The sequence below is a fragment of the Neovison vison genome, chromosome 1 (genome assembly GCF_020171115.1).
Source record: "Neovison vison isolate M4711 chromosome 1, ASM_NN_V1, whole genome shotgun sequence".
NCBI lineage: Eukaryota > Metazoa > Chordata > Mammalia > Carnivora > Mustelidae > Neogale > Neogale vison.
Window position 1 is genome coordinate 245,387,106 of NC_058091.1, and position 118,595 is coordinate 245,505,700.

General features: G+C 43.7%; 1 protein-coding gene and 1 pseudogene across 1 annotated transcript; one reads left to right on the forward strand and one right to left on the reverse strand.

Annotated features, from left to right (window-relative positions):
• Positions 1 to 50,904: 50,904 nt before the first annotated feature.
• HSPA4 (heat shock protein family A (Hsp70) member 4) lies at positions 50,905 to 101,094 on the reverse strand. Its single transcript, XM_044227687.1, has 19 exons — positions 100,757 to 101,094; positions 87,139 to 87,196; positions 85,988 to 86,128; positions 84,116 to 84,238; positions 82,601 to 82,700; positions 81,355 to 81,488; positions 78,573 to 78,817; positions 68,965 to 69,041; positions 66,894 to 67,045; positions 66,276 to 66,382; positions 65,714 to 65,847; positions 64,560 to 64,741; positions 63,249 to 63,338; positions 59,976 to 60,128; positions 58,968 to 59,093; positions 57,799 to 57,906; positions 54,992 to 55,111; positions 53,535 to 53,696; positions 50,905 to 53,109 (listed from the first exon to the last, which is right to left on the reverse strand). Exons 1-19 carry the CDS (start codon positions 100,861 to 100,863, stop codon positions 52,906 to 52,908), a joined length of 2,523 nt encoding a protein of 840 aa, XP_044083622.1. The 5' UTR covers positions 100,864 to 101,094; the 3' UTR covers positions 50,905 to 52,905.
• On the forward strand, positions 87,999 to 89,607 carry LOC122891770 (annotated as a pseudogene).
• Positions 101,095 to 118,595: the final 17,501 nt, after the last annotated feature.

Sequence of the window (118,595 nt, forward strand, 5' to 3'; positions counted from 1 at the left end):
ACCAATAAGAAAAACTCAAGAGGAAAAAGAAAAGTAGGTGTGAATAGTTTACAGAAAATAAAACCCATACAACAGACCAATTTCCATGCCTGTCTCCTTGTCTGCCTTGGCTTCAGCAAGATCATGTCTATCAAAATTAAAAATTTCGGGGGGCCTGGATGGCTCAGTGGTTAAAGCCTCTGCCTTCGGCTCAGGTCATGATCCCAGGGTCCTGGGATCGAGCCCCGCATCGGGCTCTCTGCTCTGCAGGCAGCCTGCCTCCTCCTGTCTCTCTCTGCCTGCCTCTCTGCCTGCTTGTGATCTGTCAAATAAACAAATAAAAATTGTTTTAAAAAAAATTAAAATTTTCATATTCCTTTGGGGTGCTTGGGTGGCTCAGTGGGTTAAGCCTCTGCCTTCAGCTCAGGTCATGATCTCATGGTCCTGAGATCAAGCCCCACATCAGGCTCTCTGCTCAGCAGGGAGCCTGCTTACCCCCCACCACTGCCTATCTCTGGCTACTTGTAATCTCTCTCTCTCTCTCTCTGTCAAATAAATAAATAAAATAAAATAAAATTTTTTCATATTCCCTATGATGTCATAAGTCCACCCTAGGATGTACCTTTGAACTTATGTGCCAAGGCTCCCCAAGAAATATATATATAATGATTACCACTTTGTTAAAAAGAACAAAGAAAAAAAGAACCAACCAAACTCACCATCAAGGAGATTAATTAGAGAACATTGTAGTTTATTCCAATCAGAAACATTATGCAGCTATGAAAAAGTGATGAGAGAGATCTGTACCTACTGACAAGAAATATCTCCAGGCTAAATTATTATCTGGAGAGGAAAAAGAGCGACGTGTAGAAAAACATAATCCTCTTTGTGAGTTTAAAGACTACAGATTCACACATAAAACTATATGCTGAATTCTTCCCAAAGAGAATTCATGACAGACTTGAACCCCAGTTGTCTATGAGAAGAGGGTAGGGTTGGGGCAGGGGGTGGGGTTCAGGGTGTTTTGATGGTGTTTTTTTTTCCCCCTTTCTGTAGCTTGAGTTTTCTAACCTTAAAAATATTTCTGGGTGGCTCAGTTGTTAGGCGTCTGCCTTCAGCTCAGGTCATGGTCCCAGGGTCCTGGGATCAAACCCCACATCGGGATCCTTGCTCAGTGGAGAGTCTGCTTCTCCCTTTTCTTCAACCTGCTTCTCTCCCTGCTGTGTGTGCTCTCTCTCTCTCTCGCTCTCTCTCAAATAAATTTTTTTCTTTTTTTTTTTTTTAATGATATTGCCAGGATTTTTCTTGATGGGAAGATTGTGGCCTATTGTTTTTCTTCCCAGCAACTCCCTACATTAAAAGAAAAATAACCCAGGGGCACCTGGGTGGCTCAGTCAGTTAAGTGTCTGACTCTTGACTTGGGCTCAGGTCCTGATCTCAGGGTCATGAGATTGAGCCCATTCGAGGCTCTGCACTGGGCATGGTGCCTGCTTAGGATTCTCTCTCTCCCTCTACTCACCCTCTCTGGAAAAGAAAGGAAAGGGAAGGAAAAGGAAAAGGAAGAAGGAAGGGAAGAAGGGAGGGAGGAAGAGAAGAAGGGAAGGAAGTAGGGAGGGAGGACCCATTTAAGAATACAAATACATAACGGGGTGAGGTGTAAAGGGGCAATGACCTCAGCAGCACCTTGCCTGCTTCCTGTGCTCTCTGCTGAAATCCCAGGCCACGAGCTCATATCCAAATCACAGGATTCACACCCTCTTCTCCTTGTGATGCCTCCCAGCCCACTCTTGAGGTTCAGCCCCAGGCAGGACAATCACTGTCTTGCACCCATCCTGCCTAAGGGCAAAAAAGGCCCAGAAAGAGCCCTCCCAAACAGTTCTGCCCCAAGTGAAAGCAGCCAAAAAAGAACCTCAGCCCTCACGGCAGAGCAGCAGGCCTCCTCCCGGGACTGAGGAACCGGCCTCCCTCCCAGCAGGTGCCTGGCGCTGGGAGCTCAACACAAAGATGAGCCTTCAGCAACCGCACCCTACACAGGCCCTTTCAGGCAAGGTCAAGGGCCTGGTGCAGGAAGCAACATTTAAGGAGTGCCGCAGACATGCGATTTCCTGGGCTCCTTTGCTCCTCTTGGGTAAATGTCAAAATCCATGCCTGAAAGCCCAGTTCCCTTTGAAGACTCCCATCAGCTCCTTGAGCCCCTGTTACACTCCAATTCCACACTCTGATTGTGACACAAATTGATTTTTCTGGACAATACAGGTATTCACCGTATCTCCACACTGCCTCATTTCACTCCAGGCCGCCGCAGAGCCCTAGCTCGGGAGCTCAGGAGACTGACCTGGCCAGCCTATGTGTGACATGGGGGTAGACTTTTCATTTGTCACCTCAGACAAGAGCCCCAGCGGAATACACCCTGATTATATACACTCCCCTTGTTCTCAGCCTCTGGATCGGTGGAAGAATCTTTCTACTCATTAAAGTTTTACTATCTCTCTTAAGAGAAAAAAAAAAGTGTCCCTACCCCTCCGATCGTCAAGCGTCATCATCTGGACAGCTTTTACTCCTGGCAGCAGGCAGGGACCAGCACACAGGTCCCCGCTTTGAGGGTCAGACTGAGCAGCCAGGAAGAGCTTGCAGTCTGGAGAGGGGTAAGACACAGAGCGGGAGTGAGCTGCCTCGAGGCAGGACTCATTACACAAGCAGCCAGCATGACAGAGGAGTCAGGCAGCCCCACCCCAGAACTGTGGCTTGGGTCTAAGAAGGCCAAGGCCCGTGAGCAACCCTGCTGTGGAAGGTCCGTGTCAGGGCTCGTGAAGCCAGGACTGGTGTCCCTCTACTCACCAAAACAGGACAAGGACTCTGAGGAAAATGGAGCACACATTTGTGTTTGCACACAAACACCACACTTGAGGCCCCAGAGAGCCACTGGAAAACACCAAGGGGGAAACTAATAGGTCCTGTAGAAGGCCAACTGAGGTAACCGTGATAATATTTTGAGGCAGAGAAGATGGAAAGAGGCTGACAGAGGCCAATACGGAACAAGAAAGGATAGAGGGGACACAGAAGAGAAGGGCCAAACCAGTGTGATTATCTTCTTAAGGGAGCCTGGAGAAGGTGGAGGCACAGCACACCCAGGAAGAGGACAGAGCCTTGCTGCCCATATATGGCTCCTAACCTAAGGTCAGACACAGCTTCTCAGAGAGTAAGGACCGACTGTCTCTGGTCACCCCAAGGCAGGGTAAACTCCCACTCTGGTTTGCCTAAGACTGATGGTTTTTCTAGACTTGAGTCCGTTTCTGTGGCTAAAAAATCAACCAAGTCCAGAGCAAATCTAAAGAGACTCCATGGAGAATCCAGAAACTCAGAGCCAGTTTTCAGAGGCAAATTTTTGTCACTTTTCTCTTCTGCTCTTATCATTCCAGAATTTACTCAATCACAGAGCCCAAGTCAAGTGGGCCATGTGCAGCGCCCCATGAAATGCCTTTGCCCTGGTGGCCAGTCCTGCTCCACAAGCTCAGTAGGTCCACCTGACTCTGAGACAGGACAATGGGTATGACACCAAGCCAAGCTCCCAGGCTCTGTATTGCTTTGGAGCCTCTGCCTTTCTGGCCCCAGGTCCCAGCCCTGACCATAGAGGAAGGAACTGAACCATCAATGCTCTCCAGAGCTGGGATCAAAGCTTTACAGGTAAAGGGTGTTGACTTAACATCAAACAACACAACAACAAAAAAAGGAAAAAGAAAAAAGAAGCAGAGCTCTAAGAAGTCTAATATGATAGCTCAGTAAGTTAAGCATCTGCCTTCCACTCAGGTCATGATTCCAGGGACCCGGGATCGAGTCCCGTATCAGGCTCCCCACTCAGTGGGAAACCTGCTTCTCCCTCTTCCTCTGCCCCTCCCCCCACCACAACTTGTGCTCTCTCATTCTGTCAAATATATAAAATCCTAAAAAAAAAAAAATGAAGTTTAACATGAATGGAAGTTGGTGGGGGTACATTTCTGATGCCCTTACAAACCCCACAAAAGGCTGAGCATCTCCACAGACAGGCTCACGTGAAAAGGCAAAGCCAGTGACAGTACACATCTCTCCAAGCCAACAGTGCTTTGAGTTTTGGCACCATGGCCTAAACAGAGCCTGCCCTGCCGTGCAAGGCCCCCACTCTCACACGAAGGACCCAGAGTAGGCTCCTTACAAGGGAAGAGGATTGTGACACAGGGGAACAGAAAGCCAGATGCATCTGTCTGCTACCAGCTCCTTGAGTCTCAGGGAGTGCCTGAGGGAGCCGGGGAAGGCTGGGATGGGTGTTACAGATGAGCAGCCATGCTTCTGTTGTGAGTTACTGTGAGGAGCGCTATGGGCCCTGAGGGAGTCCAGAACCAGAATACCATTTGTTAACCAGTCAGGTGTTCCACAGCAAGCATCCCTGTGGCTACCGGGTGATGGAATGTCTTGACCTCCAGTTCCACTTCACCAGAGCGAGTCACATGCCATGTTGATACGGAGTATCATACATACGGAGTAATGAGATGAAACATGGAAATATTTGTCAGCGTAAATAGACTTTTACAGAGCTGAGTAAACTCAATGGAGATCTCATCCTTCAGGACTTTCTCTGCCTTGGTTCATTTTCATTATCTTTCTTTCTCTTGGTTGTTCTAAGAAAAGATAGCCTCGTTATTGAGGCTTTTGAGAGGCGACACCATTCCAGATGGACGATGAAATAGACAGAAGGAAAGAGAATCCTGTGGCTAACCAGAAAACCAGTTTCCATCATCCTGGGGAAGGAACATATTTGTAGAAATGATGGGCATTCCAGCTGCAATGGCCAACCATCCTTCAGACTTCTCCAGAACCTACTAAAGTCACAACAGCAGTGAGAATGCAGCCCCATACTACACAGGTGTGAGGAACACTGCATCTCACCTCTACTGTTGCCCAAGCCCCCAGGAGCTACACCTGGGCAGCAGCGTTCTCCCAGCACCTATAACCTGAGCTGTTTCGAAGAGGAAGAAGCTTCTGGAGCTTAAAGCACTTTGACCTCGGGCAATTCAGAGCTGCATAGATCACACCCTCTCCTCCTGAAACCATAGCCTGTCCGCATCCAGGGCCCGTGAGGGAACTTCTGGCAACATACAAGCTCAGAGGTAGTAGTGGGGCTGGGGGGCAGGAAGAGGGAGAAGTGACCACACTTAACTTGTAGGCCCAGCTCTCTGCTTCTACCTCCCCTCACCAGGGTCTGGCTCAGGGGCCAGCAGGATTGGGGACAGTGGGAATGATGGGGTCCCTGGTAGGCATGTTAAAAAACAGCTTGTGACAGATCCTTGGGCTCAGACAGCAAGTTCAGGCCCTGCAAGACTGCTGCCTGCTGGCTTGCCCACCCCGACCTGAACAAGTGTGCTCAGTAGGTGGCAGATGACTATTTCCGGTACTCTGGGTTATCTGCCCATTAAATCAGATTGCTCATAAAGAGCTTTTAGTGCACAGTGTGTATCTTTGAGCAGTAATGGTTTACCTCCAGTTTTTGCACTAAATACCCTGTAACGAATTTCTAAACCAAAGAACATCTGTCTCAGCAGCAGCTTTAGTCAACATGAGACAGCTGGGCTAAGCCCAGGTCCCTCTCAAGCACAGAGAAGCCTCCTTTGCCACACACATACACACGCGCGCGCGCATGCGCGCACACACACACCACGTATACACAACATAAGTGGCTCTCTCCTTCTGAGGAGCACCCTGTTGACAACCCCGGGTCTCCCAGACTTGCCACAAGATGGGCCTCCCTCATCAGCCCTGATCACCTAGAGAACACTTTGCCACGCCCAACATCTCTCTTTCTTTCATGGCCATGATGTCCCACACTTCGGGAAGCGATACCCCCAAAGAGAAGCAAGGGAGGCACAGAGTTGGCTGGATGCCCTCCCAGAGTCCTCTGACTGGGCCACAGAGTCCGTTATTCTTAGCATCAGAATCACTCGTGATTCTACTCTGGGAAGAAGAGAGACGGTAGAAACCAGTCTGTCTGGTACCACGGGAGATACTACAATCCAAATTCCGCATAAGTCAAGATTCTATGCAGTAACTGAACTAACACCACACCGCCCCTATAGTTCAGATTTTCGAGGGACCAGACCCGGTGGTGAGCCCTTGCTTTATCTCATTCATTCTCACCTCACCCTGGCAGGCTGGGGTTGCCGTCCCAATTCATAGATGAGAAAACCAAGGCCCAAAGAGGGAAGAGAACTAAGGTCACAGAACTAGTATGTGAAGGAATACGGATTCAAATCTGTCTTCATCAGTAAGTACCTTCTAGCAATCAAAAAATTACATACATAAACCTGTAAGATGTGCTTTTGTGAGAGAGGATGCATCAGATGAAAACAGATGTGAGGGCCATGACCCTCCTTGGCCATGTGTCCCCGTTACTACCGATAGACACAGTCAGTCACCCTTCTTCCCGGTCAAGTCCCACATGTTTCAGACTTAATCTCTGATCGTCCTACATGCCCAGGGCCTCCCACAGGATAACTGGCACTCTCTCTGTGCTGTGCGTGGAGTTGCTCACACAAGAACCAAGCCTAAAACACAACATTTATCCAATGATACTATCTTGACACAAAGCACCCAGCGAGACAGAAATAGGTTATCTCTGTTTCATCTCCAACAGAAACAACACTTGTGGCTTTTGGAAAATTAAAAATCTGCTTTGCTGACAGCCCAGCAACCACAGCAGGAGGAAATAAGCAGGCCAGTGGAGAGCACAGCCCTCGAATACAGCCAGGATTCCTGTCGAGGAACAAACTGCAGAACACAACAGGGAAACGGAGTCCTGACCTGACTCACTTGAATTCCAGCCAACACCCTTTTGCATACAACAAAACCCCTCTCGAGGGGTCAGGGTGTATTCCCCAAGCAGGGGACCCTGTCACCTGAGGCTGGGCCAGGCTTCTGGCTGCTCTAAGATCCCACCCTGCAGCGGCTTCTGCACACACCCTCCACGCACACCTGTCCCCTGCGGTCTGGGGACAGGGCAGCCCCATGAGTGCAGGAACCGGGGAAACATGGGGCAGATGCCAGTACAAGCGAGCAGAGAAGGGGCCACACACTGTGATTCTCCCCAAGGTTGGAAGTTGTGGTGAGGGTTCATCCCCCACTGACTTACCAAGTATCTACACCCAGGGCTGATACTGGGGCTGAAGCTGATTGACCTGGGGTTGCTCTCACACACCTCACCAGCTGGTGTGGCAGATGGGCAAGCAAACAGACACAACCCAGTGTCATCAGCGCTGGGATACAAGACATGCAGAATCCTCTGGAAGGTCACCAGACCCAACAGAGGATGCGAGTCATGGCAGAACCAGGGAACGCTTCCTGGAGGAATTCCTAAGTGGAGACTGGAAGGATTACAAGTTAGAAGGCATGCAGCATGTACTCTGTCCTAAGCCCGGCAGGACAGGACAGGACAAGGGGCACAGCAGGGAGCTGGCATGGGGCCTCTGCAGGGGGAACAGGTCTCCAAGAGCTCGGCTGCCAACACCCAGATTTCTCTGAGCACACCCTCTTTGTAATGTTCCAAGAGGCCCAGAGGGGTCACCACCCAGCCTGTCCAGCTGTGCATCCTAGAAGGGGTCCCTGCTGTGAGGATGGAAAACCTCTTTTTGGGGTTGGGTGTCAAAGAGAGGTGACATCAGCCTTACCAAATGTGGCCAAGACAAATGCATGGAGGCACAAAATAGAATAGAGGTTACCTGGGGCTGGGAGAGGGAGGCATGGAAAGTTACTATTTAATATGTACAGGGTTTCTTTTTTATTTTTTTAAGATTTTATTTATTTACTTGCCAGAGAGAGAGACACACACACACACCACACAAGCAAAGAGAACTATAGGCAGAGGGAGAAGCAGGCTCCCCACTGAGCAAGGAGCCTGATGTGGGACTTAATCCCAGGGCCTTGGGGGTCATAACCTGGGCTGAAGACAGATGCTTCACCAACTGAGCCACCCAGGTGTCCCTGGTATGGCGTTTCTTTTTGGGGATGAAAAAGTGCTCAAAATGGCAAGTGGCAATGACTGCAAAACATTACAAATGTATTCAACGTCACGGAGTCCGGTATATAAAAATGGTTAACTCAGCAAGTTTTAGATTACATAATTTTACTGTAATTTAATTGGCCAAAGCAGGGGATCACCTAAATTGCTAGTCCTTCCTAGCCCTGGAGAACCACCAACGGTCCAGACATGAATCAGACCAAGAAAGATTCAAGTCCAATATCTGGCACATAGTAGTTGCCCAGTGTATGAGGGTTCCCGCTCTCACCATGACCACAGATGCCACGGGGCTCGTCCACCTAAGTGATAAGAGAATAAATGTTCCTCAAGTACAGCTAGAGAGTTTCTATCACAATTAAATATTAATTAATTTAACCTTCACTGGAGAATCCCCATAATAATCAGCATCATAGGCTTTCACATTCAAGTTCAGCTTACTCCCACCTCCCACAATAAGCTGTTTACCGCTACAATTATTTCAGTTCCAACCACTGTGATCACTGTACTTAAATTTCAATCAGGCTTCTAATTTTAAGCTTCTTTTTTGTGTATAGCGCCAACAGTTGACAAGCGTCCTGAATTTAACATCTGTTCCCAGCAGTAAATGGTTTTAAATTTGCGAACTGAAAACACATATAAGGCAATTATGAGCAGCTCTCACACTGTGATTCATGGCTGGGCCCCAGCATCTTCCTCCGTGACGGCAACAGCCTGATAGATGGGCCCACAGCCAGCGGTACTCGTGAAACATGGGGGGGTTGAACTAGCCACGTGGACACCCCACTGCCACCAGGCTGCCTTCTGACTAAGAGAAAAACAACCTACTGTGTACCAGGAAACCAGCTGGACATTTTTATAGGCTCTCTGGCTCTCTCTCTCTCTCTCACACTCTCATGTAGTCGTAGAGTAAGAGAGGTTTCCCCAGAACTAGGAGTAAAAATGGGGTTTCTGGACAACCTCATGAGCTCAGACAGCCCTCTCTGTTTCACTAATGTCCACAGCCAACAAACCATGGAAGGTGCCCCCCGACTCTGCCTTAGCTGTCAGTGCTCTGATGTATGTGCCAAGGCTCTGCTGTTCAGGGGATGGAATTCAGGGGGAATGGAGCTGGAAACTAACCAGCTGGGCTCATGGACTTGGGTCTGAGCTTAGGGAAAGAGGGGTATGCCAACACAGCCCAACGTGTTTTTCATTCATGGCCTCGAGGTTATATACCAGCTGAGACAATGATGCCATCATTAAGTCCATAGAAAGAAAGCAGCAATTTCTTTGGCCTTCTGCCAGATGCTAATTATACTTAAATTGGTAAACTACAAAGGGAAATGGGTATAAAATGCTAGAAATATACTATTTTATGAGGAATGTCTGAAATCTTCAATTAGGAATTTTAATACTCATAGTTCTCTAATATATAGCTCCCCTCACATCCCAAATTTCCATTAGGCCTTCTAGAACTACAGCTCCATAGTTTAAAATTCTCTGGGATCTTCAGCCTCTACTGAAAAACCTTCCTGCCTTCTCTGAATCCTAGCCTTCCAAGGAGATACCACCTCCCTACCTCTTCAGGGATGGGAGGAGGAATGCCCTTCTTCTCTCCTGTCATATCAAAATTTCTCCCAGTGATGAGCAACTCATTCATCTAAGACTTGGGCTCATGACACCCATCTTCCTTTCCACCCTCAGTCCTTCCGAGCTCCTAGGGAACCAGCGTCCACATGGAAGACCCGTCCTACACCCTGACCTCTACTTCCTAGACCCCCTCATTGAAGTATCTTCCTCCCTCCATCCCTTCTCGGCCATCCAGAGTCACACCACAGAATCTTGTCATCTACCAATAGCACTCTTTTCCCCACATCAGTAATTCAAGCCTCATTCCCTAACCACACCCTCCTCTTTCCTGCTTGCTTGTCAGATTGCTGCCTCTCCACATCCTTTGACCATGCCAAGACTGCCATTCCTTCATCCCTACTCTTTATGCCCAATCCATCAGTGCAGTGCAGGTGCAGAGAGAGACCAATAGAAGGGAAGAACAGGTTGGTCCTTTTCCTCATGTGAATTAAAATGTTCCTATTATTTCAGTGATCAATATAATCAAATCAAATCAGGGTATCTGGGTGGTTCGGTCAGTTAAGAATCCAACTCTTGATTTTGGTTCAGGTCATGATCTTGGAGTCCTGGGATGGAGCCCTGTATCCCACTCCACACTGAGCATGGAGCCTGCTTGAGATTCTCTCCCTCGCCCTTTGCCCCTCCCCACCCCTCTTCTTTTAAAAAAAAAAAAAAAGTGGTCAGTTCTATTTTGAGGATAGAAGCAACCAGACAGATAAATGACAAACAGGTGATAGCTGAAGAGCTGGTTGGTGGCAGATCAACAGGATAAAGAAGATACACATGCATACGTAAGCGCATCGCCGCAGTTACTACTCAGTAAGAAGCAGATCACAGAGCTGTACACATGATCCTACTTTCACTAAAAAGTTATGTATTCATCTACTCATAAGAAGGTGTTTGGAATGATACACACTCAACTGCTAAGAGGGATTTCCTCTGGTAAAAAGGATGAGAAGGGGCATGGGGGCGCGATCATCTTTTCTGTGCACTTTTGGTTTCAATGATGAGCATGTATACTCATCACTCATGAGGAAGGGAACAGGTCATGTGGTGGTGAGCACCCTGTCCACAGGACAAAGCAAACCCTGAGCCAGATGACCTCTTCATAGGTAAGTCCCCAGAGAAAGCCAAACATCAGACAGCATATTGGACCTAAAAATTCTCGCCAGCCTTTGGCTTCCTTCTCAAGATAAACCATCTCATAGGGTTGCTCTCTTCTTTGAGCTTCCATTTCCTCATGGCTAACACAGGGGTGACAATACCTGTCCCACTGGAAGGCTGACATACTGTATGCAAATGGCGGGCAAAGCACCTGGGACACACAGGCAGTCAGGGAGCACCAACTTCCTCCCCTCCCCAACAAGGCTTCCAGGGATCAAAATGGGATTCCAGGACCACACTCTTCCCCCCCAAAAAGGTAGAGGGTCTCCCTGAGAGCTAAGGGCAGAGTTGCTTCACTCAGACCCACTCTGGAGAAGGACAAAGAGTAACGTAAAAGTACCCCTTCTTACAACTGCATACAGCTGGACTCCCCAGACGTCCAAGTCAAGGTCAGAAGTTCCTGACAAATGGTGCTTTTCTTCTCTTGAGAGAAGGACATGGGGGTGGGGAAGAAAAGCTGAATGCTATTTATCTAAAATCACTAATACTTTTTGAGAAGCTCTAAAACGTGCATACTCTTGCCAAATGGATGTCAAAAGAGCTTTGATCACCATTTTGGCCGGAAATGACCCGTTCTCTTCCTAATACAGATATATGATTTTCATGCCTCAAATATGCCCAGTCAGATGCACAGCACATTTTTAATTATTCTGAAAAGACTAAAAATGGAGCCATAAATCTACGCTTTGACACGACATGGTGATTTGACCCCCAGACATATCATAATGGGTTATTAACAATGCTTCCCAAATCTATTGAAATTTTTTCCAAAGCCATTCACTAATTAATAGCTGTTCACACAATGATCACTTTTGAGTAATTATGGAACTATGCCACATTATTTTGTGATGAGAACATAATTATGTCCATTAAAATTATTTGTATAGTTTTTAACCTTCTGCCAGAAATAAATGAAGCTAGTCTAAGGGTAACACAAACTTTGTGACAATACCTAGAGGTTATCTCCCCTGTGACACTTTCTGCCCAAAGCTTATTTTGTAGCCCATATACTTGGGACTCTTTGTTGAGACCCTGGAAGCAAATGGCATTGAGAAAGTGCCTGGGAAGGAGGGTCTTCCTGATCTTACTGGCTTCACATCTCCCCTTCTGTGGCCATCAGGCTGCTCAGCTTCAGCCTCTGTGATCTCCTGGACGCCCCCCTTGTCCACCTTGTCCCTCCAGTCCATCATCCCAAGTGAGCCCTTAAGACTCAATTTAGGCCACCAGCCTGACCAAATTCCTATTTCCTGGGCCCTTACCCCACGTCCTCTGATTGACTGGGACTAGTTGGAAGGCAAGAGCTCATCTCACTCATCCCCGTGTCCAGCAGAACCTGTGACACTGAACTTGCCTTGTCCAAAAGGCCACTACCAAGTGGAAGAAGGGACAGAGAGATTCTTTAGTTCCCGCTTGCATATTTATGCAGCAAGACTAGGTGGGAAATGAGGGGCCCTGCTTTTTCATGTCTAAAGACACTACTTTTTGCTAGGACTATCTTAGGGTGTGTTTGAGATCAAGGGATGGTGAACCTTACAGCTTTCCCAGTGAGTTGTCCCTCCCAGGTTCTAGGAGCCTCCTGCCTAAGATCTGGGTAACTCGAGAGGTCCCAAATGCATGGGACCAACTTGTACTAAACACAGTATTCATCACTGATCTGAAATCCTACCTTCAAGGGGCACCTGCCCTTGATGTGGCAACTCAAGATGGAGATGGAGGCAGGTATCCACCTGCCGAGCATGTGCCCAAACAGCCCACGGGGTCTCTGTCATTCCTAAGGCACAGGCCAGCACAACCATCCCTCCCCATAGCAGCCATGGGTCAAGTGTTCTGGACTCAAGTTCAGAGCTCTGCGGGGACAATAATGAAACCTTACTATAGGTCTGTTTATCAAAATAACCAAGTCATACAGCCTCAGCCCCTGTCCATCTGTCCAGGCGACTTGTCTCCTCCCTAGTATTTACCTTCTTCACCTTCCAGCAGACAGGCTTCTCTCCCAAGCATCACACTTCTGCCAGCATCTTGAACTGGGACTGCAAGAGACCTCACCACCTAGGGTGAGGCAAGGGTGAAGGGGACACAGCTCAAAAATGGCTATCACATATTTCAAGAAAGAAATCCCTTCATATTGTGTGGGAAGCTGGTTGTGGGTGGGGGAGAAGGAGCAAACGCTCATGACTGCAGTCAGGCTTGTGACATGTCCCCTCTTGCTCCCTGTGCCCCATGAGGTCTCCCCAGGAGAGGAAGCTTCCAGCAGCTCTCCCATAGCTCCCCAGACTCATTATTTCATTTGGCCAGCACATACATATTACACCCCTTCTACGCTCCAGGAAATGCTCTAGATGCTTGGGATACATCAGAAAGAAAAGGAACAGAGAGATCCCTGCCTTGCATTATTTACTCATGGAGAACTCCCAAAACTCCAAGATTCAGGAGCAAAACAGTCACAAATCAAAATGGAAACCAAACCTGTGTTAAAAGTAGATAATTACCTATGTTACCTGTGTCAAAAGTAGGTAATATGGTCTTGGACTGAAAACATTAGATTGTTTCAAGAAAAACAGAGAGGAACCAAAATAATCCAAACACGATACAATAAGAACATTAATAAATACAATGAAGGTCGTTCTTTGGGGAAAATCAGATTCAAATAGTCAAATTTCTGGCAAAGAACCAAAAAGGTAAAATTTTAAATGATAAAGCAGATAGAGGAAAGAATGATAAATTTCAGTTAGCTAATATATTTTGCTAATGAATTTGAAGATCTCAGTGGCATGGAAGATTTTTCTAGAGAATATATAAATTATCAAAGTGAACCCTGTAATAATTTCTTAAGACTAATAATCAAGGAAAATATGACCAAATATTTACTTCCACAAAAGGCTCCAGGTCCACACATTGAATTTAACTTTCAAGACACTACTAACTTTCATCATATGAACTGTTCAGCAACATGGAAAAAAGCTGAACAGCTGTGTAATTTAAGAAACTATCGTAACTCGGGCCACCTGGATGGCTCAGTTGGTTAAACAGCTGCCTTCAGCTCAGGCATGTTCCTAGGGTCCTGGGATCGAGCCCAATATCTGGCTCCTTGCTCGGCAGGAAGCTGGCTTCTCCCTTTCCATCTACGTGCTACTCTGCCAGCTTGAGCTCTCTCTCTCTCTCTGTCAAATAAATAAATAAATAAATATTCTTTTTAAAAAGAAAAGAAAAGAAAGAAACTATCATAACCCAGGGCCCCTGGGTGGCTCAGTCAGTTAAGCGTCTGCCTTCAGCTCAGATCATGATCTCAGGGTCCTGGGGTCCTGGGATTGAGCCCTGCACTGGGCTCCCTGCTCAGCAAGCTGCTTCTCCCTCTCCTTCTGTGATCTCTCTCACTTTCACGCTCTTAAAATAAATAAAATTAAATTAATTTTTTTAAATAAATAAAATCTTGGGGCACCTGGCTGGCTCAGTGGGTTAAAGCCTCTGCCTTCGGCTCAGGTCATGATCCCAGGGTCCCGGGATCGAGCCCCACATCGGGCTCTCTGCTCTGCGGGGAGCCTGCTTCCTCCTCTCTCTCTCTCTCTGCCTGCCTCTCTGCCTACTTGTGATCTCTGTCTGTCAAATAAATAAATAAAATCTTTTAAAAATAAATAAATAAATAAAATCTTTAAAAAAAGAAACTATCATAATTTTAACCCAAAGTCTGATAGAAGTAGTAAATAGACAAAAACAACAACAATAACAACAACAAACTACGCATCATCTTCACTTATGAAAAGAGGTATAATAATCCTAAATAAAATGCCAGGCAAGAGAATTCAACAGAATATTGAAAGGATAATATGTAACAATAAAATATGGTCTATCCCAGAATTGCAAAAATGATGACACGTTAGCAAATAATCATATCATCTCTTGGATCAGGGCATCAATTTCTTAGGGGTACCCTTATGCTTAGACTCTTATTAAATCCTAAAACTTGGGAACTGAATGATACTTGCTGAACATACTAAAGCATATACTGTATAAAGAACTTCTCTTCCATGAGGATACTGGTTCTATCAAATGATTGTGTATTTCATTATGTGACACTGTCAATGAGAAGAAAATAAATATATATGCCTTTCTTGGTTATTATAAGACATGTTTCTTTCACATTGTTGAAATACTGTCTTTCAATAGATGCACAAAGTTATTATTAAATAATTTCTCCCCTCCCTTTCCCACAAAGCATTAAGTTGTGCATCTTAGAACCAGTATATTAATTTAAGGAAATAAGAAAAATCTCAAATGAACCGCTCACATCATACTTAGCAGCATGACACTGGAGTTTTGACATTAAAATCAGGACTAAGACCGGGATGCTCATTATCACCACTGAAACCTAAGACTGTTCAGAAGGGTCCCATCAATACAATAAGAAATAGCATTTTAAAATATAGCTATGAAAAATGAGACTATACTGTTATTTTCATTCAATTATTCATGATAAGATTGCATTCCTACAAAAGTCAAGACAATTTAATCTAAAAACCTATCAGAACTAGTAAGAAGAGAGTTCCAGATCATGGTTATTAGTAAAGATGGAAAAACTCATGAGGCAGCAAGCATGTAGTGAAGTAAACATTCTCCTATGCTGTTCATACGAATTTAAGTTGGTAAATCCCTTTTGGAAACAATTTGGCAATCTGTACCAGAAATCTTAAAATATTCATAGAAAAACAAACTTAAGACCTCCTACGGCATATTCTACTGCTTCCTGAAAAGCTATTCATGTTACTTGCCTATGAAAAGAAACTGAACTTTGGGGAGCGATGTCCTCAGCCCAGATCTAAGGCAACCACGGTACTCCTGTCACCTTCTGCAACTAATTGATCTAGGACCAGGCATTTGATGTAGACCATGAAAAGGCAAAAAGCTGAAGACTTCAATCCTCGGAAAGAAAATTTCTCTTAAGGAGAAATCCCTTTTGCTCCTACCCTTTTCCTTCCTCTTTGGGGTTCCATCAAACAATGATGTGATGCTTAGAGATGTGGCAGCTATTTTGGGCCATGAGGGGAGACACTGTCACTGAAAGAGAAAACAGCTGGGCTCTGTTGTCTTTTCTCTTTATGTGCATCTGCATACACAGTGGGCATCCATCATTCATGGCTGTTTGACATATTTTTAATAATCACGTGGTATTTAGTTCATTTCAAAACAATCTTACCTACCCATATCAGGAACCCAAAAACCCACTTATCAGACTTCCTTATCACTAGACTGAGGTTATGGGTCCCAGGTGCTACTAATGTGACCCCATCATTGGAACTTGGATGAAGAAGGGAGAGGTGAAATGGATAGCCATGTGCGAGGAGCTCAGTTGTCCAGTAGTGTGTTGTTGATGGCAGCTGGTCCTTCACAATCTGTGGGAGAGTGTGTGCGGTTCAAAAACTGGAGACATTAGAACAAAGCATCAGGAAGTGTCAGAAATGTTTCACTAGGAAGTTTCACGGTAGGATGGAGCACGATTCTGCCTATGTTGTTTCTGGCTGTCACATCCAAGCCTAGTTCTCTGCATCACCACCCCAATCCCCAGAGCTATTTAATACCTTGTGTAAAGATTCCTTTCTGTTTAATTATCAGCAGCATATTCTCTCATTTGCAAGCAAGAACCTCATTCCACGTCAAACAATCTATTAAAAACAAAAACGCAGAGTCTTTTCCATAAAGATGCCTATTACTGTATTATTTGTAAGGGTAAAAAAAAATTTAAACAAGTTCAATGTCCCACAATGAGAAAATTATCAAGTTATTTGTCATGAAACTGCTAGAAGTCCATAAAATGTTAGTAATAACGTAAAAAACTAAGACAATAATGCAATGGTACAAAATCACACACAGATGATCAGAGCCATATGAACAACAATGTGAGTGCCATCATCACTTCCCTGACTTGAATAAGGGATTTCAATTATTATTGTTATTTAATTGTTATTGTTATTCAATTCAATATTTATTATTATTATTACTGTTATTCAATTGTTATTTGCCCAATAAGTACATCCCAGGGCAAACACCTCGGAGGCCCAGGAGTCATCCCATCTTCCCTGAGAATCAATCTTCCCACAGCTCAAGTGTGGATCCTGGCACCCATTATTGTGCCTCATGACTGCCCTCCCTCCCTGAGCACAGGTGATCAGACCTTGGGAGCCTACCGGCCCCAAGCTAGGTCAGTGAGAATTTCCACAGGTGTTGAACTTATAAAGTTCATTTCCTCCTGTGACTGCAAGTGAGTGCCAAGTAGGAATTCAATTGGTCAGGATGATCATCTTCTTATTTCCAGAGAGAGGAGAAAGGTTGGCCTGCACAGGAAGAGGGGAGAGGAAAGGGAAAGTAGGGGTGCAGGTTGGGGGAGAGTCAGGGGAGAAAAAGAAGGGAGAAAGGTAGGGGAGGGTGGCAAAAGAGGAGACAGGAAGGAGGAAAAGCAAGAGACAGGGAGAGATGGGGAGGAGGGAAATGGGAGAGAGACAGTGCAGGGGAAGAAAGGAGACAGGAGGAGATGGCAGGGGGGCTGGAAGAGGGGCAAACAACTTTCTAGGTTCAACTCTCAGGCCATTCCTGAGTCCCAGCTTCCTTCCTATCCTTGGATTCTGAAAGAAATTCCTATGTACTTGTAATAATTTACTGCCATTAACTAGTTTGAGAGGGTTTCTGTTACTCAGAACCAAGGATGATTTTACCAGCACATTTCTCAAGATGAAACCTCAGGACGGACGGGGTGTGTGGTGGTTCAGTCAGTTAAGTGTCTGCCTTTGGCTCAGGTCATGATCCTCTTGGGATGGGGATGTGTCCTAGTCCAGCTCTGTGCTCAGTGGGGAGCCTGCTTCTCCTTCTCCCTCTGCCGCTCCGCCTGCCTGTGATCACACACTCTCTGTCTGTCTCTCTCTCTCTCTCTCTCCCTCTCTCTGTCAAATAAATAAAATCTTCAGAAAGGAAAGGAAGAGGAAAGGAAAAGGAAGAAAGCTCTGCAAAACACGGGCAATCTGAGGACATAGCACCCTCAACTTCCCAGACTTCTTTCCTATCCACCTTCACCTTCTCAGAGGCTGCACCTGGCACCCCCAGCCTGCACAGCCAAGCTGAGCACCCCCTCCCCCAAGCAAGTCTGGCCAAAGCAACCTGGAAGCACCAAGTTCCTCACCCCCTCACCATTGGACTGGTCAGGATTGGGAGCCAGAGCAGGAGGAGAATGAGCACGAAAACATAAAGCCATCTCTTAAGAATGGACTTGTCCTTACTGGAGGGAAAACAAACATTTTGGAGCTGGGAGTTGCTTTCAAGTTCTTGACCAGAGCCAGAAGGAGCAGTGGGGGAAGCAAACTTGTCCCAAGATTAGGCATTTTCAAGACAAAGCAGATGTGAGCAGTGGTTAAAAGCTGAACCCACAAGGACATCAATGAGTTAGAGAGAACACTGAAGAAGTTTGCTGTGTAATTCCTGGTCAACAGTGCCATTAAGAAAACTTTCAGCAAAACTCCTCATTACGCTCGTCAAGGCTGTTGGAACCTCATGTGTTTTTTTAGATGTTTAATTGTACTGACTTTGCCTTCATGAAAGAAGGTCCAGGTTTTTTTCTAATTTCACAGAGAGAAAAAAAAATCCATGCACTACTCAGAATTTGGAGGATGGGATGTGGTAGGCATAAGCCTGAAAATCAGAGGAAAGGTTTGAGCGTTGTCTAAGGAAAGCGCTGACGCCACTTCGGACAGTTGCTGGGAGCACAGACATGCCACGGGGAGCAGACAGGCTGTCATCATTCTACGCCATTTGCAATGGGACCTCTCCAGGGAGCCTGCTTGACACATCATTGAATTGACAGTAAGAGCTGACTACTGACCACCATGATGGGAGCCTTCACTGATGCAGAAAATCCAGAACCTCAAAATGGTCAGACCTGCCAGGTTTCTCCCAGCCTGACTTCCCCAGGCAGTGACGCAGCATGACCAGGATGGATGGGTCCATGCTCCCCTCCACCCTCCCTGGGCCCCCTGTCACTAGAGAGACACAGTGCTTCCCACCCCAGGACCCACTCCTGCCACCTGCTGAGAAAAGATTCAAATCAAAAAGTGATGCCAAACTTTCTTCTGAGATTCACCTGCCCCAAAGGAGGCAGACTTTCCAGGCCACCTCCAGGGACTGCTGAGTAAGGAGAATGGGCTGTCCAAGGAAACACCTTCTAGCGGGTCCTTGTCTGCTGGTAGAGAGCAGTTACGGCATACCCACCTGGTCAGGAATCATGTCCTAAACAAGAAATCTCTTTTTATCCTCTCTCCCTTCTCCCACGGATTCAGATCTCTTAAAGACACTCTCTCTTCCCTCGGTCCCACTCTTGGTTCCCTGATTATCAGTCAAGTCCTTGTCTATACGAGGTCTGTATAGAAAGATGATTGACTTGTCCTAACAAATGCCCCCCCCACACTGTAACAAATACATCATCTGCACCCACACACACATGTCCCAGCCTGTCCCCCCAAAAGATGACAGAGGTGGCCTGCCAGGGAGCTGACAGTTCTAATGAGGGAGAGACTTCATTAGCATATCCAAAGCAATAACAACTCTCCAGGGAAGGCGATGAAAGCCTGGAGAAGTTCAGACATGTCTGGGCAAAGCCTAAGGAAGAAGGGAAGAAACACGCTACATGCAGACCCTAAGAGGTGATGTCTTCACCATGCCTTTGCCAATGCTTGTGTTGGGACAAACCCCTTTGTTCTACCTTTCTTGACCCTCCATCCACACACCATCTAATTTTCCCTCCACCTCATCACCCATCTTCCTTTGACCCACTCCATTATTTATGCATCCATCCAACCATCCAGGCAGCCTCCTGCCTGCCTATTCATCCACTGTTTTTTCATCTACCCTTTCATTCACCCACTTTTTCCACCCCAATTTTCATCTACCCATGTCTCTGAGCTCCACCAAACCATTCATTCCTCTAGTAGCCACGTTTTCAATCTCTTGGTTCATTTATGTCCTTAACAAGCCATCCTGGGACACCTGGGTAGCTCAATCGGTTAAACCTCTACCTTCAGCTAAGGTCATAACCCCAAGGTCCTAGGATTGAGTCCTGCATCAGACTCCCTGTTCAGTAGGGAGCCTTCTACTCCCTCTGCCTCCAGTTCCCCTGCTTCTGCTCTGACAAGTAAATAAGTAAAAAAAAATTTAAGAAAGAAAGAAAAAAAGAGGGGGAGAAAGAAAGAAACAAAGTAAACAAACCATCCTGCCATGCATCTGTTCACCCATCTGTCTCTCCATCCAACCAGCCTTCTGCGTGCAGGACCGCTGGCCAGGTTCTGTGGCTACAGATACGAATGTGAGCTACTCCCCACCCATTAAGATCCCTTGGTCCACTGGGGTCCAATGAAGAAAGGGTCTTTATGAATGTGTGCTCTGTCTGGGATCCTCAAGAAGCACACCGGCCCAGGAACAGTTTCCTAGCAGGACCAGAAGACAGAAGAGGGGAGCAACATCCTATGCAGAGCTGCTGAGAGGTGAGTGTCCACTCCCCAGAATGGCGTCTCCCACAGGCCCAGACCAGGTGGGAGGGAGGACTCTTCAAAGTTGCAAAGGGCCCTTCATCTACCTGGCTTCCTTCCTTTGGCCCCCAGACCAGCACTGTGCAATAGAAATATAGAGCAAGTCACATACTTAAAACTTTCTAGAAGATGGCAGAGGGGTAGCAGGCTGAGATGACATCAGGTAGCCAGAGTTCAGCTAGATAGTTATCAAACCATTCCAAACACCTACAAATCTAACAGGAGATCAAAGAGAAGAGCAACAATTCTAGGAACAGAAAATCGACCACTTTCTAAAAGATAGGACCTGTGGAGAAGTGAATCAGAAACAACAGGAAGATAGACCAAGGGGGGAGAGGCCAGCCCCTGGCAAGCAGCGGAGCAAAAGAGCACAAAATCAGAACTTTTAGAAGTCTGTTGCACTGAGGGACATCACCCAGAGGCTAGGTGGCAGTGAAGCCCTCACGGGGACAGCATGGTCTCGGGTCCCGCAGGGTCATAGAAGGTTTGGGGGTGTCTGAGTGTCCCAGAGTTTGCAGGTGTCAGAGCAGGGAAGCCAGCTACAGAGACAGAACAGAGGACTGAGCTCTCAGCTGGGGGTTACCTTAAACTGTGATCCATGGCACAGTCAGACCACTGCTCTTTGAGCAGGGACCTCACAAGTGGCAATTCCAGAGAGACTCCCCTGGAAGAGCAGCAGTGATCTTCTGGGTTTGGAGACTCCAAATGGGGCTGTGTGCCAGAAACAAAATCTCGATCAAAGGCCAGGTGAGCTAGGAGCGCGGCCGGAGAGCAGGAAGACGGGAGTGATTGAGCGCTTTTCTCCAAGGGCACACTGAGGAGCAGGGCCCCGAGTTCTCAGCTCCTCTGGGCCAGAGATTAGGAGGCCACCATTTCCTTCCCATTCTCCAGAACTCTATGGAAAGCATTCAGGGAATAAAAGCTCCTTGAGAGTGAACTGGAGCAGTTTACTTAGCCTGGCCCCTGGGCAAGGGCAGTGCAATTCCGCCTCAAGCAAAGACAGTTGAGAATCACTGCAACAGGCCTCTTCCCCAGAAGATCAGCAAGAAATCCAGCAAAGACCAAGCTCACTGATCAAGGAGAACAGCAGGAATTCCAGAGGAGGGGAAAGCAATGCATGGAATTCATGGCTTTCTCCCTGTCTTTAGTCTTGCAAAGTTAATTAAATTTTTTTACTTTTACTTTTTTTCTTATTCTAATTTTTTATATTTACTCTTTCCTCTTTTAAAGTGTTTTAACTGCTTTGGGGCACTTGGGTGGCTCAGTCGGTTAAAACCTCTGCCTTCGGCTCAGGTCATGATCTCAGTGTCCTGGCATCGAGCCCTGCATCAGGCTCTCTGCTCAGCGGGGAGCCTGCTTCCCCCTCTCTCTCTGCCTGCCTCTCTGCCTACTTGTGATCTCTGTCTGTCAAATAAATTAATTAAATATTTTTAAATAAAATAAATAAATAAAATTTTTTAAATTTTAAAAGTGTTTTAACTGCTTTATCTTAACAATACTTTTCTTTAAAAAAAAACTTTTTGAACCTTTATTATAATAGTCATATTTTGTCCTTCATGGTATCTAACTTTATCTTTTGTATACATATAGGGTTTTTTCTTCTAAAAAATTTTGGGATACAACTCTTTCTAATAGATCAAAATATACCCTAAATCTAGCACAGGGCTTGTTCCAGTCTCCAGCCTGAGCGAATTCTCTCCACTTTCTTTTTCTTTCTTTTCCCAACCAACTTATCTTATCAATTCCTTTTTTTAGAATTTTTTTTAGTTTTCATCTTTACAGTCATATTCCATCCCTTCATTGTGTTTACCCTTATTTGTATGTGTGTGTGTGTGTGTGTACATATTTTTTTTCTTTCTTTAAAATTTTGGGAGGTAGTTTCTTCTAAGAGACCAAAATACTCCCAAAATCAAGTGGGTGGCTCTGTTCTACCCACCAGTCTAATATACATATGTTTTCTTTTTTTCTTTTTCTTTTTTTTTCTTTTTTTTTAAACTTCTTCTTACCCCCTTTCTTCTCCCAACAATTTGAGGTCTTCTGATTTGGTTAATGCACACTTTTCTGGGGTCTTTGCCACCATTTTAGTATTTTATTCTCTCATTCATATATTCTTATCTGGATAAAATGACAAGATGGAAAAACTCACCACAAAAAAAAGAACAAGAGGCAGTACCAAAGGCTAGGGACCTAATTAATACATTGGTAATATGTCAGATCTAGAGTTCAGAATGACAATTCTCAAGGTGCTAGCTGGGCTCAAAAAAGGCATGGAAGATATTAGAGAAACCCTGTCTGGAGAAAAAAAAAAAAAGCCCTTCCTGGAGAAATAAAAGAACGAAAATCTAACCAAGCTGAAATTTTAAAAGCTATTAATGAGGTGCAATCAAAAATGGAGGATCTTACTGCTAGGATAAATGTGGCAGCAGAGAGAATTAGTGATATAGAAGACAAAGTGAGGCAGAATAAAGAAGCTGAGCAAAAGAGAGACAAACAACTACCCGACCATGAGGGGAGAATTCGAGAGATATGTGATACCATAAGATGAAACAATATTAGAATAATTGGGATTCCAGAAGAAGAAGAAAGAGAGAGGGGGCAGAAGATATATTGGAGCAAATTATTGTAGAGAATTTCCCTAATATGGCAAAGGGAACAAGCATCAAAATCCAGAAGGCGCAGAGAACCCCCTCAAAATCAATAAGAAGAGGTCCACACCCTGTCATCTAATAGTAAAACTTACAAGTCTCAGAGACAAAGAGAAAATCCTGAAAGCAGCTCGGGACAAGAAGTCTGTAACATACAATGGTAAAAATATTAGACTGGCAGCAGATTTATCCACAGAGACCTGGCAAGCCAGAAGGGACTGGCATGATATATTCAGAGCACTAAATGAGCAAACGATGCAGCCAAGAATGCTATATTCAGCTAGGCTATCATTGAAAATTGAAAGAGAGATAAAAAAGCTTCCAGGACAAACAAAAACTAAAAGAGTTTGTAAACACCAGGGACTCCTGGGTGGCTCAGTGGGTTGAGGCCTCTGCCTTCAGCTCAGGTCATGATCCCAGGGTCCTGGGATCAAGCCCTGCATTGGGCTCTCTGCTCAGCAGGGAGCCTGCTTCCCTCCCTCTCTCTGCCTGCCTCTCTGCCTACTTATGATCTCTATCAAATAAATAAATAAAATCTTAAAAAAAAAAAGAGTTTGTAAACACCAAACCAGCTCTATAGGAAATATTGAAAGGGGTCCTCTAAGCAAAGAGAGAGCCTAAAAGTAATAGACCAGAAAGGAACAGAGACAATATACAGAAACAGTCACCTTACAGGCAACACAATGACACTAAATTCATCTCTCTCAGTAGTTACCCTGAATGTAAATGGGCTAAATGCCCAAATCAAAAGACACAGGGTATCAGAATGGATAAAAAAACAAAACCCATCAATATGCTGTCTACAAGAAACTCATTTTAGACCCAAAGACACCTCGAGATTTCAAGTGAGGGGGTAGAAACCATTTACTATGCTAATGAACATCAAAAGAAAGCTGGGGTGGCAATCTTTATATCAGATCAATTAGATTTTAAGCCAAATACTATAAAAAGAGATGATGAAGGACACTATATCATACTCAAAGGGTCTGTCCAACAAGAAGATCTAACAATTTTAAATATCTATGCCCCTAACATGGGAGCAGCCAACTACATAAACCAATTAATAACAAAAGCCAAGAAACACATTAACAATATTACAATAATAGTAGGGGACTTTAACACCTCCCTCACTGAAATGAACAGATCATCCAAGCAAAAGATCAACAAGGAAATAAAGGCCTTAAATGACACACTGGACAAAATGGACATCACAGATATATTCAGAACATTCCATCCCAAAGCAACAAAATACACATTCTTCTCTAGTGTACATGGAACATTCTCCAGAATAGATCACACCCTGAGTCACAAACCAGGGCTCACCCGGTACCAAAAGATTGGGATCATTCCCTGCATATTTTCAGTCCACAATGCTCTGAAGCTAGAACTCAATCACAAGAGGAAAGTTGGAAAGAACCCAAATACATTCAGGCTAAAGAGCATCCGACTAATGAATGAATGGGTCAACCAGGAAATTAAAGAAGAATTGAAAAAATTCATGGAAACAAATGAAAATGAAGACACAACTGTCCAAAATCTTTGGGACACAGCAAAGGCAGTCCTGAGAGGAAAGTATATAGTGATACAAGCCTTTCTCAAGAAACAAGAAATGTCCCAAATACATAACCTAACCCTACACCTAAAGGAGCTGGAGAAAGAACAATAAAGGAAGCCTAAACCAGCAGGAGAAGAGAAATAATAAAGATCAGAGCAGAAATCAATGAAATAGAAACCAAAAAAAAAAAAACAGTAGAACAAATCAACGAAACTAGGAGCTGGTTCTTTGAAAGAATTACCAAGATTGATAAACCCCTGGCCAGACTTATCAAAAAGAAAAGAGAAAGGACCCAAATCAATAAAATCATGAATGAAAGAGGAGAGATCACAACCAACACCAAAGAAATACAAACAATTATAAGAACATATTATGAGGGGCGCCTGGGTGGCTCAATGGGTTAAGCCGCTGCCTTCAGCTCAGGTCATGATCTCAGGGTCCTGGGATCGAGTCCCGCATCGGGCTCTCTGCTCAGCGGGGAGCCTGCTTCCCTCTCTCTCTCTCTCTCTGCCTGCCTCTCCATCTACTTGTGATTTCTCTCTGTCAAATAAATAAATAAAATCTTTTTAAAAAAAAAAAAGAACATATTATGAGCAACTATACACCAGCAAATTTGAAAATCTGGAAGAAATGGATGCATTCCTAGAGACATAAAAACTACCACAACTGAACCAGGATGAAATAGAAAACCTGAACAGACCCATAACCAGAAAGGAGATTGAAGGAGTCATCAAAAATCTCCCAACAAACAAGAGCCCAGGGCCAGACAACTTCCCAGGGGAATTCTGCCAAACATTTAAAGAAGAATTAATTCCTATTCTCCTGAAACTGTTTCCAAAAAATAGAAATGGAAGGAAAACTTCCAAACTTATTTTATGAGGCCAGCATCACCTTGATCCCAAAACCAGACAAAGACCCCATCAAAAAAGAGAATTACAGACCAATATCTTTGATAAACATAGATGCAAAAATTCTCACCAAAATACTAGCCAATAGGATCCAACAGTACATTAAAAGGATTATTCACCATGACCAAGTGGGATTTATTCCTGGGCTACAAGGTTGGTTCAACATCCACAAATCAATAATGAGATACAATACATTAATAAAAGAAAGAACAAGAACCATATGATACTCTCAATAGATGCTGAAAAAGCATTTGACAAAGTACTTTGTCATGATCATGTCCTGATCAAAACTCTGCAAAGTGTAGGGAGAGAGGGCACATACCTCAATATCATCAAAGCCATCTATGAAAAACCCACAGCAAATATCATCCTCAATGGAGAAAAACTGAGAGCTTTTCCTCTAAGGTCAGGAACACAGCAGGGATGTCCATTATCACCACTGCTATTCAACATAGTACTAGAAGTCCTAGCCTCAGCAATCAGACAACAAAAAGAAATTAAAGGTATCCAAATTGGCAAAGAAGAAGTTAAACTATCACTCTTTGCAGATGATATGATACTTTATGTAGAAAACCCAAAAGACGCCACTCCAAATCTGCTGGAACTTGTACAGGAATTCAGTAAAGTGTCAGGATATAAAATCAATGCACAGAAATCATCAGTTGAATTTCTATACACCAGCAACAAGACAGAAGAAAGAGAAATTAAGGAGTCAGTCCCATTTACAACTGTACCCAAAACCATAAGATACCTAGGAACAAACCTAACCAAAGAGGCAAAGAATCTGTACTCAGAAAACCATAAAGTACTCATGAAAGAAACTGAGGAAGACACAAAGAAATAGAAAAGATGTTTTATGCTCATGGATTGGAAGAACAAATATTGGGAAAATGTCTATGCTACCTAAAGCAATCTACACATTTAATGCAATCACTACCAAAATGCCATCCATTTTTTTCAAAGAAATGGAAGAAATAATTCTAAAATTTATACAGAACCAGAAAAGACCTTGAATAGCCAGAAGAATGATGAAAAAGAAAGCCAAAGTTGGTGGCATCACAATTCCAGACTACAAGCTCTATTACAAAGCTGTCATCATCAAGACAGTATGGTACTGGCACAAAAACAGACACATAGATCAAGGGAAGAGAATAGAGAGCCCAGAAATAGACCCTCAACTCTATGGTCAACTAATCTTCAACAAAGCAGGAAAGAATGTCCAAAGGAAAAAAGACAGTCTCTTCAACAAATGGTGTTGGGAAAATTGGACAGCCACATACAGAAAAATGAAACTGAACAATTTCCTTACACCCCACATGAAAATAGACTCAAAATGGATGAAGGACCTCAATGTGAGAAAGGAATCCATCAAAATCTTTGAGGAGAACACAGGCAACAACCTTTTCGACCACAGCCTCAGCAAATTCTTCCTAGAAACATCGCCAAAAGCAAGGGAAGCAAGGGCAAAAATGAACTACTGGGACATCATCAAGATCAAAAGCTTTTGCACAGCAAAGGAAACAGTCAACAAAACCAAAAGACAACTGACAGAATGGGAGAAAATATTTGCAAATGACATATCAGATAAAGGGCTAGTATCCAAAATCTATAAAGAACTTACCAAACTCAACCCCCAAAGAATAAATAATCCAAACAAGAAATGGGCAAAGGATATGAACAGACATTTCTGCAAAGAAGACATCCAGATGGCCAACAGACACATGAAAAAGTGCTCCTCATCACTCGGCATCAGGGAAACACAAATCAAAACCACAGTGAGATACCACCTCACACCAGTCAGAATGGCTAAAATTAACAAGTCAGGAAACGACAGATGGTGGCAAGGATGCAGAGAAAGGGGAACCCTCCTACACTGTTGGTAGGAATGCAAGCTGGTGCAGCCACTCTGGAAAACAGTATGGAGGTTCCTCAAAAAGTTGAAAATAGAGCTACCCTACAACCCAGCAATCAGACTGCTGGAAATTTACCCCAAAGATACAAACGTAGTGATCCGAAGGGGCATGTGCACCCGAATGCTTACAGCAGCAATGTCCACAATAGCCAAGCTATGGAAAGAACCTAGATGTCCATCAACAGATGAATGGATAAAGAAGAGGTGAGATATATATATATATATATATATATATATATATATATATATATATATATAATGGAATACTATGCAGCCATCAAAAGAAATGGAATCTTGCCATTTGCGATGACATGGATGGAACTACAGGGTATCATGCTGAGCAAAATAAGTTAATCAGAAAAATACAATTATCATATGATCTCCCTGATATAAGGAAGTTAAGAGGCAAAGCTTGGGGCTTGGGGTAGGGAAAGAAAAAACGAAGCAAGATGGGATCAAGAGAGAGACAAACCATAAAAGACTCTTAATCTCACAAAACAAACTAAGGGTTGCCAGGAGTAGGCAGGTATGGAGAGGGTGATTGGGTTATGGACACTGGGGAAGGTATGTGCTATGGTGAGTGCTATGAAGTATGTAAACCTGGCAATTCATAGACCTGTACCCCTGAGGCTAATAATACATTATATGCTAATAAAAAATTTAAAAAACTTTCTAGTGGCCACATTGAAAAAAAAATTTTTTAATGTTTTTTTTTAAAGATTTTGTTTATTTATTTGACAGACAGATTACATGTAGGCAGAGAGGCAGGCAGAGAGAGAGGAGGAAGCAGGCTCCCTGCTGAGCAGAGAGCCCGATGCGGGGCTCGATCCCAGGACCCTGAGATCATGACCTGAGCCAAAGGCAGAGGCTTAACCCACTGAGCCACCCAGGCGCCCCGAAAAAAAAATTTTTAGGTGAAATTAGGGGTGCCTGCCTGGTTCAGTCAGGTGAGCATGTGACTTTTCACCTCGGGGTTGTAAGTTCAAGTCCCCCATCGGGTGTAGAGATTACTTTAAAATAAATAAAGTCTCTTTTAAAAAGGTGAAATTGGGGCGCCTGAGTGTCTCAGTTAGTTAAGCAGCTGCCTTCTCCTCAGGTTGTGGTCTCAGAGTCCAGGGACTAAGTCCCACCTTGGGCTCCTTGCTCAGCAGGAAGCCTGTTTCTCCCTCTGCCCGTCCTCCGCCCTACTTGTGCTTTCTCTCAAATAAATAAAAACCTTTAAAAAAAAGAAAAGGTGAAGTTTTATTTTACTTAACCCAATATATCTAAAATACTATTATTTTAACATGTACCCAGTATGAAAATCATTAATAAGATAATTGATACTTTTTGTATAAAGTCTTCAAAATCCAGCAGGTATTTTACATTTATGGGACATCTCAATTCAGTTTAGCTTTTTCAAACGCTTGAAAAAGCCACAGATGGCAAACACCTACTCTATTGAACAGCTCGGTTCGAGATCCTACGACCACCATTTTAGGCCAGACTAAAACATGAGGCCATCTGAATAATTTACTTTTTTAAGATATTTTATTTATTCGACAGAGCAAGACATACCAAGGGAGGAACACAAGCAGAGGAAGTGGGAGAGGGAGAAGCAGGCTCTCTGCTGAGCAGGGAGCCCAATGTGGGACTCAAACCCAGGACCCTGGGATCATGACCTGAGCTGAAGGCAGATGCTTAATGACCGAGCCACCCAGGAACCCCAATGTGGAGCTTTTTAAATGGATATTTATTTGCTAAGTGTGTACGAAGCCATCCATGAGAGAACCCACTGAGCCTGGAACAGGAAGGACAGGAAAACAAAGAGCCCTGCACAACACTCACACCCCATACACTGCCCCAGACAAGTGAGATCCAGCCCCAAACCTGCTCTTTCTCAGCCAAACCCAGACCCTGCAGTCACCAGACCGGCATCCACCCACAAAAAAAGATGGCTGCCCTGGGTGGTTACTTAACTGGGCCCCTTGGAAGGCTGTCCCCACCTCTTAAAGGCCCCTCAAGGTAATTCCTCCCAACCAAACGCAGGAAGAATTACTGTGACATGGGGTTTTCTCCACCTTCTTGCATGTTCGGGGCCATGTAAGCTCCTCTCAGAGATGGGGCTCCAGGACATGGTACAGCCAACCCCCCCTCCTCACCAACTTTAGCAGAGCGAAGACTGAATCTTCTTTCTTCCCCAGGCCCACCAGATAAAGCTGGGGAAATACAGACATACTGATCCACAAGACACAGCCCTTCCAATTCCTGCAGACTTGGCCTCTCGTGACCTCATGGAAATGGCCCAGCAACCTATGGGGAGGGAAAAAGGTCTCATTCTGGACCAGAAGAAAGAGGTTCAAAGGGGCTGAGTAACTTATCCAAAGTTAGAGAGCATATCAGTAAAAGTGAGCAGCAGACTGGATCCCCGAGCACCCACTGCCCCTCTGCTTCCCCCACCTCTTCCCCCTTACTCAGAGGCAGCCCCTCTAGACATGGAGAGGCTAAGGAGAGGGGTCTCAAAACGTCACCTCTAAGGTCCTGGAGCCATTCCCCTGCCAAGGCAGGCCTGTGAACGACAGCTCTCACTATCTGGTCCCACCTTCCTCTCATCCTCTCTCCCAGAAAGAGCACCCCTCGAAAGCCCAGCTGTGAGCTGCGTTCGGCAAGCTGCAGGACCTCTCCCCACCAGCCTCTGCCTCTGTGCTCCTTCTGCCTGCCCTCCTTTTCCTTCTCTTCCCTTCTCTGCTAGGAAAAGTCCTCACAGCCTTCAAGCCTCAGCCAGACCTCAGCTCAAGGGAGCCTTCTCTGACAGACTCAGGCTGGACGACTGCTCCCCATGCATTTCATCCTATGAACAATCCTTTTGTTGGTATCGTGTTCCGTGCCCTTCCATGCTCTGGGCTCCCCAAGGGACATAGGGAACCTGTCACCACAACAGTGCCCAGCAAGCAAGTATGCCAGCACAGAGTAGGGACCCAGAATGTGTTTATTAAAAAACCAGATGGAAGTTCATGGTGCGTGGAGAGCCTGTATAACCAGTGTGCTGGCGGTCCCGCACCCAGTCTCAGCCCCCTCCTGCTTCGGTGGAACCCCCAGGCCCGGGGCAGCAGCTCCACTGAGGTGAAGCCCCTACTGGAGTGACTCTCTGGGGGTCCCACCTTCCAGCTTTAGCTCTCCATCCCCTTTGCTACAACATTCAGACACAGCACCGTTCCCTCCCCACCCACACACCCAAGTGACAGCCCCTTGGCTCTGGATGGGAGGTGTCAAACGTCACAGGTGATTTAGTGTACTCAAGAGCATAATGGGGGATTATTTATCTCTGTTCTCTAGAAAATGAAGGCCGTAGTAGATCTTGCTGATTATATGACCCTACTGAGAGGCAGAAATAATCTTGAAGGTGGCACGTTAAATCACTACTTTGTAATTTACTAAAACAAAACTAATACCCAAAGAAATGTTTTCTCCACCGTTTTATAGCAATTTCACCATTAAACTGTCTTTGATTGCAATTCATAACAATGAATAAAGAAAAGGGAAAAGGATATCTTTAGCCCAGCCAAGAAATTTATTCTTCGAAACACTAATGCTTTTCCCCATAAGCAAAAACACTGGGCATCATTTCCAGCATAGCCACAGCCCACCTAAAATGATGAGTGGGAGTCATCACGGTCACACGGCTTGAGCAAACTGCTTCATCCTCCCTCCTCCCCAGAGAAAGACATCAAGTCTTCCTGCTCACAGTCAGGCTTGGATGGCCCTCACCAGAACAGCCCAGATGAGCCGACATGGCAGTGCTCCTTGCACAGACTGCCAGAGAGCATCCACACTCTCCCACTCATCATCTTTGACCTTCACAGTCCAGGGGTGTTTATGCTAAAAGGCTACTGGAAGAGGCAGGGAGCCAGCTCCAAGGTAGAGATGGGCTCTGAGAGGGTCTAATTAATACATCATACATGTCTAGTTACCAAACTGGCCACAGTCGCAGAGAAAGGGAGGTAAGACCACTGGCCTTCTTCAGCCACAGCCCCCACATTGAAAGACCTATCTCCCAGTGCCCGGAAAACCCCTACATGTCTAGAGACCAGTATCTACAGGTCTAGATTCCAGGACACCAAGGTGAGCAACCCTGCAGAGCCTGGGATGGACAGACAGGAAGAAATCAGGACACTAGGCAACCCCTCTTCACTGGTAGATCCCTCCTCACTTAGACACTCTCCTGGGTCACCTCCTTCACACCTCTGGCTTCTATGGCCACGTGACTCTCAAGTACCTGAGTCCAGCCAGCTCTCTACCCCAAGAGCCAGGCTAAATTAGCCTACCGCCCCCTTGACAGTTACTCTGAGACATTTCAACAATGTTGCCAAGTCATAGACATTTAAAACTCAACCATCCTAATCCAGGCTACTGATTTCCTGGGGTTCCAGGAAATCCAATGTTCTTTGCGTAAGGTAGTGGCTCCTATATCCATCCTGCCACCCCAACCCCTCCCACTGGGCGAGCTACACCCCCAGGGCCACACACTTCACCTCTCCTAGTAGCACATGCCCGCCCCCTCACCAAATCCAGGAAGTTCTACTTCTTAAATGTCTCTCAGTTAAGTGCGCTTCTCTGCCTGTCCACCTCCACAGCCGTGGCCCACGCTGCCATCCTCTGACGTGGACACCAGCAGGCACCTCCCAGCTGGTTTGCTGCCTTCCATTCTGGCTCCTGGGCACTCTGTTCTCCATCAGGAGCCAGGTAAGTCACTCTCCTTAATACCTTTAACACTGGAACACCTCCGTGGTTCAGTCGGTGAGGCGTACAACTCTTGGGTTCAGCTCAGGTCCTGATCTCACCAGTGTGGGATAGACCCCTGCATCGAGCTCTGTGCTCAGCAGGGAGTCTGCCTGAGATTCTTTGCCTCTACCCCTCCCCTGGTGCAATATACCTGTGTGCACGCTCTCTCTCCCAAATAAATCTTTAAATGGGGGAAAAAACAAAAAACAAAAAAACCTTCAACACTACCCAGTGCTCCTACGATGAAGGCCACATTTCCCCTCCCATGAAGGTTCTGCCTGGTCTGGCTGCAGCCTGCCACCCCCGCCCCTGCCACTAGATGCCTCTCATCACAGGGCCTGGACCTTCTGTGCCCACCTCACCCGTCTCAATGGTTTTCCCTCAGGTGTCAGCTTGAGCACGCATCCCCAACAGGAGGATGACTTCCCTTCCACACCTATTTTCCTCACAGCTCTCATCACAGTTTAGGGGAACACTTTCACAGGTGAGCTTATTAAATGTCTGGCCCCAGTGGAATCTACACTCCATGAAGGTAGGGACCACAGAGCCTATCCTGCTCCTTAAACCACATCCCCAGTGAGTCATTATTGTATAAATGAGTAAGAACAAGATCAGGGTTCGAATGCCATGGGCCCAGCATCTTTTCTCAAAGGAAGCATACACTCTCCACATGACAGCCCAAATGTCAGCCCCTGTGGCCACAGACTGACCCTTGACCCCCAGCTGCAAACTGACTCTTGACACAAACCCTTTATTGCTCCCTTGAGGGAGAAAATACAATGACTTGGGGCCCCTTGTCTCTATGCTCAGAGATACACACTGCGTCCTTGGGGTCCTTCTGAGGACCACCAGGTGACACCACAGGACGAGAAGCCCCTGTCTGCTCCCACCGCACATACAACTCCCCTTCTACAATATCCTCAACATTCTTGAGAGAAAAACATCCCCCCTCAGAACCCCCAAGAGAAAACATACACACAGGGAACACAGGGAGAGGTGTCAGGCTCAGCCTGGCTATGCTCAGGACCAGCAAGCGCAACCCCCCCCCCAGGTGTCCATCTGCCCAGACACTGAGGCATCTCCCAGGAGAGGACTTGCCCTGAGAGCAAAACGGCCAAGCGTGATGAACTTGACCTGGCGACGTAGCATGGTAATGTGACCTCCTCCGTCCCCAAGCATTTAACCTGAGTGCAGGGGCAAAGTGGGCAATGAATCCAAGCAGAAGGACCCCTCTCCTACCAATTCTGCAGTGCTGGGGGATATCAGCAGTCGGGGTGCGCTGGCACACAGCTGACAAAAACACAAAAAAGGAACGTGTGCCTTCTTTTTACTTCTGCACAAGCCTGAGGCCACACACGCCAACCACAAATACTCAGAAAGGTGGCTTCAGGGAGAGAGGAGAGTTCCTCCAGAACCAGATGGAGGGCCTGGTCAGAATCAGCTGGGCCCAAGGCCCCACCAGGGTCCCAAAGATGGACCTGGAGCAAAAGCAAGGAACAGGACCCAGACATAACCATGGTCCCTGACTCCCCTGTTCATGGACTTGGACTTGCAGGGCAATCCCAAAGTATCTGGGGAAATCCTGCTGGGGACCAGCTCCTGGTGAACCCAGAGTCAAAGGAACAGGGGGTACAATGTGCCAGTCTGGGCAGAACTTAACTCCCCAGCTAGTGTATGGAACTTGTAAAATCAAAATGGTCCCCGGAGACGCTGACCTTCCAAATCTAAGTACAGGGAGACAGGTTTAGAGATCATTATTAAACGGCTAAGAAAAGGTATAAACCAGGAGAATATTGGACATAAATCCGACAAATGAGGCTGCTGCCCCGTCAGTAATGGGGAGACTCAGACACGGGCCAGCGGCATCATGGAGTCTCAAAGACACGTGATTCCAAGTGAGCGGGGGATGGACAAGGGCCAAAGCCTGAGCTTCCCTCCACTCAACCCCACCCAGAGCCAGCTCCAACACTCTGCCACTGGGCTTCCAGCTCAGGATGGCAGAAACACGGCCAGGGGCCTGGCAGGCGCTGCGTAAATGCCCTGAGGTCAAAGAGATGCTACTTGTAGGCAGTCTTCGTGCCCGCAGGCTCCATCCAAGGCATCCAAGCACAGCCAGGGATGGAGAGAACCAAGCCCCCAGGAGAGCAGGCCCATCTCCTGGGGAGTGGAGTCAATGTGGGGAGGTGGAATTTGCCTGCTGGGGAGTCTGGGCTGGCCCTGAACAGAGCAGCTCTGCCCACTTCCTGGGGCATGGCCAAGCAGGCCTTTCACCTATTCGTCTGGACACCCCTCCTGACCAGAGGAGGGAGGCCAGGGGCATTGCAAAGAGGGAATGCTCAGAAGGGATTCCCTCCCAGATGAGGGGGAGTGGGTACTCTGCTCCCAAATTTATGTGGGAGCTTTGCGGGTGCCCCGATGAGGGATGGAGGGATCTCCAGGAGGGAGACACCACCCTCTAGACTTTTCCTGAACTGAGGACTCACAGGACCCAGTGTCACCACAGGCCTAGAAGTGCCATTGGGACAGAGGGGAGAGGACGACAGAATTCCAGAGGGAAATTGGAGGGGAGGTGAACCATGAGAGACTATGGACTCTGAAAAATAATCTGAGGGTTTTAAAGGGGCGGGGGGTGGGAGGTTGGGGAACCAGGTGGTGGGTATTAGAGAGGGCACGGATTGCATGGAGCACTGGGTGTGGTGCAAAAACAACGAATACTGTTACGCTGAAAAGAAATAAAAATTTTTTTAAAAAATAAAAAATAAATTTAAAAAAATTAAAGAATCCCGGTGTCCATTTGACACACAGGACAAAGGCTCTCAGGCAGTGCATGAACTATCCAAGATGAGGCGGCCAGGGAGGCTCAGCACCCCCGTCCCACCTTCTACTCAGGGAGCAGGTGCCCACCTCTGCCAGTGCTCACCCACCTGGAATGCGCATACCCTTAGGGCATGTCACAGAAGGAAACTGCACACACACCCCCTCCCCACTCCCCTTGTAGGCCCCCGAGCCCCAGAGGGGCAAGAGGACTGCCCGTCCCAGCACCACCGCAGGCGTCCTGTCATGAAGGATCACCTCTGTGATGACCCCAGGGTGGGGAAGGACGAGCCTGTCTTCTGCCCGCGGCCCGCACTCTATCTCCACCACTCATGCCCAAGACATCCCTCTGTGGCAACACAGCTGAGGCTAAGCTTAGGCTGACAAGGAAAGACCCCCTTTTATTTTATAAACGACTTTCCTGGGAGAACACAAGAAATGGAAACAGAACAGGAGAGTTAAAATAACTTGAGTAGAGGTACCTGGGTGGCTCAGTCAACAAAGCGTCATGATCCCAGGGTCCTGGGATCGAGCCTTGCATGGGGCTCCCTGTTCAGCAGGAAGCCTCCTTCTCCCTCTCCCTCTGCCGCTCCCCCCCCATTGTCTCCCTCGCTAATAAATGAAAAAATCTTTCTTAAAAAGATTATTTTTAAAAACCTTGAATAATTTTTACCTAGGAACGTCAGTGTGGCCTGAACAAGGATGAGGTGCTGAAATGGTTCTCTCTCCCCTGAGGGCCCAGCTCTGCCATCCCCTGTGTTGGCCTGGGTACAGCCGGGTCATGTGATATGCATTTACTGGGCCCCCATGACACCATGGGTGTGTCACAGGCCCTGGAGTGCAGGCATGATGGAGTGAGACACAATGGCCTCCTGGAGTTTATGGTCTGGGGCCTTACGACACCAAGAAACAAGGTAGGTACAGACTGTGGTAATCATCATCTACTGTTCTCAGTATTTAAACTCATTAAGTCATCTAATCCTGTGATGAACGTTTTATTATTACCTCCATTTTGCACAGACACACAGAGACTTAACCAACTCATTCAAGGTTACCCCGCTAATAAATGGGAGATCAAGAACAACAGCACAGCTGTGTCTTGTTCTAAGCCCTCTTTCTCAACCCCCTCACTCTGCACCTCTTGTGATAAGACCTATGAAAGGAACAAAAACTGGACAATGGGAAAGAACAATGGGCAGAAGCCTTTTTTTTTTAAAAAAGATTTTATTTATTTATTTGAGAGAGAGACAGTGAGAGAGAGCATGAACGAGGAGAAGGTCAGAGAGAGAAGCAGGCTCCCCGTGGCGCTGGGAACCCGATGCGGGACTCGATCCTGGGACTCCAGGATCATGACCTGAGCAGAAGGCAGTCATCCAACCAACTGAGCCACCCAGGCGTCCCGGCAGAAGCCTTTTATACCTAGGGAAACCATGGGCAGCCTTTCTCAGGAGGAAGAGAAAACAGAAATAAGCAAGTAAGGGAGCCACAGTCATGGGAGCCCCTGAGGAGCAGCCTCCCAGGCAGCAGAAAGTTTGACACAAAGCCCCAGATGCAAAACCAAGCGACAGTGGCATCCGGAAATGCAAGGAAGGCTGAGTCAGCCAAGTGCTAGGCAGAAGGAGGCAGTGGGAATGGAGGAGGCTGGAGAGGATGCCAGACCCAGATCTCCCTGGCAAAGAGGGAGGGTTTGCATATCTTGATGAGCACTGCAGAATACAGTCAATTGCTGAACCTCTATATCATACACACAAAAGTAACATAATACTGTATGTTAACTCCACTGGAAATTTAAAAAAAAAGAGGGAGCATCTGATTGAAAGGACACAAAAAATCCTCAGGATGACCTGAGCCAAGGCACTGAAATGCTCAGATTGATTCTGGTGGGAGGTGGGCAGGCTGGGACCGTAGACACGGACTCTCCATTTCCTCACCTGCAGGCGGGGCCTTGGCATGTTACAGGGACTTTGGGGAGGTCACATCAGATAAAGCCTTACTGCTGATGGAAAACAAAGTTCTCGTGCACCCCGTGGGGTGCCATACATCTGGAGGTTCACAGGCAGGGTGGGGGATGGGGAAGTTAGAGACCCAGCAGCCCGGGAGGGCGCCTCTGAATCCAGGGGGCACGCAACCCGGCCCAAGGTCCCTACCAGGCTGCCTCTCCAGCCACCCATTTCCCACTCAGGCAGAAAAAAAAAAAGTCTTTTTCCTTCCAGACCAGCCACACTCCACAGTTCTGTTCCCTGAGAGCCAAGTTTAGTGGTAAGATGAGAAATACGGAGGCAGGCTTATCTCCGGGAAATGAGTGGTGAAATTTTGTCCTCAGCTCGTGCCCATTGGCTGTGCCACACACGGCCAACAATTCTCTCCTCACTCACCCCTCCACAGGCACTGGGGCACTGTGTCCCAAGGGTGGAAGGTGGAAGAGCGGGGCTCAGAAAAAACTTGGCCCCTGGAGTGTGAATAATCATATTAATAACGGTAAAACTGCCATTCACTGAGCCAAGTGATTTACATTCAATATGCACAATCATCCTCGTAGGGAGGCAAGGTTCTTTCGCCCATTCTGCGGATGAGAGAGGAGCCCCAGAGAGGGTAAGTCCCTCCCCAAGGTCACACAGGTTTGGGGCAGGATTGTAACCGGTCCCCATCTGACAGCACAGTCTACATTGTTTATGGCTCACCAAAACCAGCTTTTTACCACAGAGAGCTGGACTGGCATGGGGGGGGGTTGTATCTCACGGTGAATGCCAATATGGCTCATTTAACCTGATGGATCAGAACAGTTAACATTTACTGAGGGCTTGCCAGGTGCCAGGTGCCGTGCTAAGCCCTCCACACACACCACCCTGTTTCATCTTCAAGGGGAGATTCTAGAGTTACCCTGATGTCACAAATCAGCAAGCAGAGTTCAGAGAAGTAGGTGACGGGCTCCTGGGCTGGGTCACGGAGGAACGGACCTTTGGGCTCAGGGCTGTCTGAGCTACGTGATCACTTGTGTTTGTTGCCCGAAGCCCATTACCCTGAGATGCCCTGCAGCAGATGGGAGTCAGGGAGTCCTCATCAACCCCCCAGGGAGACCAAATTGCATTTTCAGGGAAGATGAGGAAAGCTGATCTCTGGACCAGACTAAAAGGAGCTGACTTTGGGGGGCGGGGCGCCTGGGGGGTTCAGCCACTTAAGCGGCTGTCTTTGGCTCAGGTCATAATCCTAAGGTCCTGGGATGGAGTCCTGCATTAGACTCCTTGCTCAGCAGGGAGCCTGCTTCTCTCTCTGCCTGCCGCACCCCTGGTCATGCTCACTCTCTCTCTCTAAATAAACAAAAATAAAAGCTGCCGACTTGGGATATGTGCTCCCCAAAGGAACTGCTCTACTTTCATCTCTTCGAGGCAGGTCAACCAGAAGAGCCAGGCCAAGACCAACAGACCCAAAGGAGAGGCCCCAAGCCAGGGAATCCCTCCTCCCAAGACCATGTCAAACCCTGGAGTATAGGCTTCAGATCTGCTGGGTCCCCGTCATCCCTGGGTCCTGGGAAAGCCACAGCACATAAACAGAAAGAGGAAGCTCAGCCAGAACCTCCCCCCAGGAGAAAAGGGCATCAAAGACTACCCCGTGACAGGTCCTCTTCACTGAACCACAGCCACACACAGTCTTGCTCAACACCTCTGCCCCTCCAGCAGTTGAGGCAGGACATGTGGACCAAGAATCAGATGAACGGGGTGGCCCAAGGACTGGGGATCCTGGACAGCCATGTGAGGAGCCATGCAATTGAGGGACACTGCCCACACTCCCAGCCCCGGGGGCAGCCTGTCATCAGCAATGCCCCCCGTCCTGTGCAGGCCCAAAACTGCAGTGAGGAGGGAAGCCAGAGAGAGCCATGGCTGAACTAGCTCTTTCTACCCACCGACGTCAGAGCCCTCAAGGGTTCCTGTGGACAGCTACCTGCTCCCAGTGGTTTGCTTCTGTTCTCTCCCTTCCCATCCCCGGTAGGAATAGCCAACTCGTGGGTGCCCAGAACAGTACTGGGCCCTCCCATGAATTCTGGTGAGTCCTCATACTCTCCCCCTCCCCAGCAGATAGGATTATCATCATCTCCGTGGAACAGATGAAGAAACAGAGGCATAGAAAACTTCAGGGGCCTTGCCCACATAGTGACCCTGCTCATGGGCGGGTGCAGCCGGGACCCAGCCAGGCCTGTTCAGGTCCAAAGCCTTCCACCTCGTCCCTCAGCCTCTCGGCTGCACCAAACACCTCTGTACCCCATCTCTGGAGCACCAGAGCCCCGGGTCCCTCAGGCAGAAGGAGGCCTTCACTGTCTCCTTCCTAGGGAGCTGTGGCTTCCGGCTGCTCTCCCCTCCCTCCTGCAGTTCGAGGGTCTCCTCGAACTGCAGCCTGGGACTCAAGCCTGCAGCGGTCCAGGGCACACTGCCAGGCCCCAGCCCAGACACTCGGAGCTCCCCACTGCAGTGTGGCAGTGTCGGGCTCCCCAAATGTTGTTTACTAACAAATCCCTAAGAATTCATAATAAAGTTGATGGGGCCTAACTGATGGGTCTAGGACAAAAGGGAGCCAATTACCCCACACTCTCTGCTGGGATCTTTCAACAGATGTTCGCATGTGGAAAATTATGGCTTGTGGTTGGGAATCACAGATACGATTCCAACCTTCGCTTTTATTGCCACTTGTAAATGTTAGACGCGGTGAGATGTACAACTGCAAATTCAGGTGTTGCCGATGTGTCCCATGTACGTGAAGCCAAGGCTCCATTTGGAGTTGGTGATGTGGTCTTAACTCTGTGGTTCCAAGAAAAATACACAGAAAAACTAGCACAAAGAAGGGAAGAGGAGGTACCGCCCTGGGCTCCCCACTGGCCACCCCGGGTCCTGGAGCACAGGTCAAAGGGTGTCACCAGCCCCTGACCTCTGGGGTTTATACTTCGGTTGACTCAAACCTGGACTAGCAGATTAGGCCCCTCCCACTCGGCCTGACCCTTGGCACATTTCTAATGTCCAAGGAGGAAGGTAGGCTCTTGAACATTTGGGTGGGACTTCCATAGAGGGTTCTACCTGATTCTCTGGAATCACCCTGGGCCACCCACAGCAGCGACGGCCAGGAAGCCGGCCATATCCTCAGCTCTGCTCATGTGCCTCCCCTCACAACCATCCGTGCAGTAAGGGGGAGGCCTGGTAGCACAACAGATACAGAAAAGTGAGTCTGGGAAGGTGGAACTCCCCTGTCCAGAACTCTCAACAAAGTTTCTTGCTCTCCTTGCTTAAGTCCAGAAGCCCTTCCCAACAGACCAGCCCTTGGGCCTGCTTGCTGGACAAGCCCAGAAACCTTCTGCCAGCCAGCCCCATCTCTGAGCAGGTGTGTTCTGGGAGCTCCTGAGGAGCCCACACAAAAAGAGACCTCTTATGGGTTGAGCTGTGTCCCCTCAAAAAAGGGGCTGCTGGGGCGTGCAGATGGCTCAGAATCCAGCTCTTGGTTTGGGCTCAGGTCATGATCTCAGGGTTGTGAAATCAAGCCCTGCAGAGCAGTCGGCCTGAGAGGCTCCCACTCACGCTTTCTCTCTCATTCTCTCACTCTCTCTCAAATAAATAAATAAATAAATAAATGTTTATTTTAAGATTATTTATTTATTTATTTGACAGAGAGAGATCACAAGCAGGCAGAGAGAGAGAGAGGAGGAAGCAGGCTCCCCGCTGAGCAGAGAGCCCGATGCGGGACTCGATCCCAGGACCCTGAGATCATGACCCGAGCCGAAGGCAGTGGCTTAACCCACAGAGCCACCCAGGCGCCCAATAAATAAATATTTAAAGATTCAAGATCTAACCCCCAACCCCTGAGGAGACCTTAGTGGCCAAAAGTGTCTTTACAGTATTAATCAAGGTCCAATGAAGTCATTAGGATGCGTCCTAATCCAATGTAATCAGTGTCCTTATAAAAAGGGGGAAATACACAGAGACAGACACACACAAAGGGAAGGTGATGTGAAGACAAAGGAAATATCCTGTCCCCAAACTAAGGAACACTTGTGGCTCACAGAAGCCAGGAGAGGGCCGTTCTCCCTCAGAGCCCTCAGAAGGAACCAACCATGGGATGCCTTGACTTCAGAGGGCAGGCCTCCCGAACGGAAAGGTTATAAACTCTTCAGTTCGAATGCTGTGTGGTACGGTGTTAGGGCAACCCCGGAAAGCAGATACACCCCATCCCCGGGACCCCATGCTGGATAGGAATACAGCCAGAAATAGGCTATCCACCGTGCTGAGGGGGCAGAGTTCTGCCCTTGGCCCATCAGATGTCCCAGGCGGAGGCAGGCTACCCTCCCCTAAGCCTCCTCCAGGCTCCAGGAAGGACATTAGCAAGGTGTTCGTGTAGTCCCATCTTTTTGGTGAAGTTGGGAACTGGGCTATTTTCCAGCAAATAGGGCTGAAAAGCAAAGAACATTTAATCACCACTAAACTGGCTTATGAATTAAGAAGGAAAAACCCCAGAACAACATGAAGGACACATCACCTTAATATCCTGCCTGCCTGTTCCCCAAGAGCACAGAGTGAGAAGTAAGGACATCCATCTACATTTTCGCCAGGAGGAGAAAATGGGTCCACCAAGGAAGAGACAGAGCAGGCCAAGCAGAGGAGACACGAACAAGCGGCCAAAGGCTGCCTGTGTGTCCTCTAACTCAGAACAGCAACCCTGTGTTCTGTGACACCACCCCTCTGGACTGCTTTCTTGGCAAGCCAGAACAGGTATGTTCCTCTAGCCCGCTAGCTTGAGAGAAAAACATGAGGTCACTCATTTGTCAGGAAGCCAGGCAATGAGCTTGGTCACTGCAGCTAGGAGTGGGGGCTGGCATGGCCAAAGGAATCTCAGCCAAACCCATTTTTTTTTTAGATTTTATTTATTTATTTGACAGATTGAGAGAGAGAGAGAGAGCAGGATCATAAGCAGGGGAAAACAGAGAGAGAGAAGCAGGCTCCTCACAGAGCAGGGAGCCCCATGTGGGGCTCGATCTTAGGACCCTGGGATCATAAACTGAGCCAAAGGCAGAAACTTAACTGACTAAACTACCCAGGTGCCCCACCAAACCCATTTTTATAGCTGCACGTTAGAAATTATGTAGTCTGGTTGAACAAGAACAAGAAATGGCCAACGTATCTTCAAGTGAGTACTCCCCAGAGACCACAGGGCCAGAGCCCGACCTGGCCCCACAGTCACACAAATCACAGGCATCTTCACCAAAGTCCCTTCTACAAACCATACCCTACCCCCATCCTTATCCCCCTCACCCTCAACTCCCCCTGTTTTAAGGGAGTTGGAACTATAGAGAAAAGAAACTCCCCAAACAGATTACTCTGCGTGTGACTCAGAGGCTTCTCACTCTGAATATGTGCCTATCTCTTATTTTAAGATTTTACTTTTTTTTTTAAGTAATCTCTATATACAGTGTGGGACTTGGACTCACAACCCCAAGATCAAGAGTCTCACACTCTACCCCTGAGCCAGCCAGGTGCACTGCCACATTTTTCTTAATATGTGAAACTGTGTTTTTCCTCTGACCACTCTCCTTCACAGCCAACCAACTAGCTCAGGACCCGTCTCCCAGGGCTGCATGCCTCTGCTCTGGACCCACAAATGGCCACAGCTTCATGCCAGCCTCTTTGCTGCCAGCCCACCCTCTTCTCCCCTCCACACCAACAGCAGGCTCTCTCCACAATGAAATTCAGACCCAGCTGTGTCCCAGCTTGAAATTTTACCAAGGTTTCTCAACACCCTTGGGAGAGGAGCCAAAGCCCTTTTTTCTCTATGAAAGATACAAGGGTTCTAAGCCCAAGCATGCTCTGGGCTAGAACCTCACTCTGCTTGCATGGGTGACCTTCCTGCTGTGTCCTGCAGGGGAGTACCAGACGTGAGCACATGCCCTGAGTACGGGCTGGCAGTTACAGGTGGCCCCCACAGATGTGAGCCCCTCAGCCCCACTGCCCTACATGGCCATTTGTTGTGCCTATTCAAGTGTGCCACACTCAGGTGTCAGCGACCCCCAGCAAAGGTCCCTGGAGCCAAGGAGTTGCAGATCTGGAGACAATCCATCTCTACACACACCCGCAGGCACAGGGGGCAAGGCGAGGAGGCATCCTCCCATCCTCCCCTTTCACCAAACCGGAGTCCAGCACAGCTTATACTCTTGGTGGGGGAGAGGGGGTCTCCATGGGCTTTCCTATAATGTGACCTTGCTCACTATGACCCCATCTCTGATGGTTTATCATCGTCAACTGCAAAAGGCCCCAAACCCCTCTATAAAATTAAGAGCGCATGGGATGCCTGGGTGGCTCAGTCAGTTAAGTGTCTGACTCTTGATCTCAGCTCTTGATTTCAGTGTCCTGAGTTCAAGCCCCATGTTGGGCTCCACGTGCGGCATGGAGCCTACTTTAAAAAATTAAATAGAATAGGGACCCCTGCCTGGCTCAGGTGGTTAAGCATCCAACTCTTGATTTCAGCTCAGGTCATGAGCTCAAGGTTGTGGGATCGAGTCCTCGGTTGGGTTCTGCCCTGGGTGTGGAGCTTGCTTAAGATTCTTTCTCTCCGGCGCCTGGGTGGCTTGGTGGGTTAAGCTGCTGCCTTTGGCTCAGGTCATGATCTCAGGGTCCTGGGATCGAGTCCCGCATCGGGCTCTCTGCTCAGCAGGGAGCCTGCTTCCTCCTCTCTCTCTCTGCCTGCCTCTCTGCCTACTTGTGATCTGTCTCTGTCAAATAAATAAATAAAATCTTTAAAAAAAAAAAAAAGATTTTTTCTCTCAATCTTTCTATATCTCTCTCTCCACCCCCCAGAAAAATAGAATGAAAGGCTGCAAAGAGGGGAAGGGGGGCATTTTATGTGACTCCACCCACTGACCCTTGGCCCTTTCTGACCCTTGGCCCTTTCTTTCTGCAGATTCTCTGCCCTGAGCTTTGCACCCTGAGCTGTTTGTCAATGCCTGCTCACCCTTGGTCAAACTGGCCCCTCGCTCTCTATTTATACTTTGTTCATCCTTTGCTTCTCTGCTCCTGGCCTACCCGAAGGGTCTGCTCCATGGTTCTGTCCGCCCTCGCGTCTGTTGTGAATTAACTGCTCATTTGAAGGCCCCACGAGACTAAGAGCCACATAAGGATATTTGTGAGCCCTGCTGAGGTTTGTATCCCCAGGCCAAGGCAGCACCCCATGGCTGCTGGGAGAACGAGAAGGGAAAAATAAGCCAATGAATGCAGTTCTGACTCCCGGAAGTCTATAAGCTCCTACTCCCCTCCTGTGGTTGCCGCGGCTCCCAGGGAGCGCCCCCCAGTGGCCACTACTGGCCATTCCCGAGAGGTGGGCACATAGGAGTGACGCCAGATAGACAGGGGCCATTTATTTTGTAAACTCAAATTAACAGGAAGCAATTTCATTAACAGATAGTGCTGCTTGATGAGTTCATTCCCATTCAGGGCTTATTTTTAAAGCATCTTTAAAAGCTGTGCAGAGCAGGCTAAAGAGCTGAGTCTGATATAATGGAAATTGCGTGACACTATGTCTCACCTGGGAAGAGCCATACACCAAAGCTTTTCCCATTAACTGTGAGGCCCTGTCCCTCTCACAGAGCTCCCCTCCCAGGGGAGGGGGTAGATTGGACAGGGGTGTGCATATGTGAAGCTGGGCTTTGGAGACTGAGGGTCCAGTTAGAGAAGGGAACTCAACTCAAATAAATAAATAAATGCTTCTCCACCCTGAAGAAGCGCTCAGGCTGGCCAGGACAGAGACACACGCAGAGAAGGAGATCACAGACTTACCTACTCCATGAGCCAAGGCGGTGGGATGCACCAAGGAGATGAGCCAAAGACCAGTCGCCTGGAGAAGGAGGGTGTCATCACACAGGAGGGATGGCAAGTCAGGGCAAATCATTTAACCTAAAGCACTCCCAGGGTCAGGGTAAACCGGAAGTAATATTCAGAGAGACACAAAGTCCTGCCCTCAGAAGCAGCTTCAAAGAAATTTCAAACCTGACTTGGCATTTCTTTTTTTTTTTTTTTTTAAGATTTTTTATTTATTTATTTGACGGAGAGAGATCACAAGTAGGCAGAGAGGCAGGCAGAGAGAGAGGAGGAAGCAGGCTCCCCGCTGAGCAGAGAGCCCCATACGGGACTCGATCCCAGGACCCTGAGATCATGACCTGAGCCCAAGGCAGCGGCTTAACCCACTGAGCCACCCAGGTGCCCCCTGACTTGGCATTTCTTAAGGAAGACTTTGCATTTTCCTCTTACTACTCCCCATGGCTGTACCCGAATCTCTCCCTTTCCCTCTCCTGCCCACAAAGCCTTCACCCCCAGTTGTTTATTTCATCAATCAGCTTCATTTATTTCCCCTTTGCCCATTACCCAGGTTCTCCTTCCTCAGAACAAAGCAATAGCATCACCTGGGAACTGATAGAAATGCCAGTAGGCTGACCCGGGGGCAGATCTGCTGAATCCGAAACTCTGAGCTGGGGCCCAATGACCTGTATTTCACATGCTGCAGAAGAGTCAGAGGCACCTTGGAGCTACTGTTTTACCCTAAAGGGGAACCCAGCCGCTGATCCACAGCAAGGGTCCTCCCCACCCCTCTCTCCCCTGCCGCCTCGATGCAGTCTCTTGCATCCATTCTCCTGATGAGGCATTAGAGAAACCTGGAAAACAAGCTGGCCAAGACTCAGACTCAGAGGCTGGGCAACGACAGGAGACAGCCTCTTTAAAGGGATGGAGGTGGAGGAAAATGCTAGGCACGCTCATACAGCCCGGAAGCTCGCATCTTTCCTACCACTCAGAAGTGGGATTCCCTACTACCAGGCAAGGAGGTCCCAGGGCTGAATTAGGGGTCCCGGGGCTCACCTTCAGTTCAGTCGCTCTGAATCTACTGATCACTCCTCTGCCACAGAGGCCCAGAATTCACATGATCATGCAAGGGTTTCCGGGTAATCTTTGCCCACAGCTTGAGACCCCCCCACCCCCTACCAAGGTCTGTGTCCCTCCGTTCTGGGGCCACTCATGGGATCACACAGAGTCAGGAGGAGTGGCTCAAAGCAAAAGGAATGGTGGGACCTCTGGCTCAAGGTAGGAAGGATTCATGTATCACTGCAGGGACTGGGAGCAAACCCCCTTCCCCCTCCAGGGGCTAAAGGCCACGCCCCCAGGCAGAGGTCCAGGCCTCTCTCCCTTCTACCTCCCTTCAGCATTGCTAGCCTGGGTTCCTGGCAGGGAAGCAAGAACAAGAAAGAAGGTTCCTGGGACTGCTTATTCTTTGCACTGACTAGGAGGCTTCCGAAGGCAAATCACGTGCCTGGTGTTCACAATACTTTTATCCCTCTGGTTTGTCGTGAGTGTCTTCCCCAGCCACCGTCTTTGTGGTGGATGGGACTGGTGGGATCCCAATTCTACAGATGAGGTAACTGAGCCTCCCAGAGTTGAAGTTTTTCGGAGTGAGAATGCAGTGTGTGATGGGCACCACCAGGAGAGGGTTAGAATTCCCACCCCAGCCTCCTGAACCAGAGTCTGCCTCGAGCAAGATCCCCAGTCCAGCATGGAAAGCACGGGGCTGGCTCACTCGTGGAGATCTGCGGCCAGTCCCACGTTCTTCTGAAACTAGGGTTATCACAAGTGGAGCGGTAGGAACCTAGAAGGTTACTAGCAAAAGCGTATAAAAGAGCCCCTGTTTTCCAGCCAGGGGCTTGTGAAACCTCACCTAGTCTGCTTTGGGCTGTCTTGAACGAGGGGAGCTGGCCTTCTGTATTCTCCAAATTCTGAGCCTGCTTCAAGATTGAAGGCTTGAAGGGCTCAGACGCAAGGCAAAGGAAGAGCGATGCTGCCCTCCTGTGGTGGCCTGCATGCCACTGCTCCTCCGAGGCCACGACAGAACTAGGGGCAGAAGGCCAGCCAATTCCCACATTGCTGCTACCACAATGCCATAGTCTTGGCGATTCATTGTTGGAGGGCAGAAGCCTCATCCTATAGACATACAACTTTCTGGAAGATTAGCATTCGTCCTAACAGCTGGTACGGGGATTGCCCCCTCTGTCATCCTACTGCTCTGTGCACTTCACCTGCTTAGGTCCCTTGGGCTTGGGATCCGATTTGAAGTAGAGTTCTAATGCTTTGGGGTTGTTATTCATTGAAAACACTGCCCTTGCGTATGCAGGCATTCCCTGGGTGCCTTCTGCATTGCATGCTTCATGCTGGCTGGGGGCCCTTTCGAGCTAGGCAGGGTCTACCCTTCCCGTTGTAGGAAGAATAGACAGGATTGAGTTGGAGGAATTTACCCCCCCCCCAACCCCCGTTCAGCCTGGGGCTCCTCTCACTCCTGCAGGGGCCTCTCCAGTTTCTGAGTCTGATCCCACACAGGTCTCCTGGCCCCACAGCAAACTCTCCTGAGTCGTAATAGTCTCCCTACTCCTGATGCTCATCCTCAGAAATGCTTCGCTGGGATTTACATCTTGGAAGGGGAGCCATTGAGATGGTTTTCCAAGCGTTTCCAGTTTTCTCTTTCCCAAGCATTTAGCCAAGTGTTAACTGAATAGATGAGTATATTTTAAAGTTTTGAGTGCAAGCAGAAAAAAAACAATGTGGTAGGTCAGGGCCTGCTAACTAGTGGTACAAAAAGTATTTGAAGGGTTCTCTGTCCCTCCATGGATCCAGGACTCCAAATACAACAGTGCACCCGGTCTTTGAAGGAAATACATCCAGACAGAACCCGTGAAAATGGCCCCAACCCAACTCTATTTTTGTTGCTCATTGTGTTTGATTCTGGGAAATCACACTGAGGAGTTAAAAGTATATATATCCCCCCACTCTTCCTCTCTGTCCTGAGAGCACGTGCCAAAAGTGGAATGACAGGGTCAGGATGAACTTGGCACATGCTCATGGCTATTGGACAAATCTGAAAGCAGTCTGTGCCTTGCCCATTCCTCTGTGAGTCTTCCCTGCCCTGAACCCTCAGAATCTATCTATCCTCTTTTCTACCCCCTCTTCTTCTGTAATGCTGTCCTACCACAACGTGGCCATGTTTGCATTTTGCCTCCTAGCCTGAGTAAGTCCCCTCGTTCATTTCTCCACCTATGACACTACTCCAAGTAGCAGTATCCAGATCACGGAGGACAAGGGCACTGAGGGTCTTGTCCCAGGCTGCTGCAGCCAGAAGCAAGAGAGAAGCACCCAGGGAAGGAATGCATGGTCAACTCCAAGACAGCATGGTCCAGAGGTAAGTGGTGGAAAGAAGTCCCATTCACATTCAGAAACTTGGGACCCAGGATGCCATGCAATCTCTCTTCTCCCCAAGCTGAGTTGTCATTCCAACTAAGCCACAGTTCTTGCAGCTTCACTGTGAGCCCAAAACCTGGCTCCTACACCCTGAAAGCACCCCCATAGTCATTGCCACTGTCCCTTCTCAAACTCTCCTGTTCCCTAACCCACCTCATGCATGACGGGTCCTCTCCGGCAGCTCGGTTCCTCCCAAGTTTCCACTTGCTCTTCCTGCCATATCCCAACTCGAGTTTTCAGTCCCCAAACCAGGAAGGCACCCCAACCCCAAAGCTTCGTTCCACACCCATTGTAGCTTTGGGATCTCTCAACTCTATCAGAATGACTTCCTAATCCTTCCCTCAGGAGACTTACACCAACCTCACACCAGCTTGTCCACGGACTCTACCCACTTGAAGTTCTACTTCTCTATCACTTCTGCTGTGCCAGGTTCAAAAGCTGGGAACCATTCTTTTAAGCAGTTTTTTCAGCATTAGGAAATTTCAAAAGGCTTATTACAGATACCTTAGAAAATGTCAACAAGCAAACATGGACAAACAGCAGTCACCCACAATTCCACCGTGGAAGGAAACCATTTCATTCTGGAACATCCATCTGATTCTGGTTTTTATGCAAATCTAGTTCATGTTCTTCCCAAACATGGGAAGCTTGTGCATATTGTTCCTAACCTACGTTTCTCATGTAAAAGTACAATATTCTTGCTGTTAAAGCTACTTTTAAAAAAGGATTGAAATACATCAAGTGCACAGAAGCATTATCAAGAGCTGGAGCAAGAAAACCTCATCAAGCGGCTGTGTCATGCCACAGCCTAACTACATTCTCAGCTTCAGCAGAGGTTTTTTGTTGTTGTTGTTGTTGTTTTTATTTATTTTGGGGCACCTGGGTGGCTCAGTCGTTAAATGTCTGCCTTCAGTTCAGGTCATGATCCCAGGGTCCTGGAATTGAGCCCTACATCGAGTTCCCTGCTCAGTAGGGAGCCTGCTTCTCCCTCTGCCCCTCCCCCTGCTTGTGTTCCCTCTCCCAGCTGTGTTCTGTCAAATAAATAAATTAAATCTTCAAAAAAAGAGATTTCTTTGACAGAGAGAGAGCCCAAAAGCAGGCAAAGTAGCAGGCAGAGGTGGCTCTGCACTGAGCAGAGAGCCCGACAAGGGGCTGGATCCCAGGACCCTGGGATCATGACCTGAGCAGCAGACACTTAACCTTAACTGACTTAACTGACTGAGCCACCCAAGAGCCCAGGAGAGTTCTTATTTTCAAATCTTTCCTGTTTCCTCAGTACCAGGACCTACCATTTCCCCCTGTGTTTGGCTCATTCCCTCAAACATGGATTATTTGTAATGTCCTGCTACCTCTAGCTTCTCCCAGGCCCAACTCATTCTACACACATCACTTGGGCATCCCTAAAACACTGTCACTCTCAGGCTAAAAGATCCATAGCCCCCAGGGCTCCAACACCAGAACCTTGATGTCTCAGCCCCTCCACTTTCACCAATACCTCTATAACACACTTCAGATGCTTGAAAAAAAAAAAAAAATCTCAAAGGCCAATGGTCTAATAGCTCTCCATGAGTCCTCACCAACCCCACTGAGCTCTGAAGCTCTTCACATCAAGCTGAAGCTGCCACACCACAAAACCTTCACACCAGCCTGGGCTTCACCTCCAACACCTTCTTCCTCTATGACATGCAGGGAACTGGCTCCTCTCTTCAGTAAATAGAACTGTTACTCTTTTCATGTGATCCCAACACCCATGTTGTTCTGGATGACTGATAGCTGGTTCCAGGCTGCCCACTTAATATGCCACATGCGCACTCCTTTCCCAAGGTCAGAACCCAAAACAAAGCCAACCTTGCTGCAGACACATTTGTTGAAGGTGGCTGATCCAAGCCCTAATGGTGGGCCCTGCCAGGTCAGCTCCTCCTAACACATAGCACCAGGACTATTAAGTGGCAGGACTCCAGGAATTCAAATCCCACTCAGTTCCCCAGGTAGGCCCTAGGCCTTGTAGTTAGGCCTCTTCTAATGGCTTCATCCCCTTTCAACACTCATTACTATACCACATTCACACCCAGACAGATTTGTGCATGCACACACACTAGCACACATACATGCTACACACCCAATGGTGGCAAGTGTTACTAGCATACTCCAGGCCGTGGCGTTCTTCAAAGGGGCAGGAATCAATCCTGGCAATGGTCCTCTTTAGGCCATAACCCACCTTCTGCTTTTGTCAAAACCCTCAAAAGGATGGACAAGAGATGGGTTCCTAACATACCAGAGAACTGGGCCAACAGTCAACATGGGAGAATTCTGAGTACAGAAAAAGAACAACTTCTTGCCAGCTGTTAACAAGTGTTTTTGTTTTTTTTAAGATTTTATTTGACAGAGGGAGACAGCTAAGAGAAGAAACACCAGCAGGGGATGTGGCAGGAGAAGCAGGCTTCCCACTGAGCAGGGAGCCCAATGTGGGGCTCGATCCCAGAATCTATGACCTACGCTGAAGGCAGATACTTAATGACTGAGCCATCCAGGGGCCCCAACAAGAGGAATTTAGTTAACAGGACTCCTACCTCTGGAGTTTTCGTTGAAGGCGCGCGTGCACACGTACACACACACACACACACACACACACCCTTCATTAGGAAATTAAGGAAACCATTCCTGAGTGTAAGACAGGTTTCTTTTATTAATTTTTCCTAAACTCATCTGTTTATTTAAAGTTTCTCTTGGTGTAAGAATGTGACCTGGAGCTTTAACAAACCAATTTGGATAATGCAACCTGGATAAATGCTGGACTGCAAACAAGTCGTCAATTATCACACTCTCTCTGGCCTGGCCTCCAAGTAAATCCAATTGGTCTTAAAGCCTGTCTAACAGAGACCAACCAGACCACATCATCTTATTTCTAGTTTAAACTTTAAACTTCCGATTTCACCCCCATCCCAACACCCACACCCTCCCCCACACAAAAAGTTTTCTTAGAAGAAATGGCCATTGTGGACTGAGTCATTTGCATAAGAATTGGCTTAATCCTGCAGCCAGCACGCCAAAGTAGCTCCTGGCCTCACTGCAGGCCAGCTGAAACTCAAAGCATGACAGGTACAGAATGGATAGAGCCTCTAAGGACAAGGACAAGTCCTGGTGCTACAAGGCTTCCGTGCAAGCTCATGCACCAACATAAGTACACTTCCACCTTCCTCCTCTGAGTGCTTCTCTATAGCACTTCAGAACCTGGTAACACTCCAAAATTTTTTAGTGCAGAGATGGACAGAAACTTACTCTAAGTAGGCAAAGATCTTATTTCTAACACAGCCCAAAATTAACAGAGAAGTACTCTGTTACACAGATAACAATTATTACAAAGATCCAAAATGTAACCAACAAAGCTTTTAACAGTTTCTAAGGCAGGTACCAGCTATGGCCTCTAATACAGGCTTCCCTTGGAGTTTCCAAAATGCTTCCCTCCTATCAACACGGCCATGAAGAACAGTCACAGGAAATGCTCTGGTGCACCTGACACCAGCCACACAGTAAGAATGTGGTGCTGCTAAAGTCAGACACCGTGCTACTTTAACACTAATTTCAGACTCCTCCAGTACAGTCCAGTGTATCTTAGGGTTTGGGTTTTTTTTATATCTGTCAGCTGTTTAACACATAAATTGGCAGGTTCATGGCAGGTATTAACACTTAACATACAAGTGAATGTGAATGAGCTAAAAAGAACTTTTAACTCTTGTCCTAGGACTTCAAGCTATACTTCAAATTTACACGTTAACTTCTCTCACCTGAATGAGCAGGCCAGGATACAAATCTTTACACCATAGTTAACAAGAATCAGGTCCTCCGCTCAATTTACCACACCTATATCCAAAAGTACATCTATCCAATTCTAAACTTCCCAAAGCAAAAAAGTATTCAGACTTGATGTTTGGGGTATTTGTGCACACACTTTCAGGAAAATACTATCTCGGAAGAGCTTCCAGGTCCAAAATCCTGTTATCAACTTGCTGCAGGTGAAGGGGTCTATTTTCCCAAGAGCAGCACATGGCATTTCTAAGAGAAGCTCCTTCATTGGTGGAGGGGGAGGTAGGGGTGAGAGTCTAAGTGGAGCAACAGCACAGTGTGAAGGAGCTCAGCAATCGCCCCTCATGTTCTGAGATGTTAATCCCGGCCATGCCACGCTCTAGCCCTCGGAAAGAGGCGACCCCAGCCCCATCCCCACAAGGCAGGGGAGCCTTCATGGCAATCTCCACATCAGACTTCTGAAGCACAATCTCTAGAGTTCCTGCCACATAGGTCACAATGAAAAGTCTGCCTGACAGGTAGTTAGAGCCTTTGCTTATTATAGCTTAGCTTTCCAAAACAAACTTATCCTTGTGTAAGCATGATTAAACACAAAAGGAGTGAAGCAGAAGCTCGGTAAGTAAGACTAACTGGGCTTCTAAATAGTACCATTATGAAAAAGATACAATGCACTTAATTTCTGTATCTAACATATTTAGAAGTCAAAATGCTCCATACATTACCTATATCCCCTCCCACGAAATCCCCTAAAAACTGACTAAGAAATCTCCAGTACTTGATTGCTCTAGTTGATATTTAGAACAAAGTTGACAACTTAAAGCTTTATAATAGTCTGTTTTAATATAAACAATTGTTGGAATCAATCAATGTCCATTTCAGGAAGCTTCTTGTCTGAATCCGAAGGCACAGATGTGTCTGTACCCTCTTCAGCAGCCTGAGGGCCTGGGCTGTCTCCTTGTCCATCCACTGGTCCATTCTGCTCTGCATTTTTTTGCTCTTCTTTTGGAGGTTCCACTTTGGGTTTGGGCTTTGAAATTATAGGGCTACAGATACTCATCAGCTCCTAGAATGCAGAGGAGAGGAAACTGTGGGTTCTTAAAAATGACAAATTTTACATGACATTCTCAACTTAAACCCAAGTTCAACCCCTCCCAACCAGAAGCCAAAAACTTAAAATGCACTAATGAAGTTCCCTCTTAAGTGTCACTTTAAGGACCATTAATTCTAAATAACAAGGCTGACAAGACTATGAAATATTCAAAGCCATAAATTACTTTTTTTTTTTTTTAAGATTTTATTCATTTATTTGACAGGCAGAGATTACAAGCAGGCAGAGAGGCAGGCAGAGAGAGAGAGGAGGAAGCAGGCTCCCTGCTGAGCAGAGAGCCCGATGCGGGGCTCGATCCCAGGACCCTGAGATCACGACCTGAGCCGAAGGCAGAGGCTTAACCCACTGAGCCACCCAGGTGCCCCAAAGCCATAAATTACCTTAGTTTTAGCTTCAATCTCTTTTGCCTTGACAACTGGATCCATGGTCAGACTCTGCTTGTTCTGCAGATTCAGTTTGTTATTCATCCACTCCATGGCCTCATTCGTGCTTTTTTCCACCTTCACCATGTCAGCAGCATCCAAATGGTCATACTGGTCCTCCTGCAACCAGGAGACAACCAGGCAGGTGTCAAAGGATGATACTCTCCCCACCCAAATATGTAGTTGTTAGTCATCTTTCAAAAAGGTACAATCTTTCCAAAAATGAAGGAAACTCAGCCTCAACATCCAAATGGACACTGAATTCCTTCAAAAAAAATTCAACTAAGAAAACATAACCCTAGTTTTTAGAACACTCAGGAAATACAACTTAAGGGCCAAAAACATACATAAGGGTAGCAATTAAAAGAACTGAATGTTATAAAAAGCAAATGCCTGACATACAACTTACAAAGGTAATTTCACAAATAGGACATTACAGTCACAAGATGTGAAAGCAGAGGTTTAGGCAAGCTAGTTAGGAACCAAAACAATAATGAATACAATTTTTTATTTTTTTTTAATGTTTTCTTTATTTATTTGACAGAGAGATCACAAGTAGCAGAGCAGCAGGCAGAGAGAGAGGGGGAAGCAGGCTCCCTGCTAAGCAGAGAGCCTGATGCAAGGCTCAATCCCAGGACCCTGAGCTCATGACCTGAGCCGAAGGCAGAGGCTTAACCCACTGAGCCACCCAGTCGCCCCTGAATACAATTTTTTAAGAGAGACCTTCTAGAAAACAAAATTCTTAAAAAAAATAAGACCAATAAATCTCTCGTAAGTTTCTTACAATGACCGTCCATCAGGAACCTGGAGTAGAGTGGAGTGGTTAGAAACCCAAAATTTGTAGAGTCAGACCTCAGGCCAAACCCCACCTCTCAAGATTAACCTTGGGTGTTACTTAAGGACAGTGAGGCTTAAAGAAGTTAAAAGTTACCTGTAACTATTACTGACATGATCACCTACCTACTATTAGGGTACTCTGTGGATTTAATGAAATAATGTATTTATGCAAAGTATACATCACACAGTGCTCAAAAAATTATTAATTTGTTTTCTAGTTGTTAAGTTGTTTTCTTTTCTAAGTTGTTTTCTATTCAGACAGTTCTACATCTGCATAACAAACCAAACCATATGGCCTAATGGTTCTCAAAAAGACCAGGATACAGCAGGTTAAGACACTGGTGAAGCATTTCACAGCAAGAAAAGGAAAGAGAACAATACTGCTCACTTCCAGATTCTCCTATTAAAGAGAGTAGCATATCCCAGGGTTCTTAGTGAGACTGTATGAAATATTCTACACATTACACTAACATCCCCAAAAACAGTATTATTAAACAACAATTTTAGAAAAGCAAAAGACTGCTATGTAAATACCTCATAACTTTACCAAAGTAACAGTAGGGAAAAAAAAAATGTACCTTGTTTTTGAAAGAGCTGATTACTTTCATATACTGTTGGATTTGTTTCCCTAGTTCTTCAAATAATTTTGGTCTTTCTTCAGATTCCTGGAATCGCATCTTAATAGGTTGACCTAGATTCTTAACATAAGAAAGAATGCTTCAACTATCAGAGTAGTATTGTTTCTACTATTACTGAGATCTACTATGGATTAAAGTACATTTCATCACCATATCCTTCATGTAAAAAACCCAGTATCTCTTCCCATCCCACTGTAATCTATCATAAGGCTAGATATGAGACTATACCTCTATATTACTCCATGTGGAGCCACTTCAACTTGTCACCGGAGACCTAGTTCTCAAAACAGAGAGGGAGACAACCCAAAATGAGGTGCCTCCTGATGTGATATATAGTCCTTAGTAAGAACCATACCTGCCAAAAATTTTTTTTGAAAACGAAATCTAATGAAGCCTCTAATTCTAACCATCAATTTATCTGATGGTGATAAATAGCACAGAAATGAATTAGATCATAATAAATAGCACAGAATGAAAATCAGCAAAATCCAGACCAGGTAAAAATCTGACCTAGGACATCTAAACTACTTTTTTAAATAAATGAAGGTTGGAGGCAGAAATGATGGAAGAACTACACAGACTGAAGAGACAAAACAGTAAAATTTATGGTCCTGGGACGCCTGGGTGGCTCAGTTGGTTGGACGACTGCCTTCGGCTCAGGTCATGATCCTGGAGTCCCGGGATCAAGTCCCACATCAGGCTCCCAGCTCCATGGGGGAGTCGGCTTCAATCTCTGACCTTCTCCTCGCTCATGCTCTCACTGTCTCTCTCTTAAATAAATAAAATCTTTAAAAAAAAAATAATATAGGAATTTAAAAAAAAAAAATTTACGGTCCTTATGGGGATTTTCTTGGTCAAACTAACAACTAATTTATAAAACAATTAGAACATGAAAACTGAATGCATGGTGACACCTTCTTTTTTTTTTTTTTTTTTAAGATTTTTATTTATTTATTTGACAGACAGAGATCACAAGTAGGCAGAGAGGCAGGCAGAGAGAGAGAGGAGGAAGCAGGCTTCCTGCTGAGCAGAGACCCGATGCAGGGCTCGATCCCAGGACCCTGGGACCATGACCTGAGCCAAGGGCAGAGGCTTTAACCCACTGAGCCACCCACGGGTCCCTGGTGACACCTTCTTAAACATGATAATAGTATAGCTTAAGGTTACAACATTTTCTTTTAAATATATATTGAAATATTTTCAGATTAAATATAACATGAGGGACTTTCTTCAAGTAAATGGGAGTGGGAGGGAACAGAAAAGAAACAAAAACTGGCCATAAGCGGACAACCGTTAAAGCTATTGTTGTACTTCAAAGTGTTTGCCATCTCCTATAGTAAAAAGTAAAGCAAAAGACTTCTTCGGAGACATGGCACTGGAAGCTCTTCTTATCCTTCCGTAATAAGACTGCAGTCACCATCCTTGAGCAATTCCATTTCAGAGGTTCATCAAAGTGGTCAGTTTGACAAAGTAATCCACAGAAATGTGAAAACTTCTTGTACATTTGCATCCTTTTGCCAACAAAGGCCTCAACCTTAGATCTTTTATTTTTTTAATTTTATTTATTTATTTTGACAGAGAGAGATCACAAGTAGACACAGAGGCAGGCAGAGAGAGAAGGGGAAGCAGGCTCCTCACTGAGCAGAGAGCCCGATGTGGGGCCCAATCCCAGGACCCTGAGACCATGACCTGAGCTGAAGGCAGAGGCTTTAACCCACTGAGCCACCCCTGTATTTCTTTTTTTTATTAAGTTTTAGTAAAACTTAGTAAAAACTTTAAGTTTAGTAAAACTTAGTAAAAACTTTAGTAAAAACAATCACTTCATTCATTTACAGCCCCTAACTCAGAGGAAAGCCATGACGGTGGACGTGCACTAAAACATTCCATGTACCAGGAATGAACCAGGGACCTTTAGATCTGCGGCTTAACACTCTCCCAACTGAGCTATTTCAGCACCCTCATTTTTTTGTACTTTTAACCCTAAACGGTTAATGATCAGATTCCTTAAATACAAAACCAGATACTTTACTTTAACGAAAATCAAAACTATATAAACAACCCCGCCTCAACTGCACTACAGGTGCCTTTAGGACAAGTCACATCTTTCTAGTCTCAACTGCCACACCAAGAATGCAATCTCGCTCAGAAAAACATTTTAAATCCAAACTGAACGTTCAGAAAAATAATTTTCTTACTATAAGGTTCTAAAAATAAGAAAATGACCATATGTGATAAAGGGTATAGTTCTTCCATCACTTTCAGCCTGTCTTCAGTACTTGATATGAGAATTCCTCCCAACTTTGAGATAAATTCTTTGAAATTACAGCATGGGTTTGAGTTTCAGACACTTCTGCTTTCAAGGCGCACGTTTTTTTTTTTTAAAGATTTTATTTATTTATTTGACAGAGAGAGATCACAAGTAGGCAGAGACGCAGGCAGAGAGAGAGAGAGGAGGAAGCAGGCTCCCTGCTGAGCAGAAAGCCCGATGCGGGACTCAATCCCAGGATCCTGAGATCATGACCTGAGCCGAAGGCAGCGGCTTAACCCACTGAGTCACCCAGGCGTCCAAGACGCACTTTTTTAAAGAAAAAGAAAAAAAAAAAAAACCAGAAGGAAATGCTCTCCATCCTCCTGCTTTATTTAATTAAGCTCTAGGCCCAACATCAGGCTTGAATTCACAAATGTAATATCAAGAGTCACATAACTCCACCAACCAAGCCAGCCAGGCACCCCCAAGAAGTACTTACTTTTAATTCCGCTAATTTATCGACATAAACTTGCTTTGGCTGGTCTTCTCCATCCTCATATAACCAATTTTCAGTATCTTCTAGTTTCAAGGTAAAACTGTTACGATCCTAAATATGAAGAAAATATGATGTCGGGTCAGTCAAAAATCAGCTGAATGACCAGTGAAGTCACAGGCAAAGACTGCAGTATCTGAGTTTGCTTTAAAATACGGGGTGAGAGGGGATGTGGGGGGAGGGGACAGACAAGGGACACAGACAAGAATGGCAATGTCATTTTGCTTGATCACTACAGATAGTTTTATTATTCTCTGCTGCAGGGGATAGGTTTAAAATTTTGGATTAAGGGGCGCCTGGGTGGCTCAGTGGGTTAAAGCCTCTGCCTTCGGCTCAGGTCATGGTCCCAGGGTCCTGGGAACGAGCCCTGCATCAGGCTCTCTGCTCAGCGGGAAGTTTGTTTCCCTTCCTCTCTCTCTCTGCCTGCCTCTCTGCCTACTTGTGATCTCTGTCAAATAAATAAATAAAAATCTTTAATTTAAATAAATAAACAAGAAAAAATAACTTTTATAACTGTGTATAGTGACAGATGTTAAACTAGACTTATATGATCATTTCATAATATATACAAATATCATTATATTGTACTCCTGAAAGTAATGTTATGTTGTCAATTATACCTCAATTTTTTTAAGTGAATTAAAATACAAAAACATGAGAGAAGGGTGGGCTGACTTAAGGAAAAACACCAGGTAAATAATGGCATGCAAATGTATCAAAAAGTGATGCATTACAAAAAAGAAAAAAGTGACATATGAAGACAAGACTTTGGGAAACAATGCATTATAAGAAATACAAAACTTGGAGCCTCTGGGTGGCTCCATTGTTAAGCATCTGCCTTTAGCTCGGGTCATGATCCCAGGGTCCTGGGATTAAGCCCCACACTGGGCTCCCTGCTCAGGGGGGAGCCTGCTTCTCCCTCTTTTACTCCCCCTGCTTGTGTTCCCCCTCTTGCTGTCTCTGTCAAATAAAAAAAATATATATATATATAAAACTTCCCCCCCCCCAAAAAAAAACCATTTTTAATCATCTGACTATCTACAGATGTCAACAAATGTGCCTACCACATTTAAGGCTGCTCGCAGAAGACACCTAGTAGGTAGGCACATACTTACATCTTCACTCACAAACTTCTCGTATTCCCCACTAAGCTTGTCTCTCATCTCGTACACATATTCTTCCACTGCATTCTTGGCATCATTCCTCTCCTTCTCCAGTTTATCCTGCATGATCATCTTACCCTGAGAACAGTATAAATGAGATACTCAGACAAGTGAGACAATATCCTCCTAAGTACTAAGTACTGGAATTATAAAAGTGGAGATTCCTTCTTCCCCAAATCCTTTTAGTTCTGCAAATAATCCAAGAAAGGAAAGTGGAAGTATTAGTCCCCAATAAATTATGAAGATCAACTGTGAGCTCTGTGAGTATCTTAGAAAAAAAGAGTAATAGAAATATCAAGATTTAGAAATTCAAAAGCAAAAATAAGAAGAACTTAACAAGAACTTTAAGAAACTATTGGTATTAGCTCCATGTCACAAGGTGGTATACTCTGCTGTAGGATTACTATACAATACCAACAAAATCAAATGATTCATAGTATAAATGTTACAGTTCTGTAAAACAAATCTAAGATCCAAGGAATACATGACAGAAAAACTTCAGAGACAACAATTCAGTAATTCGTGCACCAGGCTGCCAAACCTTGCACTACTCATAGTACCAAGAGTTCAACACTGACTAGCAATAAGGAAGGGAATACACGAAACAGCACTACCACTAATGCTTTAATTTCTCCTACTGATCAACATCCAAGACCCACCACCTCAAACATCCCACACTCTCAAGTGAACAAACACACACACAAACTTTAACATGAATGATACCATCCCTATACCAAAGATCTGTCAAAGATCTCTTAAGAGAGCTTCTAGCTAGACACATAAAACCATAAAAGAGTTGGTATCACATGGGATTTGCCCTTGAAGTATCCAAAAATCTAAAGTTATTGCCTTAAACTCTGAACAATTAAAAATGCATAAAAGGTCACTAGACAAAGCGTTTGAATGCTACGGCCACATTAATCTGTTAGCTTCTTGCTTTAAGAGAACTGAAATAACCACCTCATTTTCAATGTACAAGTTGAGCATCTCCCTGTCTATCTGCCACAATAGCTGATTCTCAATTGGCAGGTCCACAGTACTGGTCTTCACTTTTGCCTTCTTGGCTTGAGGTGGTTGGTCCATCTTTTTGTCTTTTGATCCAGCTTGAGAGGTCTAAAATAACAAGAAATCATTATTAACAAACACGCATACAGACTATCTTAAACTTCTAAATGGGTCATGTTTTCAAGAGTGCTTTGGTTTTTTATTAGTTTTCTAATGATATAAATAATCTGGGATGATTACTTATAATATCTACTTACAGTAAGTATTATACTACTTAAAGTATTATATGAGTAGTCAAATCCACAGAGACAGAAATAACGGTGGGTGCCAAGGGCTAGGGGGAGGGAAAGAGAGACATTGGGGAGTTTTTGTTTAATGGGCAGAGTATCTATTTGGCAAGATGAAAAAGTTCAGAACATTGGCTGCACCACAGCATAAATATACTTACTACTACTGCACTTTATGTAAACACACACACACACACACACACACACCCTCCCATAACCCCACAATCAGCACATCATCACTATTAAACCTTCAATTTTCTTATATTTTCTATTCTATGAGTACTTGCACAGCCAAATGGAAGTAACTGAATTTTATTAACTAATATGAAAATGAGTAACAGACTGAAACCACCTACAAGCTCTGTAAAACTTTTAAATACCACAATCAGAAATACCACGAACTGAGACTATATACTGCAATGTCATAATGTGAGAAAAAAACATGCTTTCAGGGGCACCTGGGTGGTTCAGTAGGTTAAAGCCTCTGCCTTTGGCTCAGATCATGATCCCAGGATCCTGGGATCGAGCCCTGCATCAGGCTCTCTGCTCAGCAGGGAGCCTGCTTCCCCCCTCTCTCTCTGCCTGCCTCTCTGCCTACATGTGATCTCTCTCTGTCAAATAAATAAAATCTTAAAAAAAATTAAAAACTTTTAAATTTTGGTGCCAATACTGGCACCAAACTTAAACATGAAAACATGGCAGTCAGAATTTAAAAACAGGATTGTAAAGGATTCAAAAATGTTACGGAGTCATTTAAATAAATACTTGGGATAAATTTATTATTTACACTATCTACAAAATGTAAATATGTAAATGTAAATAGTTAATTATCTAAAACACTATCTTTTGGGGTGCCTGGGTGGCTCAGTCATTGAGCATCTGCCTTTGGCTTGGGTCATGGTCTCAAAGTTCTGGAATCAAGCCCCGCATCGGGCTCTCTGCTTGGCAGGAGGCCTGTTTTTCCCTCTCCCACTCCCCCTGCTTGTGTTCTTCTCTCAGTGTCTCTCTCTGTCAAATATTAAAAAAAAAATACTTTTTATTTGTAAGTGACATATCAGATAAAGGGCTAGTATCCAAAATCTATAAAGAACTTATCAAACTCAAAAAAAAAAAAAAAAAAAAGAACTTATCAAACTCAACACCCAAAGAACAAACAATCCAATCAAGAAATGTACAGAAGACATGAAAAGACATTTCTGCAAAGTCGACATCCAAATGGCCAACAGACACGAGAAAGTGCTTAACATCGCTGGGCATCAGGGAAATAACAAATCAAAACCACACTGAGATTCTACCTTACACCAGTCAGAATGACTAAAATTAACAAATCAAGAAATGACAGATGTTAGCTAGGGTACTGAGAAAGGGGAACCCTTCTACACCGTTGGTGGAAACACAAGCTGGTGCAGGCCACTCTGGAGAACAGTATGGAGGTTCCTCTAAAAGTTGAAAATAGAGCTACCCTACAACCCAGCAATCGCACTACTGGGTATTTATCCCAAAGATACAAATTATTCAGGCACATGCACCCGAATGTCTATACCAGCAATGTCCTCAATAGCCAAACTAGGGAAAGGGAAAGAGCCTAGATGTCCACAGACAGATGAATGAATAAAGAAAATGTGAAGTGTGTATACACACAATACACACACAGGAATACTATGTAGCCATCAAAAATGAAATTTTGCTATTTGCAACATGGATGGAACTAGAATTAGAAAGTATTATGCTAACTGAAATAAGTCAATCAGAAAAAGACAACTATCATATGATCTCACTGATACGTGGAATTTGAGAAACGAGGCAGAGGATCACAGGGGAAAACAAAAAAAATGAAACAAGACGAAACTAGAGAGGGAGACAAAGCATAAGAGACACTTAATCTCAGGAAACAAACTGAGGGTTGCTGCGGTCGTGGGTGGTGGGAGGGATGGGGTGACTGGGTGATGGACGGACACTGGGGAGGGTATGTGCTATGGTGAGCGCTGTGAACTGTTTAAGACTGATGAATCACAGACCTGTACCCCTGAAACAAATAATATGTTACATGTTAATAAGAAGTAAAATAAAATAAAATAAATAAAAACAAACATTATCTTTGGGGCACCTGGGTGGCTCAGTACATTAAGTGTCTGCCTTTGGCTCAGTTTGTGACCCCAGGGCCCTGCATTGGGTTCCATGCCCTGTAGGAAGTCTGTTTTTCCTTCCACTCTTCTACCACTCATGCTCTCTCTCAAAAAAAGATAAAATCTCTTTATAAATAAATACATAAAAATTTTAAAAAAATCTTTAGACAGAAGACAAGTGTGAGAGAGGTAACAAAATTTGAAAAAATTACATCTCATTTATCAGAAAAGAATAAATTATGGACAGGATGAAAAAGAGTAATAGCCATTCAGAAACCAACATGAACCAATCACCAGCCTGGTCAAATTATGGTTTTTGAGTGCATTCTTCCAAAATTCCAAAGGGATTAGAGTTCAAAGTTTTTGCCAAACATACTTTCCAAACTCACTACAAAATCTTACTTAAAAACTTCATTTATGTAAAGAATTCCTAATACAGTTTACCCTTAAACAAAACAGGTTTGAGCTGCAGAGGTAAATAACAGTACAGTACTATGAATGTATCTTCTCTGATTTATGATTTTCTTAGTAACATATTCTTTTCCGTAGTCTACCTTACCTTACAGTAAGAACACAGTATGTAACCTATAACAAAGAGGAGTTAATCAACTATTCATGTTATTCTGGTCAACAGAATAGGCCACTAGTAATGTTTTTGGAGAGTCAAAAGTTATATGCAGATTTTTTTACTGCACAAGGGTCAGTTCCCCTAATCTGCACACTGTAAAAGGGTCAACTGTGTAACTACCTTCTAAGACATAGCATCTCATGTATGTAAAGAGATTACAAATCCTACTCTAAAACGCAACTCATACCTCCATTTCTTCAGACTCTGCCTTATTTTCTGCTGGTGTCTGCTGCTGCTGGTCTTCAGCATGTGGTTCCTCCTGGTCCACCTGCATCTTCTGAAAAACAGGTCACATCGAATCCTCAAAGTAGGAAATACTAACAAAAGACTAAGCAACCTTCATGATACACTGGCAAAATACCATGGTATGGAATTCCTAATCAATTACCAGCCATCAAGATGCTTAGACTGAAATTCCAGTTACAACACATGTTACCTATTAACAGGAAGTTCTCTTCCCTGTCTCTCAGTTAATAAATCTGTACAGTGGAGTAAACACTTGCCCTACCCTAGCATATACACACAGGGGTGGCTGTAAAAATGCTTTGTTAACCACAGCAGTACTCATCTTAATATTTTACACAATATTTCTGAAGCTAGCAGGAGTTTCTCCATGCTCCCTCGTGAGTAAATTTCTCTCAAAAGTCTCAACATTCTCAAGCAGTTTTTAAATTAGTCTTTTCATCCTCACAAGTACAACCATTATGCACATTAGGGTAGGTGAACACCTTGAGAATTCTGTTAAAAAAGAACAGAATGGGGGTGCCTGGGTGGCTCAGTCCGTTGAGCTTCCAACTCTTGGTTTCAGCTCAGGTTATCATCTCTTGGGTTGTGGGATTGAGCCCCACATTGGGCTCCCCACTCAGTGGGAAGCCTACTTGAAGATTCTCTTTCTGCTCCTCCCCCAACTTGCATGCATACATGCATGCTTTCCCTTAATTAAATAATCTTTAGGGGGAAAAAAAAAAAGCCTGACACTAGTGACAAAGAAGGAAAAAGTTTGTGGAGACTTGAATCACCAGCTCTCAATGTCTGCAGCTCCTTAAAATGACTCCAGAAGCTTTTATAAATGACACCTGGGCCTTAACCCAGACAAACTCAATATGACCTATGGAGACTCCAACACTTGTAGTTTCATAAAGCTTGATTTTGATGCACAGTAAGGATGAGACCCAGGATATGATTCCAATAAATGAGTGTAAAATCAACTTATGAAAATAATCAACCAAGATTCAAAGCATTCTTCAGTAATGAGAATCGAAAACAACTCAACTTGAGAACTACATGGTCTAAAGAGAGAACCCACTATATTTCATTTCTATTAGATAGACTGCATGAAGAGCTTCTGCTAGTTCATCAGTGGTGGGATAAGGGGACACAGTGCACTCTCGGCAGCTGTCACAAGGTTCCTCACTTGCCACCCACTCAATCTTAGAATTTCTAGACAAGTCACCTTTATACCATCATTAATTTAAAATGTATAAAATGGCCAGATTACCTCTTCCTCCTTTGCATTCTGATCTGTTTCCATCGGTTCCTCATTTTCCTCAAACTTGAGCACTTCCACTAGAGATGCACTGGACACACTAAAGATGCCATGAACGTTTACTCGAACCTTGACTTTCACTTTTGAACTCGAGCCATCAGACTGAGGAGTGACTTTCTGAACTAAAAACTGAGCTAGGGACATATGAAACAAAAGAGAAGACATAACCTGTGAAGATGAATTCAAACATGAATATATGCCCATACGGCCAGGTTATGCCCATTTCTCAGTGACAGGTCAGTAATACGACACTTCAAATAAACCATATCATCAGATTTCTCCTCCTTCTCTCATAAATAGTCAAACTCTTAGTACCTTGTCCCAGCTGAGGACTAACACATCTCCTAACCCTATGAACATTTTCTTACCTCTTGTCCCTTATTCCAATTCATCTTTATATGCCACTGCCAGGGAAGTTCCTAAACCAAGGTCAAATCTCCTCTACTGAAAAAAACTCTAGTGATTCCATACCGTTTCTGTCATTTATGAAGAAACTGACATACATCGAGAGTCAGTTATTACACCAAACTTTTACTTGCTTTTTAATTCACAAAATATAATTTCTCATTCTTATTCCTGTTTTACAAATAAGGAAAACAGAGTACGTTAACCTTCCCACGGCTTCTAAGTGCCATTCAGGATATTCCTAATACTTTACTCATGTATTCTAAGTCTGTGATGATCATGTAATTCTAGTTTCTTTCCTCAGCTAGTACAATTTCCTTATTTTAAGAGTTTCTAAGGGTCTATAAAGACTCTAGCCAACATGGTTCCATATCCTAGGGTACCGACATAACAATTTTCTAATGATTTTCTGCGTCCATCATTTAATTCTGTGTTAGGGTCAACATTGAGTTTAACTCCTTTTCAGTATCTACGTATTATCACATTATGTACAAGGTATACCCACTATACGCATTAACCAAGAAATATTGCCCACACAACAGAGATCAAATTAAAAAATAACCATCCTGCTAGTAGTGAACTGGTCACAACCTACAAGAGATTTTTTTGTGGAATTTTCAATACCAAATTTCAGAATACTTGCTCTCTCCCAATTCTAAGTACATAAATTTTCATTTTTTAAAGTTTCAAATTCTACTTACCTATAGCAGGATCTGGATAGGGCAAATCCTGTGGGGAACTATAATAGGCCTCAAGAGTAAAAGGTTCCTTTCTATAAAATGTGAGTACTTTAGAGAAAGGAGCAGAATGATTTTTTGAAAAGACTTCACAGTCACTAGATGGGAGGAAAAAGACAAAAACACACAAATTTAAGATATTCCTGAAAACTTTTACCAATTTACTCTACATTTGTAATTATTGCATGGCTCATGCTCTCTCATCTGTCATCATTTCCGGGATATAAGAGGTTCCAAAAGGGGGGATGAGGGGACTTACATATATATCCATAGACAGATATATGAAATCACTTTTAAGAAAAGGAAGTACGTAAGTAAGTAAGTAAAAGGCACTAATTACTTCAGCAGGATCAATTATAATAAAACTAAGTAAGGACACAAAATTTATTCTCGAGACTAAGGCATCACTTTTCCTTCATGCACTGTAATGAAATGCTACAAATCTGCAAAAGTTTAAATGGAAGGGAGTATTTTACTCTACTTAACACTAACTTTAAGTATAAAAATAATTAGTAAATGTTATTACCTTGACCCTTCTTCAGCTGGAGAATTCCATCTCAGAGATATTGGATACGGTACTACATCAGTTATAGAAAATTCTCTGACTTTGAAAGCAGGCGATAAGATTGCACACTAGAATAGTAATTTTTAAAAATTCCATATGAGACACACAGACATTATGTTATGATGAGGCCTATAAATAAATGACTTCAAAAAACCACCATCAACGGTTTTTAGGTGTTCACATTAATAATTTAATGATGTGTAAATGGTTTTAAAAACTTCTATCATTTGTCAAATTAATTATCTAGCCATTACTTACCATTTTTCCATTAACCCAAACCTTTACTTAACTGATGTATGATGCTACTTCATATACAGACAACAGATAATGTGCCAAATTCTAGTAATGTTTCAGGTTTACCTATGTTTCTAGTAAATTAATTCAGCTTACTACATGTTACAGAGTACAATTCCATTTAACACCATCTTTGATATCCATTATAAAACTAAAATTTCAGAATCTTACACCCAGAGATCAGGCTAATAAGCTAACCTCAGATTACTAGCTGGATACAGAAAAAGCAATCCCATCTAGGCACAATGACCTATAAATGGATGCTCCCTATGAGAGAAAGCTCACCTGCAATGCACAGCCTCGAGTGACAGCTTCATCAGCATTTAGTGTCGTACTAAGTTCTTTACCAAAAAATTTGCTGATCTTCTCTTTAACTGCAGGAATTCGTGTCGCGCCACCAACTATCTCCACTGCATAAATATCTTCTTTCTTTAACTCTATTTTTAAATTATTAGAATAGACATTGAGATGAAAACAACTTTTTTTTAATTTTTCTTTAAAGGATTTATTTATTTATTTGACAGACCGAAATAACAAGGAGGCAGAGAGGCAGGCAGAGAGAGAGGAAGCAGGCTCCCCGCTGAGCAGAAAGCCCAATGTGGGGCTCGATCTCAGGACCCTGGGATCATGACCTGAGCCGAAGGCAGAGGCTTTAACCCACTGAGCCACCCAGGCGCCCCAAGAAAACAACTTTTAAATTAGTATTTTACAACAAAATAAGAGAGCAATGTAACATCTTAACACAACAAAGTAACTTACAGATCTATAACAAAACCCAGCCATTCCTTCACCCCCTCATCACCACCATACACATACACACAGACATACAGACACACACAGTTGTAGCATCTGAAAATAGGTATGTTCTGATACACCAAGAAACAGGGGCAGGGTGGCACAATAGTGGAACTTCTCGTGAACTCAAGAGGACAGAGGCATGAATACTAAATGCCCTACAGCACAGAGACCCCATAATCTCTGAAACAATCCCATGCAAAAAATTGTTAAAACATCAATACTTAAGTTAGCCACAGGGAAAATAAGAGGGCCTTGAAATACTGAGTTACCTCTGACATGAAAAGGAAGGAAGGAAGGAAAAAAGAAAGAAAGGGAAAGAAAGAAAAACGTATTCAAAGCACACCTAGGCACATGAGCACTTCATCCAGAACACAGGCACAGTAGATTATTAACACAGGTACAGCCTCCACCTTAAAGAAGTAAAGAAGGTGCACACCAAAGCTCTTCACTCACTCAGAGAATATTCCCAACACCACCTGATTTCCTGGTCTCATTTTATGTAACAAACAGTGATGATATGTTGAAGGGCTCTTTAAAGAAATGGGCTATCCCAGTATGGAAAGAAAATGCCAGTTTATCATAATCACTCTGATTTAAGAACTGACCTTTGTCAAGATGACAGTACATGTCAACACTGAAATACTTAGCAACCAACACAACAGTGGACTCCAAGTAAAAGTATGCTGAAGGTTTCAGGAAAATGAGTGATACATTACTAAATCAAACGTCTACTTTTAGCTAGAGATAAAATTAAAACATCCTTTTAAAGTAACTATGTGGTGACATCCTCTTGTGGCTGTATTTCTCAGTCAGCAAAAGATTCAGACAGAAAACCCTGTACAACTACCACAAGCAGCAATGCAAAAGATGATTTTTACCACTATAAAATAAATGCGATATTTATATCCACCTGAGTCTGAATTAGCTTTCTTTTTTTTTTAAATGGGTGAATTTTTTTTTTTTTTTAAGATTTTATTTATTTGGGACGCCTGGGTGGCTCAGTTGGTTGGACTGCCTTCGGCTCAGGTCATGATCCTGGAGTCCCGGGATCGAGTCCCGCATTGGGCTCCCAGCTCCACGGGGAGTCTGCTTCTCTCTCTGACCTTCTTGCTCATGCTCTCTCTCACTATCTCTCAAATAAATAAAATATTTATAAAAAAAGAAGATTTTATTTATTTATTTGACAGAGATCACAAGTAGGCAGAGCTGGGGGGGGGCAGGCTCCCCACGGAGCAGAGAGCCGGTTGTGCGGCTTGATCCCAGGCCCCCGGGACCATGACCTGAGCCAAAGGCAGAGGCTTTAACCCACTAGCCACCAGGCACCCCTGAATTAGCTTTCTCGAGAAAACTATTAGATTTCCCAGGACATCATTATCAAAAGAGGTGGGGCGGGGCGGGGGGTGATCCAGAGGAAAGATACACATAGAAGCTTAATACAGCAATGAAGTTAAGTGATATATACAATGAAAATCTGTGTAACTTAAAAAAAAAAAAAAAAAAAGTAACATTTTCCAAAGAGCCATGATTATACAAACAACTGAGTCATGGTAATACTTACTGGCTTGTTCCAAAACACTACGAAGCGGTGGCTCCACTCTAGCTAAGAGATCATCGCACATCTCCAGAAATTTGCCCCTATGAAAAAAAGGGCAAGAGGTTTAAAATCACATTCCACTCTTATGTGGGAGTATAAATGGCTATAATCAAAAAGGCAGGTTTTAACAAGTACTGGCAAGAATGCAGAGAACATGAATCCCTCATACATTCCTGGACTATACAATGGTGTGGCCATTTTGGAAAAGAATTCGGCAGTTCTTCGAAATGTTAAACACAGTGTTACCATATGACCCAGCAATTTCATTCTAGGTATATAACCAAAAGAACTGAAAACATATATCCACACAAAAACTTGCACATAAATGTTCTTCACATAGCAGCATTACTCACAACAGCCAAAAAAGTGGAAAAAGAACTCATTTCCATAAAGTAACATTCAGGAATAAAAAGGAATACAGTAAGAGGCTCATAGTTGTTAAAACATGGATAAACCTTCAAAAAATTGTGGAAGGTGAAAGCAACCAATCAAAAAAGAATACATATCATATGACTCCATTTACAAGAAATGTTCAGAATAGGTAAATCCCCAGACAGAAAGTAGATTAATGGTTCCTAGGGCTGGAAGAACAGATGATGAAAGACGCTGTTGGGTACAATTTCTTTTTTTCAACACACTTTTTTTTTTTTTTTAAAGAACAGTTTTAGGTTTACAGAGAAATAAACAGAAAGGACAGAGAATTCTCAAATACCATACCCTCCACTCATCCTCTTGCCCCAGTTCCCCTACAAACATCTTCATGGCTGTGATCACATTTCTAACAAGTGATGAGCCAACACTAACACATGACAGTATTAAAAGTGCTCTTTAGGGGCACCTGGGTGGCTCAGTGGGTTAAGCCGCTGCCTTCAGCTCGGGTCATGATCCCAGGGTCCTGGGATCGAGTCCCACATTGGGCTCTCTGCTGAGCGGAGAGCCTGCTTTCCTCTCTCTCTTTCTCTCTGCCTGCCTCTCTGCCTACTTGTGATCTCTCTCTGTCAAGTAAATAAAATCTTTAAAAAAAAAAAAGTGTGCTCTATAGGTTTTGACATGTATAGTAAGTATCCAGCTTGATAGTATCACATGGAATAGTTTCACTGCCCTAAAATTCTGTGCTCCACCTATTTATCCCTCACTTTCCCGGAACCCCTGCAGATCACTGATGTTTCAGAGCCTCCGTAAGATCATATAGGTGATCTTTTCCAGAAGATCATATAGGTGAAATCAAATAGTATATTATCTTTTCAAACTGGCTTCTTCTGCTTCAATTAATTATGCACTTAGGGTTCCTCCAAGTCTTTTTATACCTCAACAACTCATTCGGGTTTTTTTTTTTATGATGATGAAAATATTCTATAATTGGGTTGTGGGGATGGTTGCCCAATTTTGTGACTATATTAAAAGCCACTCATCAGACACTTTAGAAATGTGATTTTTAGGGGTGCCTGGGTGGCTCAGTGGGTTAAAGCCTCTGCCTTCGGCTCAGGTCATGATCCCAGGATCCTGGGATCGAGCCCCGCATCGGGCTCTCTGCTCGGCAGAGAGCCTGCTTCCCCTTCCTCTCTCTGCCTGCCTCTCTGCCTACTTGTGATCTCTGTCAAATAAATAAATAAAATCTTAAAAAAAAAAAAAAAAAGAAGTGTGATTTTTATTAATTCTATCTCTGGGGTACAAAATAAATTTACACACGAATGGCAAAAATTTCGGGCGCTTAGGTGGCTCAGTGAGTTAAGCCTCTGCCTTTGGCTCAGGTCATGATCTCAGGGTCCTGGGATCCAGCCAGCATCAGGCTTTCTGCTCAGCAGGAAACCTGCTTCCCCCCCTCCCCCGACCCCCCGCCTCTCCGCCTACCTGTGATCTCCGTCTACCAAGTACGTAAATAAAATCTTTAAAAAAATAAAAATAAAAAAGAATGGTAAAAATTTAAGACCACCTATAGCAATACTGGTGAAGATGTAAACAGCTAAAACTCCTACATGTTGATTAGAGTTTAAAATGAGTTTTTTTCCTAATAACAAAAAAACTGGAAAAAGCTAGTGCCATCAAGAGGAGAAAACCAACCCTCAATGGCACACTAGTCAGCAATACACAAGGAACAAATCATAGATAAAACTACTCAATGAATCTCAAATTTTATGCTGAGCAAACCAAGCCTTACACAAGACTACACACTGGATGTTTGCATTTCTAAGAAGCCCTCGAACAGGCAATTTTTAAATCCGACCCCTTAAAATGAAAAGTCCCCTCGGCAGCTATCCCTGGAGATGAAGGCCTGGGCAAACATTTCTGGAGATGATGGACTGTCTCCTGAAAAGGGTACTGGTCCGTTGTCAAAACTCAGCAAAAGAACATTTCAAACTTGAGTCTGTCATTATATAAAAATAAAACAAGAACTATGAAACAGTGAATTCTGATTAATATACATATTTTAGTACATGGGGAAACATATATAGATAAGATGTCTGCAATTTAGTTTGAGGTGCAGCAAAAAGTAAAATTGATGGATAGATAGAAGGATGGATAGATAAATAGGTACAGTTAATATTTTAAGTAGAAGAACCCAAAAAGCAGGATAGGGATGTTCACTATAAAAGTCTTTGTTTTGTTGCATGTTTAAAAATCTCCATCATAAAAAAAAAAAGCAAAGAATCCTGTAGAGAGGAGTCTTAACAGATGGCAACAGCAGTAGTAGAGCCTTTTTCTTTTTTAAATTTTGTTTGGAAAACTAATTCCCACAACTATAAAATTCAACTATTTAAAATGTATAATTATATGGCTTTTAGTATATTCAGAGCTGTGCAACCATCATCACAATTTTATAACACTTCTGTCACCATTAACCATTATTCCCCAGACACCCTCACCTACCCCTCAGCCCTAGGCACCCACTCATGCTGGACAGTCCATGTAACAGAATGATAAAAAATATAGTCCCTTCCAACTGGCTTCTTTCACCTGACATAAAGTTGTGAAGGTTCATCCATGTTATGGCATATATCTGTATCACATTTTTTAAATTGCCAAACAATATTCCATTGTACTGCTTCCATTTTCTGGCTATTAGGAGTAGTGCTACTATGACCATTCATGCATGAAATTTTTGTGTGCATGTGTTTTATTACTCTGAATGTATACCAAAGAATGGAACTGCAGAATTATATGGTAACTCTACCTCTAACCTATTTTAAGCTACTGCTTAACTGTTTTCAAAATGGCTGCACCATTTTGACCGCCACCAGCAGTGTTTAAGTACTTCTCCACAGCCTCTTCAAGGCTTTTGACAACAGCAATCCTGGTGGGTGTGAACTGTGTGGTTTTGATTTGCATTTCCCCAATGGGCTAATGATGTTCACCATCTTTCTCATACCCTTAACTGCCCATTTCTGTATGTACTTTGGAGAAATATTTATTCAGGTTCATTTCCCATTTTTTAATTGGATTGTCATTTTACTATTCATTTGTAATCACCTCTGTGTATTCTGGATACAAACAGTACAGTTTTTTAATCTCTTCATGTCCTGTCAAATAAATACACAGCAACTAGAATAGCAAAACCAAAACCCCATCAACACAACAAAAACAGGTTAACACAATACTCGCCACAAACCCCAAAATACAAATGGGTAAAGAAAAACCATCAATAATTACACAATTCCTTCAAAGTATCTGTATCTGTGCAAAAGGAAGCAAGAGGAAAACAACAGGACATATAATGGACCTGAAAATATAATAGACCTGAAAAAATAAACCAAAAGTCAGAAGGTCAATTTGAAAACAGCAGGTAAAGTCAAGGAGGGGTTGGCATACTCTAGAACAAAAGAGTAAGAGAATATAAAAAAGGTCCTCAATGCGGTACATTAAGAACCATGCGGAATAGGAACCAGTAAATGCTCAAGTTAAATCCTTCAGGGGTACCTGGGTGGCTCAGTGGTTAAGCATTTGGCTTCAGCTCAGGTCACCATCTAGGGGCATCAGACTCCCTGCTCAGCGGGAAGCCTGCTTCTCCCTCTCCCACTCCCCCTGCTTGTAATTCCCTCTCTCCCCCCATCTGTGTCAAATAAATAAAATCTTTAAAAAAAAAAGTTTCTTTCAAGAAAAAAGGCCACAGGGGCGCCTGGGTGGCTCAGTGGTTAAAGCCTCTGCCTTTGGCTCAGGTCATGATCCCAGGGTCCTGGGATCAGGCCCCGCATCGGGCTCTCTGCTCAGCGGAGAGCCTGCTCCCTCCTCTCTCTCCGCCTGCCTCTCTGCCTACTTGTGATCTCTGTCAAATAAATAAAATCTTTAAAAGAAAGAAAGAAAAGAAAAGAAAAAAGGCCACAGTGAGGAAGAACTACTGATAAAATCCGAAACAAAGAGAACACTGGAGACAAAAGAAGACAGAATAAAGAAAAACATAAGGTTAAGACATTTTAAAAACATTTCGTAAAAACAAAAGAGGGCACTATGGAGCAGTGAATTCGGAAAAACTCTTAAATCACATTTCCAGTCTAAAATTTCAGGAATAATAAAAAACATAAGGGAGGGGGGGCAGGCTGCGTAGGTGGCTCAGTCAGTTGACCATCAAACTCTTAGTTTTAGCGCAGGTCATGATCTCAGGGTCATAAGATTGAGATCCGCATTAGCTCCACTCTATAAGCAGTTGGCCTGAAGATTCTCTCTTCCTCCCTCTGCCTCTCTCCACAAGGCCACTCTCTCTGACACACTCCCTCTCATAAGTAAAACTTTTTTAAAAAATGGTTCAGCAATATTATAGATTTTACATAAAAATGAGACTAGACAGGGGACTAGCTGACTCAAGTCAGTAGAGCGTATTACTCTTGTTCTTGAGGTCCTAAGGTTGAGCCCCACTTGGGGAGGGGGGGTAGTTTACTTTAAAAACAAAACTAAACAAAACAACCACAGGTGATGGGTGGCTCAGTTGGTTAAGCACCTGCCTAAGGACTCTGATCATGACCCCTAGGGTCCTGGGATGGAGCCCCACATTGGGCTTCCTTCTCAGCAGGGAATCTGCTTCTCCCTCTTACTTTGTCCCTCCCCTAACCTGTCCTCTCTCTCTCTCAAAATAAAATCTTAAATAAAATAAAAAACAAAAAAAATGAGACTAACTATGCAAATCCACTGAGACAGGAAGATTCGTAATTGCTTATGGTTAGTGTGGGAGGAATGGAGATGACTGCTAATGGGTATACGGGTTTCTCTTTGGCCTGATGAACACATATCAAAATTAGATCATGGTCCTTGTTGTACAACCATGTGAGTATACTGAAAGCACTGAATTCTTGAAGTTTTACATGTTTTATGGTATATGAATTGCATCTCAACAAAAAAATGATAAAGAAATTGAAAGAGCTAAAAGAATTAGAAAAACGAAGAATTAGAAATAAAAGAACAAATGTCAGACATGAAAAATAACCTAGAAATAACACAAGGACAAACTGCCCAAATAGTGGCATAAAGGGATGAATGGAAAGAAAATGACAAATACAGACCACAAGCAAAAAAGATCCAGCATACTTACATAAGAGCGTTGAAAGAATAAAATCAAAGTACAAAAACAGAACAAATACTGAACAATGTAATTCAAGAAAACTTCCTTGGTTTTTAAATAGCTGTGAAACTACATATTGAAAACACACACTGCATTCCTGGGGAAAAAAAGATCAATAACAACCAGCAACAAAACCCAATTTATCCTGGTAAATTAGACTTTCCAGAGAAGAAAAAAGAAAAAAAACGGGGGCAGCTAGCAAAAAGAACAAATAACAAATAACTGAAAAGTACACTGTTACAATTAAACAGGAATGCTATATGCCAAATAATATTATTACTCCATTTAAGATAATCGAGTAAAGGGGCACCCTGGCTGGCTCAGTCATGGAAGCATGTGACTCTTGATCTCAGGGTTTTAAGTTTGAGCATCACAGTGGGTATAGAGTTTACTTTAAAAAAAACTTTAGGGCGCCTGGGTGGCTCAGTGGGTTAAGACGCTGCCTTCGGCTCAGGTCATGATCTCAGGGTCCTGGGATCGAGTCCCGCATCGGGCTCTCTGCTCGGCAAGGAGCCTGCTTCCTCCTCTCTCTGACTGCCTCTCTGTCTACTTGTAATCTCTGTCTGTCAAATAAATAAATAAATAAATCTTTAAAAAATAATAATAATAACTTTAGCGGGGTGCCTGGGTGGCTCAGTGGGTTAAGCCTCTGCCTTCGGCTTGGGTCATGATCTCAGAGTCCTGGGATCGAGCCCCCCATCGGGGCTCTCTGCTCGGCAGGGAGTCTGCTTCCCCTTCTCTATCTGCCTGCCTCTCTGCCTACTTATGATCTCTCTGTGTGTGTCAAATAAATAAATATTTAAAAAAAAAAAAAAAAAAACATTTCAGGGACTCCTGGGTGGCTTAGTCAGTTAAGCTGCTGCCTTTGGCTCGGGCATAGTCCCAGGGTCCTGGTCCCGGGGTCCTAGGATCGAGTCCCACATCAGGCTCCTTGCTCAGCAGAGAGCCTGCTTCTCTCTCTGCCTCTGCCTGCCACTCTGCCTGCTTGTGCTCTCTCTCGGACAAATAAATAAAATCTTAAAAAAAAACTTCAAAGAAATAAACAAGATAATCAAGGGAAAAATACAAGCTAAGGTCATTTCTATCCAACCAGGTATAAATGTGGAAATGGTCATCAACATGTGAGAACTTTACACGGTTAACATGTGCCATTTTTTTTAAAAATCTATTGCTCATTCCAACAATCAAAATGATGAAAATACATTAATATAAAGCAGTAGTAAATAACAAGCCTCAGGAAAGATGTGGTGAGACTGAAACCCTTATACACTGTTGATCAGAATGTAAAATGGTCTAAATGCTGAGGAAAATTGGCAATTCCTTAAAAAAATAAACTAAAGACAGAATTAGTGTTATGACTAAGCAATTCCACTCCTACATTTATTCCAAAAAGAACTGAAAACAAAAGAGTCAAACAAATACTTATTCATGACTAGTCGCAGAAGCAATACTCAAGGCCAAAAGGTAGAAAACAACCCAAAGGTCCATCAATTGATGCAAGAGGTTTTTTTTTTTTTTTTAAAAGTGATGTTTTCCATACAGATTATTTTTTGTCATAAAAAGCAAAAAAGTACCAACACATGCTACAATGTGAATGAAGCTAGGAAACATAATGTTTAAGTGAAAGAGGTCAGAAACAAACGAAGCAGAACAGTTATAATGCCATTTATATGAAACAGCTGGAATAGGTAAGTCCATAGAGATTAAGAAAAAAAATAGTGGTTGCCCAGTACAAGAGGCAAGGGAACTGCTTAATGGTTATGAGGTTTTACTTCGGAGTGATGAAAACGTTTTGTCACTAGATAGAGGTGGTCACTGCACAACAACATAAATGCATTAAAAATGCCAATTTGGGGTTTGTTTTTATTTAATGCCAGAGTTTTTCACTTTTTTTTTTTTAAGAATTTATTTGTCAGAGGCAGAGCGAGAGAAAGGGCACACAAGCAGGGGGAACAGTAGGCAGAGGGAGAAGCAGGTCCCCGCTGAGCAGGAAGCCCAATGCAGGATGATGCAGGACTAGATCCAAGGACCCTGGGATCACAACCTGAGCTGAAGACAGATGCTTAACCAACTCAGCCACCCAGGCATCCCAGTTTTTCACTTTAAAATGGTATGTGGGGGCTCAGGTCCCTGCTTCTCCCTCTCCCTTGCTCATGCTCTTAGAAAAAAAAAAAAAAGCCTCAAAAATAACAATCATAAAAATAAAAAATATAAATTTTACCTCAAAAAAATTAATTAGAAAAAAGGCTACAGGGGCGCCTGGGTGGCTCAGTGGTTTGAGCCTCTGCCTTCAGCTCGGGTCATGATCTCAGGGTCCTGGGATCGAGCCCCACGTCAGGCTCTCTGCTCGGCAGGGAGCCTGCTTCCCCCTTCTCTCTCTCTGCCTGCCTCTCTGCCTACTTGTGATCTCTCTCTCTATCAAATAAATAAATAAATAATCTATTAAAAAATCATTTAAAAAAAAAAGGCTACAATGTCAGAAATAATCCAGTTTGTTTCATTAGTTTAAAAAAAAAAAAGACTGCTGGTAAGCATTACAGACTATATGAAGATTATAAACTAGAGTACAAGATATGACAGTTTTACACTCAACGTACACAAAGTACAACTGGTAAAAAATAACAGCATAGAGGTTATTTCAAGTTTTTAAAAAGTATAAACTACTTAGAAATGCCTACTTGGCTCTGATTATCACAAAACATTCCACCGACAATTTCTGAGAAATACAATGGTACTCTCCTAACCCCAGTCTCCCTAACACATATACACACAACTGTTGCTTAATAAAAATGAAAACCCTCACTTTCAAGTACAGAGGAAAGGGGACTACAAATGTGGTTACTAGGCAAATTAATATAATTCCAATTTCAGGAGCGCCTGGGTGACTCAGTTGAGTTAAGCCTCTGCCTTCGGCTCAGGTCATGGTCTCAGGGTCCTGGGATCGAGCCCCGCATCCGGCTCTCTGCTCAGCAGGGAGCCTGCTTCCCTTCCTCTCTCTCTCTGCCTCCCTCTCTGCCTACTAGTGATCTCTGTCAAATAAATAAATAAAATCTTTTTAAAAAAAAAAAAAATCCAATTTCATCTCAATTTTTTGAGGGTAACTGAGGCCATACTCCCAAGCAAGCCATCAATCATGCCTAAATTTCTACCAGTAGAGTTCACATCCTAAAGAACACTCTCATCATGCAAACAACCCAAGAGTCAAGAATAACATTCTGGGTGTTTGAGGAGACAATAGGATGAAATGTCAATTACCCAGAATTCTTGCAGCACTGTACAAAAAGAGCTATTGCCCACAAGTGACCCTAAACTACCCAAGAACACCAATTTCTGAATCAACAACTGAATCAAATCCAATACTGTTCAGCATTAAAGTACCTCGCCTTGATTTTTTTAAAACCACTAACTCACACGTAATCCATATACCTGTCAACTTACTGCAATAATCAGAACAAAAAGATTAGTCCATATTATTAGAATAATCAAACCCAACTTCACATAAAAAGCAGGATCCTGAATACCCAACTTTTTTATCAACATGGATGGGAGTGGAAAGATTATGCTAAGTGAAATAAGTCAAGCAGGGAGTCAATTATCATAAGGTTTCGCTTATTTGTGAAACTTAAGGAATAACACAAAGGACGTGGCGGGGGTAGAGAGGAGAAGTGCGTTGGGGGAAACCAGAGGGGGAGACAAACCATGAGAGACTGTGGACTCTGAGAAACAAACTGAGGGTTTTGGAGGGGAGGGGGATTGGGGGTTGGGTAAGCCTGGTGGTGGGTAATAAGGAGGGCACATATTGCATGAAGCACTGGGTGTGGTGCATAAACAATGAATTCTGGAACACTGAAAAGAAATAAAAATAAATTTTTTAAAAAAGCAGGATCCTGAATGGTTTCTAATTTTTACCTACAGAAGTTACCTTATAGCAACCATTATCATTTCAATGTTTAACTAAATAAAAGCTGATAGAAGTGCAGAAAAATCACAGTTCAGTTTAACACCAAAATACTGGTCTAGTTACCTATTCATAGTCCCAGATACATCAACATCATTCATAAAACATTCGATGCTTAAAGGGAGGTCTGAAGCATTTGCACTCATCAATTTCTTGAGTTTCTCACACTCTTGAGACAGTCGTAATAATGCACGAATTTTGGACTTTATGTCCAGCTTGTATTTCTTCCCAAATTCTTCACAGAAGTGATTTACTAACACCTCATCAAATTTTCTGCCTCCCAGTGTTGTGTCAAATGCAGTGGCCAGAACCTTAGGGAAAAAGATGATTATTAATTCAAAAATAAACCAATTTAAAATTTTATCATAACATATATTTAACTAATAAATTATGAGTGGACACGTTAAAGCTGAAACAAGGAAATGTTCCACCTGTCATTTTATCACTCTGAAAAGAGACACCATAATCCCCAATTTACAGATGATGCTACAGGCCCAAATAGATCAGATAATCTGCAGGTCACAAAGCTAGTAAGTGGCAGAAGTGCAATTCAAAACCCAATCCCCTCAATTCCAAAATCCAAGCCCTTACTACTACACCTATCTGACTATAAGCTAAAATTAAATACCCAAGGCAAATGCACTAACATAGCTCTGGTCTTATTGCTGTCACAAACCTATGAATAATACCAAAGCCCTACCTCGATGCAGTTTACTACCAGGAAACATGCTAGAAGCTTAATTCACAGCAACCTGTAAAAGTCTCATTAGCTCTGATTATCCATTACCCAAAAATCCTGAGATCAGACGCAAACTAGATCTAATCCAATTCAATAGAAGGTAGGCTAAATAAAATGATTACATTCTTATGAAAAAAATTAAATAAAAAATCTCTTCAAAGATGTTAAATGTCATGGGGAAATTTTAATATACTAAGTGAAGAAAAAACCAGGACACAGAACTGATTACAGTCTAATTTGTTTCAAAAAACTAAAATGAAATATAGCACCCTGGGGCGCCTGGGTGGCTCAGTGGGTTAAAGCCTCTGCCTTCGGCTCGGGTCATGATCTCAAGGTGCTGGGATCGAGCCCCGCATCGGGTTCTCTGTTCGGCAGCGAGCCGGCTTCCTCCTCTCTCTCTGCCTCCTCTCTGCCTACTTGTGATTTCTCTCTCTCCGTCAAATAAATAAAATCTTTAAAAAAAAAAAAGAAAAGAAAAGAAATACAGCATCCTATTCATAGTACTAATATTGTGAATGCTTTACCACAAAAATGTCCTTCAAGTTTGGGGTGTTTTCATAATGAGTATTTTTATAATTAAATTTTAATTATACTTGCAAAACTGACAAATGACAGGAGATAATAAAGGACAATTTTGTTGGGGGTGAGGGAAGGCAAATAATCACAAATACACATCATTCTGACCCAAAGCCAAAGCTAATTATGACCAGTAGCTTCTGTTTAAAAAGGTGAGGGATACTGGATAGCTCAGTTAAGTGCCTGCCCTTGGCTCCAGTTGTGATCCCAGTCCACAGAAGGCTCCCCGTTGAGCTTCTCCCTCTCTGGCTCTGGTTTCCCCTGCTTGTGCATGCTCTCTCCCTCCGCACCCCCCCCCCAAAAAAAAAAAAAAAGGTGGAAGTATACAATGGACTTTAGAAATAAAGTGATAGTGATAAATGTTTAAGTATTTACACCTATAAAAATCATGAACCTGTTAATCCAACCATCTCAAAGATTCATTTTTTTATTGAAAAAAGAAAAAGAAAAAAAATCCTAGAAACAAAATAAATCAGATATAAAGTGAAACCAAGTCTGGTTTTCAAAATAAAAGGACTGTAATAAATAGGGTCTCAAAATGGCCTCCAAACCTAACGAATACTTACTGTGAGACAGACCCTCCTTACCAACCCCAAATTTGAAGGAGACAACTGAGGACTTGGCACAAAGAAACCTGGATCCCCAACCCTAGTAACTGAAGCAAACACTCAAAAACTCACTGGTTCTTAAGCAAATTCTAGATAAAATCAGCAAAAGAACTGATTTTATATCCGATTATGGAGTTGGCATATACCAGCAAATTCAAATGTGACCATGTTAACTCTTCAGCCCTCCTTGCCTTAAACACTGCTAGACTTCTCTGTGTCAAAGTGTTTTCTCCAGAGCTCTAAGATTTCCAAAAATCTAGAATGTCACTCTCAGATGGTTTCTTTTTGGGCATTCAAGTTGTAGACCCCACACTCTTTTCCCAGAACAAGTAAAACCTTAAGATCAAGAAAACAATACTTTTGTCTTTAATACTCAGTATTAAAAAATACACAAAGGGACTACCTGTTAAAGAATCCTAATAAGCCTGCAGGGTAAACATTATTTTCCAAAAATCATAGATTAGAAAAATAAGAATCAGAAATCTCAAGATTTTTTCTTCAAGGTCTATGCTCTTTGCTTCACACCATGCCAACTCTTGAAAATTACAGCTTCTACCCTGCTTCTACATACCTGGTTCTAGTTTAGATGGCTCATGCCAAGTTTCCATTAATGAAACAGAATTTTTTTTAAGTTATTTTTTCAACTACCTCCCATAAATTCCTCATTACCATACACTTGTAATAAAGTTTTCCAGAAATAGGGCGCCTGGGTGGCTCAGTGGGTTAAGCCGCTGCCTTCGGCTCAGGTCATGATCCCGGAGTCCTGGGATCGAGTCCCGCATCGGGCTCTCTGCTCAGCAGGGAGCCTGCCTCCTCCTCTCTCTCTGCCTGCCTCTCTGCCTACTTGTGATCTCTCTCTGTCAAATAAATAAATGAAATCTTTAAAAAATAAATAAATAAAGTTTTCCAGAAATAATATACTTACTTTAAGTTTTCCTTTATTAAACGCACATACAGAAACTTGGTAAGAAGAATGCCCCATGCCTACAAAAACTACATTTCTTGGTTTCTCTTCTAGGGCAGGAAGATCTTGCTTATAGATTCCATAGGCAAGAGCAACTACGTAAGAAACAAATTAAATTCAATGTAACATTATCATTTAAATAGTACATTAAAAATTCACTTTAAGTTAAAAAAACAAACTTATACAATGAATAGGACTGCATCACTGTGCTGTTTTACAAAGAATCAAATTCTTCGTATGCTCTGCATAATGTATTCATGAGGAGCAGTTACTTCAAAGAATTAAATGTTGACATTCACTGAGACCTCCGTAACCTTTCCAATTTCTCATCCCAGTTTCTAATTTCTCATTCCAAAGACTTTGGCAATTTTTCCCAACTACTTCCCCTACTTTTCCAAATATACTTTCCAGGATTTCTTTCTTAATACACTTGCACCATCGCAACATTCCCATGTATCTCTCCCTGAGATGTTGCTTTACAAGTTACAGCCCATTAAAGGGCTGGAGGGTGCCTGGGTGGCTCACTGTTATTAAGCCTCTGCCTTCGGCTCGGGTCATGATCTCAGGGTCCTGGGATGAGTTCCGCATCGGGCTCTCTGTTCAGCAGGGAGCCTGCTTCCTCCCCTCTCTCTCTCCCTCTGCCTGCGTCTCTGCCTACTTATGATCTCTCTCTCTGTCAAATAAATAAATAAAATCTTAAAAAAATAAAAAATAAAGGGCTAGAGAGGAACGCCTGGGTGGCTCCTTTGGTTAAGCGACTGCTTTTGGCTCAGGTCATGATCCTGGAGTCCCGGGATTGAGTCCCATATTGGGCTCCTAGAGTCTGCTTCTCCCTCTGACCCTCCCACTTCTCATGCTCATTCTCTCTCACACATAAATAAATAAAATCTTTTAAAAATTTTCAAATGTTAATACAGGGCTAGAGAAAAGGCCGATCTATAAACTGACACACTGTGAACATACTGTGAACACGCAGTAACTGTGTTACTTTCCAAAGGAGGATGTGATTAAGTACTAAAGTAAGTGCTATGTGGATAAAAAAAAAGCATTGGTCAGATAAATTCTTTATGTGTGACACAGTATCCAAAAATACTATGGCACATAAGTCTAAGTGCTGCAAACAAAAAAGAAAACAAGAAACCCCAGGGTTTTTAAGATGGCAGAAACTTCAACATTCACCAAGTCACAGATGCTAACAGTCCATTACCTGCAGTTGTTTCATTCATTAATCGCAGGCAATTAAGGCCAGCAATTTGTGTTGCATCCATCACTGATCGTCTTTCTGCATCAGTATAGAAACAAGGAACCTACAAAAAGATTTGAAAGTTTCTTTTATTAGGGAGTCTTCATTTAAAATACACCTGCCAAAACAGTAAAATCTAGAAACGCCCTCAAATATCTAAAGCAATTTATTCCCTATGTGATCAAGGAAGTATTTCAAACCAGTAGGGAAAAGTCAGAATATTCAATAAGTAGTGTTGGAACAAATGGATAACCACATAGAGAAAAAATTAGGTACCATCCCTACTGCACACCTCATACCAAAATACATTTCAAATCAAAGACTTAACAGTTTAAAAAAAGATGAGTACCAGAAGGAAAAGAAGTCTTTGCTATCAGAGTAGGAAGAAATTCTGTAAACGTAACACAAAATACAGAAGAAAAAGAGGAGGAGAAAAGATTAATATATTTGAACAGCAATGTAACAAAAGAGATGGTAACTACACTGTGGTGAACGCAGCATAAAAAAAAGTAGCACCTTTTTATTCTTTGCGTCCCCAGAATATAGCACACAACCATAATCCAAATTCTTCCTAACAAGTGTCAGTTCTACTTTACTAGATAACCAAGAACAAAGGAAATCTACCTGACAACAGACTGCAGGGTAAAAGTCACCTAACAGCCCTTGCTTTGCCAATGAATACACCAATACAAAGACAAAAAAGACCACGGAACTAAGATATTAATATTAACAACTGCAGAACAGGAGATTCCACTGCAAAGCTAATAAATCCACCCAAATTTCAACAGTTCTTAAGGATGCCATTGTCCTACAAGCATAAAACTAGAGAGTCAGGCTTTCATTTTAAAAGGGATATGGAATGGGACACCTGGGTGACTCAGTTGGTTAAGCGGCTGCCTTCGGCTCAGGTCATGATCCCAGAGTCCCGGGATCAAGTCCCACATCCGGCTCCTTGTTCAGCGGGGAGCCTGCTTCTCCCTCTGCCTCTGCCTACCACTTTGTCTGCCTGTGCTCGTGCTCACTCGTGCGCTCTCTCTCCCCCTAACAAATAAATAAATAAAATCTTCTAAAAAGGGGGGGGGGTATGGAAAAGACAAGATTTGTCTACTGCTGCCCTGCCTTTAATTCTAAACACAGGACAAGCAAAAATACAGACAGTGAAATGAAGAAAACGTTTCTAATTGTGGGTATCCAACTAACTCAACAAACAAGTAGCTATCACATGCCAGGCACTAGGCGAGGTACTAAAAGGAATCCAGGGGCAGTGGGTTTTGAGGTAAGCCTTCAAACAGGGAAAACAGAGAAGAGCTGAGTAAAAACTAGGGGGCAGAAAAGAATACTCAAAAAAATGGAAGACTAGTTTGATGAATTCTTAAAATAATCTCTATAATCGAAGGCAAAAAGCAATTTTATTTGCAACTGACAACATTCTTGTCTCTACTTCTTAAGTCCCCAGTAAAACACAGGGATCAAACTCACCGAAACAACACAGTCCACAACAGGCTTCTTAAGAACACTTTCTGCAGTCTCCTTCAGTTTGGACAAAAGCATAGCAGTCACTTGCTCTGTAGTAAAATTTCGCTCTTCCTCCATATATTTCACCTGCAATAAACCAAAAGGATCTAAACTTGAGTTTTTCATGATCTAAAAGCCTAAAATGTGCATGTCTAACACATCATCAATGGAACAGTATCTCAAGAAAGAACTGAAGAACACTAGTCTGGGAAGCAAAAAACAACTTGAAGGTCACTTTTAGCATTTTAACATGTTTATCAAACACCAATACCTGAAGATAAGAACCATTATGTAAACATCATGCTGTGACCACCAACAAAAACTGAGATCTCTCGTGCAGAAACAAACCTGTAGAGCTCACCACGGCCCACACTGCACCTCCATAAACAGGTCTGGTGGTGGACACTCTGCCACCTGGCATACTAGGTGGGTTTTACTTTGTTTACCGTGTTGACTTTAGGATCATTTCCAAAATTAGGATCCAGTCTAGCCTGAGGTCACAGTTTTTGTCACTTTCTTTACTGCTGTAGGCCCAAGACTTAGAACAAACCTGACCCAATAAATACTTCATTTAGAGGATAAATAAAAAAAGCTTCAAGATATCCTACCCTGCATAAAAGTATGCAATTTGGATAAGGGCTACAAACTTTAAATGCTCCAAGTCTGGCTCGGACAAGCCCCATCCCACATGCCCATAGTCCCCAAATATAATCCACACCTGAAAACGTAACTCTCTTCTCTCAGCAGCTGCTCCAAGTCAACCTGAACACCACCTTCTCTTAAACTCTTCACTTCTGAGCCCAATCCTAATTTATTCTGATTCAGAATCTAGTAGCCCCTTACTTTATTGTATGATAAAGATGATAAAGCACCCCTCACCATGAGTCTCTTCTTCCCTGCTATCTGCTTAATTCTCAGTCTATTCCTCCACTTTTGTACTCGGATCTACTTGTTCCCCAGATGTTCTCCCCCATCTCTTTCTTCTTTGGCTCTTACAATGCTTTAGACTAGATCTGCCAATACCTAATCCTATTTCTTTCCTGCCTATAAGTATCCTCCATCTACTCACCTCCTTTTTTCCCCTTTTTCCTTCTCCTGTACTCCAGACGTATCCATTACCAGCCATTCAAACTGTTCCGAGATTACTGCCACAGATATCTTCAGTAAACCCAGTCAGTCATCATTCTCCCATTATCAGAATACTTCACTTCTAAATTCAACTGAGGACTCAATAGCACAACTCACTACCTTTTTTCTCACAATTCTCATCATCTCTTGGTTTTTGAGCCTGGTCCCACAATCCTGACTTCTCCAAAAGCGGTATCTCAAGCACCAAATACCCCCCTTGTTAATCTCAGTTGCCTCTTTTGTAGGATCAGTTCGCTGCATGCTTCGCAAACTCTTCTAGATGTCCCAGAGATAGCAAAGGCTAAATTCCATTTTCCCCAAAACACCTCTTTCCAACCTAAGTGCTACTGTCAAGAGTATGACCACACATCTGGTTAGTAACTGTGAAGTGTTAAGTTCTATGCATGGCATCCCAGAAGTCATTCACTAAAATCACACCAGAAAGACTGATCCATCAGTAAACAATACAAGCAGCAATGACAATGTTATCTTCAAACTACCACTACCCTGCTATCCAACCCATTTTAAAGTATGGCTCCCAATCAAAATCCAGATTATTCAAAAAAGGCCAAATGGTCTTTCCTACCCAACCTTCTCCTAAACACTTGTGAATATTTTCACAACTTGAACTCAGAATGGTACAGATATACTTAACTGATATAATAAAACACTGTATTTTAATTTTAAGGCATAACTTCGAGACTTTACCTTTATCCCTGTTAAACCAGTGGGCAGCTGCACAATATCATATGCAAGGTTAGATTTTTCTGCTTCCACAAATGGATCAGAGAATGCTCGGCCATGGAATCTTTTAAATCCCTGGACTGTGTTCTTTGCATTGGAAATTACCTAAAAATAAAGAACATCAGAATCAGGGTGAAAAGACTAAGGGCAATTAAATTAGGAGGAAAAAAAATTCAACAGCCTCAGATTAACCTAGCAGCATTTTAACTCCAAGGTTTCCTTCTGAATTTCATTTTCTTTAGCACTACACCTTTCTGCATGATGCCTGCTCACGTATGCAGTGAGGAACAACGGACTTGTTTAGACCACCAGTGCCAAGGATGGCACTAGAGCCCAGCTTATCCTAATTCTCCATTAAAAACGGGTCACTGTACATGTACAAAGGTATTCTTTTCTTAAACTTCTCATTAACACTTACATAAAATGAGTTTTAACTTTTAAAAATTACAGTTTTACCATAATTTGTGATTCAAACTTTCCAGGAGTCAATTTAGCAATACCAATTCAGAAATTCTAGTAGAAGGAACTTTGCAGGAAAAAAAGACAATAAGTACATGAAGATAAATGTAAAAAGATAGTGACCAAATACTATTTACAACAGCAGAAGACTGGAGAAAGCCTAGGTAGTCAATTAACAGAAGACTGGGCAAATAAATGATATATCCATATAGTGGGTAGCATTGTTTTAGAAAGTTGGAATACAAGTTATCTATATGGTAGGATCTCACTTTTGGAGTGGGGGAAGCATTTAAATCCGTACAGAAGGTTATACATTAAGATACTAACAGTGATGTTTGGATAAAGGGAGCACATGTAACTTCCAAAATGACCGAGGCCAAGACCTGAGCTAGATCGAGAGCAGAAGCTTAACCAAGGAAGCCAACCAGGGGCTCCTGCTTATGCTAATGAGCTAATAGCTATACAGGTAATACCTATAAAAAGCTATGTGCTTCTCACTCAAGCACAGGAAACTAGGAATCAGGCCTGTTTCTCAGCTGGTCACCTAGCGACTGTCGTATTAAGCACATAATGGGCACTGAAATAGTTGCCGAAGAGAAAAAGATGGACAAAACAGAGAAGTAAGTCATTTTAGGAAAGAAAAATCAAAACTCTACCTGGCTTTTAGCTGCTGCTCCAATTGAACGATTCTTAGGACCAAAAGAAATGCAAGCCCTAGGGAGGGGGGAAAAAAAAAACATTTAAGCACCAAACCTTACTGAAACATTACATCCAATAGGACAATATCACCATAACAAGCATCTGACCCTTAGCTAAAAGCCACATATTGTAAAAGTACACAAGAAGTCTATGATTTTGACCTCTCTACTGAGAAAACCATCCATGAGAATGCCTAACTGTGGAACCTAAGGCCCCTTACTATCCCAACCCCAACCATACTTTCCACCTGCATCTCAGGCACAGTGAACCAACACAACTTAGTCTTCCCATCCTCCTGCTTTGCTCAGACCACTTTTGCCACCTGAAATGCTCCAGTCCTTCTATATCTCACTCACTCTCCAGCAGGATTACCCACTTTGTGAGGCCCTCCCAATGGCCCTAAAGTAAAACTCAAATCATTTTTATCTCTTAAAATTTATTAGAATTGGATACAGAATACCTCCTTCTCAATGTATATTCTACTGTACAGAGTGGCTCTAGGTAATATTCTCCCTTGAAGTCTGGTAAATCTACATCTGCCTTAACAGTAGTAAAAATTGCTTTGTACATCTTGAAAAGCTAAATTAAAGTTTGTCTCAGTTCAAATTCAACATTGGTTTGAACTGTGAGGGTCCACTTGTAACATGGGTATTTTGTGATATCATACTGTAAATATCATACTTCCTCTTCCCTATTGTAAGACTATAGTATATATAATATATATACAGAACGTGTTATTCAATTGTTTCTGTTATCAGTAAGGCTGCCAGTCAACAGTACACTCTTAGCAGCCAAGTTTTTGGTTAGTCAAGTTACATGTAAATTTTCAATTACACAGGGGATTGTCACTTATAACCCCAAAATTATTCAAAAGTCAACTGTATTCATCCTGTTTTGGCTCATACACACACACACCCTACAGTTACCACTTTTACAAAATAATTGACTGCCACTACTGCAATGTCCATCGTCAACATACGATACAACAAACAAGGCCTCAGACAAAGTATAAGTCCTGCAAAGTATGGGGAAAGTCCACGCTTTACACTGTGTAAGGAAACATCAATATCCTTTCACTACAAAGCAACTCTCAAATTCTAAAAAAAAATTCTGTAACAGTAAGCCTATTGCACTGAAGAAAATCCTTAGCTTTTCCACTTTGTCATCGACTACTGATTTGAATACACTGACAGTAAAGAGTTGACTGCAGAATCAGTATAAATCTGTCCAAATCCTTTCTCTGCCTTTCTAGCAGTGTGAATTCTGTTGCTTCAGCTCTCTGAAATCCTATCTGCTAAAGTCTAAAATGGGGAAAATTAGGGCATCAGCCTTAGCAGCTGAGGAGAGGTGGGGAGATGGCTCCCTCTCCTATCAAACACAAAGATCACTCTGATGAGAAGTCCAAGGATCATGCTGAAGAGAAAAGGGCCCCCAAGGAATGGAGTGAGAAGGATGGCGACAGGGATAAAACTCGCAAGAAAAAGAACTCCTGCAGGGGTGGCGGCAGCACCAGGTCCCAGTCCAGCCCTATCTCTGGCACCAGCACAGGCTTGAGCAGTGGCTCAAGCTCCTCTTCCAGGTCCAACTGCTGAGGAAGTTCCAGGATGTCCTACAGCTCCAATTCCAGCAGCAACTCAAGCTCTCAACCAGTACCTCTGGGTACTGGCATGACAACAAAAGGCTTTCCCGCTCCAAATCCAAACCACCCAAAAGAGATGAAAGGAAAGGAAAGGAAAAAGTGGCCTTATTCCCCTAAACCAGTCGAAGTGTACATCAGGAGGCTCACTAGGAATGTGAGCAGGGACCACATCATGGAGATTTTCCCCACCTCTGGGAAAATTAACAGGACTGACATGCCTGTAAAAGGATGTCTCCCTTCCCCTGCCCTATCTGTCTAAAAGCTATGCATATGTGGAGTCAGAAGATACAGATGAGGCCGAAAAGGTGCTAAGGACAAGGATGGTGGACAAATCAATGGCCAGGAGATCACTATCACCACTGTGCTAGCACCCTGGCCTACACCGCAGCCCAGGCAATTCAGCACTCCAAGGAAAATGCTGCCACCACCCCTCACATGGCGCCAGTCATGCCCATGGATGAGAGATTGAGTTCCCAGAGGGGTAGCCCCACTGTGCACGGGGCAATGTCACTCCCCTGGCTGCTGCCACAGCAGCCACTCCAGCTCCAATTCCTCCCAATAAACAGAGCCATGGAAGCTCTGTGTCCTGTAACTTCTATTTCATCCACTTCAGTCTGGTCACTTTTCTGGCCAAAAGGAGGACTTGGTAAGAAACAAATTCCTCACTCGGGAAAACTTTGAAGACAGTAACTGAGATATACTCTCTGAAAGCAAAGTTCCAGCTGCAGGAGTGTTACTGGTTTGGGGTTGAGCCTGTAAAGATGATCTCCAGTTTCTGGCTAGAAAGCTCCCATATTTTCAGCTTCTCAGAATCAATTTAGTGGCAAAGCCAGCAGGGACACAGGGTAGCAGTGTGGTCCCAGCCTGCAGGTACAGGGTCTAGTCTGGTGGCCTAATCATGGCCTTGCTTGTTGGTCTGCAGAGTATCTAGGGAAAAGGAAAAAGTGTTTCAGGAAAATGCAGCTGCTGTTCCTGCTAGCCTGGCCCTGCTCTCCTGGCCCCATCCTCTAGGATTAAACACCCCATGTTAGTTACCAAAAATGTTCTATTTTTACATGTACTCATGCGCGCGCGCACACACCCACATCCCAGGTCTCCCTTTCTCTCTGAAATTGATGAGCAAGTTGAGAACCAGCTGTGCAGGGTCATCCCAGGCCCCTCTGTTCCACCTATTCTTCATGGGGGTCTTGCAGGTGACATTGGCAACATAAACACTGCTTTTCTGGCTTTCATTGTACAGTCAATACTACAAATTTTTTGTTTTGAGTCTTATAAACTTCTAGCATTTTAGGCAGTGCAGTGTTTACACTTTGTTGTACAGTCTGAAAGGACTGTGTTGAATAAACCAAGGATATGAATGAAGACGAGGAAAAAAAAATAAAAATAAACAAAATAGGGGAAATTACAGCACCTACGTCATATACCTCCTATAAAAATTAAATGTGTTGATCAACTTCTACTATATATATACATATACTTTTTTAGAGCGGGTTTGGGGCAGAGGGAAAGGGAAAGAAAATCTTAAGCAGGCTCCATGCCCAGCACTGAGCCCAACACAGTAGTAAGAACTGCTCTGAACATCTTGAAGAGCTAAATAAAAGTTTGTCTCAGTTCGTATTATAGCTCACAGCCCTGAGATTGTAACCTGAGGTGAAATCAAGAGTTGAACACTTAACTGAGCCACCAAGGTGGCCTATGTTGATCCCCTTTTAAAGGGTTTATATCAGAGACTGGCACATCCTAAATAATAAAATATTAGCCATTATTATTGCGCCACTGAAGCCCTGGTCTGAGTTTCATACAAAAATATACTAACTAGTTTGCCATTAAAGTTCTGCTTCACCTCCCCAAACTATCCATTAAAATCCAGTCCGCCATCTTCAAAATCATCTACCCATGAGGAATGCAAGTCCTTCTGTTCACAAAGAACAACTGAATGAGGGTAATATGTCAAACTACACAAATTGAAGCGTTTTTAAAAATAAAAGCTTTACATAAGAAAACCTAATATTTAAATGTGAAAAAAGGCCAAAAGATGAAGTCAAATATTAGAGCCCATTTTAGAACCTAGGCCAGTGCTTTCCAGTTAGTATAAGCTCTTTGCAGAAAATCAGAAAACAAAAAATATGACAAGAAACATTATCTGTAATTCCACAACCACCACCCCCACCATGGATGGCCACCATAAGCATTTAAGTCAATAGTCCTATGCTATTCTAATAAATATAATAAATCCTTAAAAAAGTAATAATAAGCTAAATACCCTCAATTCAGTTTGTCTCCTCAACATACAATCTGAGGGGTGCCTGCATGGCTCAGTTAGTAAGTGTCTGCCTTCAGCTCAGGTCATGATCCCGAGGTCCTGGGATAGAGCCGGCATCTACATCCCTGCACAGTGGGAGGCCTGCTTCTCCCTCTCCCTCTCCCCCTGCTGTGTTCCCTCTCTCACTGTACCTCTCTGTCAAATAAATAAATAAAATCTTTAAAAAAACAAAACAAAACAAAAAGAATATGATCAAAAAATCTTCAATGGCTGAATTACTCCACTAGGATTTTTACATGGAACAAGATAATAAAGAAACTTATCTACTACTCCCCACTCGCCAGCAACTTTAAAAATGTGCACATAGGGGTGCCTGGGTGGCTCAATGGGTTAAGCCGCTGCCTTTGGCTCAGGTCATGATCTCAGGGTCCTGGGATCGAGTCCCTCATCGGGCTCTCTGCTCGGCAGGGAGCCTGCTTCCCTCTCTCTCTCTCTCTCTGCCTGCCTCTCTGTCTGCTTGTGATCTCTCTCTGTGAAATAAATAAATAAAATCTTTAAAAAAAAAAAAAAATGTGCACATAGCCTGCATCCAATCTTTATGGCAGGAAGCCTCCCTTTCAACCAAGCAGGTCAAGCTCCCACACCTTTCATATGTCTTAGGAGCAACCTATGCTTGATTTTCCCAAATACTCAGAGATAAGAACTATTATTTGTCCAATTTTATAAATGAAGATCTGATTCAAGCCAAGTTAATGCATCCAGAAAAATAACTGGTAAATATAAGCATCCAAGATTCAAAATCAGGACTATTGGACTCCAAATCCCACATATACCTATTTTTCTACTGCCTAGCAAACCAATTAGATTTATTCCTACTTCTATACCTTCACATAGACCATCCCAAATCTTTCATCTATGTATTTTAATCCTATATGTTCAAGTCCCACCCCTGCCTTTCCTCATCACTCCCCTCCCCATGGAAACTTCTCATCACTCTCCTCCACACTGACACTTTCAATCTGTACTTAACAACCCATCCATGACTCTTCTTCTTCTATTTACCACTGCTTTATATCACTCATATTTCCACCTAGAATGGTTCTATCTCTAGACAGCAGGAATCTTTTTACCTTCACTTCCTCTCTATGCCACACAATTCCAAGTCAATGCTTAAAAACAGACACTTGCTACCTGACTCACATTACTTTCCCTCCACTCCCTAATACAGGTTGGTCTTACAGGAAGCTAATTTAAATTAAGTTCAAGGGGCACCTGGGTGGCTCAGTGGGTTAAAGCCTCAGCTTCGGCTCAGGTCATGATCCCAGGGTCCTGGGATCAAGCCCCACTCGGGTTCTCTGCTCAGCAGGGAGCCTGCTTCCCCTTCTCTCTCTGCCTGCCTCTCTGCCTACCTGTGATCTCTGTCTGTCAAATAAATAAACAAAATCTTTAACAAATAAATAAAGTTCAAGACTCCCCTGTTGTAATCCGTAAGCCCCAGAAATCATCTTTTTAGGCCAGAGAATAACACTGTTCTCCCTTTCACGGGTAAGAGATACTATTGACCCAATATTTATGCACATTCTAATGGGATGTTATGAACAGCTACAATCAACACAGATCCTCAAAAGGCACAGCTTCACATTTATAAGAATGTGTAGAACTGCTCTTGGAACATTCAGAACAACTGCTGCTCTAGTTCTCTTTCTTAACCAATACAAGAAAATGAGTTTATCAGAGAACCCACAAGAATGCAGAGACTATCAAATAAAAGATTTAAGCAAAACTGGCATGGAAAAGAATACATTAGTCAGAGTATCCTCTGCATAGTTCCTTACCCCTAAGCTAGAAAGTACCCCAGAAAACTAACATCAAACAGACCAAACAACTCACACTTAATACACAGTTCCTAAAGCACACCAAATTCTCTAATCAATAAGATCTGAATATTAAAAGCTATAAATTATGACTTCTTCAGGCTAATTTCAATAGTTTTTTTTTAAATTTTATTTATTTATTTGACAAAGATCACAGGTAGGCAGAGAGAGAGGAGGAAGTAGGCTCCCTGCTGAGCAGAGAGGCAGGGCTGGATCCCAGGACCCTAGGATCATGACCTGAGCCGAAGGCAGAGGCTTTAACCCACTGAGCCACCCAGGCACTCCAATAGTTTTCATTTTATTATCCCAACATATAGTCTATTAATGAGAAGGATTAATAAAAAAATACAAAAAGGTAGTATAACAGCAGTATGAGAAAATATCTGGGCAATATATACTGTGTCCAGGTTTTCCTAAACACCTTATATAGTGTTGGCTCATTATAATCTTCACTGTGCCCAATGAATCACTTATCTTCCTGTTATAAATTAACCCCTTAAATTTCTGTAAAGTACCCTGGCAATAGTACTTTAAAAACATAGAGTTGACCCTTGAACAATACAGGTTTGAGACGTGTGGGTCCACTTATGCATGGATTTTCCAATACAAACAATAGTATAAATGTCTTTCTTGGGATTTTAATAACATTCTTTCTCTAACTTACCCTTAAGAATACAGGATAGAATACATATACAGAATATGTGTTAATCGACCATTTACACTGTCAGTAAGGCTTCTGGTCAACAGCAGGATACTGGTGGTTCAGTTTTTTGGAATCAAAAGTTTCTATACACTGGGACGCCTGGGTGGCGCAGTTGGTTAAACGACTGCCTCCGGCTCAGGGCGTGATCCTGGAGTCCCGGGATCAAGTCCCACATCAGGCTCCCAGCTCCATGAGGAGTCTGCTTCTCCCTCTGACCTCCTCGCTCATGCTCTCTCTCACTGTCTCTCTCTCTCTCTCAAATAAATAAAATAAATCTTAAAAAAAAAAAAAAAAAGTTTCTATACACAGGTTTCCAACTGCACACAAGTCAACGTCTCAAACCCCACAATGATGTACAGAGTCAACTGTACATTCTCTGCCCTAGCAAATTCACGTCGAGCTCTATCCAACAGAAATAAAAATATTAGCAAGTAAACCCAAGTATAAAAGACTTCTGTTCAATTAACAACCTGTAATTACAAAAGTTAGAAATAAACTGTTCGGGGGGGGAAAAGTTACAACCGTAATAAAGAATATTACATTTAAGAAGATAGGTTCATATTTACTGACTCTGAAAGAAGTCTAAAATATATGTAAAGAAAATTTACAAAATATAGTGTGTTCCTGTTTGTTTAAACATACCCACCCACCACCGTATATAGTTGTAGAAGTCTGGAAAAAGGTACACAAGGATACACAACAAACAGCAAAAATGAGAAGGACAAGAAACTTCACTTTAGTGTTTTTTACTGTTACAACAACTTAAGTCAAGAAAAAAATGTTTTAATTTAGAAAATCTAATGAAAATCTAAGAACCTAATGACAAAGTTCCTGTCGATTATCACTTTACCAATTTTGCATTCTAGATTGTATTTTAGCTCTTAAATGATTCTAAGGAACTACTTTCATAACTTCTACAATTAGACATGTGAAAGAAAATGGTGTAAGCAATCCAAACTTTAGTCAATAAATCAACTTTCCAGGGCACCTGGGAGGCTCAGTGGGTTAAGCCTCTGCCTTCAAGCTCAGGTCATGATCCCAGGGTCCTGGGATGGAGCCCCGCATCGGGGGAGCCTGCCTCCCCCTCTCTCCGCCTGCCTCTCTGCCAACTTGTGATCTCTGTCAAACAAATGGGTAAAATCTTTTTTAAAAAATTGAAAATTAGGGGCACCTAGGTGGCTCAGTGGGTTAAGCCGCTGCCTTCGGCTCAGGTCATGATCTCAGGGTCCTGGGATCAAGCCCCGCATCGTGCTCTCTGCTCAGCAAGGAGCCTGCTTCCTCCTCTCTCTCTGCCTGCCTCTGCCTGCTTCTGATCACCGTCTGTCAAGTAAATAAATAAAATCTTTAAAAAAAAAAACTGAAAATTAAAAAGTAAATAAATAAAAGATGTTACTCTTCCAGTTAACCAGAAAGTACATACTTTAAGCTTCTGCTCTCTCAAAGGTAGCTAATAACAGACATTTTCAACCCTTCAAATTCCTAATAAACTGGGTTTTTTTGTTTTTTAAAGATTTTATTTATTTATTTGACAGAGATCACAAGTAGGCAGAGAAGCAGGCAGAAAGAGGAGGAAGCAGGCTCCCTGCTGAGCGGAGAGCCCAATGCGAGGCTCTGGGCTCCATCCCAGGACTCTGGGATCATGACCTGAGCCAAAGGCAGAGGCTTTAACCCACTGAGCCACCCAGGTGCCCCTCCTAATATACTGTTTTATCAGGAACTAAATCCATGAAAATAGTAATATAAACAATTCACACACAGAAATTATTTCGTAAGTAATTCATTTCTTTTTGGAAAGTAGGGCCCCATCCTTCAGTAATGTTTGGCACTCCATTATTAACACTTTCATCCCAAAGCTTTAAGGTTGTACCCATTCTACTATAATAAACCCACTAAATATAAAAATAGGATTCTTATCTGATTCCAAAGCCTATGATCAAATTCATCAACATGGATGCTCCTACTCCAAAGTTTATCTCAGAACCGCCCACACTTCCCTCCCATGCTACTACACTAGTAGAGAACATTAACTCCCACATAGACTAAATACTGCCATAAGCTAAGCAACACCCTACTTCTTCTCTTCCTCTTCTCAGATAAACCCATTCTCAACACAAAAAAAGCTAATTATATTTTTAAAATTTAAACTTGATCAACTCCAATTGCACCTAAATAGAAATCCTTACCATAATTTACAAAGTCCTGCCTAATTCCTCTCCAATCCGCCTCACACCTTTCTTGCAAGTGGCTCAAGAGTAGTTATGTCAGTCAAGTGTGAATGCCTCAGGTCTTCCTCACTTGCTGTTCCTTCTGCCTTAATCAGCTCTTCCTTAGACCCACACACCACCTCCACGTAAATTTCTACTCATCCTCCAGGTCTTAACTTAAACGGTACTTCTTTAAGACCACCTTTCATCTCCACCATATATCCAATTTAAATTAGTCCCCCAGTCATCATATTCTGTACTTTCCCATCTGGACCTTTACCAGTTAGTAATATCACATGTTTGCTTATCATCTGGCTTCTTCTTCAGAACCCATCCATGTACATGATGGCAGGATCTTGTTTATTTGTTCAGAGTACCTCCAGTGCTTAGCACAATGGCTAGCATTCTGGAGGCACTCAGTAGTTGCTAAAATAAAGAAAGCCGGGATGCCTGGGGGGGCTCAGCGAGTTAAGCCTCTGCCTTTGGTTCAGGTCATGATCTCAGGTCCTGGGATTGAGCCCCACATCTGGCTCTCTGCTCAGCGGGGGGGCCCGCTTCCCCCCCACCGCCTGCCTCTCTGCCTACTTGTGATTTCTCTGTCAAAATAAGTAAGATCTTTACAACTAATAAAATAAAATAATGCCTGTTATTGGTGAAAAGTAAGGGTCTCTTCTGGACAAGAGTCAACTGGGTTCTCAAAAGCTAAATCCAAATACTGTTACAGGCACAATTTGAAATAAGGTACTTCCATCATAGCTGACCCCCCAGAAACAGATCTCATTTCCACTATGACACTAAAGCAAACCCACATCATAGTCTCTGTGTACCTGAAACCAAAATCCACTATTCTGAGACTCAGAACTCAACCTTTCCATTCCTATCTCCTACTTAGGGATTCCAAGAATGAAATTTAAGCTAATCAAAATCATAGTTCAGGGACGCCTGGGTGGCTCAGCTGGTTAAGCAGCTGCCTTCAGCTCGGGTCATGATCCCAGCGTCCTGGGATCGAGTCCCACATTGGGCTCCTTCCTTGGCAGGGAGCCTGCTTCTCCCTCTGCCTCTGCCTCTGCCTGCCACTCTGTCTGCCTGTGCTCACTCTCGCTCCTCTCTCTGACAAATAAATTTAAAAATCTTAAAAAAAAAAATCATAGTTCAAGAATTACTTCAATGTATGGTATCCCTTGAAGTTCTTGGAAAATATAAAATAAGGGAAAACATAAAAAGAAAATCACTTCAATTATTTAAATGGTACTTTAAAAAAAAAAAGACTGTATTTATTTATTTGAGAAAGATCACAAGCAGGCAGAGAGGGAAGCAGAGAGAGGGGGAAGCAGGCTCCCCACTGAGCAGAGAGCCCAATTCGGGGCTTGATCCCAGAACCCTGGGATCATGACCCGGGCCGAAGGCAGAGGCTTAACCCACTGAGCCACCCAGAGGCCCCTAAATGGTAGTCTTACCACAATTTCATAACGTATCTAAGTCACCCATCACCTAATCACTGAGGCAAATTTAATTCCAATTTGGAAAGATTAATTTTTTTTTATTGAATTCACGGTAAAACTAATGTAGCTGCTGTTTGTCTTAAAAAGAAAACTAAACACGGGTGCCTGGGTGGCTCAGTGGGTTAAGCCGCTGCCTTCGGCTCAGGTCATAATCTCAGGGTCCTGGGATCGAGTCCCGCATCGGGCTCTCTGCTCAGCAGGGAGCCTGCTTCCTCCTCTCTCTCTCTCTGCCTGCCTCTCTGCCTTCTTGTGATCTCTCTTTCTGTCAAATAAATAAATAAATAATCTTTTTTAAAAAAAAGAAAACTAAACAAGGGCGCCTAGGTGGCTCAGTGGGTTAAAGCCTCTGCCTTTGGCTCAGGTCATGATCTCAGGGTCCTGGGATCGAGTCCCTCATCAGGCTCTCTGCTCAGCGGGGAGCCTGCTTCCTCCTCTCTCTCTCTGCCTGCCTCTCTGCCTACCTGTGATCTCTGTCAAATAAATAAAATCTTTAAAAAAAAAAAAAAACTGAACGTAACAGAAAATAAAGACAACACTGTTAGTTCTAATATTGAGAATTCCCTTCCCTTTGGATGCAAATTCAAATGAAGGCAGGAAAGGATCAAAAAGTTAAATGCCTTTCTCAGTGCACCACCCTTTTTGATTTCTTGGTGAAGACTATCTTTACAAAGAAAACCTGAATTTGGAGAGAAGACAGTATCAAATGGAAAATTAATGCTTAAAAAAATTAATGCTCAGGGGCGCATGGGTGGCTCAGTGGATTAAAGCCTCGGCTCAGGTCATGGGATCGAGCCCAGCATTGGGCTCTCTGCTCAGCAGGGAGCCTGCTTCCCTCTCTTTCTCTCTCCCCGCTTGCCTCTCTGCCTACTTATTATCTGTCTGTCAAATAAATAAATAAAATCTTTAAAAAAAATTAATGCTCAAAAATAACCTTCAATGCTTAAAAAAACTCAGTATACTATACCTTCTCTGGAATTATAAATTAGAATATAAAACCCACTATTAAAAACTATAAATATGGGCACCTGGGTGGCTCAGTTCGTCAATCAACTGCCTTTGGCTCGGGTCATGATCCTGGAGTCCCGGGATCGAGTCCCCCATAGGGCTCCCAGCTCCACGGGGAGTCAGCTTCTCCCTCTGACCTTCTCTCCTCTCCTGCACGTTCCCTCAAATAAATCTTAAAAAAAAAAAAAAAAAAGAGAGGGGGACCTGGGTGGCTCAGTGGGTTAAAGCCTCTGCCTTCGGCTCGGGTCATGATCTCAGAGTCCTGAGATCAAGCCCCACATCGGGCTCTTTGCTCAGCAGGGGCCTGCTTCCCCCCCCCCAACCCTCTCTACCGCCCTCTCTGCCTACTTGTGATCTCTGTCTGTCAAATAAATAAATAAAAATCTTTAAAAAAAAAAAACACTATAAATACAGGGTGCCTGGGTGGCTCAGTCATTAAGCATCTACCTTCAGCTCAAGTCATGATCCCAGGGTCCTGGGCTCCAGATCGCATCGGGCTCCCTGTTCAGCGGGAAGCCTGCTTCTCCCTCTCCCACTCCCCCACCTGTATTCCCTCTCTTGCTGTCTCTCTCAAATAAATAAAATCTGTAAAAAAAAGTAAAATAAAATAAACTATAAATATGGGGAAACTGGTACATAACAGCTAATGGATACAGGATTTCTTTTTTTTTTTTTTTTTTTAAGATTTATTTATTTGTTTGACAGACAGAAATCACAAGGAGGCAGAGAGGCAGGCAGAGAGAGAGGAGGAAGCAGGCTCCCTGCTGAGCACCTGAGCCACTTTAAAGGCAGAGGCTTTAACCCACTGAGCCACCCAGGCGTCCCTGGGTACAGGATTTCTTCAGGTCTAAGTTTTTAAATTGATTGTGGGACATAGTTGCAGTTTTGTGACTACACTGAAACAAACTGTACGCTTTAAATGGGTTGACTGTACATTATGTGAATTCTCTCTCAATAAAACTATAAACTAATTGACGGGTGCCTGGGTGGCTCAAAGGGTTAAAGCATCTGCCTTCGCTCAGGTCATGAGCCCAGGGTCCGGGATGGAGCCAGCCCAGTGGGCTCTCCGCTCAGGGGAGAGCCTGCTTCCCCCCTCTCTCTACCTGCCTCTCTGCCTACTTGTGATCTCTGGCAAATAAATAAAATCTTAAAAAAAAAAAAAAAAAACACTATAAACTAATTGAGAAGGGGACATGACACCACGTTTTAGTATGGGAGATGAATTTTCAGGGAAACACCTGGTCCAGGTCTAAATAAGGGGCAGAAATTTAACAAGTGGAAGGAAAATGTTTTGAGTCTCTGAGCAGCAAGTTCACTGGAGGGAGCAATCTAGTTTAGCTACCCAAGTGCGGGAAGGGTGACCAAAGTTATGGGGGGAAAAAAATGGGCCTCTGAACAGAAGCCTTTGGAAAGGCCACGTGGCAAATAAGAGAACCCAGAAAATAAGCTTCTTAAAAGATTTTGCCCCAAAAGAGGATAATGGATTGAAAAGTACCTCTACAGTCAAAAAGCATACTCTACCCAAGGAGAGACCTGAGTGAGTCATGATTTTTTAGAGCTGTGTCTATACTGGTCCCTTAACTTACTATAGGTTCTAGAAGTCAAAGTGAGCCCCTGAGTCATTCATTAACAATTGCGGCCAACACCCTGGTTGGAATGTATTAACGGCGAAAATGGAACGCTGTAGGTGTGGACGTGCAGAGAATGAAAAGAGAGAATGACACAACATAGCTCAACATACTGAAACGATGTGAAAAACCAACGCGAGTGCAAAAGCATCATGACGACACTGACTTTATTAAGTACTTTTTTGGTAACTAGCTGTGCCTTCCAGGCGGAATACGAACCTCTCTCCGGCGCTACGGTTCCCTCTCTTCCGGGTGCTGCCCCGCCCCCACTCACGTGGGATTCTGGCCGCTCCATCTTCAGGCTGCCAGCAAAGGCCAGAACCCGTTTAATTCAACTAACTTAATTCGCGCCTACTGTGTGCAAAGGTCCGAACTCTGTCGTAGGCTGAAAAAACGGCAGTACGCCCTGGCCCTGGACTCTGCCCTCTAAAACAAAAACTCGGCACACTATATATCCCAGGCCTGCCTTCCCTCCAGCTCCTACCCCTGCCCTCTGCTGGTACGAGTACCAGCTCAGAGCCCTCACTCAACCCGCAGGCCACCGAGTAAAGGCCTTGCCGCTGGTGCAGACCCTCCGGGAAAGTCGCAGCCACTAGTGACCTGACACCCAGCGGGGGGTTCCCACCCACTGGGCCCTTGCTCCAAACAGAGGGGACTCCCCGGCTCGTGTTCCCCAAACCGCGAGGGTCGGAAACCAGAGCAAGGGCTACATCCCCACCCCCACCCCGTGCACGCGGCCGGACTGGCCCACACTCACGGCGTGCAGCGGTCGCTGTACTCATTAGCGATCGTCTCGATGCCGCCGGCGCGGGCTACAGCGACGTAGCAGCTCTGGAAGCCCAGGTCTATGCCCACCACCGACATGGCGCCGGCTACAGTTCGGGCTCGAGCCCAGGTCCGGCCGGCGAAACAGGACACGGACCCCGGCGGAGCTGGCGCGCAGAGTGAGGGCCGCGTGGGCCGGGGGGCCGGGGCTAGCGGAGGACGTGAGGTAGTCCTCGCGGGCGCCTAAGTCCCTGGGAAGGGAGCGGCAGCGGAAAGCGCTGCTCAGGCCGGCTCCGGCTCCGCGGCCGCAGAGGGGGCGCCGGTAGCGGGGGCGGAGAAGATCTCGAAAGATCTCGTCGCGACGAGACTAAAGCAGTAGCGCGAGAACTGAGAAGGAAAGGAATGTTCTCGCGAGACCTCGGCTCAGTCGCTTTTCCTTCTGAGGTTCCGCCCCCAATTACGACAAGTGTACGTCACGTTCTGGCCGGAGAAGCTCGGAAGGGGCTCAGCGGTTGAAAGATGGTTGGGAGGTCAATTGAACCTGCGCGTGGAGCCCGCCGCAGCGACTCCCCACGGCGGCAAAAAACAGTGAGGCGCTTCCCCTCACAGAAGAAAGTAGGAAAGCCAGGTTGAGGCAAAATACTGAAGAGGCGCCATTGGCCTACTTCCGCCGTTTCTCTTTATCAAAGAAACTTCCGGTGATAGGAACACTTGCGCCCCCATTTGTGTTGCGCTCCCAAAATGGCAGCGCAAGCTGGTATTCAAAGTCCAGAGCGCCCTCCCCTCTGGTCCCTACGGGGTAGGTCCGCCAGTAGAGGACAAGGCCGCCCTTGAAATGTGGTCTAGAGGAGGGCATTAGGGAGGGGCTCTGTCGAAGTCCAGGACAGCGCCCTCTCCAGCGGAGGGCAGGAATCCTCTCGGTCCCACCGCCGAGGATTTTTTTTCACTCAGCTCTGCCTCACCGTTCCCTAAGACGTTTGCGTCCTTAGAGCCGACGGAGGGGCCAACAATACTTTAACCTTGAAATCCCCAGCACGTTCCAAGCACCTGTCCTGAGGTGAATGCAAGGGATACAGATGGATGACAGACTTCCCTAGGTCGGCCCAGACCGGCCAATGACAGGATTACTCGAGGCTAAAGAATCTGGAACTTTAGGGCCCCTCACGAGTGTTCCAGGAGCAAACAGGAAGCCTGCTTGCCTTTGGAAAGAAACTCCTATATAATAAGAATTTCTGATAAAGAGGTTGGAGAGGTTTCAGTGGGGGAATCTGGATCTCCCAAGTCTCCAGTAATTTGCTGTGATTTTTTTTTTCCTACATATTTATTTTGTGACTTAAGGGTATAGATGTATATGCTTCAATCCCTCAAAACCTGAATCCCACTGGTCACGAGGATAGCTAAAAAAACTAAAAGGAATCCCAGTACAAGGTGGCAAGTGTTATGCACAAAATGGGAGTTAAAGATCTCTATCTTAAGGCTAAAACAATTGGATCATTTAATGAATGAGCCAAGAAGAAAGTGCATTTTCTCAACTGCATTAACTGCCCCACAGCGCCCCACCTCACCCCCCCACACACACCTCAGTCTCCTGGAGCAATGCCCAAAGACCAGATTGTTTGCCTTCACACTTCCAAATTATCACACATTTCTTAATGTTTTGGCTAAGCCAGTCGTACTTCGTCTTCAAAACCGAGTAGTCTTCAAAACCGAGTACTGAGTGCTACCTAAGGTAGGAGATTGAGGGAGATGGGTAATAGTGGAGGCAGCAAGAAGAGGCCTTTGGACAAAGAGAACAGGGATGAACAGATACTCTATACCCCTGTTCATAGCATTATTGACAATAGCCAAAAGGTGAAAACAACCCAAATAATCGCTGATGCATGAATGAATTTTTAACACGGTCTATACATGTGATAGAATATTATTCAGCCTTAAAAAGGAACAAAACTTTTAACACCTGTTACAGCATGGATAAACTTTAAAAAATACTATGCCAAGTAAAAGAAGTCAGACAGGAAAGAACAAATTTTGTATGATTCAATTATTTGAGGAAACCTTAGAGGACACTTTAGCAACCAGTCTGAACTATGGAAACCTGAATAACATAGGAGGGCCTACAGTGACCCCCAGTCCTCTGGCTGATACAAACATGCCCATTAGATGACCCACCTCAAAATAGCCATAAGCCCTAGCTGAATGATGGCTTACTTAGATCCAGACACAGTTATCAAAAAAAAAAAAAAAAGGAAAATTCCATGTGTTCCCATACTCTCTCACCTTCCCTTTTTAACTACAGCCCCCTACCACTGCAGACTGACTCTGTTTTGTGGTCCTGCCCACCACTTCATTGTGGTGTTTTTCAGTAAATTTCTACCTCCCTTGTTCTGCCTTGGGTGAATTCTTTCACCACCAGCCTCCACCTAATAGGACTGCCCCACGTTTGGTGGCCCCCATCCAATTGGGAGAGGCACAGAAATCACAATTGGTAAATTCATAGAGAGAGAAAATAAAATAGTGGCTACCAAGGGATTGAGAGAAGGGGAATGAAGAGTTACTGGTTTTTGTTTGTTTTTAAGATCTTATTTATTTGACAGAGAGAGAGAGATCACAAGTAGGCAGATAGGCAGGCAGAGGGAGAAGGGGAAGCAGGCTCCCCGCTGAGCAGAGAACCCAATGCAGGGAATGCAGGGCTCAGTCCCAGGACCCTGGGATGGTGACCTAAGCCAAAGGCAGAGGTGTTTTTTGTTGTTTTTTTTTTAAAGATTTTATTTATTTACTTGACAGAGAGAGATCACAAGTAGGCAGAGAGGCAGGCAGAGAGAGAGAGAGGAGGAAGCCGGCTCCCCGCCAAGCAGAGAGCCCGACGCGGGGCTCGATCCCAGGACCCCGAGATCACGACCCGAGCCGAAGGCAGCGGCCCAACCCACTGAGCCACCCAGGCGCCCCGGCAGAGGTTTAACCCACTGAACCACCCACGTGCCCCCGAATAGCTACTGTTTAATGGGCACAAAGTTTCAGTTTAGGATGATGAAAAAGTTCTGGAGATGGATAGTACCAGTGATCACACAACAGTACAAATGTACTTACTGCCACTGATTTGTATACTTCAAGGTGGTTAAAATAATAAATTTTGTTCTATGTATTCTACCACAATAAAAAGGTTTAAAAAAAAATTGACCTTGACCTCTTTCTGCCTTATATTTGTCTCCTACCTTGGATGATATCCAAGAATGCCAAGAACAGTATGGGCCTTCATGATGACAGAGAGTCCCATGTCTGTCGACTCTGCATTACAAACACTGGGCAAACAGAGGCCAGGCTGCTACAGTCTGAAGTGAGTTTACCTAAAATGTCACTAGATCGGGATGCCTGGTTGGCTCAGTGAGTTAAGGCCTCTGCCTTCGGCTGGGGCTCGGGTCATGATCCCAGAGTCCTAGGATCGAGCCCCACATCGGGCTCTCTGCTCAGCAGGGAGCCTGCTTCCCCGCCTCTCTTTCTCTGCCTGCCTCTCTGCCTGCTTGTGATCTCTACCAAATAAATAACATCTTAAAAAAAAAAAAAAAACTTTAATTTAAAAAATGTCACTAGGTCCGGGAGCACCTGGGTGGCTCAGTTGGTTAAGAATCTGACTTCACCTCAGGTCACGATCTTGGGGTCATGGGATAGAGCCCCATGTCAGCCTCTCCACTCAGCAAGTCTGCCTGTCTCTCTCCCTCTGCCCCTCCCCTGACTTGTTCTCTCTCTTTTTCTCTCTCAAATAGATTAATAAATAATCTTTAAAAATAAAATATCACTAGGTCCGGGTTATGAACTTTGTCTCTGCCTTCCTTCTAGAATGTGGGAAGTCTCCCCAGCCTTTAACTGAACTGGCAAAAAAGTACAACCATATCTTTTTTGTGTTCCACGATCATACCGACCTACCTTATTTGCCTTGGCTCCGCTTTCAGTATAAAATACCACTGGCCCTATCAATCTTTTTAATGATTTATCCTTCTCAAAATAAAACATAACATCAGTCATGGAGAGTACTCATCCTGCTATAAATAGTTTCCTGGATCATCAAACTTATAGCTCAAAAGGCTATTCTGGGATATTTAAGTAAATGAAGTCAGAAAAAGCTATTTAAGAATTCTGAAAAACCTAGGGGCACCTGGGTGGCTCAGTGGGTTAAAGCCTCTGCCTTCGGCTCGGGTCATGATCCCAGGGTCCTGGGATCGAGCCCCACTTCGGGCTCGATCTGCTCATTGGGGAGCCTGCTTCATCCCCCCCCCTCTCTCTCTGCCTGCGTCTCTGCGTACTTGTGATCTCTGTCAAATAAATAAATAATTTAAAAAAAAAATTCTGAAGAACCTAAAGTGACAAGTTTCCAAGAATCACAACTGTGAAGCAATGAAGTTGCCAGAATATTTTATGTTGAAGGCATCGTGGTTGCAGCACAACTTCCTTTCATTCAGCAGAGCATTTTGAGAATTTTAGAAGGAGGAAGTTGTTGCATGCCTTTCTCTGGTACAGTGATTAAATTTAATTCTAAGCAACCAGGAAGGTGTTTGTTTTAAATATGCAGTGTTAACAGACTGCCCTACATGAGACAAAAGATTTTCAGTTAGGAATTCATAATCTTCCCTGCCACGTTTCCGGTGGAACTGGGTCCTACACTCTGGAGCAGCTTCTGCAATTCTTTGCTTCAGGAGGAAGGTACAAAATCTCATAATGGTGGTTTTGGGCCTTTGTGCTATCACACTGAGTGGACTAAGTGCCCTTAACCCAGCTAGTACTCCCTTCTTAAACTCTAAAATTCTAGCAACTCAATAATAATGGTAATTACCTCATCTCTAGATTCTACAGCATGTGCCAGACTTTGTGCTGGGTGATTTGGATATCATAATTCAATTAATCTTCACCAGGTAGGTAGATATTATTTTCCAATTTGATAGATGAGAAAACAGACCTGGTAAGGTTAAGGAACTGGTTCAAGGTTACACAGCTTTTAAAACTCCTGACTTCGACATTGGTCACCTATAACGATGCCAGTATTTTCTTTAAGTTCATGTTCTTAGTAAAGGGTCACTACACTGAATATGGAAACACAAAAGAGTAACAGGAGTAAAAAAAAAAAAAAAAAAGAAGAAGAAGAAGAAGAAGGGGAGAAATAACTCAACCAGTCATTCATTGTTGACATTTTGGAATACATTTCTCCCTTTCACTATTTTTGTTACATAGGATGTTTGAATTGGGTTGTGCTTTTTTGACATTAGGTTAAATCAACCTTTCCCAAACTGTGTTCCATGGGACAGTGTTCCATGAGATAATAATAGATTAATATTGCCATTTTACAGACACTGATAAGTCCTATAGAAAATCTGTTTAATCATAAATAAAAGTATAAACATAAGAAATACTGTTTAAGGAATAGGAGAGCACAATTAAGTCTCCTTTTCTCCTCAAGTATTTTTCTAATCCTAATACTCTTTTGAAATAAAAACTATCATTATAATTCACTTGTAAGTCCAAATTGGCTGAAATGTTAGGGTCGTTCCTCACTTTATCAAACTGTCTGCTTACATAGTAGTACCATGATCTCATTCTGAAGTTCTTCCCCAAACCCCCAGTTTTTTGTCCTTATTTGGTCCGATTATAGTTATTTTACGTCTCCCGGTGCCATTATCAATCCCAGTCCTTTCCCTCTTTCTAATCTTAACACGATGAATGAACGTTGCACAGATTTCTCCAGGCCACACAGCTGATATCATCATGAAAATGTAACCCCTTTATCTAGATCCCTTAATCCACAACCACTTTTCTGGCCTGATGCACAATGTCCTTACCTACTGGCTGAAGCCTCTCTTCAACCAGCCACAGACTCAACTCGGTCTTCTCCCACTTAGAAGTGGGAGCCAACATTCCAGCTCCACCCCAATATCCTGCCTGTGAAATTGGTCCGCTGAGAGCACAAACATGATTCTGACCTGCTCAGTCCAACTTTGCTGGGGTTTGTCCTGTTCCTGAGCATTAGGGGACTCCCAGGGAGATATTTTGCCATAGGTACAGCTGCCATCTCATTTCTACAAATTATGGAATTTTCTTTAGAAGAGCTTTTTTTTTTTTTTAAGATTTTATTTATTCATTTGAAAGAGATCACAGGTAGGCGGAGAGGCAGGCAGAGAGAGAGAGAGGAGGAAGCAGGCTCCCTGCTGAGCAGACAGCCGGATGTGGGGCTCAATACCAGGACCCTGGGATCACAACCCAAGTTGAAGGCAGAGGTTTTAACCCACTGAGCCACCTAGGCACCCCTTTACAAGAGCTTTCATCTTAACTATCAAATTCATCAGGACTCAGTATATCCTATGCTGGATGGTTTCCCTTCAGCTAAAGACAACTCATTTCTCATGACAGAATGTTCTTTGCTTCTCACTCTAAAACTCAAAAGAAAATGATTTTTAAAGGCCCTGTGACCTCTGATAATAATTTACTCTTTAGGTTTCCTGATTCAAAAGGAACCTGGAGCTTGGACTATGCATATTTGTAATTTGATTAAGAATCAGTGTTACTTTGGTGTATGTGCTTGGCTCAGGAGCCAATGGGGCGAAGCTACCATCTGTGGGATTATGACTGAACGCCTCTAAGTCAGAATCCCGCCCAGGCAGAACAGATACAGCAGCAGCACCAGGGTGCCTCGGTTGGCCTGGGATAGCCGGTCCCCCGCCGTCCCCGCCAGAGGACCGCTGCGCGCGCCCCGCATGGCGTGGCGTGCCCCCGCCCTGCGTGGGGACCAGGGTCCGGTGTGGAGAGCCCCTTGTCCCGGGAAACTGGGCGCGGCGGGAAAGGGGGCCGCCCCCTCGCCCATCACGCGGTGCTAAACCATTCGTAAAAGACCTGCTTCTGGGTTGGGGTTTTGTAGGTAGCAGAGCAGCTCCCTCCCTGCGATCTATTGAAAGTCAGCCCTCGACACAAGGGTTTGTTTTTTTATTATTTAAAAAAAAAAAAAAATCAGTGTTACTATGAACAGTGTTACTATGAACAAGCTCATGTGGCGTCCTGCCCGTACATTGCTTCATAACCAGAGGAGGACCATTTATTTTAGTGTTGACATGTAGTTAATGTTCAAATGCAATGTGAGTTCAAAATCTAAATATATCACAAACGATTACAGTTTGCAACTAAATGCCAGCAGTATAAGCCCTAACTCAGAGGAGAGTGACTAACATGTTTTCTTGGCAATGGCACAGGAATCCATCCTATGGTCAAAGGCAGCAGCAACAAGTCAGAACAAGAGTGGGAACAATCTGAGCTCACCAGAAGTAACAGAATTATTTTTCCAGACGAGACAAGGACAAGTCTGAGAAAGGTGACCAGAAGAAGCTTCCATAATGGAGATACGAAGAGACAAAAAGCAAGTTAAGAACTTTATATTTTGAAAAAATAAGGTACTTAGCAGAGAACAGAAATGTGGTTAGTAAGTCATTCTTCAAGACCGGATGACCAGCCCTTTAAGAATATGATTTAGTCTATCAAATATGAATATATTTTGTGACATTTCCGCTAAAGGCAAAAGTTTACTTTTAAAGAAAGATTAATGGCTTAGGGCTTCCTCTTCAAAAGTTAAATACCGGGGGTGCCTGGGGGGCTTGGTAGGTTAAGTCTCTGCCTTCGCCTCAGCTCATGACCTCAGAGTCCTGGGATCAAGCCCCACATTGGGCTCTCTGTTCAGCTGAGAGCCTGCTTCCGCCTCTCTCTCTTCCTGCCTCTCTGCCTACTTGTGATCTCTCTCTCTGTCAAATAAATAAATAAAATCGTTAAAAAAAAAAAAAAGTTAAATACCCTTCCAAAGTCGGGGGAACACAGTGACAACTTGGCATCTCTGTGTAAATGAACATGAAGTATAACCACATGGTGGAGAGGAAGTTCACGAATGGTTCCTCCACTCCACCCACCTCCCACTTTGGCAAGCCAAAGTCCACCCGCACCTGTGTACACACACACATATATGCAATTCAGCATTTACTTTGATTGCTTAGGTGAGTGTCTTTCCCTTCAATGTTCTGTGGAATTTTCTAAAGCATGCAACCCATTTTCACTGCAATATATGAGAGTTGCCTTGTGAAGCAGGGCTAGCCACTTACCCCTCCTCTGTGAGGAGTTCTCTTCACTGAAGATGTGGTTGCTGGTGGCAGAACCATACTGTCAAAACTGCAAAAGAGAACACAACATAATGAAGCAGTAACTGTGATAACTGTGATACTTGTACCAGAAAAGACAAAGACAAAGAGAAATAAAAGTCTAGAAACAAACCCAAGTATGAGAATTTAGCATATGATACATGGCATTTCAAACGAGTCATGAAGAAGGCGATTTGCAGACACTACCTAACCATCTGGGAAAATAATTTAGATCCCTACCTCAAACCACATACACAAGAATATATTCCTGGTTAGTAAAATAGTGAAAGGTTTGTAAGTTAAATTTCAAAAATAAAACCATATAATTACCAGGAAAAAAAGGTGATTACATACATATACATATGTATCTATGTAAACACAGACATATAGTGAACTTTTAGAAGCATAACACCAAAAGACAAAAACAGTAAAAGATAGAAAACAGAATGCAAAAATGACCATCAACAAAATTAAGGGCAATAAATACAAAATTAAGAAAGTCTACCCAAAATTTGGAGATAAGGAAAAAAGATCACTGCTTGCTCTTTCAGTATCATATTAAGACATTGTTTAATGAGGGACGCCTGGGTGGCTCAGTTGGTTAAGTGGCTGCCTTTGGCTCAGGTCATGATCCCAGTGTCCTAGGATTGAGTCCCACTTCGGGCTCCTTGCTCAGCAGGGAGCCTGCTTCTCCCTCTGCCTCTGCCTGTGCTCACTCTCTCTAACAATAAATAAATAAAATCTTTAAAAAAAAAAAAAGACATTGTGTAATGAACTTACCTAAGGGAGCTATAATTCTCTAGGAAAAATGTAACTTCGACTTGCCATTTTCTATTGATTAGGGCCCAGACTGTAAAATTAAATGTTAACTTTACCAAAGATTGATAAAGTGCAAATGGTGTTTGTATGGGAGAGATGCAAATGATTTCTGTCTGGTGGAAAAGATATTTCCAAAGATTATGCTTTTATTGTCGGGTAGAATAATAAGTTTTGTATTTAATTCAGCATTCTGACCAGTATTCTTTTCTTCACTTCAGCCTGTTGAGTTCTTCGATGAATCAGCTTTAAGATCCTGCTGGTCCTCTCATTAATTAGTTACATAAATCACTGACACATGTATGTTTTTACATTTTTAAAAATCATACTTTGAAAAAAAATCGTATTTTGTCCAGAAAGTTAACCATAGAATTGCCATATGATCCAGCAATTTTACTCCTACTTATACACATAAAGGAATTAAAAGCAAGGATTCAAACAGATATTTGCACAGCAATATTTACAGCAGTATTATTCCAATAACCCAAATGTGGACACAAGCCAAGTGTCCATCAACAGGTGACTGGATAAACAAAATATAGGATACACATATAGTAGAGCATTATTCAGCCATAAAACAGGAATGAAATGCTGATACACACTACAATATGAATAAACCTTGAAAACTTTGTGCTAAGTGAAATAAGTCAGACACAAAAGGACAAAGATTGTATGATTCCACATACATGGGGTACATAAAATAAACAAATTCACAAAACATAAAATAGAGACACCCAGGGGATGTGGGGAGGAGCAAATCCAGAATTACTTTTTAATGGGTACAGAGTTTCTGTTTGGGATGATGAGAAAGTTCCGGAAATCATTAGTGGTGATAGTTACACAACATTCTGAATACACTTAATGTCATCCCCTTGTACACTTAAAACTGGTTATAATGGTAAGTTTTATGTTACATATATTTTACCACAATAAAAAAATGTATTCTTGGGGCGCCTGGGTGGCTCAGTGGGTTAAAGCCTCTGCCTTCAGCTCCGGTCATGATCCTGGGGTCCTGGGATCGACCCCCGCATCAGGCTCTCTGCTCAGCAGGGAGCCCGCTTCCTCCCCTCACTCTCTCTGCCTGCCTCTCTGCCTACTTGTGATCTCTGTCTGTCAAATGAATAAAATCTTAAAAAAGAAAGGATTCTTTTTCAACTTTGGAAAGAAATATTCTTTTTTTTAAAGATTTTATTTATTTATTTGACAGACAGAGATCACAAGCAGGCAGAGAGGCAGGCAGAGAGAGAGGAGGAAGCAGGCTCCCTGCTGAGCAGAGAGCCCGATGTGGGGCTCGATCCCAGGACCCTGAGATTATAACCTGAGCCGAAGGCAGCGGCTTAACCCACTGAGCCACCCACGTGCCCCAAGGAAAGAAATATTCTTAATATATATGACATCAAAGAGTCAATATTCTGGGGCACCTGGGTGGCTCAGTGGGTTAAGCCTCTGCCTTTGGTTCAGATCTTGGTCTCAGGGCCCTAGGATAGAGCCCTGCATGGGCCTCTCTGCTCAGCGGGGAGCCTGCTTCACCCCTCTCTCTGCCTACCTTTCTGCCTACTTGTAATCTCTTTCTCTGTCAAATAAATAAAAAAAAAGAGGGCTGTCTGGGTGGTTCAGTAGGTTAAAGGCTCCGCCTTCAGTTCAGGTCATGGTTTCTGGGTCCTGGGATCAAGTCCCACATAGGGCTCTCTGCTCAGCAGGGAGCCTGCTTCCCTCTCTCTCTGCCTGCCTCTGCCTACTTGTGATCTGTCTGTCAAATAAATAAAATCTTTAAAAAAAATAAATTGTTTTAAAAAAGAGGCAATATTCTTCATCTATTGCAGTTGTCATAAGTCAATCAGAGAAAAATAGACCAAAGATTAGAAGACAAAATTCAATAAAGAATGAATACAGATGACTAATAAACACATCATGCTCAACCTCACTTGGAATTTCTAAAAGAGTTAATTAAAACAATAATGTAATTCCATTTTCCCAAACCATATTGGAAAAAAATTACATTAGAAAGTACTGGCAAGGGGTGCCTGAGTGGCTCAGGGGGTTAAAGCCTCTACCTTTGGCTCAGGTCATGATCCTAGGGTCCTGGGATTGAGCCCCGCATCCGGCTCTCTGCTCTGAGGGTGGCCTCCTTCCTCCTCTCTCTCTCTCTCTGCCTACTTCTGATCTCTGTCTGTCAAATAAATAAATAAATAATCTTTAGAAATAAATAAATAAAAATAAATTTAAAAAAAAAAAAAAAAGAAAAGAAAAGAGGGGCACCTGAGTGGCTCAGTGGGTTAAGCCGCTGCCTTCGGCCCAGGTCATGATCCCAGGGTCGTGGGATCGAGCCTTACGTCGGGCTTTCTGCTCAGTGGGGAGCCTGCTTCCCTTCCTCTCTCTCCGCCTGCCTCTCTGCCTACTTGTGATCTCTGTCTGTCACATAAATAAATAAAATCTTTAAAAAAAAAAAAGAAAAGAAAGTACTGGCAAAGGCATGTGAGAAATCATGATCTGTTCAGACTTCCCAGAGAGCATTTTGGGAAGTATGTATACCCTGTGACAATATTTGTATTTCAAAAAATATACCCTCCAAAAATGGTAGGCAAGCATGTTTCCCACGGGTGTACAAGAGAGGGAGGATAGTAGACTGTTTAAGGTTCTGTAGCCCTATAACCTGTGCTTGAGTACCATTTACACCAGAAGTGCTGGAGTGCCTTCAGGCAAATGGATTAATACTCTCTAAGCCTCAGTTTCCTCACCTGAAAAATGGAGGAAATAATAAGATCTACCTCATAGGGTTGACTTGATGATTAAATAAGACAGTTAATATAAAATACGCATTGCCTGACACATAATGAGTTATCAAGAATTGTTACAGTCGGGGCGCCTAGGTGGCTCAGTGGGTTGGGCCACTGCCTTCGGCTCAGGTCAGGATCTCAGGGTCCTGGGATTAAGCCCTGCATCGGGCTCCCTGCTCAGTGAAGAGCCTGCTTCCCCCTCTTTCTCTGCCTGCCTGTCTGTATATTTGTGCTTTCTCTGTCTGTCAAATAAATACACAAAAATCTTAAAAAAAAAGAAAAAAGAAAAAGAAAGAAAGAAAGACGGGGCGCCTGGGTGGCTCAGTGGGTTGGAGCCTCTGCCTTCTGCTCAGGTCATGATCCCAGGGTCCTGGGATCGAGCCCCACATAGGGCCCTCTGCTCAGCAGGGAGCCTGCTTTCCCCCCTCTCTCTCTGCCTGCCTCTCTGCCTACTTGTGATCTCTTGTCAAATAAATAAATAAAATCTTAAAAAAAAAAAGAAAGAAACATTTTATTGGGGGAGCATTTATTATATTGGGGGATGGGTATTTACTATTTCTCACTTTCTGAAGCATTTTACAAGGTGACATGTAGGGACTGTGGACAGAGGGGTCTTGATCTGAGATGAAGTAAGGGAGATTAGTAATTGCCAGGGAGAGATAGGGAGCAGTCATTCATCTACATGTGACTACCTTCCACTGAAGCCCCTATACCTTTCATAAGACACTGGGTGTGACAGGATTTCTGGGAGTTACCTGCAAGGGGGATGCAGCTTCAAATATCCCGGTATGACCTGGGGTAGGAACAAAGAGAAGCTTAAGAGGAATCAAACCATCCAATATAGAGTAATCTATGAATTACCTCAGAGCCTGGAGCCAAGTTTATTAAGTTCTCTAAGGGCGCTGAAGCTCTCAGAAGCCACAAAGATTTCACCAATAGCTGCCTAATTAAATCACTTGTGACTAAATTAATTCCAACTAACTATAAAGTGGAATCCTGATCCTTCATAGGATGGGGTTTCTCTGTTTCCCTACCAGCAGTTGGACTGGTGAAATGGAAAGGTGAAGCATTTCAAAACCCTTAAGTGTTCTTTAGACTCTAGGGCTCCCAGTCTGTATTTGCTTCTTTGGGCACCAACTGATCCAAGGAGTCAGATTTTCCTGGGACGTTGTTAGGGGAGGGCTATTTCCTCCGCATGCGGATTCATAAACCACGAGGCCTTAAAGCTCTTAGGTGGTGGGAGCAGAGAGATCTGTGATTTCCAAATCACAGTAAGCCCAATTTGGCCTTGAAATAGAATGGGAGAGTGGCAAGTACCTTGAAGAAAATTGTCAAAAAGAATGAATAGTTTGAAATATTACTAAAGGCTCTTACTATTTGTGGTTTCCATTTTATAGCATTAATTGGAAAGAGGGAGAGGCAATTTTTCTGAGGATGGAAACATCATGTGAGACTCCTCAGTCTGTTTCAAGTTCGGGAAAAAGGATTCATGGTAATTTACCAATATTATTACTACAGTGCCATTATTGAATTTTGAATAAAGGTTTGTGTCTTCTTTGGCTTTAAGGGAAAAGTCACACATTTAGCACACTTGGAATTGAACTGTGACCATTTCCCCATGGTAAAACCATTTTCTTTGTCTCCCACTACCCCTTCTCTTTAGCACTCTAACCCAGGCTGAATCACTCAAAGAACCTCCACCCACTGGGCCACAAAGACTGAACTAGAGATAGGCAGATGAACAGGGGACCAAGCACATGGCACTGTTCCAAAAATATATCTCTTGCCCCTGGTGGGAAACTTCCCTTCTGCCTTCTCCATTGTGATAATAGTTGAACTTTACCTAAGCCTGTGTTCCTAGAAAATTGAGAAGGTTAAGAAATACCTGTGACCCTTTCATGTTCCAACTTTACTACAAAGAACCACTCTTCCTCATGTGACTTAGATAAGTCCCACTCTTCCCCATGTGACTTAGATAAGTCCCACAGATGACTCCCTTGTTTACCTATGATAAGGCCAGACAGAAACTCTCAGTTTTCCCATTCACCTTGACTCATAAATGATTCTGTGAATTGTCTGTCCCAGTGAAACCTGCTAGACAGAAACATTTCCTGTTCACCTCACTGACTGAGACCCCTTGATTACAAAAACAATCATAACTATAAAATCGCCCTACCTGGAAGTTGTCTACTCCCCCCTAGAAAAGTCTCCAGATAAACCACCCTGCTGAAGGTAATGATCTTCAGATCCGGGATACTCTCCCTAATGTAACACCCTAAATAAAACCAATTTACTTATTGTTTGGTTTTTGTCTTTGACAGGCTGTGAAATTATAAAAATGTGTTACCAAGATTTTAGTGGCCATATTCCCAGACACAGAGAAGGGTCTGAGGGAATGAGGGTATTACTCAGATGAAAGTAGAGACTAGCTAGTCTTGTAAAAGGCATCCCATCCCTGGTTCTGGGCCTTGGTGCCTAGAAATACCCTGCTTTGGCATCTGCAGATATCTATCCACTAAGTCACATTGTTTGTTTTTGTTTTTTTTAAAGATTTTACTTGGGGCACCTGGGTGGCTCAGTCATTAGGCCTCTGCCTCCAGTTCATGTCATGATCCTGGGGTCCTGGCATCAAGCCCTGCATCAGGCTCCCTGCCTCAGCGGGGAGCATGCTTCTCTCTCTTCTTGTATCCCCACTCCTAGCCTGTGCTCTCTCTTGCTATCTCTCTCTCAAGTAAATAAATAAAACCTTTAAAAAAATAAAGAAGATTTTATTTATTTGTCAGAGAGCGAAAGAAAGGGCACACACACAAGCAATGGGAGCAGCAGGCAGAGGGAGAAGCAGGCTCCTCACTGAGCAGGGACCCCAATGGAGAAATCCATCCCAGGACCCTGGGATCACGACCAGAGCTGAAGGCAGAAACATAAGTGACTGAGCCACCCAGGGATCCCTTAAGTCCCATTTTTTACACGGTTATTTTGGTTCTGGTTTCTGTCACCCACAACATGAGTAGCTCTGACTATTAAATCCACCATATTCAAAATTTACATTGCAAGCACAGTGAGTATATTTATGTAAAAATACTGGGGATTAAAATAAATACTGGGGATTAAAATTCACTTTGAAGATTTATTAAGAATAAGAAGCCCTGGGCGCCTGGGTGGCTCAGTGGGTTAAGCCGCTGCCTTCGGCTCAGGTCATGATCTCAGGGTCCTGGAATCGAGTCCAACATCGGGCTCTCTGCTCGGCAGGGAGCCTGCTTCCTCCTCCTCTCTCTCTGCCTGCCTCTCTGCCTACTTGTGACCTCTCTCTGTCAAATAAATAAATAAAATCTTAAAAAAAAAAAAAAAAAGAATAAGAAGCCTTTCACGTGAATGTTAACTAGACCTATTGTGGTGTTCTTTATTTATTTATTTATTTATTTTAATAAATTTTTTTATTTTTTATAAACATATATTTTTATCCCCAGGGGTACAGGTCTGTGAATAACCAGGTTTACACACTTCACAGCACTCACCAAAGCACATACCTTCCCCAATGTCCATAACCCCACCCCCCTTCTCCCAACCCCCCTTCTCCCAGCAACCCACAGTTTGTTTTGTGAGATTAAGAGTCACTTATGGTTTGTCTCCCTCCCAATCCCATCTGTTTCATTGATTCTTCTCCTACCCACTTAAGCCCCCATGTTGCATCACCACTTCCTCATATCAGGGAGATCATATGATAGTTGTCTTTCTCTGCTTGACTTATTTTGCTGAGCATGATACGCTCTAGTTCCATCCATGTTGTCACAAATGGCAAGATTTCATTTCTTTTGATGGCTGCATAGTATTCCATTGTGTATATATACGACATCTTCTTTATCCATTCCTCTGTTGATGGACATCTGGGTTCTTTCCATAGTTTGGCTATTGTGGACATTGCTGCTATAAACATTCGGGTGCACGTGCCCCTTTGGATCACTACGTTTGTATCTTTAGGGTAAATTCCCAGTAGTGCAATTGCTGGGTCATAGGGCAGTTCTATTTTCAACATTTTGAGGAACCTCCATGCTGTTTTCCAGAGTGGTTGCACCAGCTTGCATTCCCACCAACAGTGTAGGAGGGTTCCCCTTTCTCCGCATCCTTGCCAGCACCTGTCATTTCCTGACTTGTTGATTTTAGCCATTCTGACTGGTGTGAGGTGATATCTCATTGTGGTTTTGATTTGTATTTCCCTGATGCCGAGTGATATGGAGCACTTTTTCATGTGTCTGTTGGCCATCTGGATGTCTTCTTTGCAGAAATGTCTGTTCATGTCCTCTGCCCATTTCTTGATTGGATTGTTTGTTCTTTGGGTGTTGAGTTTGCTAAGTTCTTTATAGATTTTGGACACTAGTCCTTTATCTGATATGTTGTTTGCAAATATCTTCTCCCATTCTGTCAGTTGTCTTTTGATTTTGTTAACTGTTTCCTTTGCTGTGCAAAAGCTTTTGATCTTGATGAAATCCCAATAGTTCATTTTTGCCCTTCCCTTGCCTTTGGCGATGTTCCTAGGAAGATGTTGCTGCGGCTGAGGTGGAAGAGGTTGCTGCCTGTGTTCTCCTCAAGGGTTTTGATGGATTCCTTTCTCACATTGAGGTCCTTCATCCATTTTGAGTCTATTTTTGTGTGTGGTGTAAGGAAATGGTCCAATTTCATTTTTCTGCATGTGGCAGTCCAATTTTCCCAGCACCATTTATTGAAGAGGCTTTTTTCCACTGGACATTCTTTCCTGCTTTGTCGAAGATTAGTTGACCATAGAGTTGAGGGTCTATTTCTGGGCTCTCTATTCTGTTCCATTCATCTATGTGTCTGTTTTTGTGCCAATACCATGCTGTCTTGATGATGACAGCTTTGTAATAGAGCTTGAAGTCCGGAATTGTGATGCCACCAACTTTGCCTTTCTTTTTCAATATTCCTTTGGCTATTCGAGGTCTTTTCTGGTTCCATATAAATTTTAGGATTATTTGTTCCATTTCTTTGAAAAAGAAGGATGGTACTTTGATAGGAATTGCATTAAATGTGTAGATTGCTTTAGGTAGCATAGACATTTTCACAATATTTATTCTTCCAATCCAGGAGCATGGAACATTTTTCCATTTCTTTGTGTCTTCCTCAATTTCTTTCATGAGTACTTTATAGTTTTCTGAGTATAGATTCTTAGCCTCTTTGGTTAGGTTTATTCCTAGGTATCTTGTGGTTTGGGGTGCAATTGTAAATGGGATTGACTCCTTAATTTCTCTTTCTTCTGTCTTGTTGTTGGTGTAGAGAAATGCAACTGATTTCTGTGCATTGATTTTATATCCTGACACTTTACTGAATTCCTGTACAAGTTCTAGCAGTTTTGGAGTGGAGTCTTTTGGGTTTTCCACATATAGTATCATATCATCTGCGAAGAGTGATAGTTTGACTTCTTCTTTGCTGATTTGGATGCCTTTAATTTCCTTTTGTTGTCTGATTGCTGAGGCTAGGACTTCTAGTACTATGTTGAATAGCAGTGGTGATAATGGACATCCCTGTCGTGTTCCTGACCTTAGAGGAAAAGCTTTCAGTTTTTCTCAATTGAGAATGATATTTGCGGTGGGTTTTTCATAGATGGCTTTGATTATATTGAGGTATGTGCCCTCTATCCCTACACTTTGAAGCGTTTTGATCAGGAAGGGATGCTGTACTTTGTCAAATGCTTTTTCAGCATCTATTGAGAGTATCATATGGTTCTTGTTCTTTCTTTTATCGATGTGTTGTATCACATTGACTGATTTGCGGATGTTGAACCAACCTTGCAGCCCTGGGATAAATCCCACTTGGTCGTGGTAAATCATCCTTTTAATGTACTGTTGAATCCTATTGGCTAGTATTTTGGTGAGAATTTTCGCATCTGTGTTCATCAAGGATATTGGTCTATAGTTCTCTTTTTTGATGGGACCCTTGTCTGGTTTTGGGATCAAGGTGATGTTGGCCTCATAAAATGAGTTTTCCTTCCATTTCTATTTTTTGGAACAGTTTCAGTAGAATAGGAATTAGTTCTTCTTTAAATGTTTGGTAGAATTCCCCCAGGAAGCAG

What these genes read in the sequence shown, in the direction of transcription:
- HSPA4 (XM_044227687.1), bottom strand. Translation starts at nt 100,863, where the DNA reads ATGTCGGTGGTGGGCATAGACCTGGGCTTCCAGAGCTGCTACGTCGCT. An exon ending in CTGGTTTAACAGGGATAAAG is followed by an intron (nt 84,239 to 85,987) that starts GTAAAGTCTCGA and finishes GGTTTATTGCAG; the next exon opens with GTGAAATATATGGAGGAAGA. An exon ending in ACTTGTACATTGAAAATGAG is followed by an intron (nt 59,094 to 59,975) that starts GTGGTTATTTCA and finishes TACTGTTCTCAG; the next exon opens with GGTAAGATGATCATGCAGGA.